The 109,351-nt window shown below is 36.7% G+C and overlaps 6 protein-coding genes across 7 annotated transcripts; 3 read left to right on the plus strand and 3 right to left on the minus strand.

Moving 5' to 3' along the window:
- Window positions 1–10,199: 10,199 nt before the first annotated feature.
- On the plus strand, window positions 10,200–23,155 carry LOC146133249 (mitochondrial adenyl nucleotide antiporter SLC25A23-like). The gene is made up of 12 exons (XM_083397515.1): window positions 10,200–10,599; window positions 11,443–11,689; window positions 12,975–13,101; window positions 13,951–14,038; window positions 14,384–14,495; window positions 14,940–15,098; window positions 15,604–15,714; window positions 16,145–16,297; window positions 16,844–17,011; window positions 17,801–17,951; window positions 20,055–20,170; window positions 21,169–23,155. The coding sequence occupies exons 1-12, from the start codon at window positions 10,292–10,294 to the stop codon at window positions 21,238–21,240; spliced, it is 1,812 nt and encodes a 603-aa protein (XP_083253641.1). The 5' UTR covers window positions 10,200–10,291; the 3' UTR covers window positions 21,241–23,155.
- A 642-nt stretch (window positions 23,156–23,797) lies between these two features.
- LOC146133250 (pfs47 receptor-like) lies at window positions 23,798–27,417 on the minus strand. The gene is made up of 2 exons (XM_083396699.1): window positions 25,176–27,417; window positions 23,798–24,770 (listed from the first exon to the last, which is right to left on the minus strand). The coding sequence occupies exons 1-2, from the start codon at window positions 25,400–25,402 to the stop codon at window positions 24,239–24,241; spliced, it is 759 nt and encodes a 252-aa protein (XP_083252825.1). The 5' UTR covers window positions 25,403–27,417; the 3' UTR covers window positions 23,798–24,238.
- Window positions 27,418–37,138: 9,721 nt separating this feature from the next.
- LOC146133251 (sphingomyelin phosphodiesterase-like) lies at window positions 37,139–43,969 on the minus strand. The gene is made up of 12 exons (XM_083397698.1): window positions 43,850–43,969; window positions 42,805–43,035; window positions 42,451–42,543; window positions 41,753–42,002; window positions 41,181–41,297; window positions 40,931–41,026; window positions 40,397–40,567; window positions 39,939–40,090; window positions 39,191–39,334; window positions 38,578–38,764; window positions 37,906–38,011; window positions 37,139–37,283 (listed from the first exon to the last, which is right to left on the minus strand). The coding sequence occupies exons 1-12, from the start codon at window positions 43,967–43,969 to the stop codon at window positions 37,139–37,141; spliced, it is 1,812 nt and encodes a 603-aa protein (XP_083253824.1).
- Window positions 43,970–49,874: 5,905 nt separating this feature from the next.
- LOC146133252 (uncharacterized) lies at window positions 49,875–62,162 on the plus strand. Its single transcript, XM_083396794.1, has 6 exons — window positions 49,875–50,355; window positions 51,708–51,780; window positions 52,556–52,758; window positions 53,515–53,629; window positions 56,271–56,370; window positions 59,989–62,162. The coding sequence occupies exons 1-6, from the start codon at window positions 49,907–49,909 to the stop codon at window positions 60,186–60,188; spliced, it is 1,140 nt and encodes a 379-aa protein (XP_083252920.1). The 5' UTR covers window positions 49,875–49,906; the 3' UTR covers window positions 60,189–62,162.
- A 9,440-nt stretch (window positions 62,163–71,602) lies between these two features.
- Window positions 71,603–82,793, plus strand: LOC146133253 (heparan sulfate 2-O-sulfotransferase 1-like). Of its 2 annotated transcripts, XM_083396675.1 has the most exons (9): window positions 71,603–71,704; window positions 74,113–74,447; window positions 76,398–76,624; window positions 77,007–77,104; window positions 77,563–77,694; window positions 78,196–78,346; window positions 78,568–78,662; window positions 79,859–80,028; window positions 81,537–82,793. In XM_083396675.1, the coding sequence occupies exons 2-9, from the start codon at window positions 74,231–74,233 to the stop codon at window positions 81,722–81,724; spliced, it is 1,278 nt and encodes a 425-aa protein (XP_083252801.1). In that variant the 5' UTR covers window positions 71,603–71,704; window positions 74,113–74,230; the 3' UTR covers window positions 81,725–82,793. The 2 variants fall into 2 exon arrangements, with proteins under 2 accessions (XP_083252801.1, XP_083252800.1); XM_083396674.1 differs by lacking the exon at window positions 71,603–71,704 and having other exon boundaries at window positions 72,979–74,447.
- Window positions 82,794–82,882: 89 nt separating this feature from the next.
- LOC146133254 (uncharacterized) lies at window positions 82,883–103,368 on the minus strand. The gene is made up of 24 exons (XM_083397699.1): window positions 103,234–103,368; window positions 102,568–102,693; window positions 101,957–102,079; window positions 101,104–101,220; window positions 100,547–100,669; window positions 99,634–99,750; window positions 97,212–97,334; window positions 96,333–96,449; window positions 95,871–95,993; window positions 95,177–95,290; window positions 95,012–95,101; window positions 94,544–94,662; window positions 93,024–93,164; window positions 92,197–92,367; window positions 91,449–91,661; window positions 90,884–91,000; window positions 90,328–90,459; window positions 89,493–89,602; window positions 88,421–88,628; window positions 87,974–88,154; window positions 87,053–87,216; window positions 86,063–86,233; window positions 84,987–85,236; window positions 82,883–84,476 (listed from the first exon to the last, which is right to left on the minus strand). Exons 1-24 carry the CDS (start codon window positions 103,292–103,294, stop codon window positions 84,316–84,318), a joined length of 3,372 nt encoding a protein of 1,123 aa, XP_083253825.1. The 5' UTR covers window positions 103,295–103,368; the 3' UTR covers window positions 82,883–84,315.
- Between the last annotated feature and the right edge of the window lie 5,983 nt (window positions 103,369–109,351).

A 109,351-nucleotide genomic window follows, 5' to 3' on the forward strand; every position in this document is an offset into this window, starting at 1 on the left:
AAAACATTTTAAGGTTAGTAACGTTGGACGCTGCCGATCACATTATTGAGATAATAGGATACGAACCTCGAAAATCGTTTGCATTTTTGTCTTCGCGTGGCAACGTTTGGTTTGGCCAAGCTGGACTCAGCGAAGCGAAGCTCGTGTTGCAAATTGGACCGGTAAGGCTATACGAAATAGGTATTATTCTTAAATATTCCTAGCAACGTGTTTAATTTGCTTTAATTTGAAAATATTTCAAATATTACACAGAATTCAGAATTTTTTTATAAAATTTAGAAAGTATTTTAAAGTTATAGTTTATAAAAGATATTTGCTAGATTGAAGAGACATCAGCAGTATTTAGAATTTATGTTCTTCCATATACCGCCCTATAACTTTAATATACCACCCTATACTTCATAATCGATTATTTTCTAACTATGAACTTCACGAAATATAACAAACTGTTGCAACGTGGTCTGGCCAACAGTTCAACTGTTTCTTTCCTCTGCCATCAGGTGTTGCGTGGTCGGAAGTTTCTATCGTTCAATCACATTGGAGACTTGTTTGTTATCGACACCGAGACCACACTGGGTGTGTTTCCCTCTCGTACTGCAATTGATGTAGGCCACCAAATCACCTGCAGGTACAAGATTAGCCTATCTGTCGGCAAAGCTGTTTTATCGATTACGAAAATCGGCACACTTCATTTTTGATTCGCTGTTCTTTGAAAACTTTAAGCGGCATTTATGTAACTTTTAAATTAATTTGCACAGTTACAACTTGACCCAGCAAAGTGTGAAGCATAGCATTCAGTCTGGCGACCTCGGCACAACGGTGGAATACAGTGTTTCCGTGTATCGAAAACCAACAGGTTTATTCATTTTTCTGAAGGCATTTTTGAGCCACCAGCTAGCATTCTTATTGACTTAATTAAACATAATTTAAGGGACGCTGAGTCTTACTGATGTGCTTTTTGACTGTAGAATCTGGTATACTCCGTGCACCAGTGTTATAAACAAGTTATTTAAAACTAATTAAGTCCCAATCCAAGTCATCAGTCAATCCCATTATAAGAGTAATCAACTAAATCTAGTTATTTAACAAAACTTTAAACTGTTAAAATTAGTGGTCCGATTTATAAATATAAACTAAAAAGCAGATCACATATAGCAAGCAAGTGCATTTACGTGCAAAAATTAAAATAGCTAACCCAACTTTATTAAACAAAATGTCGAGTCTTTTGTCGGATAGACTTACGTCAAGACAATAGATATTGCGTAAAAGAAACGAGTAGAGTCAGTTCATTTGTAAGCAATGACTAAAGGTCCATTTAAGCCACGTTAAGTCGTTACAAACTGCCGTGCGCTGTCTCTGCGATGATTTTGTATTTATTTTTCGTTTTACTATCTGTGTGCTGTTAGAACTCCTCGCGCCGCAGCCGTGGATTTTGGTGACTTTTGGAAATCCTCGAATCTTTCTATCCGAAGTTACCAGAAGCCAGCTTTCCCCTTATCACTTAAAAGTGACAATCCGTCTGACGAGCCAGTATCTCATTCAGGTAGTTGTCGTCAATTTTCTCCATTTTATTGGAATACAAAGGGAAATGAACTGCAAAGTCAAAAAGGTCGAGTAGATCGACATAATTTTGATTAAAACGTTTCGATACAAACTTGTATTATCTTGAGTTAATTCGACCGAGATTCTTTAGTTCATTGAAGATGATACAAAGGGAAATATTTTAAAAATACTTTCGAGTATGTAAGAAAATTGAAAGACACTCTTAGAATTTTTTATCCAAAATAAAACAGCCCCTATAGTCTTTTGAAGTCTTCAGTTATCATACAATAGGATACATTTTATTCTTTTAGATTTCATTTTTATTATTCGAAAATTTCCTACTTTTGTTTTCGCAGGGCTTAACATCGGTAGCGATGAACTTGCGCCTTGCAAATGAGTCTTGTCCAATCACGTCACATAACGTCATCGTAATGGCGACCTGTCCGAGACACAAGAAGTTGCAATTTACCTACAGCTCGTTCCTCCGCCAGGTGGCGCCTCTCACAGTTGAGCAGTTCGTAGCATTGGAGGCAAACGCGTCAAAAAACCTGCTGGTTGATTTGCCGGTTAGAATATTTACTTATACTTATGATAAAGTAACAGTAATTACCTTGTTTTTTTTTAATATGCGAGAAAAATACTATATATAATTGCAAAGTTATACATCTACGAGGTAATTAACGGTGGAAACGTATTTGACTAAAAAGCCTCTGGCAAATAATACTTCACTATTCTAGCTTGATAATGAATTTTAAAGCCAAAAAGGTCGGGTAGATCGACATCATCTTAAAAAAGACGTTTCGATACGCACTTTATCATTAGTTAATGCGACGACCCAGACTTATAATACTCTACCACTTCGATATTCTGTTGGATGTAATGTACTGGCAATATTTCAAAACATAATTGGGTATAACTTTCATTTTTCTCGACAACTGCACAGACAAACTACAGGCCTCCTTCTTCGATGGCGGTTTCCATCCCTATTTCCAGTAACGTCTACAACGTCCACCAACGTCTTCTCAACCAATCGTCGGCCTCTTCACAATATGGATCTGCAGCGAAGCTTCAGTAAGTTATGGTCGGTTGCGTAACCAACAAGGGTGAGGTAAGAGGCAATTCCTCCTAAAAACATTTTTTGTAAAACATTTAAAATGTATTCTCCTTGAAAATATTTAGATTAAACTTCAAACAAACAGAGTCCGTCACATAATTTATTTTATTACGCCACGTTGTGACGTATTATCTATCGTTATCTTTCAAAAGATACAAATCGCCTCCCCAAATAAAGTTCCTGGATCCGCTCCTTTAGGACGTTTTTATCCCATTTAGGGTCAAAACAAAACGTATTTTAATCGCTTTTAGTTAATATCTCGAAAATCCTTTCTGGCCTAACCCTAGCTTTGTGACCTTCAATGTGTTGCTTGGATTTTTTGTGTGTTTTGCACAGTGGCAGATTTGATTCAAATGTATGTCTTATTGTTAAGTATATGGCAAAAAATCGTTGTTTTCCGAAATTGTAAACCGCACCTTTAGTATGAAAAAATGATTGAGATTATTGCAAATAACTATAGGCTTGTTTCAGTGCAAAATTTCGGTAATCTTCATGACAATTTTATGGTTAAGCCCTTGACTCTGAATAACCTTTTTCTTCTTAAAGTCAAACAGCTACATCGTGGGGACTTTTTTTTAGGTTGAAGGGATTTTGTGCCGGAAAGTCCAAGCGAAGCGAATGCTCGTGCACTTCTGCAAATAAGTTTTCGTCGCTCGCAAAGTACAGCGACTGCAAAGAAAAGGTTATTATAAAAGCTACGAATTTGTTCGCCAACACGAATTAATAAATTGATATAATCACCAAGACTCAAAATAAGCATGCCCCATGCTTATTTTTTAAAACAGTGTAACGTTAGTGCGGTATATCAACAATAAGGGCATTTTTAAAGTCCGTGCGTTTATTGTCTGCCGGGATACCGTTCGTTAACTTGGTATTGCTTTGTAAAAGTAAACGCTTTACTTTGGTTAATTACTAACAAAATTTTAAGGCCTACTTTTGTAATTAATTGACTTATTTATTTCTCTAGCCAGCAAAGTTTAAATTACTGATTTAAAGTTTTTGTAATTCAAATAGGAAATAAATTACAATAACGTAAACGTAAAATATGGCGAAAGTTTAAAAGGCAAACAATTTTGGCCAGTAATTTAAAATTCACCTACCAATTGTACTGGACACCATGCTTTTTTAGTAGTATCAATTTTATAAAAATAATATTTCGAAGATATGTAGTGTACATTGCGGCGTTTACAAAACGTACTTTCACTTTGCGTTTATTTTATTCAGGCGTACAAGGTCACCTACGATACCTTCTACCACATTAAACTCTCAATATCGACCGCAGAAGAGCTGACAGTCGCCAATATGACGTCAGAACCAATCAGTGACGTCAGTGTAGAAGACATGTCGCAATATTTGGTTTACCTGGAAGAGGTAAACGGAAGGGACGAATCGGTGTACTCCGCTGACGACAACGCCGAAACGTTTTGTAAGCTCGCTTCGAAATGATTTTAATAATAAAACATAACGTAAAACCTCACGACACCTTGAGCTATGATTTTTAACATAATTTTTTCAAGGTAAACCGTTTGGCCTGTTATTTCTAATTTCTCACGTTTATATGGTATTTCTACATCACCTTGAAGTTGATTTGGTCCTCCTGTATAGTTCCAACACCATTATTGGGCATTGTAATAGATAGCCACATACATATTACTACTGCTGTCATAATATTGTTTGCCTTTACTCGAATGCAGGTCTAACATACTCGTCTTATCCTATATGCCAAGTGCGCCAAGGTACACCATCTAGCGCCCAACTTTTGCATTTTATGACGTCAGGACGCAGCAAGAGCGTTTACAATGCCAGCGAGCTGTCAATCAAATTCCAGGTATGATTTGTCTTTAAGCAAAACTCGTTTGCTAATTTTCGCGTAAAACTTGACAATTGTTAGAACTTTCGTTGCGGCTTTGGGTGTGTGTTAATGCCAACATGCAATAGTCAAAAATTTAGGCCACAGTTGGTGAAATTGTTTTCATTTGAAACGCTTTCGCAACGTGCATGACCAGGCGAAATAAATGTAAAAAGTATGAACCACAGCGAAGTAAGACAAGTTTCCAAATAATGACCTTAGTATGACATAAGAGCTCAAGGTTGCAATATAAAAGTAAAAAAAGAAGTTACTGCAAATATTATGTCAGTTATTACTCCTTATTAATAAAAGGTTTTCTTTTAAAGGGTTCTGGTCTTTTTCACTTTCGCGTTCGCGTTATCGCGGGACTTTCTTTCTGCGATTTGCAAGACGAATTCCAGGTAACGCAAAAGTACGAGCTGAACAGCATACCTCTTAAGTTATATTCAAAATTTAAGTCGATTCAATGATTTGAGAATTTTAAAATGGAAGCTCAAAGCCAAATTAAGGCACTAAAGTGCTACGTATAACATATAGCCTAAACACGAGCAGCGTTGTAATAGCACTAGTCGCATTTTGGGACTTGAAAATACCAAGGCTGCGAAGTCAGAGTCGGACTCGGGACTCGACGGAGTCGTTTTGTTTTGCTGGAGTCGGACTCGGGACTCGAGTAAGGCCACGTAAAACTACCCAGTCCGACGTGCGCTGTTCCAAGTTTTTAAACTAGTATTGCTGCAAACTGTAAATCGTCAAAGTGTATTAGCAAATGGTGGAATACTTTTCAAACCATGTATTGTGATTAAATGAATTGTATTCCTTACGTGGGGATTGCTGAAAGTCCACCTTAATTGAGTTAATTAAATTGGCGAAATATATTATGTTAAGTCAGAGCCGAAATCGGGGCTAGAGTTTATTTTATCGGCCGGGGTCGGACTCGGGTTATTTTTAACCGACTCCCAGTCCTGGAAAAGAACTTTGACGCATATCTTATGTTAACTGCCCTCAGGTCTACGTCATAAATCCTCCTCTCCCGTTTCCTACGGGCACGATCATCAGACTGGCGGTGTCGTTCGCCATGGGCACGGTCATGATCGTGATCTACATGAAGTTCCTCTTCTCTAAACCGATAGAGAAAAAAGACGAGGCTGGGTCGGCCTTGCCAAAAGAAGGAACCGGGATACAGGTTACCTTTTTTGGCGGTCAAGCCCACTATTTGGGCTCTTGAAATTTTGGGTGATTTGTTTCGAAGCTAAATAGCCGATTCCAAAGATTCTTACTTTTAAAGTTTTGCTCTTGTCCATTCGTATAAATTCTCACTTCAAAGGTGATCTCAACGCTTTACGTTAACATAAAATATGTCATATTTGTTTACTGAGCGGACAAGAGCATTTCTCCCACGTTTTCGGTAACCAGGTGTGTTTTAAAACACCCGTCAAACAATTAAGACATAGATCTTATCAGTTTTGTTATATTTAGACTGCTGCACGTTTTTGTAATTCGCTACATGGTGAAATGTGAGGATTTCGGCTTTTATCGTCGATAACCGATTGTAATATTTACAGTCGATCGCGGTCATTTTTAAACGCTTGTCACTTGCATAATTCAATTGTTATAATCACCTGGGAAGGCATTGATTTGCTTACCGTGTCAGTTTCGGGTCAAGTGCGGAAAACGCTAAAAAGTATTCCAATAATAACAAGTCGTTCCAATCACAAACAAACAACACAGCGTATGTTTACAGCGTGCAAGCTTTCGACGGACCACGTCCTACGTTGCAGAGGATGACATCAAAGCTATCCGTTCCAAGTTAAGATCAAGTTTTCAATCCTAGCAAAAAAACGATTTTCATTTGCAAAGTACAATAAATTAGTATGCATGACAATTTCGTGTTACACGAGTAAAAGGTACACGATGTTGCAGTTTGCAAATTTTAACCGTCTTGGGATTAAGCGTGACATTTTATGGTGCTCTGGGGACATTGGAGACATAGTCGATGTGGTAGCCTATTCCTTTGCTGGCCAATTCGCGTTCAGTTTCAACCCTTAGAACGCACATTGCTTGATGAATAGGTTTTACCAGATGTTAAGAGGTAATCCATTTTAATTAACAAACAGCTTATGTTGCAGCCAAGCATCGATTATACGGGCTGTAGCACGAAACAAGAGGGGATTTGCCTTAGTTATAAAGCAGTTTTTTTACACTACGGTATTAGATTTTTTATTGTTTTCCTCTCTGCTTTTTAACGTTTTACTGATCTGTCAGTTAACACCAGAGATAACTATATCTAGGTGCATTAACAAAAAAATGTACGCAATGCAGAAGTATTTGACTACGTGGTATAGGCTATGTTTAGTGACACGGTTTATGTTACGCTGGTAAGTGCCTGATAAAATATTGCCAGTAAATAAAGTTCGTAAATTAAAATCAAATTAAACTGCACCATATTGTCTTTTGATATACAACCTTCTGTTCTAAATGGGATGTGTACCGAAATGTAATTTAGGATAAAACGGTAACCGATGTAAAAATACGAAAATAAAGATTAGAAGGTTAAAAGCCTGCTTTGAAGACTCAACCTGTTACAACAATTACTAAAGGCGTTTTTGGTTTCCATGACTCGGGTAATGACCTTTATTAAATAGTCTTAAATACATATTGAATGGGGCTATGTATCGATTAAGGGGTTTTGCACTCAGCGGCGGAGTATTTTTCAATATTACTATAGGAATATCTCGATCAAATTGGTCGCCATTTTATATCTTATGTTTCGTTTTTAGGTAAACTCGAAGTTATTGTTATTTAAATTTGCAAAACTCTTGTTAACCTGCAATAATAAATTCAGCGGAAGTCCGTCAGGCTTGTAACATACAACTAAGGATGTCGTAGTGTGATAGGAATGACGTTTCAGTATGACGTAATTTCCAGTCCAATAATGAAAGACAACGATAGGCTGAGGCGGAGGCGGAGCATTAAAAAGCACATGAGAAGCGAATTTTGACGTTATTTGTTTGCCTGCGGTCAATATAATCAATAAGCTTGCTTAACGACAGGTCATTCCGTAAAGCGACCTTTACAATAAATGTGACAAAGGAATATTGACTATTATATAGGCTCAGGCTGCATTTGGAGTTTGGACTATATTTAAGATAAGACAATAACGATGATAACGGCGCCGATGGTAACTAGAGTTTTATCGTAAAAATGCGTAAGAATTAAGTTTCTGTGCAGTTGACTTTCCAGCAGTCTCTTGATGGTACATGATATACTGTAGAGGTAAGGTACTGACCATTTAAGCCTAACTTTAAAGTACTGATTTCGGGGCTTCTTCGTTTTGATACGTGAAAAGTACCGAAAAAAAGCTAAATTAAATGAACTGTCTACAAATTATGCTCATTAAAATCCTACTGCAACGCACATTATTTGGGTTAGGGTGCGGGTTAATATTTAGGTGTGGGTGGGTCAAGGAATAATAATAATTATGCTTGACACACCCAAGCGCTAACCCTAACCCAGATATTGTGCCTGAAGCATAATTTGTAGACGGTGACCTTTTTTGTATTTGTTGTACCGAATTGAAAGAGCCCCCTGGTTCAAATGGTTGAATTATCTTTAAAATAGCAAAGGGGCTATTCATCTGCACCCCAAAGTAGTTCAATTTGACGTATATTAATCACTAATGGTGCAAGTGCAGAAGAGTGCTTCAAATAACCCCAAGGTATAGCCACTCCTGGAAAGTATGGCTGATTTCGACAAGATCTCGCGAGTCCACCACCGAAAAAATCTGGGTGACCGCGTGCAACAAAGGTCTAAAAAGTGCACCTCAGGTAGACTTTATGTTTTTCTGATAAACTGTGTACTGCATACATTGCACTGAATGTATGGCGCACAAGCATTTTACATATTTGGGGTGCAGTTCAAATATTTTTCCGCTTGCACTTTTAAAAGTTTGAAATAAACTCGCGGGTGCACTTGCCATACTTTCCACAGTGGGGTATAGCCACTTCCTAAGGCTATTTCCCTGGCTAACAAAGTAATTTAAATCGATTTTGGATTAAATCATTGAATATTGCAACACTCGGGATATTAAATTTAATACTACTTGTCACCATCCAAATGCTGAACCCCAACCCCAACCCAAATCAATAAATAATCACTGATCGATGCAAGAGCATAAAAGAGCGATTCCTTTAAATAACCACTTCCATGAAAATATGTAAGATGCATATTTGTCTGCTGTACTCAACCGGCAATGATGATTATTCATATTAGAGATAGACCAAAATATCAGTATACCAATAATATCGGCCAATATTTTATGAAAATATGGTATAGCTTTTCCTGAAAAACAAACAAATTTCTTGTTTTTTTTCACCAAAAATTTGTTCAGCATTATGTAATGTTAATATGCAAAATAAGGGTTTGGGGTTAATTAAATATAGGAAGGCTAGATAAACTAAAAAGCTATTTTGTTTTTTATTTTTACTCATTTAATTTATTAACATATCCCAGAAATATAAACAATAGGTATCGAGTATCGGTTGGCACAAACACAAAAAACCTGTTATCAGAGTATTTCTCAGAAAAAGTGATATCGGCAGATCTTTAAGTCATATATATATTCCTAGAACACCCAACACTTTGAGTGAGGATTCAGGTTTAATTATAAAAAGAATACACATTTACCACCAACTCCAAACTTTTCTCGTTGGCACATGCTACACAAAATCTGCAGAATAAGCTAAAATAAGTTGGTTATTAGTACCCCACCACTTAAGGCTACAATGGTTACCAATAATTACTAAGCAACCTTTTTATAAACTTGTTAAGCAATGCCTGTATAGCTTTATTTAATATTTACTTCTGTCATGGAAATAATACTGTATCATCTATCATAGGATGTAATTAACATTCTGTACCAACTTGGCCTTGTCATGTCCATTTCGTAGTTAGCACCTCTTTGTTTATGAGGTTGTGGCCCAAGTCAATCTAATTCAATAACTGGATTCTGGGGTTGTAAGCTATTGCAGATTGATTGTGCATACAGCAGACTTAACAGAACTTACCTATGTGTGAGATAATGCATGGGGAGTTTGGTGGGTTTAGGTAACTTTGCTAGCCTAATGTGTTAAAAAAGGGAAGTTAAAGGTGAAACGTGTACCAGTACTATTGAATCTAAAGTTGTTGCTTTTTATTTATACAGTCTGTTGTTCTTTTAAAATATAACCTGTGTTCTACCATACTGATTGTGCTAAAATAAATTCAGTATCCCACGAATAAAGTTTTTCATTGTTGTTGAGGTAGTAGTATTTTGCTGATTGTATAATCACATTTGTGGTACAGTTTTAATATTTCTTGAGAAGAAATGAAATTTTTAATTTCATTTAGTATTGCCTCGTAGTTTCCTTTATTCCACTTTGTAAAACTATATTAGGTAGTTTGCCATAAATAATTAACCAGTAACTTTTTAGGATAGTATTAAATATTCATTTCTTATTAATTAATATATATATATACCATTTCTGACCTAACAAAGCACAGCATGCCATGACATAACATTTGAAGTTAGTATAAGAATAACCACAACCAGCTGTATTTTAGATATAACATTAGTTTGTGCAAACTTTGACATTTTAGTTGAGATTTTGATTGAAACATATTTTACAATATATAGATTTATGAATGTTTTGCAGAAACATGACAATAGCACAAAATATACAATTTCGAAAAACTTTTACCAGAAATTTATATTTATTTGTAAATAGAACTTTGAATGGTTGTGAAAGCAGATGAGGAACATTTCAAATATAAACTCCACAGAGTCTCTGCATTGTCAGAAAAAAGACATTCCTAAAAGCTACTATTCACATCAAAATGAGTTTTTGCAAAATCACACTGCAAAATGTCAGAAAGAGGCCTTATATACTCTAGCAAGTTTAAACAATTATTATCAAAAACCTAAATTTAATGATGACAATCATCTGTTGGAGTATCATGAAAAGCATTATATGAATAAAAAGAATCAAGCCTGCACGACTTCCTACAAAAAGCCTGTTCAACACTTTCCAAACACAAAAGAAACACAACGCAAAAGAAAGTGAGTTTTGAAGAATCTTTTAAACTTTGTTTTCTTAATAAATTATTAAATTGGTATTATGTCGAAAGTTCTACAGTATTACAATTTATAAAACAAGTATATTCATTAGTCTTTGTGTATTTAAATTATATATACTTGCTCTCATTGACAATTTTAGAGGACCACTTAATGAAAACTAATTACTGTCTTAGAGTTTAGTATCATATAACTATTTTTTAAAACCTTTTAAAATAAACAATTTTTTTACTTGTGTAGACGCATATTTACAACCATACCAGATTTTAAAAACTAACTTACTATTGAAAATAAATATTACCACTGATCTTAATTCGCAATCTTGTTTTATTGAAATTCCTTGCTACAAGCACTGTGCGCACATTATTGTTTACCATGCTACACAAAAGACGCTGGAGAGAAGGCCTTTTAAAAGCATTGAGCCGTAACCAAAGCTGCCATCCTAACACAACATCTTAGCCTAGTATTAAACTTCCCTACGCAGCTGGAGTAGTTTGCTCTACATTTTAGACTCCTGGCATTGGAATAGTTGTACCTGTATTGAGTTTAAACAATATATTTGGTAATCTTTAGAGTAATTTAGTATGTTTATATAGCAGGATTTAGATTTCTGAAGCAATCAGGCTATTAATGCTTTTTGGTAATTTTGTAGTTTATGTAGCTGTATATACCTTGGATTTTTGAACACATTGCAGGAAACTCTTCTGCATTATAAAACTGCTTCATAGGAAATGACTGTGTGCAGCATGAATACATCAGTATTACATGTTGTATCATGCTTGAAGAAGCTTGATCATTTCATTTGCAAATTGTTGTTTGATTCTGCAGATACAGTTCTTCAGCCTCACTGGAAGTCACCTTGTGTAGCTTAAACCTAAACGGACTTAGTTTGCCCGAAGTGCATCGTGCAATGGGAAAAGAAGGATCACCACAAACTATTACTGCTGAAAAGGAGGCCTACTACCAAAAGATATTTAAGCAACTAGATGTTGACAATGATGGAAGGGTGGATGTCAACGAACTGAAACAGGCCTACACTAACCTTGGACTTTTGCAGGTTCCTGGCCAGGCAGAGGTAACTTGTTTTTCTGAAGGTTTTTAATGTTTTTTTTTCTCATGGATTCCATATATACAAAATTCATGGCTTGTTTAAGCATTTTTAATTTATTTTTTAGGTAATCATGTTGCTTCTTAAAGCCATTTAATTGCTAACGATTAACAAATTAAATACATATTATTATGTGTCTATAATTATAACAAATTGTAAGTTATGATAAGGTGATTGGATTGTTTACCAATGTCTAAACCAGTGGTTCTCAAAGTTTTTTTCGTATTCCTCCCTTAAAGACTTAAACAATGTTAATTTCCCGAAAAAATCCCAAAAGGAATATTGCCAAAATTTCACAGTATATGGAGATGATGTGCAAGGTGCGTTTTTCTGATTCATCTCAGAGATAACAGTAAACATTACAAAAGTAGGGTGCAAACGTTGTTCATTGTTAATGTGAACCATGAGCTTCATGTTTAAAACAAAAAAAACAATGAAAATTGAGCAGAAAAACATGTCAGTTTTTCCCGAAGATCACCGCGTTTGCAAATGTAAAGCGTCCTTTTTTTTGTTAAATTATCTGTAATGGCGCTAAAACCACATTCAACTTAATATGTAGCCGGAAATGGAAGAAGTGTTTGCTCTGCAACGGTTAATTTGGCATACTTAGCACAAACTTGTGGATCCAACCACATGTTTTTTAAATGAATGATATTTGGAAAAAAGTCACTCTCGAGCATTTGCTTTGGCATTTTGCAGAATTTAAAATATATCTGGCAATCTTATGTTTTACCCTTTCTTTACTTTTACGTATTAGTTTTACCATGCTTTTACAGCCATGCTAAAACAAACAAACAGTATAAAACAGACACCTGGTGCTAGTGAACTTTACTTACTGTGACGAAACAATAGATATTGTAAACCAAACTGAGTCTAATTATGACTAGATTTAACACAGTTAAAGTAGCTGATTGTCTTCACATATGGCTACTTTAAGTCGAATGGTAAGTAGACGTTCCCAATTAAACTTTGAGCAGTTAGTTATGTGTTATAATTATCAAATAATAAAAAGTGAGCCATTTTCATCCACTTTTTCTCCCCAATTCCTCCCTGCAACAAATTTCCTCCCCAAAATTTAAAATTCCCCCAAAGTGAGCCAAGTGGCTCCCTTTGAGAACCACTGGTCTAAACAACAGTTACAGTTAACCTTCTTCTGTCTTATTTTTCTATTTGTATATTATATATCATTGCCAATTTAGCAGAAAATTGCTTTTTTAAAGTAATTAGATTTGCATTAACATCTTTTTTATAGAAATTTGTCTCTGCCAGTGATATGAATAAAGATGGTGAGCTTGACAGCGCTGAATTTGTGCGATATCTGCACGAACATGAAATGAAGCTTCGCCTAATGTTTAAACGAATGGACAGAGACAAGGATGGTATATAAACTCTTTAAATTTAATTGTTTTAAGTTAAAGAAACTCTATTTACTCAACTTTTATTATCAGAAACATAGTGTGTTAAGGGTTTATTTTTTTTTTAAAATGTTAATCAATAAAATACCCTGTTTCTGCATTTTATAAATTGTGGATTGTTTTTGTTTAAATCCTACTCTCAATTTTTGAAAATTTTAACCAAAAGTGCTATTTTTTTGGAAAATCAATATTCCTGTGATATTTTCTGTAACTGACATGCGTTTTGGTCAAGTGTTTCCTGCCAAGGTTCTTTGGTGGAAAGGAATTGATTGCAAACCAGCTTTAACTGTATTTTCATGACATGTTTGAAGCATTAAAAAGTAAAGACTAAAAATTCACAGTTGCTTTGTCACTTCTTTCTGTACACATATATGTATATATAAAAACAAAGGTGTTATCTGGGCTAATACTAATTACCGTAGCAGGATTGCAGTACATCTAATTCACAACTGTTAATTAGATGTCAACATTAGTAGTACACAACTATTCATCAGATAAGAACATTAGTTTCTTGAAGCAATGATTACTACACTGAACAGTATAGTGCTTTGCTTAGAAGCATTAAAACATAAAATTTTTTATGTCTAAAACAAGGTGAACAAACATAACGTATGTGTCATGCAATTTTTAAAATATAAATAACAATTAGTTTTTTTTTTAAAGTAAAGGCTAATTTTATATGATGATAATGTTTATTGATCAACAGGAGCAAAACAGTAAATACATTTTTGGTGTTATTGCTATTTCACTTAATTCTGATAAAAAAAAATTTGTATTATGTGTTTAATTTCTATAAATATTATTCATTTATAGGCAAACTTACTGCCAAGGAATTGCAGGAAGCTCTGCATTCTGTTGGTTTTGAGGTTACCAGTAAGGAAGCAAAGCAGATCACTCAAAGGTAGTATGTGCGTTTTATCTATTGAACACTAACTGATACTCCCCTTTATGAATTTCTTGACATTCAAATATGAATTTTCATGATATTAAAGATGCTGAAAGTTTTATTAGGACCAATACTGATTTGTTTCTGAATTATTTTCGTTTGGAAAAAATAGTTTCACCTAATCTTATTATTCCCGGAAATCTAGATATATTTCTCTGTTAGCTATAATAGCCACTTGATGTTACATAAATCGTAAAGAAAAATGTGTACTTGCAATATAGCTAAATGAAAGGAAAGCAAAACTAAGAGAAAACAGTATGACAAAAATTGCCTGTAATTATACAAAATTGTCTTTCACAGAATGGACAAGGATGGCACTTCAACTGTTGATATGGATGAGTGGATAGCACACCACTTGCTGCACCCTTCCGCAGATATCAAGGACATTGTGTCCTACTGGAAACATGGCACAGTAAGAATTAAGTGTGGGAAAGACAATATTGTTTGTTAGTGATGTTACTTTCATGTCCTATTAAATATTTATTCTTCACTGGGGTAGATCGACCATAAACACATGGTTAATTCATGTATGGCGCTATGTATCAAATGGCATGGGTTACTTTCTGTCCTTAACACAGAATATTGCACACAAAATGTTTTGTTTAATGACATACTGTATAAGTTTTATAACTAATAAATAGCAAGGCCAAAACAACTGTAGACAAGCCCATGTTAAAAACCCCAAAGTTTTACTTTGATCTGATATGTTTTGTATTATTTGAAACCGTAGGAAACTAACAATTACAACTAATGTTAATGATTGTTTTTGCAGGGCACAATTTTATGAAACGTATATAACTTTTCTGTCCTGTATCAGGTATTTTAAGCAAATTTAACTTAATTTTGTTTTATACAGTATATTGACATTGGTGAGAGTCTAATCGTCCCCGATGACTTTAGTGAAGAAGAAAGGGTGTCTGGACTCTGGTGGCGCCAACTAGTGGCAGGTGGAGTCGCTGGGGTGGTGTCCCGAACATGTACGGCCCCCTTGGATCGCCTAAAAGTTTTAATGCAGGTACACTAATTACATCTAAACATGTATCCTAAAATAATTCATATTTATAAAAAAACCAAGGCTTCTCAACCTTTTTTTTATTTATTTACAACCCCTTGTAATATAATAAAACTTTAAATGGCACACATTTCTTGGTGTTTTCTGCAAGCAATGGTTGAAGTAATTTGCAAATAGGGAGATTGTGTTTTTCAAAAGTTTTGACATTTCATGTTGGTTGTCATAAAACACAGCTTATATATATGTAGCATTTTTTGTATGTTTTTTTATTGTTTTTTTTTATTTAACTTGGTCTAGTACTTTAGTACTCACAAACGATCAAAATAAAGTTTTTAAGCTCTTTTTATTAATATGCGTTTTTTACTTCTGACGTTTGTATAGGTCATGGTATAATATACTACTTAACGAACTAAATGACTTTTTAATTTTTATACTAAATTTTTTTTACATATTAAGTTTTAGTAGTGTTGCAAGCTTTGTTGTTCATGTTATTTATGTTATACTTTAGGTCCATGCTTCAAAGTCAAATAACCTCGGAATTGTCTCTGGTATGAGGTCCATGCTTAAAGAAGGTGGGGCTAAATCTCTGTGGAGAGGAAACGGAATCAATGTCATTAAGGTATGCTTAAACCCAATAAAAGAAGTTTTTTAAAGTGTTTTATCGTGTGTGGTTTTAGTAATTAGAATTAGCTGGTTTACAAAATCACAAATTTTACTATATCAGGCGTTTGAAGTACCAAGAAAACCCGTCTTCCCAGCATTTACTAAAAATGGTTTATATATTCACATTAAATTATTTAGACTAATTTATTCTGAAACCTAATGGGTTTAGCTTCTGTTCACCCAACAATATGTTGTTGTTGCTTTCAGGCGTATTAATTGTCTCCTGACTTGTGTAGCAAGCTTTTTAAGTCCCATACAATAGTGACAAAAACTAATTTGTTACCATTCATACAAATGGATGCCTCGGCCAGTTTAACAGCCGCTTTAAATACAGCACAATTTGGATCAGGCCTCTTTATCGTCAATGTCCCGTTGTACTCCGACAGATTGCCCCTGAAACAGCTGTCAAGTTCATGGCCTACGAGCGCATCAAGCACCTGATCGGCGCTCAGTCCCACTCGGAAATCGGTGCGCCGCAAAAGTTCATCGCTGGATCCCTGGCTGGAGTTATTTCGCAAACCTCAATCTACCCCATGGAGGTTGTTTTTTTTGCAGATATACATGAAATGTTTATTAGTAAATAATCGGTAAAGTTGAGATTTATATATAATTTAATACCAAAGCAAAGTCAAAGTTAGCCGATGAATGTGAATCATTGCTAACGTTTTGCAATATGCATGTAAAAATTTTTCAGTTAGTATACCCTACTCCTGCTTATTTGTGTTGTTTAATCATGTAAAATGGTGAAATCCTTTTAAAAAGTGATGGAAAATCCTTTTGTAAAAAACACTGCCTTCTAAAACGTAATTTTATCTCCAATTCGTTACATTCAGTCACGATAAGTGCATTAAAGAGCTTTGAAAATACAAACGCCGCAAATTCGGTATCGTCGTAACGCGACATAAAATTTTCGCCGAAACTTATCTGACGGATATCCCGCCGTCGTTTTACGGTTCAATTCAATCTCGTCGACTGACGCCCGTTTAATTGAAATGCCTCTGTAATTACCGCCACGCCCCCTAAACCTTACCGACCCGCCTCTCTTATGTGTCTCTTTTCAGGGTGATTAAAATGTCTCTTTTCAGGTGATTAAAACCCGTCTCGCACTGCGAAAAACCGGTCAATACAAGGGCATCCTGGACTGCGCCGTCAAGGTCTTTCGAAACGAAGGACCGAGCGCTTTTTTCAAAGGCTACATTCCAAACTGCCTGGGAATTATTCCCTACGCCGGGATCGACCTGTGCATTTACGAGGTAAAGATGCGAGATATTCTACAACCAATGATATTTCATAACTTAAAGTAAGGTACATACTCTATGTAGCTGTAGCTGGCGGTCTTAAAAAAAGTTACAAAATGCGATAGACGATTACATATTTTTGTCCAACATACCTTGATTTCAATAATTATCTATTATTTGAATAAGGGATGTTAATATAATCCGTGCAATATTTTGATTAACATTGGTAAAATGGGTTAAAATGGGTAAATAAATGGGTACATTCTCTCCTATCCGATTCTGTCAAACATCTCTAAACAAAAACGAATTTTTGTATGAAAAGCTAAGCTATGGTTTATACCTTATCCATAGCTAGGGCTGGGCAACGAATATTTTATTAGTTTAAGTAACAAGTCATTTTTAACCAAATTACTTGGGTAATTCAAGTAAATAATGTGAACGACAATCGGGCTTAAAAACATAGATCGAAATTATTAAAATGCAAAATTCAATCATAACCAATGGTCAAACAGTAATTTCTCTTTTTTTAAATAACTTGCTTGTACTGTACACATCAAAATTATTACTTCACTTAAATTATCGCATTTTAAAATATTTATTTCAGTATATATTTGAAGTATTTGGTTACTCAGCTTTCTTCCGCTATAGATTTAAGTGTTACGGTGTTCGCTAAGCCAAAATTACTTAAAAATATCGAGTAATGCAAATATTACTTAAGTAATTAATTAATTACTACTTGAATCCACCCCTATTCACATCCCATATAAATCAAATATAACTTGCATGACATTTTGCTTTTTGCAGACGCTGAAAAACACGTGGATCAAAAAGTACGGCGAAGAAAAGGACAGGCCATCGGTGCTGCTCCTACTGGCATGTGGAACCGTGTCCAGCACTTGTGGTCAACTGTCCAGTTATCCGCTGGCACTTGTCAGAACCAAGATGCAAGCACAAGGTATTGGGTTTTTTTGCTCGGCAATTTGGAAGACTGTGGCGAAATGAGCTTTTAGTTAGTCGAATATTGAAATATCTGATACTGTTCCGGTGGTGTTTACCATGGTCTTACTCATATACCTATTTTGACCACTGACCAGCTAAAATGTACACTGTACACTAGTGTACACACTCATGCTTGATATGACACGTTCATCTTGACACCTACCGCCAAGTATGAATTTACAAAATACCTCTATTTTTAAAGAAGCATGAAAATAACTACCTTGCGACAAGGTTCAAAGTTAAGTCTTTTAAAAACAGTGAATTAAATTACAATACTGGAGTGGTTTTAACCCCGCGCAAAGCATATTACGCCATATCAATTAGTGCAGGGGTTTTTGAACTGGGGTCCATGGACCCCTTGGGGGTCCGTGAACTAGTTTTAATAGGTCCATGAAGGCCTAATTAAAGAACTAGTGTATACTTCTTTTTGTATAAGAAGTAATTCATTTTTCACAGAAAACACTTTAATTAAAAATTAAACGGTTTTGCACTGAATGTATAGTTAGACTTTACTTAACTTTCACATTTTTCGGACCGAAATAAACAAAGTTATGAAGTCTATTTGTATTTTGACGTCAATTTAGGACGTCATTTTGGAGCATTTCTTGCCTACCGGGGGGGTCCATGCAAAGCAAAATATAAAAAAAATAGGGATCCGCGGTAAAAAAAGTTTAAGAACTCCTGAATCAGTGTGTTCAACTAGTGTTAGTATTTTTTTTTCTCTCTCTTGTTTAAATAAAAAACTCTACTAGGTTTTATAGTCTAGTAGTTTATTAGTCTACTTTTTAACCGAGCTGCCTTGGAATTTCACAAAAAATGGTAAAAAATGCGGCCAACCGAAAATAATACGCCTACTTACTTTTATTCAATTGTATACTTCACAATGCCCTGTTGATGATGTAAAATAATATGCAAAGTGTTGTATTGACTTGCTTTAAATTACAATGTTGCGACAGAAGCTTCACTTCTATGTTTTAATTACCACTGATTAGCAGTACAGCAGGTAGAACTCGAAATGTAAACAACAACTTCCTGTAGCTAAAGTAAAACCGTGCGACAACCTTATCAAAACAACCACATTTACAATCCATTAGGTAGACTAATTATTGCTTTGGAGGTCATTCGAGGTGGCCGCCTTAGTTACTTGAAAGGCCTTATTGCTAGAAAAATGCAAATATATGTATTGTCCCGAAAATAAATTTTCGGCCCATATAATAAAATTCCCGATCACAAATGTTTTTTTATTGTAAAACAATATTAACAATATTAAATAATAATAAACTACTTTGATCACAATACCAAATAATCTTTATAGCACACTTATATATAAAAAAATCAAAACGGTTCTAAATTTGTTTTTCGTGTGTCTTGTCGTTTTGTGGGTCAGTCGTTTGCCTTAGTTCACTGTTGCATCAGAGTAACATGTTTTTGTCGTGGTGTGTTGTCTATTTTAGACCGTACGTCGTAAACTGACGTTTTATGAGATCAGTCAAACATCCTGCTAATTGCGACCTTGTCGTGGCACAACCAAAACTTGCTCTCTTTGACAAACGCTGACAAGGCTTCAAATACATCAATTCACAATTTCATAACGACGTTCTTTATAACTTTACAGGACGATGTACTTAGATTCAAATCTTATTTTGTTTGAAAACTAATGCAATAGGCATAAGGTATACTAGTTCACATCGGGTGTAATCAACGGTGTCTGTATTTTTTTATTTGCCAAAAGTATTTGGTCATTTTTCAAATAGCAAGTTGACATTTATTACATTTAATATTTTGCGAAAAAAAAAACAATGCTATATACTAAAAAGTTCAATTAATTTTAATCCAGTCATTTGCGTAATTGACTTAAGCCAAGTCAAGTCATTTTGACCCAAAAGAGTCCCGTCAGTGGAAAACTGTGAAGTTATTACAACATTTGTATTAGCATCACAAATAAACATATTTCGCCAAAAAAAAAGGAATCGCTGGACCTTTGCAGTCGGTTATTTGGTAATAAACTTTCCTCGGTTGGTAGCTCAGCTGTCCACTGAACTTGCTTATTCAATTTCAGCCTCACTGCCCAACACAAAGAACGAAAAGCACAGCATGGTGTCGCTGTTCCGATCAATCGTACAGACAGAGGGCGTGTTTGGTCTCTACAGGGGCCTTGCACCTAACTTTATGAAGGTATGCTATGGTCTATAAACCTTATAGTTTACAATCCGACATTGGCGTTAAAACAGTCCGCCACGCATAGAACAAAATTCTGTGTCACTGGAAATACATTATATCCAGGAGAACGCCCCTATTATGTACAAGTTTTTTTTTATCTACGTGTTCGCTTAACTTATTATAATGTTGGAAAGCCAGCGGGATTTAGGAATTCCAATACAACTTCTTCAACTTTCAACATCAAGTTGTAAAAGGGTTTTCTCGAATTCCCTATAGTTAAAATTCCAGAACATTATAAAAATAAACAACGCATTTTCGCCGCCAAAATGGCAAAAAACAGTTCTACGACGTGTGTAATAAAGCGTAGACGTTTTCGTGCCGAACCACATGATTGGGGGGCGTGGCGACAACGCCCCCTTTTATAACGCGCGACGTCACAGATTCCGGCATTTTTAGTGACGTTTGTGACTCTGCAGTTGCTCATCAAACATTAACTTTCACCAAACGCCGTCGTAAAACATACTTCGTATAACCTCGCTTCAAGGCTTAAATATAGTTAAATATTTAAACAATTATTTTTTTACTCAGCAAATTACCGTTGTACACAAAAGTATTGCTTACAGATGTGTAGGTTTTAAGATAAACTAGGTTTGATTAGTGCCGTTATTGGTTGATTTTATCGCTTATAAAACTCTCAGATTTATTTCTTTAAATTGACAAAAGTTAAGCTAACGTGTTTGTTTTAAACTTGACTACTGTTTAGGGCTATGCCAAATAATCTAAATACCTGTCCAGGTGCCAAGTCAGGCGCCGCAAGAATAAAATTGTTTTTGGCTAAGTTATAGCACTATTGTTTTCTGACGTCTGTTTTTCAGCTGTAAGCCTTGTAACATATTACGGCTTATCAAAACAACATTCGCCTGCATTCGTCGCATTACGGTGAGCCGCGGGGATTATAGTTGTGCCTTCCTTGCGCTTTAGCATTAACATGTTGTCCCGTGTGTTTGTCCAAGGTTGTACCGGCAGTCAGCATCAGCTACGTGGTGTACGAAAACATGCGCATGCAGCTGGGCGTCTACAGATGATCAACTCGACACCTAACTTTAGTTGACTGCTCTTTAAGGCCGTTGCTGCTTGTTAGATTCGGGATCAACCAAACTTAAAAAGGCATTTTTGCCCAATACCTTTTTTTTACCTTCTGTTTTTTGAGTACATTTGCAGTCGCGGCAACTTGTAGGTCGAACCTTTTTTTCTTGCAATACTTTCCGTGACACTTATGCCGGGCTGCTCTGTTTTAATTAGGCAAGTCGAGCTCTATTTATATAGGTAGGTAATATGTACATTTTGTGACCTGGCGTTTACGTGGATGTTGTGTCTTGCATTATATTTTTTTACAAAATGGAGCACAATACTGGATGAGGCGCGCATCACGTCCATTTACCTGCCCCATTGCCAATTTTTTGCAATTAAATGTGATAATACTTTTATAATGCGCTTTTTGGTTTACTCCTAAAGCATTTACCGAGTTATAACAGGGGCAATTTAAAAGGCAACTTCAACCATTTAGAATCATTGCGCTTGCCGATATTTTGACCAATCCCAATTTTTTCAAACATTTTGTCAGAAAGCTACTACCTTTTCTTTTTTTAACGCAACATAGAAAATAAAATACAAATTAAACTAGTCGGCATCCTGGTGTGTCATGCAGTGAGAATTAGACATCCTAACAACTATGATTTTGTCATATTTTGTTTGCGTATTTAATTTTAGATGTCCATCGAAATGTAATGTCCATCCCAAAAAAATTAAAACTTTAGATGTCTATCGAAGTGTTTTGAACGTTTGCCTGGTTGACTCATTGTTTCAGTAAGTTGCACCTCATTACGTCACCATATAATTTGACCGATCGAGTTCAGTTGTATGTTGCGAGTGGCATCGTGGCACCGTTCTGATTTTGTAAAAGTTCTGATTTGTGAAGCTCCGCCGTAAACTCATGTAAATTCTGCGCACAAAAAAGGCCCAGGGCAATTTACAGGCAAACGTACTGAGGACTGAGGATATTTTATACCGAGTATGGTCACATCATACCTGGTTAAGTCGAAGCTTATAGAATGAAAATAAGTCCTGAAACAAATTCACCGCCATCTTGGCGGCTACCTTGCGTAGAGTTCCTACTGTCGTTTGTACATTTCGGTACTTCAGTTATTAATATTGTTCTTTCAGCAAGACAATAACCCTAGAAGACAATCACCGGTAACGTAATTTTGACAATTTTCACCCTAACCTAAATGGTAGTTTATAATTACAGTATCTCGTGCAGTAAATACGTTGCCTGTCCCGTTCTTCGCAATGAGTTGGTGTCCGACTATATTTTCTCCCGCCCGGGTGTCTGAGAGGTTGAAGTAGTTTACTTTTTTAAAGCGGTTTTGGCCCTGTTGCTGTCAATATTTTTGTTGTTGCTGTTGTTGTCTTCGTCGTTATTGCCTAGCGTTGCATTTTATTGCCCTTATTTTCGACCCACGTCCAAAGTAGACCCGCGATTCGTCGTGAGTCATGCTGCGGTCATCTTTTATTTCGAGTTGGGTCACAATCCCGTTGCGGGACAGAGCGTATTGTTTTGTGCACCCGATACCTGTTGCGGTGCTTGGCGGTTACGTTTTTTGATTAAGTTTTTCCTTGAATGTATTATGCTACACAACACTCCACTTGCTGTTGCCGTTGTGATTGGTGTAGTATAATATATATAAATGCAATTTTCTGTTCGTTTTAACATTTTGCAAAATATCTGATTAGAATTGTGATTTTTCAAAAAGTTTTTGAAAAAAAATGAGGATAAGGTTGTTGTGTCTGAATATCGGACGTTGGAATGATGTACAATTTAATATGCAAATTTTCACATTCCCTTTCCTGTCAACCTCTCATGTTTGTCTTACTGTATGGCGCTGTTATTTATTTATTCTCCCTGCTTTTTTCTAATACAGCGAAATAAAACTTCGTTTTCATTTTACAACAGTGATGTAAACAAGTCATTTCAAAGTCCCAGTCAAGTCTTTTTGAATAAATAACAAGTCAAGTCCCAGTCAAGTCATACTTAGAGCAAGTCAACCTCAACAGCCCTTGTCAAAAAAACTTTAAATTATGCAAACCGGAAAACTCCTCTGATTATTATGAGCAACTCAAGTAAAAAATAACACAAAAGCAACATATTACAAGCAAATTCATATATGCTCAAAGATTGGGATAAATAACGCAATTTTATAAAAAATTACTTAAAAGTCATTTGTCCAAATGACTTAAGTCAAGTCAAGTCATTTGCCCAAAAGACTTCAAGTCAAGTCATTTAAAAACAGTGACTTAAGTGCACTTAAGTCAAGTCATAGACTTAAGTCATTACAACACTGTTTTACAATGTAACATTTTAGCATGTTTTTTTAAACAGATTCCACCAAAACTAATTTCGTGTAAACAGGTATACACCTATGTTCAGTATTTTTTAAGCCTTCGTTAAACATAGGTTACTAGAACAATCAAAGATTTAATCATGAATATGACGTTTCTAATTGAAAAATAGGGCAATGGAAATATGTCAAAACTAGCCAAAAAAAATGCACCTGACCCTGAATTCCCATAGCTGAAAGAAAATTGTAAAACAAAATTTCCTTGTTTATTTGTGTACAAGAAACGACATGAAAAAATATAAGTTAGAAAAATGTGTTGCAGATGGGAGTATACGAATGTGAAGCTCTAAACATCGCTTAGCAATAGAAGATAACACAGAAAGGAAATCACAAGCACCATGTTAGATCACTTCACAAAAAGCCTTATTCATAAAGAAAACAGAATTGAAAACCCGGTGCTTTTAAAAATCGCACAAATAAATGCAATAACCACAGCAAATTTCGCTTGGAAGAATTAATAAATGTTCATATACAAGTAAAACGATAATAATCATCACCACCATACATTTGAAACTGGTCCTACATGTTTACAAGCATGCTTAGTTTTTATTATGGCACAAATGCATTTAGGACTTAGTAAAAATGTCTGATGCAGTTTGAAACAGTGTTTTTTGGTACAGTAAGGTTATTTACACACAAAGCCAGCTTTACAGTACTCCTTAATTTTTTCTGGAAGGGGCAGCCCATCCACTGCGGCATTCATCTTAGTGTGAACATTGTCATCAAAATCAGAATCCTTGGAGCAACCGAACCCCTGCAACAGTGTGCTGCGTAAGGCCTGTTTGCACAAGCACAGAAGATTGGCAGGACTTCCCTTCAGAGCAAGCACTTCATAGTTGCGAAACAAGTACTCCTTCCCATCAAACGGGATGTATAGGCATTTGTGAGTTGGATGAACTTTTCCTGGTATCTGCACAGAGTCGAAGCTTATCTCCAGTCTTTTACCCCGCCAGGTTCTTCCCTGGTTCAGTGAGCCAACTGTTCGCCCAATATAAAGCGGCTCCAGGTAGGAACAGTCGATGCCCCCAATTACAGCGTTCAAGGGGACATTTCCTCCACTGCATCTCACCCAATGTACAGAATCACTGTCACTTGAAGCTAACACCTCATACTCATTTGCTGTTCTTACTCCAGTTCCATATGAAACTAACAGACATCTAAAAAAACATATATAGTATTTTTGTCATAATGTTTATTTAATAATACATATGTATTTACATAAACATACATATATAGTAATATAAACATATATTATTATAACTTTTAATACAATATAACTTTTGTTTACAAGAAATATAAAGTTACTGTTTGGAATTAATTGGGATTGTTGGACTTTCATAATATATATATATATGTATGTTTACATTACTTATGAAAGTCCAACAAATCCCGCCATTGGCAAACTAAAACAGCGCACAATCCGTAGTGATGTACACTTTAAAAACCTCTGGAATATGTCATGTCACTTGTTTCTAGATGAATTTGGTGGATCCACTATATACTGTATTATATTCCTGAGTTAAAATGGTCATTATACTAGAACAAAATAAAAGTATTTTTACTTTTGGCTTGGAATGACGAGGCCCGGGGTCAACTGATTGTGATTCTCCAAAAGGCGAGTACGTCCGATGTAACAAATTTCCATGTTCGGCAAACAGCCACCTGCTATTGCACCCTTAGGGACATTTCCATCTTTGGCACTGTGCCAACATAAGTTGCTTGAAGGAACAGTAGTGGGCCCAGTACATTGATCCAATTCGAGCATAGTCCAACGACCACAGCAGAGCATTAGAAAAATAGTATTATCAAAAAATTATAAGCATTACAGAGCTAAAAAAAGTAAAAGTTTTGCTGGCAATAAAACATTTATTTCTGACACTAATCAAACATACATAAATGTTGCAATTAAAAATATGCATTGATTCTGCAAACCCTGTCAACCATCTTCTGCTCGATATTTTTAAAACAATTTTAGGCAAGTTTAAGTTTTTGAAAGACATTTAGAACCAACTCTAAGGAGAATCACAACAGATAAGATTGTCCCAGTCTTGAAAGTATGGTGTATCCCTTGGGTAAATCACTTAGCCTAAATAATTAATGCAACTCCTTAAATTATTATATTGCAAATCAGGGTGCATTTTCTAATTTTTGGCGTGCAGGTTTAGTTTGTGGAAAACTTTTGGTTCTCATACTTTTTACAGTGATGAACTTCTTTCCTAATACAAAAACATGCCCCAAATTTAATCTAATGTACATAAGAACTCTAAATAAGGGAGCTACCAATATCCGGGATGCATTCTGTGACAGGTGCACACAACAGATTTTTTTGAAAGCAGTTTATGTGCATACCCAAATAAGTAAATTACACACTTAAATGTCACAAAAAAGTTGTGCTTGATATGGAACTTCAGGTATGCACAAAATTTTAATTGCACACCTCAAAATTTGGTGCTAAACACCTACAATCACCGCGAAAGTACCATAAAATGCTAGGGGCAATGGACAGCAGGTCGGGACAGCCAAAAAGAACATCAGAGGCGCCCATAGACCGGTTAAAAAATCACAGCAATCAAGAGCTGTGTGTAAAAAAGTTTAAACTAATTTAATCTGGTGTTTTCACATAAATTAGCATCATTCAATGAAACATATGTCCACACATATGTGTGTTAACAACTGAGATCTAGCCTTTCTGAAGCTGCTTTTTGACCTTACGGCTTACGTATCATTAGTACATCAAGAGAAAAAAATAGCATTATTCAATAATTTATAACTTCAGAAAACTCAGCAATTCTGTTTTGTTGCCCTCTGTGTGACTCATTGAATCAACGAAGCTAATCTGCATTAAATTGTACATTTTTCCGTGGTCTTGAGTGTGCAGCATAAAACTTTTGATAGGAAAGTGGCATGTTTTATTCTAACAGGGCAGAAAGATTTAGGTGTGCAACTTACCCACTGTGGAAAGTATGGCAAGTGAACCCCAAAAAAAATCTGAACGGCACCACAAATATGTAAAACGATAGGTGCAACAAACGTTTACAGTTCAATGTATGCAATACAGAGTGCATATGAAAATCATAAAGTGGACCCAGAAATTAGAAAGTGAACCGGAGGTTCACTTTTTTTACCTTTGTTGCACCCAGTCAAACGGATTTTTTCAGCTGTGTACCCACAAGATCACATGGAGATCTGCCATACTTTTCAGACTGGCAACTTACTAATTTTGGGTGTGCCCACAAAATGCTTTAGAAAAATCTCAGAAGTGCACCTGCCACAGAGTGCAAACTGGAAGAGAAAAAGTCTTCACTCTTCAGGTTTAAAGAGTTTGGTGACTGCTGGGCTATAAATGATGCAATGGCTCACAATTCGGTAGGATACTGAATATTCACTACATAAAAGTAACAACTAACAGCATTGGTTTGAACATTAAAATCATTTCACTTTGAACCATTTTATGTTACCAGTATAATGTATAAATCATGGCTATCAAATTAAGTACAAGGAAAGCATAAACTACACAAAACTACAATGCATGACTGCTCGGGCAAAGGTTACATTATTCGTCTGTGTAAGTAAGACGACTCTTTACAAGTTGCAACAACGGCGGAATAAATGCTGAACTGAACAATGTAAACATTGGCAACAACGATCACAAACAGAGGTAAGCGAAGCAAACAATTTTTAAGAGTTTAGTCGGACGGTATACTACGCTCCTTGCGGCACGTCGCTGTCTCGAAGTTTCATCACAGTCGCGGTTTTAACACAGTCACGATAGCTCACTATTTCTTTGACAACAACCCCCTAAAACCCGCCATTACGTTGTGTGTACCAAAGTCTGTATTCTTTTGCATGTAGGCTAAAAACTAAAATGACGTCACATGTTAAACATAATGCTCCTATTGGTTAACATACTGCCCCGCCCACATAGTAAAAAAGGTTCCTTTGCAGTGCGCGACAGATTCCTTTCAATCTAGCATAACAACAACGCACCTCTGCTGTATTTCGATAAACAAGTAACACCATCCAAAAAGTTGTTTACACCTAATGAATAAAGTCCCAAACGCTTTTCTTCTTATTATTCAGTAAAACCGTTTTTCTCCCAAGACTTTTAATTTATATTGATCTGCAAAGTCAGTGTTGTCATGACATTTCAGTTAGCACACGAAAAGGCACTTTGATGTGCCCAAAGAATAAAATTTTGTTCTTAATTAGGTCTCGACAATTTTATTTTACACCAAATCAACAATTATGTCTCAAACACTTTTTATCAGCGCTGTAATGCCTTAAATCAAATCACCCAAGAGGAGACGGACTAAAAACCAAAATGTGCACTTGTCATAGTTGCACGAAACAAAACGTGCACATTGTGCGCACAATGTGCACTTGTCATAGGTACACAAAACAAAACGTGTACATTGTGCGCACAATGTGCACTTGTCATAGGTGCACGAAACCTAACGTGCACATTGTGCGCACAATGTGCACTTGTCATACATGCACGAAACAAAACGCGCACAATGTGCACTTGCGCTATTTGCACCAAATGTGCACTAAATCTGCATCTAATGTGCACCTCACGTGAATTCAATGTGCTCTTGATGTGCATGTACGCCGAAAGTGGCTTAAAAAATGCACACTTGTTTTCCGTGATCCCTTTTTCCACTGCTTGTGATGGTAAGGCGCTATTTGTCCGGCAGCCGATTATTATCGAACTTAAAAACAGACAGACATGCAGATGTAGGATTTGTACTTGCTAAATTCTTACCAAAAGATATACAATTGAAAGAAAAACGGTCTCCGTGGTCGTGGATAAGGACCGCGCAATTCTACTTAAAATTGTATGAGAAATTCTGCAATATATATTTACAAACACGGAGGGCAATATTTGAATGTAAAATCGCAATGCTATGACAAGCAACGTCAGATAATGTCACCTGCAGGGCTGTTAAATAAGTAACACCATCCAAAAAGTTGTTTACACCTAATGAATAAAGTCCCAAACGCTTTTCTTCTTATTATTCAGTAAAACCGTTTTTCTCCCAAGACTTTTAATTTATATTGATCTGCAAAGTCAGTGTTGTCAAGACATTTCAGTTAGCACACGAAAAGGCACTTTGATGTGCCCAAAGAATAAAATTTTGTTCTTAATTAGGTCTCGACAATTTTATTTTACACCAAATCAACAATTATGTCTCAAACACTTTTTATCAGCGCTGTAATGCCTTAAATCAAATCACCCAAGAGGAGACGGACTAAAAACCAAAATGTGCACTTGTCATAGTTGCACGAAACAAAACGTGCACATTGTGCGCACAATGTGCACTTGTCATAGGTACACAAAACAAAACGTGTACATTGTGCGCACAATGTGCACTTGTCATAGGTGCACGAAACCTAACGTGCACATTGTGCGCACAATGTGCACTTGTCATACATGCACGAAACAAAACGTGCACAATGTGCACTTGCGCTATTTGCACCAAATGTGCACTAAATCTGCATCTAATGTGCACCTCACGTGAATTTAATGTGCTCTTGATGTGCATGTACGCCGAAAGTGGCTTAAAAACTGCACACTTGTTTCGTGATCCCTTTTTCCACCGCTTGTGATGGTAAGGCGCTATTTGTCCGGCAGCCGATTATTATCGAACTTAAAAACAGACAGACATGCAGATGTAGGATTTGTACTTGCTAAATTCTTACCAGAAGATATACAATTGAAAGAAAAACGGTCTCCGTGGTCCTGGATAAGGACCGCGCAATTCTACTTAAAATTGTATGAGAAATTCTGCAATATATATTTACAAACACGGAGGGCAATATTTGAATGTAAAATCGCAATGCTATGACAAGCAACGTCAGACAATGTCACCTGCAGGGCTGTTAAACAAGCATTAATTGCTCCATGTCTTTGAAGAAAAGAAAAATGAATACATTCAGATGAAGAGCTAAAAAATTAAGTATGCAGTTTTGCAGTAAGAGTTTTTATGCTAACGTGGCTAAAAATAGGTTTGCAATTTTTAATTAATTAATGTGGAAAAAATTGAAAACGAATGATGGGAACGTTGTCTGGTGTGTGTTTGATTCTTTATCTTTTTGGATGATGCATAAATGTATGCCTTTACTTTTTATTCTCAGTAATTATTTTTTTCTCTGTATTACATATTTAACATTACATCTTTTTTATGTTTCTGTAGAATTTTTATATGTTCGTCTTCAATTTCCCCAGGGAGTCGAACCGGGACCGAACCGGAACTTTATGAACCGGTTTTGGTCCAATTTTTCCCGAACCGTAACCGAACCTGAACCGTTTTATGTAAGATTCTAAAGAGCTGAACCGGAACTGAACCCAATATTTTGAATAAACCTGAACCTTAACCGAACCCGAACCTGTCAACAAAAGCGGTTCTCTCCAGCATGACGTCACAACCTCTAGTTTACAGAGTTAATCTATGCCATGTTCAAAATTTTATGAAAAATAATGAATAGTGATTACACAGGCCTACGGTAAAACGTTAGTTTTTTTTATTTTTCAGATATTTCGGCAACGAGCAGCTTGTTTACGCCTAGCAGGGGCGGATCTAGGGGGTGGGGGGGCGATATGGCCATGCCCCCCCAAAAAAAACTAAAAAATATGTACATTTTTTTTACTTAATAAGCAGCTTATTTTCGCGGTTCCCTAGGTAATATGGCCTATTTTCGCCAAAAAAGACATATTTTTAAGCTTTGTAGTGATGTTCGAGCTTATGGCGCCATATAATAAATATTTCAAAAAAATGGTAAAATTCGTTTCGCGCACTCGCGCAAAGCGGCGTTTTTCAGATTTGCAGAGACGGCTTAAGTGACCGTACGCTGACCTCGACTATATAATAGCTAACTTATATCCAAGTACAATTAAAAGCTTTTTTGTTGTTAATGCAAATCTGTATCACAACCAGCCTGCCAATATACTTCATCCGGCCCGCCGCCTCTTTAACAAATTAGACACGAGTCCATTTTAAATACTTTTTGACTATATTTTAAAAGTGTAAATGCAAAATATTTTGGCGCTTCGCGCTAATGTTCTTTATGCATCCAGTGTGTTTACGTTTTGATGCTCTTTTTGAACTAGATCAGCGCTTCTTTACTGTTGCGCCGTGGAAAGCTGCCAAGTGCGTCGCGGACAAAAAACGTATTCAAACATAATCGACAAATATTTTTTAACCATTTATTTTTAAATGTAACAAAAACAAGAAATTTAAAAGAAATACCGGTATACCAAAAAAATCGCGCTCGCTTCGCTCGCCAGGTGTGCCCCAAATGGTTAACAAGCACTAAAATAGATTAACTATAAAATTTATCGCGTTTTCTCAAAGTAGTTTTATTACACTTTTTTAATAGTAGTAGGGGAATGGCGACGTGTGGACTGGAATTTTGAACCAAGTATACGCTTTTTTAGCGAATTTGCGCCAAGACTTTACTGCCTTCTTAAAAGTAATTATAAACACGTTTTCAAACTGCAAAAAAATCCGAGGCCCACCTGATTCACAATTGTTATAAAGTTGTAATAACACAAAATCTCATTTAACATATGTTGTGCGGCCAGCAGAGACCTTTCTGAGTTTGGTTTTAGCCCGCGACTACTACACAAAGGTTGCCGACCCTTGTGTAAGGATTTGAATAACCTATCCAATGTTAGGATTAACTTTGCATAGAGTTTTGCTCATTTCAGCAACCTTATTTGGCAAAAACCAACTACAGTAACTTAAAAATTGAGAGAAGTGTCATGAAAGAACCACAGCTGACCGCAACAGACAACGCTATGGTTTTATTGCGACGTGACCTCGGCGCTTTTTCGGAAGCATGTGCGGTTGCTCTCGCCTTTTCGGGATAAAGCAAGATGTGTAGACAATAGACATGGTAGCGTCTTTCAGCGATATTCTTCATACCGGGTCAAACTAGGAAACCGGCCCACTGTAGAGGCTAACGTTATTACTTTTTCGTGCTTTCAAAAGGTCTGTTTTTCGCGTTATTTTGCAGGAGTTAGTTTATTCGGCCAGCCGATGTTATTTTTACCTGAATTATGACGTCACGCAATGGTATAGTTTTGTGACGTCATATCTGAAAAAATTGTGACGTCATATCTGAAAAAATGTCATGGCCCTCCCCAAACTGAAATCCTAGATCCGCGCCTGGCGCCTAGTAACTCTACATTTATTGACCCACATTTTCATCTCATATTTCATCCGAACCGGAACTTTATAAACCGGTTTTGAAAATAAATTTAGTCGAACCGGAGCTGAACCGGAACTTTTAAAATGCTCGAAACCGAAACCGGAACTGAACCGGATTCCGAAAACATCCTTGAACCCGAACCGAACCTGAACCCGAACCGAACCTGAACCGGAAAAGTCAAACGGTTCGACTCCCTGAATTTCTCTTCAGTGGAATTGATTTTTAATGTTTTTATTTCGATAGCCTTTCATTTTTTGTTCATCCTTATTTATTTTTACTATAATTCCATCTTCCTTTGTCATTTGCGGTTAACGTTTTTTTTTTTTCTGTCGCATTTTCATATTACCTAAAATATTTCTATTTGACCATTTCCAACTTTCTATCTTACGATTGGTTTTCGCCCTGTATAGTGAGTATTTTTTGTTCCCTTAATTGTTTTTGTGCTATATGTGTGCCGTGACGCCTTCAATATTCTGGTTTTGTAAAATAAACTTTTGTGTTAAAGTTTTGAAATTTACGGAATTATGGCCTGACTTAACGTTGTACAATCACTCATTTTAAATGTATTTCATAATAAAGAAAAATGCTTGTGTTTTTTAAATGCAGTGAATCAGAGAGGTCGATCGAGCCACTAATTACGAAAGTTGTTTTTAGGAGTCATTGGTCATTTAGAAAACAAATAATCTAGGCTGACGTATCGCTTTTCAATGTTCAACTAATTCTAACAAAACTTTTTTTTAGTCATCATAATTAAAATGCAATATAGCACTTGAATTAGATTAAAAATGGCCAAAGATAAATTTTTACGTACAAGAAGTGTTGCCTTACGTTTAAAAGGTCCAACATGCAAATGGGTAGGGTGCACAAAACTTGACATTTTATTCCGATAACCAATATCGTGGACAAAAAGTATCACAATCCGATACCCAATGACGTCATAACCATGACCACATAAGCTGAGTAGATAAGAATTATGTTTTTTTCAAAATATTTTTTCAGGTTTTACTGCTAAGTTTGCAGGTTTATAGTTACCTCCAGTTGCAAACGTTTTTTAGTAAATTTATACCCTCCAGTTGCTAACTTTTTTTAGTAAATTTATCCCATATAATCAGAAATCTATAGAATTGGGACTCAATTAAAAAAATATATAATAATAAAAAAATTGCACGAAACATAACATGCATTACTTGATCTTCTCAATACAATAAACATCATCGAAAAAATCGTTTAATATGAAGTTATTTCTTTTACTGTATAACGTGCACTGATACATTGTGCGCACAATGTGCACGTTTTGGTTCGCGTACATATCGCAAGGGCACAATGTGCACGTTTAGTTTTTTTTTCCGCTTAGGTTTTGAGTCCTGTTGGGCTAGAGGGCGCCAACCAATTCTTACGAGCTCTACTCCAATATTTCACTTTTATAATGATTTTATTGGTTCCATGTTGCGACTGTTTGTCGTTAATTCTGCTTTATTACTGTCTAATGCTTTACATAAGAGTTACACATGTGTAGATAAGTAGGCCCAACTGAACAAAAGTAGTTCATGATTTTACGATTTGCGAACTTTTAAGCTAGCCTTCTATGTTTTTATAGTCGTTTTTAAAAGAATATTTGCTACTAATTACGACCGACTTTATTTAGTCAGAAAAGTGCACCATATGCCACCCTCTCCACAAACTGTTTTTGACGACTTTAACAACAAAACTGCGAAAGAAATTGCGCGGATTTTAAATGTTATTTGAAGTATGGTCATTGTATTGTGTGTCATTACACCTTTAAAAACAAGGTCAACGAAATGTTCAAAATTTGCCCTTGGGGCAAAAATTTTACGTGGTTTTCATATGCAGTCCCACAATTGTGTAGGTATAGTCAATGCTCTCACAACATGTTTGTCAAAATAAACTCGATCAAAACTAATATATGGCGCACGAGCCTTTTTTGTGTGTCAAATGAGTCAGGTCTCGTGATAAAGTTTACCCCGTTCAAACCAAATAAACACATTTTTATCGCGCATCGAGCGATTGTGAGTCGACTTTTGTATTTTTAAGTTGTCACACTGATATGTAATCGAAAAATACTGAATTGATTTTGGTACAATAATTATTTATTTAAAATCTGACGGGGCTGCAAGGCACAGGGAAAGGTTACTTGTTATAATAACGTATGCGTTACGGCGAAAAAATCATATTTCCTAAAGAAAATTATTTTAGGTTCACCCCTACTAATTTTTATGTAGGCTTACGTCTTTAACATTATATGTATATTTGTAGCACAGGGGGTGTCAAACTTTTTTAAGCTGAATGCCTTTTCAATTGATTTGTATCTTATATATTTGTATCCTATATGTCGCACTCTCTTAAAAAATGAATTAAAAACACTAAACACTTTTTTTTGTTGGAAGCCACAACGTTTGTCTAGATTTGCCAAAAGAGTATGAACTTTAGAAAAGTGCTCAGCCACCTTTTTTCACTTTGCGGCGCACGGCGGCTCGTTTACGAAATACATGTCGAACGTTAATAGACGACATCAGAAAGTATCCAAGATATAGCCCAGAGAAAAATAAGCGATTTCTGATTACAGACAGCAAAACGTTAATATAAAGAATTCCTATATCTTACGATTTTTCGGTCTTACGGTTTTAACGATTGACTTAAGCTGGCTAAAAGTCCTGCAATTTACATCCCCTTGCAAAGCGGATAAGAGAACACTGAGGACTTTAAATTGCATAAAAATGAAACCTGGCATTTTTCTTTTTTGCTTCAATGTTTTTTATTGTACTTTATTGCGTAATAATTTTTTCGAAACAGCAATTAATTAATCAATCATAAAATCAAATCATACATTTGCAATATTATATCATGGGATTCTTGCGCATGGATATAATTACATCTTCCTTTCCGATTTTGGTTTAAAGTTGGAAAATAATCGCTGTATATTTATTCTCTTTGTAGTTAAGTAAGTAAAAAACTAATAAAATTTGACTTCCCGCGATTGAAGGTAGCATACAGGTTTTAAAAGCTTAAAATATTAGGAAACGTGCATTAAGTCAAAATGTCTGCCTTGATATACTTTTCGTAGACGTGTTATTTCTTTTGATTATTAAAAAGTACCCTTAAAAACGCAAGTAAACACTTCCGGAATTGTCGTGGCACACCTGACATGATCTTACAACACACTATAGTGTGCCGCGGAATAAACTTAGGCCTATTTGCAGATAGCGTGCCTTCTAAATTTTCCTAACGAACCCTGGTATACACCATCAGAAAGGCATTATAGATGAACTGAAATTCACTGCAGTTATGTAGTTCACTGCAGATAACAAGTTTTTTAACGATTTTTTTTAATTCGTGAACGTTAGCAAACAAAGATTTTTTTGATCCATTTTGCGCTAAATCGATCAGTTTTAGTAAAACGAACTTGTTCTCATACCCCTGATATTTGTCTCGTGTATACTGAGGGTGCGCGTACGCCGGTAACCAATGTCTTAGCATATACAACACAACAAATTTGCAAATATGAAAAAAAAAAATTGAGGGTGTTAATTAATAACACATCAATCCATTTTGTTGAACTCTTTCGAGAAGAAAACTGTTAAAGGTTGTTGAAGAAATTTACTTAATTCTTAGTCACAGTAACATAAGAGGATACAAGTTCGTGTGGAAACGTCTTAATTAAGGTGATGTCGATCTACTCGACCTTATTGGCTTTGCAATTCATTATCAAGCTGCATTACAGATCCGTGCATAGTCTACACCAGGGTGGTCCGAGGTTGACAGCATCGCGGGCAGGGCTGGATTTAGACCATGAGAGGCCCTAGGCTATTCCATTTGTGAGGCCCCTCCCTAATTTTGAGCTCAGAATTTCTCTCTTAAACAACATCACATGTCGCTTAATGTTAAAAATATAAGTGCATTAAACTCTTCGTTCTTTTCATTTTCCACATTCATGAGTGCAAATTTTTAATTAAACGAAGTCCAAAAAATTATGAAATAAGATTATTGCTTGATCTAAAGCAGGGGTCGGCAACCTTTTTCTAGTCGCGGGCCAAAACCAAACTTAAAAAGGTCTCTGCGGGCCGCACAAAATGATAACTGAGAATTGTGTTATTAAAATGTTGGAACAACTGTGAATCAGGCGGGCCTTGAATATTTTTTGCACTTAAACGTGTTTAATTACATTTAAGGAGGCAGTAAAGTGTTAGCGCAAAGCGCGAAAAAAACGTTTGTTTGAATTTTATACTTTTTCCCATTAAGAATTACAAACTCGCGGGTCACAATATTTCTTGCAAATACACATAAAGTGCTACTTGCGTGCCAGGGGAGGATCAACGATTATTGTTTTGTCGGGATTTGAAATGTTTAAAGATGACGCCACAAAGCATCGTCAAAAAGTAACGTCGAAATACATATAAGCTCCATAAACTTACTGTTTCTCGTTCGTTTAAAAAATGTGATTTACATAGGGTCATACTTTTTATTTTACGTTCATATTAAAAAGACTGAAAACAAAACGCAAATATAACTTATTATTTCGCAAAATAGTCATTTTTCAAAAGTTCCAAATACCTCTTACCAAAAATTAGTGTTTCTTGACACCCCCTGGATCCGAACTTGATGAGCGATAGTAAACTGGTTTGTTAAATGGTAAAACCGGAAAAATGTAATCATAACCAAACAATTCGAACATGCTGGTTGTTCGTTGGTCACTTATATTTCTTTCATTCCATTGTTTCACAACCGAGTGATTAACTGTAACGTTACATAAACGAGATTGTAACAGCACAATAACTGTGCAACAAGGTTGAAAAAATCTTTTATTTTTGGCACTTTCATCGTACTCAAAAAATTGTATCAATAAGCTTAAAAAATGGGCTTGGTACCGTTGAGCGTTAAAAATGGCACTCTACAGAGTGCCGCGTATCCCAGTTGAGGACCACTGCGGAGTAAACCCTCTCAGGTACGCACTGGCAGTCTGGCACTGCAATAATTCAACAGAGCTCGCGGGCCACGAAAAATGATGTCACGGCCACATGTGGCTCGCGGGCCTAGGTTTTACCACCCTGGACTACACAAAAGAATATTACATATGAAACTATTCAATGTTACAGCCTGACTATTAGCTTACGTTAAACTGTTCTTATGTTTAAAAATAAGATTTCAGCTGTCTAATAACAAAATCAAGTGGTGTTATATAGAGCGGATTATATAATTTTATAGAACACATAATTATGCCTATGATATCAACAGAAACAGTGCTTAATTTAGTAACTTATTGCAAGTTGACATTTAAAAAGTTGTGCGAGATTGGCTCTCAGCACATTTTTTTGTCTCCTGGGCGAAATTGCTTGATGCCGCAAATTGTCGACTTCTTGCATCCGGCATCGCAGTGGGAAATGTCCTCGCTTTTGGTGATGTATTTGTGGTAATGCTGAAATAGGTCGTCCTCCTGTTCAAATCTGTCAACATATTCTGGATAAAGGCTGCACAGGTCAAATTAGTATAAGAAAGAAATTTAGGGTACGGTACTGATATCAGATAATCTCTAAACCAGTGCTTTCTAGCCAGTGGGACGCGACCCATTGGTGGGTCGCAATGCATTTTTAAATGTTACAGTTCTCTATTAGATCGGGAATTATTGCAGTAGCATTACGTAACAATTATGCAACAATGTAACAAATACGACACAATCCAACATACAAGCTCAAGTTTCGCCGCAATAATAGTAAATTGCATGTGTATGTTGTTTCTTTTCTCACAATTTTTTTCATTCGTTTGATCATATCTCATTGTGGGTGGCACGATAAAACTTGCATTAAAAGTGGGTCGCGAACTGAAAAAGGTTAGGAAGCACTGCTTTAAACGAAACTACTTTTGGTCCTATCGATAAAAACGTACTTGAGTGATGGTAAACCAAATTCCGTGAAAGATAATAAACCGAGTCTACGACAGATTTTTGTTTGAGCGATGCCAATGCTGCCGCAAAGTTTGCGTTATAGCGTAAAATTTTCCATATACGTTGTTGTAAACATATGTTCCAACCTATTATTTTTCCATGCGTTTGTCAAGATTAGCGTTTACCTGTCAACAAACTTTTGCCATTGCGCCGGCGACAAACTGGTCATTCCATAGTCCTTGGTGGTGGAGTACTCGAACTTCCAAACCGGTTTGTTTGTCAGGTTGGCTTCTACACGAGAAACAGTTTAATGTTAAACAATGGAAATTTGAGTTGACCGGTTATTTCGTCCATATTTAAAAGGCAGTAATAATTTAAGCACGATTTTTTTTAGGTTGGCAAAGTTCATTATAGAGTGCTATGGTACCCACGGGGCCTTGGAGCTCAAAGTATTTCCTCAAAACGGGCAAAAAGCAATTGCATCGCTCAATTAGCTTTGCAAAGAGCGAAAATTTGTTATTACGTATTGTTTAAATATGTAAAAGTTGCTGTTTGGAAAGAAGCCATGGCCGCGTGCAATTCTATTTGTAACATAATGTTAAAAAATGATGTCTTAGATTTATCCACGGTCGTCAAAATCGCCATATTGCATCAACAAAAGAGTCTTTTCCTTCTATAAAAAATTATATATTTATTTTTTATACAAAATTAGAAGATTTTTTTCTTTATTTTGTTTCTCTATATATTTAAGTATTTTAAGCATGACATGTCTAATTAACACAACCCTCAATACCTTCCGAAAACGCGGTAACCTGTAGTTTATCGTACAAAGCTATTACAAGGCATCCAATCCGAACCTGTAATGTTTAGGTAGTAACTTTCCGCCTCCATGAGAGTATGCGTTGAATCCGGGTAATTTCCATCGATGGTGTAAACTCGATATCCAGCGTTCAGGAACGAGTAGGTGGTGTACCCGGGCCCCACCAAGCCAACACTCGCTACTTTGGTCGGATCAGTCGAGTCGTAGTACAACCTCAGCTCGTCCTTGATTGTTCGCGTAATTGTTTTGTTTGGGCAATTGGGATATTACACGACTTGACTATAAGTGTAATTTTTATTGAATGTGCTGTTTTTTGCGCCGTGCAACGCACCGAAAGAGTTTTCCACAGCATAAACAAAAAATGCTTATAAATTGAAGATATAGAATAAAATATTAAAGAATAATGGTTGGAGGTGGTAGTAGGCTAAGACGTAATAAGAATTCAAAGCCCATACAGATGTAGGTATCATTTTGAACGTTTTGAAAAACTCTTTATTCATTTTCATTATCATTAGAATAAAATAGTTTTGCTTTTTTAAACGTTACGGGAACAAAATTCTGAAGCATATAATGATCTATACCATTTTGTTTAATACTTTAATTGTAATGAACCAGGTCAATTAAATATTACATTGGTGTTGTATAAATACCGTGTGTGCATGCCCGAGCAAATGCGCAATGATGTTGTTTTGGTATCGTGTCATGATATTGTAGTAGTTCCACTTCCACGACTCCATAGTGCCCTCTACCGGGCGATGTGTAATTATTAGGACTCGCTCTTTCAAGTCTTCTGCCTGTTAACAATTTTTCTGCTAAATTGTTGAACTTCTATAAGTGGCTGACTAGTGGCTTATAGTACAAACAATGGAGATTTACCAATACAGATGGTTAAATGCATGCCTTGGATTAGACAGAATTTCACTTACGGCACATATTTTTCTTGAATTGTTTCGTAATTGGAATTTAAAAGGATTCTGAGTAAAATCTCCTACAACAAAACCATAAACGCACCCATTATGCAGACATACTTTTTATTATGAATATAGGGTATAATTATCGTTGAAACTTTATCCAAGTGGTGTAAATCGCGGTTAATATATAGCTTCGCTCGGTGGCAATACTTTTGTAATTGAAATGCGTTCCTTATTTGTTTACCCGAGAAGACTTACTTCAAATGTTTTCACAGAAAAACAAGTTATATACAGACAGGATTTTTCCGGCGTACAAGATCAATGTTTATGCTACTTATGATGACGCTATTGTGTAAAAGCTTTACAAAATTGCTTTCAAATAGAAGGCATAACATTGCGGAAAACCTTATAGTTTTCAAAAATGATAAAAAAAATTGTGCTATCAGATCAAATTAACAGTAAATGCGTTTTCAACGCGTTTATTTACCTTCTGCATGACTTGCGCAAACCACTTTAGCTGGCCTTGTGGATCAACCGAGTTATTGCCCACCATCTGCCACCATGAATCGTCGCTACCCAAGTTAGTGTTCAACGATACGACTCGAAAACCTGGCTGGATCAACGTGCTGTAAAATCCGCCTACAATAAATTTCAAATGTTCAGCAATTGGAATTTATATATTTTTTTAGCGAGTCAGGAGTTTGTTAACTTTACATCGTATTGCGACAACCATTTTTGTTTCAATGTTTACCTATTACTTGATTTGATCGTTCGTTTTATATAACTGGTTGAACCATAAGGTTTCGCATAAATCCAGATACGTAGAGGAATATGCCAAATATTTGTATTAGTGCAGAAACCCAGTGCACGTGGTTAATGATTCATTCGTTATCATCCTTGTCAAAGTGAATTGCGTATGCGGCAACAAATAATAAAACAACGAACCTTGCAAAACGGTTTCCATGTCCTTTGCTGGAATCCAATGAGACCAACTGTCGTAGAGGGTCTGGTACAGCCACCTTATGTCAGCACCTTTAACTCCATAAATGGAAGAAGGGGGGTACGAATTAACCGGGGCACTCTCGTGATTACCCACAGCAGCGTACACTGGGGTGTCTGTAAAAAGAATCGTATTCGTCAGACAACCGAATGTTTGCAGCAGTTGACTTGGAACTACGGCACAACAATTATCACGATGAATCGATGTGGTACAGGCAATCTCGAACTGGGTTTTCCTTAATCAAAATGCCATTCTCTATAGTAACATATTGTCCCTTTTTTATACGTGATGTTTGGTTTTCAATGGGCCTGTGCTGTTATGCTTGTTATATGTGTAGCCTTGTTTGAAAAGTGGTTAACTTTGCGAACTTTACGCCACTGTTTCAGATAGGTCAAGTATTTTTTCTATTCGTTTGTTTGGGCAGCAGTAAAATACAGTATGTGATCTTCGGCAATATACTACCTTTTATTTTTGTTCACCTGGAAAATATTTGGTTAAGTGATTGGTCCACCTTTGAATCTTGTCGATTTGGTCCAAACTGGTTTGGTTCCACACATTATGTGCTGGAATGTCACCTGTAATGATGACATAACATATTGTTTCGTATTTAATTTGACGTTACCCAAACAGGATTCCAGTGTGTAACGAAAACAATCTGAATATTTTCTCATCAGAAATGTGATGGTAAAAATCTATAAATTATAAACATTGTCCAAGAGAATTTCTCACCAGTGAATATAATGAAGTCAAATTTGTACTGGCTGAGATTTCTCATCATTCCTTCCACTGTCCATGTCGGCATGTCACAGTTTCTATAATCGCCCCATCGACCGGCGCCTTTGCTTGCTAAAAAGCGAAAAATTCGCACTGAAAATCTCATCAAACATGAACAATAGAATTGAGTTTCATGCTGTACGTGAAAATCTTCCTGAGCAGCAAAATATCCGGCGTTCGTCAAAAATGGCATATTAGTAGCGTTAAAACTATAGCTTATCACATACCAGTAATTAAGGAATGCAATATATAGTCACAAAAATTATTTAAAACTAATCATGTTAGGGAGTTTAGCGTATAATAATTTTTAGGAGTGCACAAAAGTGGAAGCATTTATTTGAACATTAAACTATAATTTTGGTTAGATCACGAGAGCTGAATCCAATGTGCAAATGTAGGCCTATATAGTTTAATGCCCCGTGTGAAAATGTATTGCTTATTGTGAACGAAACCAAAATATTCCCCATTGCAGATAAAGCACTCACAATAGCAAATACACAATTAAAGCATTTGCAATGTTCACTTACGATCGGATGGCGTAGGGTTGTTGTCCCGACAACAAAGCGGTTCGCCGCAAGAGGCGCTCGCGCCGGTCATGTACTGGGTATCCATGTGCATGTCAGTAAAGAAGAGAAACTTTGAGGTAGGCTGACCTGAAAGAGGCTCGCCGAAACTAGGGTTATCGGAAGTCGGTAGTGGAGGGACAGTTATGTTCCAGGTTGGGAGATAGCCCTCAGGTTTGGAGGTGCATTTTTCTTGTAGAAGCCAGTAGCAGAGCTGAGCAGCGAAAACTTAAGCTTGGTCTTGATCAATTGCATATTATGCCAACTTAATTGGTGTTGGTTCAAAATTAAGAACAAGCGCTTTATAAAGAAGTCTTACAAGAATTTTGTTGTAGGTATTTAAAGTTTCCATCCTAAGCTTGATATTGGTGCAAATTAATTTGGGACAACGGCCCAGAAATCAATGGGGGATTTATTTAAAGAAGTTATTCGTTTACAAGCTCTGTCAAGTTAGGTTTGAAGCACGTAAAATAAAGGCAAATAAAATACAGTTTCACTTTGCTATATTGGTCTACTGATATTTCCGTACCCTTGGTTAAACTCCGAACAGTCGATATACCTAGTATACGTATAACGTGTCGATAAAAACTGTTATTTGAAGCAGAAGATGTTTAGTAGCGATAAGCTGCACTTTTATAAGGTATATAGTTATGCTTACTTACGTCTTCTGGTTTCATATTGAACACCATGTAAAATATCATGTCCTCGAATTGGTTGACAGCCAGTTGGCAAACCCGATCGCTCTCGATTTTTGCCTGAAATCAAATCACAGGAGTTTTGTTCAGCCTTGTTATAGTCATATTGTTATGGATATATTTATAAGCATATCCGCTTAAAATAAAAGCTTTTTTTAACTTTCTTAAATTAATTTTCTTCCTAAATTGAAGGGCCATACGGGTGAGGAAATTTCCATAACTGGTCTGTTTTGAGTTATGAGACTCAGTGGGTTAGCAACAGTGTACACGCCAAAAACTGCTTGTCAGCCTTTAGAATCGTCTCGGCCAATTAGAGCTCACCGCCATGCACACGCCCACAGCGATCGCGCCAATCAGGTCCCGTCCGGCGTCGGAGTTGAGAACCTGGATCGCCTTTACCCCGACTTGACAAAGGTCGCAAGTCAGCTGGCTGTCCTTGATAGCACTGTCCAGATTTTTCATTTGCCTCTCGGAGAGAATGTCGCCTTGACGTAAAACCTTGCGCAGAAACAGAAGGCCGATGTTTCTGCGAAGCAGATTGGTAAAAATATACTTTTAGCAAGTGTCTGTGCAGCATTATCGTTAGATATAACTTTGCTGTGGACGCTACAATCGATGCACAGATGTTCACTAAGATAAAGAATGAGTCCAGTATGGCTAAACTTTTATAGAAACGCAGAAGTAAGGAAAAATATGAAAACATGTGCTCCCACTATTTCTCAGTGCAATTTTTGAGTGCAGGGAAACCAGAAAAAATCCTATTATACTATAATTAGTTTTCAAAAATTAAAATTTTTTGGCATGGTTTGTGTTTCCAAAACCTAAATTGGCAAGAAACCACGAGTTTTATCTGATTTTCCCAACTGTAAACGCTAAAACTCCTACATTATCCATACGCCAATTGTTTTAACCAGGAACGAGCTATCGATGGTATTCACTCAAACCTAAATAAAATATTACCAGAATTAACTTCATATTTATATATTAGTGAACCATCAGGGCTGTTTTAGTACTACTAGTTTTTTGACGAGCTAATTTTCGGTAGGTTTAGAAAGTTACCACCAATTGAGGGCTTAAATTGCAAACTTTCCCGTCCCGTGTAGTGTGTATATCATATTACTAAAAAGCTGTCGTGTCAGATAATTGTGTTATCTTACCTCAGTTGTTGCGTTTAAAATGCAACGTCAAACTGTCAAGTAAACCAATAAGAGGAATGTTGTTAAAATGTCACAACTGCCTCATTTCTTAAGAAAAAAATGCGATTAGGGCATTAGCAAAACTACGTTTTTATATGTTCTTACTGTTTAAGCGTTAGGTCAACATCGCCTTTGTCAAACGAATTGACGTTTAATCCGGTTTGTCGAACAGCTTCCACGATATCGAAGGGATCTTCGGACATCAAACCGGATTCGAGACCAGGGGGAAATGCGTTAACCACTTGCAAAGAACTAAGTGCTACCAGCACAGCTACAACTTTTAAGTCCATCTGGACAACAAAAGTATAGGCAATCTACAAAGCAACTTCAAACACAAGTATTGCTTTTAAAATGACCGATAAGAAGATAAAAAAAATCGGCAATCACTTTCCTAAGGCTTACATGTACTACAAGGGTCAACTAAAATTAACGACCTTATCCATTATAGGTTGTAAACTTGGTAACACCCTTTCTGTGTCTATCTCCATATAGGTAAAATATTGCAAATCTTTAGATAAAACTTTGTGTTTAAAATATGCACTCAATTTGTGAGGGCCAATCGCCAAACTATTTCGTTATTGTTTGCAGTTCAAGCATTTTTGCAACCACTGCTAATAAAAGTAGGTTAACTTCAACAATAAATCCACCAAAGTCATCTCTCAGTTGTGTGCAGTGTTGTGTTTGAATTGCGTGCAAACAAAGGTCCTTGTGACCAAGCCACACGTGATACGCATTCGTAAATAGTAAACGCTGAAAAGCAGTGGTCGGCAAACGCCGGTCCGCGGACCGGTGCCGGTCCGTAGCAGGTTTGTCAGATTAAAATTTCGTTTAACACGAACTGTACGTAAAAACCTGATAAAAAGTCAAAAAATAATTAAATCCAAAATGCATATTTTTGTTACAAAATCTAACTTCTAGTACAATTACAATATATCAAAAAATGGCTAAAATGTCATGTGTTTTAATTTTAAGCGTACTCACCTTAAAGTGCAATAGAACTTCATGCAAGCCATGTTTATAAACTAGCCTTTGTCCATAATTAAATAATTTACTATTATGATATTTAGGCAGGAAAGGTTTTGAAAAAACGTATGTTTATTAATTAGTTTTAGCATTTATAGTTTTGGACTCTATAAAAATGACGAAAAAGCCAAAAAGCCTAATGATTTTTCTGACATCAACAACGGTAAAAAATGATTTTTGTTGTCAAAAAAGCCATTCTACTTTTTCATATTAGCCATTTTCGTTTGAATATCACGTAGGCTAACTATTGAAAGTGGTGTGTAGGGCCTGGTCAGAAATGGAATCATACATTATTATATGTTATACAAAAGTGTGACTTCTTTTGAAAGAATGCTTTAAATATCCTTATTTTGACAAGCTGGTAAGAATATAGGAATTGGTAATAATGGTATGCAGGTGCAATTTAAGAAAAAACGTAAAGGCCTAAAAGTTTTATTAAAATGAGCCGTGGGCTGGGTTCAATTGAATTGTTTGGCTAGCCGGATGCCGCCTGCGGGTTTCAGTAAGTTCAATACTTCCTAGATGGGAGCATCTCTTTGCGGCAAAACAAGCATAAATTTCGCATTGAAAGTTGTATTAAATTTCCTTTCCTAAACATTTGTTGTTTTTTAAGGCCGGGCCGCGACAAAATTTTAGTTTTAAACCGGTTCGCAGTGCCAAAAAGGTTGCCGACCCCTGCTGTAAAGGAGCGGTTGCACATATATATTGGGTAACTGCGTATCACAACGTCTTCATAGGTTTTAGCACCTTATATACTTTCGAGTTATAGTTAATTGTTTGCACTTTCATATGCAATTCTCCCAAATGCTTAAATCGCGGTAAAAACGTAAATCAGTTGCGTGTTCAAGGGTCATACAAAACAATAAAGCAATTTACGTTTTGTATGTTCCAAGAATGAAAAAAATATGCGTTTAAATAATTGTTTGTCTCAATTTTCAACTGTATAAAATTTTGATGGCAAACTCCTTGTTTCTAACACAACTTTAGTTGAAAGATTAACATAATAACCACTAAGTGACGCTAGCGAGACACAACCTACTTTTTTACATAATGTTGTCTATCAGCTAAAACACTTTTGAATGTAAGGAATCTCTCGCAGACAATAGAATGCAAAAGAAAGATTATTGCTTTCCGATCAAGCGACATTTAGACTGTTTACGAAAACAGGTCACTATAAAACCTATAAACATTTTTTTTTAATTTTACTAAAATATGTATTTCTACGTATTAGGCATTATTAGTATCTGTAGAAAGTTAAACATCTATAACAGTGTTTCCCAACCGGGGTACCATTTCTAAAGCTCAAGGGTGCCGAGAGGTGTTTGGGAATCTTACCGTATCTTATCTTATTCTATTGGTAAGCCACTTACAGTAAGATTAGTGATATTACTTTAAATCACTGAGCGAAATGTCTAGATAGGGTGCGGAAATGTATTTAGTATTTCAGGGAAATCTATTTAGTATTTTCTGCGGTAAAAGGTTGGGAACCACTGATGTATAAAATGCGAAAAGTGTAGTGAAAAATGATATTTTAGTAAAATTTTAGGGAACAATTTTATGTTTTCGAACTTTTATGCAAACAGTCCAAATATCATATGTTTTTCTATAAATCAAAACTAACGAAAAATGCATAAACAAGAAAATATTAGAAATAAAAATTGACAACTTGTTCTTACTATTAATTACTTTTAAAAATTGATCAATTTTGATGTGACGTAACATTTTTGCGTGGTCATTGCGACATTTTTAGGCTACTTTGTGCTCACGTTTGCAACCGGTCGCTTGCGATATATATTTCAGGGTGGTCCAAGGTTCACAGCATCGCGGGCCACAATATTTCATGACTATTCTTTGCGGGCCACAAACATAGTTACATGCGTACCAGGAGCATAAGTTACATGCGTACCAGGAGCGGATCAACGATTTTTGTTTGATCGGGGCATGAAATGTTTAAAGATGACGTCACAAAGCATCGTCGAAGACTTAGAAGCTCCAGAAACTTGCTGCTATAGTCGGACTTGTGCGCAAATGAAATGGAGTGTTATTGAGACTGGGAAAAATGGTGCGTATTTCACAAAACTTTATTTAAAAGACTACTTTTTTATAAGCTTGGAATGTTCGCGGAAACCGTACGTATCTCAGTAAAGTTTTAAGAGCGATGTTGCATACTACACAATCGCTTAATTACAAAGACGTGATCGTTTCGCGCAAAAATGTATTAACCAGATAAATTTGGGTAAAATTGCATCTTAAAAAGGGTCAGAGCGTTAGTCTTCAGTCACAATGAAAACCTCTAAAACAATACTTTTCGGCAGCTTGATATATTTTATCGTTTATTTATTTTTTTTCATTTAATAGTAATTTATATTGGGTCATACTTTTTACGTAATGTTCATATCAAAAAAACAAAACGCAAATATAACTTATAAGTTTGCAAAAACATCCATTTTAGAAAGTTCCATATAGGACGCACTGCGGATTTTCTTAAACCGGTCTAACACATACAAAAATTAAGCGTTCTTGCCACCCCCTGAGTCCGAATTTTGTGAGCGATAGAAAACTGGTTTATTTAATGACATAACAGGAAAATGTGATCATACCTAAACAATTGCAGTATGCTTACTGTTCGTTGGTCACTCATATTTTTTTGAACCCTCAAAGACATTACAAATAATTCAACAGTGCTCACGGGCCACGAAAAATGATGTCGCGGGCCACATGTGGCCCGCGGGCCTAGGTTTGGACCACCCTGATATATTTGCTGGCGGCATTGTCACAGTTTCCTCAACATTTATAATATTGTTTATACTTTTTCTAGTTTATCAAAAAGTCGAAAAATGAAAGAAAACCAATATGTTTTTTTATGAATTTGTTTCGTCTTCTGCTAATTTGGATGTATAGTTAAAAGGTTATATCGAGTAATGCAAACTAATTTAACAAATACGTTGTTTCTGTGTTTTTTTGCTAAACAGGGTTGCCTATACAGAAATAGCCAAAGAGTCGTTGTTTTGTACTATGGTTTCGCAGTGTGGGCAAACATGTACGATATCCCCGGTAAAGTTCCCTCGTTTATATATAAACAACCCAATAGGTCTGTATTTAAAAAAATAAGTAACATCCAGATATGAGCAAGATCTAATTGATATTATTTCTATTATTATCACATGATTGATTATGGTTCATTGCGCAACCTCACTTTTGAAATCAACTACTCATTGACCCTTAGAAGCGTGTTAAAAGGACCGGTGGATAATTATCATGAGACTCAATTGTAATGAGTATCACGCTCGGCTTGCTGAATGCCAAAGCGGCGGACCTTTTATATCCCGATCGCACGCAGCATTCGCTGATTGAAAAAAAGGCACGCTTCATGCGGCTTCCCTTGGTGTGTGAACTCAGTATTCAGATCAGCTACTGCTGCTGTTTGGTAACAATGGTAAACAGTGTATTGGTTTGCTACGTTAAATTGCTATTGTTTGTAAGCTCTCTAGTTGATTTTGTACAGCCATACTTAAGAGGACCAGTGACAATATCATACATTGCAAATGCAATATTAGACCGATGTTGCTGTTGAAGTTAGGCTGCTTTTTAGAACAAAATGGTGATATTAATTAGCTATTTAGGCATAAACAAGTATGAACAAATTTCTGGCCTTCGTCTGGAATTTTTGTTTTACTGTATTTTGTGTGTAAACAATTTATACCGAGGTATTATTGAAATGTTGTTGGCCTATCAGTATTTTTTTGAAGTTGTTTGGTGCTTAATAAACGTCCCTGCTGTGTACACAACTTTTAAAGCCTGTGCCACCATTGGGGTTTTTACAGTCAGGCGTGAACTAATTTTCGTTGCTTCAATTAGGATACTATTTGTGACTAATACATGAATAAACGATCGAAAGCATTTCTGGGAACTGTGTGTTATGATAATAATAAAAAATGCTATTTTGGTAAATAAAATTAGAACCAACATGTTTTGACACGTACGTTGCTGGGCAAATTAAATGGGATGTACCTTATAAAAAGGTTGCGAAACATTGGCTTATTTTGTAAATGCATATTATAAATTACATTGGGTACCATTTTAAGCAGCAATGCGTTTTGCACTCAGTTCGTGGTGAAAACGAAGTTGTGCAAATTGATTGCCGGAAATGCTGCAGTCGCATCTGTAGTGCCGACAATAAGCTGACATTATATTGGTGCCATAGCTTTGTGCTATGAAATTCTCTTTTGCAGCGTTTTCCAATAAAAAGTATTCCCAAAACGGCGCTTTATTATATGTCGTATTTACTACAGCAAAACTCTCAGCAAGTTATACATATCTTTAAGTAGGACTGTACTAAATATGTTAAACCGAGTTGTTTTATGCCGATGCACCATACCGGTAACAATACAGATTGAACTTAAGTTCAGCTGTATTTATTTTTTCTAAACGCTTTCAATGATGCTTATAGGTTTGCAAATATAGGCCTTTTAATCGGTGATGGGATTCAATTTTTTTGTCAGCCGGTTCTAGCACAAAATTCACATTTTATCAGCCAGTTCTGTTCTAAAAGTCCTATTTTTCGGAAAATAATAAAAGCAGTTGCAAAAACAGAATGCAACTCCGGTTACAGCGTTTGGTCAAACCAGATGAACCCATCACAGCTAACAGTTACAAAGCATCACACTGGATAAGTGCGAGTATTTCATATTTTGAAAGAAAAAATACGTGAGCTACTGAGATCTTAAAAATCGGTGTATCAGATCAGATAAAAAAATCCATTGACAGTAACCCGTAATGCTAACCGGTTCTGATTTCATAAATTTTGTTGGACGGTTTTGCAGAACCGATACGAACCGGGTAAATCCAACCACTGCTTTTAATGCGTATGAATAGGCGTTTAAACACATTCGTTTTTATAACTTATTGCTATTTATATTTATATCACGGTTTATTATTTTTAACAACATATTTTGTTTGATCTCTCTTCGCAACTAAAACATCTATGCGTAAGAAAAGCGTTATTAGATATTTCATTATATCAACTAAATGTGTTTTCTGATTTTAATCGTTAGCGTTTTTAAGGATGCCCAAATCTTCCCGCCATGTACATATTGTTTTTTTAATAGGAAATTGCACTAGTTAATGTTCCTTTCATTAACAGTTATCTCGATTTTTTTCTAACGTAGCATAGCGACCCTGTGTATACAAAATAGACCGCAATAATGAGGGAAGCAAAAGCAGATGGCAAGAAAGCGAGTCGAAGCAAGGACGGCGAGTTGTACCCCTGTGGCCTGTCACAGACACAAACCTCGTCGTTCTGGCGCCTGGTCTTCTCCTATAAGATCCTGCTGATGATTGGAAGTTCCCTGATGCTTGCAATGTTGGGATCAGCGGCAAGAGGAGACATCCTGCTCTTCGTGGTGATGCTGTGGAAGAATTGGGAGCAGTTTCACTTCATGCGCTTCCCTGTTTCAATCACTACGGAGCAGAACAATCTCGCAAAGAGCATTCCCGTTCCCACTTTGGTGGCGGCGTCGAACGCGAGCGTCGAGCCTTCTGCCCTTGACAGTTGGCTGGAGAGTCACTATCTCAAAGACGTTTCGTACTTCATGCTTTCTGCCATCGTCACTTCCTATGCGGTGTTTTTCGTGATTGGAGGATACTTGCAGTGGTAAGTTATTCACCAGGCAGGATACGCAGAACAAACCTCGTTCCGTATTACAGCGAATTTTGTTGGTCCTTGTAAATATTGCGTTGTAAAATATAACAATAACACATTGTCTTGTATATATGAGTATAGTATCTACACACATGTCAATTATGTTTTTGACAACAACAGAAAGGTTTTAATTCATTTTCCGTACTTTGACTTCTTTTAAAGTTCCTTGTAAGGGTCTTATAAGCCCCTGAGGTTAGAATCATGCTCTTGCTTCTTCCGGCAGTCATTTACGGCTCGGATATGTTTTTAAGGCATTTTTTATGAAGTATCGCAGTCGAAATCATAGAGAACAACCCTATGGTAAAAATTAGAGATCGACCGATACCCATTTATCGGACCGATACCGATACCGATTTTTTTATATACCTGGGAAATGTTTAAAACTTGAATTAATTGAAAATAAAATCCTAATAATGTTTTAGTTTATATACCTTTCTTAATTATTAAACAATTATTTTGCATATTAACTTGGGGTGATGCTAAAACTAAAATTTTTTTGATAAAAAAATGGGTAAGTTGTTTATTGTACAGGAAAAATTGTATCATATTTTTGTACTAAAATATCGGCAAAAGTATCGGTCTACATTTACCGATACCGTTATATCGGTAGAAGCCAAATATCGGCCGATATTATCGGTAAACCGATATATCGGTCTATCTCTAGTAAAAATAAAAAAAAAGAAATATGTGACTATGAAAATAATTTTACTCTGGTTCAAAATATACCAGCACACGTCGGATAGTTAAGCGGATAGCACCGTGAAAGCGATCGATTAATTTGACTCTTGACCCAGTTACCCAGTCCCCTTTTAGCAGTGTTTAATTATGCGTGCTCGAAGTCCAATTTATTCGAGTGTTTGCGCAGCAAAATATTTATATGCCTATAAAATGTTGTTGATAGCGCACGTGACAAGCACTTTAACACTGATCCGACTCGTTGACTATAGACGAATTTTTTGACTAAAAATACCCAAAAAAATGTATTTTAGTTATTTTTGTGCACTAAATAATGCTGGATAGTCAAAGATATGTTTTTTGAAGTAATGCGATCCTATTATGCTTAGAACTTTAATAAATATTGATTGGTTATAATTCCTTATTAATAATTCAGTTAATTTACCGTGTTATTTTTGGAAAAAATTCGATGAGTTAAGTTTTTGTTTAATTTAATTCGTGCCCTAAATTTAATCGACGATATATTGGCTTAGTTTCTAGTTATTAGAGGTTTATTGGCAGTACATAACAAATTATGTTTGTATTGCCTTGCAAACTTGGCTGCTTTTTAGTAAAAACATTTTTTTTAGGACGTACTATGTTAAACGACGAGACCACCCTGAAGAATGGAAATGCCAACCAGACCGTTTCCTTACCTACGAGGTATATAACATTTATGTTTATTTTTTTAGTCAACCTTTGCCCTTTTCTTATTTAAAAGTACCTAATCTCGTAATGGGATTACAAAGGTAAAATGTAATCATGCTTCAGAGGAAACCTTTTATTTCTGTTCTGGTTTTGATTGGGACACCTAAAAATTGAGCTCGGAAATGATTTCACAACCTTTTAACTAACCAAACTTTAACACCTAATCCACTAATAAGCCCCACCTTAACTCTCAGCCACACACGACATAGTGCCGGCTTTCAACCCACGTCACCCAATTGTCTCATGCCCAACGTTGACCGTTTTAGATTTTCTTTAGACAATTTAGGACTTATGAATATGGTTTAATGACGTTTTCCTACGGGTTTTAGTTTTATTAACAGTTTTGCATGTTCGGTTTTGTTATGTTGTTCATTAAGATAATATAGCATCGTAAATATTTTGTTCTAACCACTGACATTCGATAAAAGCTCTATTGGCGTGTTATAAAGTTTGCACTTCATGACTATTTTGAATTATGTGGTGCTAACAAAATTTGAACAAAAAATTCCCAGTCGATTATACAAAGAACATTAAAACCATTACCCAGAGATCCATCAGTTCATTAAACTTTTGCCACCCACGGTACAAAACTAAACTAGGCCGTTTCTAAAGGGACCGCAACAACTTAGAGCAGCTTGATATAGAAAATCATATCACCACGACGAAATTTCGTGTCGCCTATTTCAAGCCGAATATCGATTTAGTGATTACGACGACGTTCGCTTTGCAGAATGAACAGCACGAAATCTTGCTTGGTCTCGTCAGCCTTTTCTTCAACGCCAGCTTCTCGGGCATTTTCACCGCGTACATTTACAACGCTGGTCCCTACCTGAAGGTATACTACGACCTGGGCGAGCGCGGCTGGCTCTACTTTGCCGGATCCACGGTCGTCTATTTCATGCTGCAGGACGCCTTCTCCTACTACTACCACAGGTGAAGGCAATTCATAAAAATATACCTGACTTGTTTGTTTAGACCAGGTGTAGCCAACTTATGTTTAATTGCCATCGACTGAAATAATTTTAGATACCCTCGATCGACTGGTTCGGTAAAAAGTCACAAGAACACTTATTAACATTTTGAGCGGTAATTGCATTCCAAGCCAGCAATGGAGGTTAATTTGTTAAGTCAAAGAACGTTTTATTAGGCTTGTCCACATTCGACGTGATCGACCAGGTGGAATGCGGCGATCGCCGTGTTGGCTACCCCTGGTTTTGACACAATTACCCTTACGTAAAGACGAATGTGTGTGGTTGACGTTTACTTACCTGTTTATAATGTATTGTTAAACATATTTTGGAAAGTATATCAATTTAACCAGGCCGCTTTTTCGTCGTTATACTAAAATTATACCCCGCTGCATTTGATTAGGACAATGAAATTTGATTATAGAATTCAAATGGTTTTGTGTTTAAAGATATAATTGTGTGCCAGTATTAACGAATCCCTAGACATTTTCGAATATTTTCCCCAGATTTTTAAATTTTTGAAAGTTTTCGTGCAACACCTAACGTTACTCCCGAAGGTGCGTCAGGATAATTTGCCTTTTGTCTTTCGGCGAGGTGCAGACCCACTGACATTTCGAGCCAGTTTTGCAGATAGAATATAAAAAAGTCTCCCGACATCTTATCACAAATAGCCTAATGGTTTAAACCCAGAAATAAACGTTGCACAATTGTCTTTTTTTAGGATGCTTCACATCCCGGTTCTCTACCGGAACTTCCACAAGTGGCATCACCGCTACCATTCTCCAACCGCCTTCAGCGCAGTCGCTATGCACCCCGTCGAGTCCATCGTTTTCCAGGTATGACTGACGAAAATGAAATTATAAAAATTCGTTCTTTTGTTTTTGTTGCCATTTCGAGACTTGTTTTTCCTGGGTGTCACCTGATAAACGAAATTCAAAAGTATTGCACTTTACCAGTGTTGTAAACAAGTCATTTTTAAATGACTTCAGTCCCATTCAAGTCATTTGGAAAATAACAAGTCAAGTCCCAGTCCAAGTTATTATGAGGGCAAGTCAATTTTAAGTCATGTCATTGACATAAAAGTAAACTGTTAAATTCTTAAATTTGGTAAACTCGTTCGATTATACTGAAAAAATAACACAAACGCAATATACAGTAAGAAAGTGTTTAATGTGCAAAACCTGAGATAAATTTTAATAAAAAATACTTAATTTAATCCCAAATTATTTGACAAAAACAATTGAGTCCAAGTCAAGGCATTTGTCCAAAAGACTTAAATCAAGTCAAATTATTTTGGTCAAAGGACTTAAGTCAATTCAATGACTTAAGTCATTACAGCACTGCGTGTTACCATGTATTTTATGAAACATAGAATGGCGCTAAGTTTAATACAGGCGAAATAGTTTATTTTTTTATTGTAAACTAAGCATTGACCCAAGCCCGCCCCCTATGGAACATCCAGCCATCTGGAAGACGTTAACCGGTTAACATTATTGCTGTTTGCTATGAGCTTGCTCGAAATATGTCAAGACCTAATGTTGAGTTACGACAGAGCACCCATGAGAAGTCAAACATGTGCCGTGGCAATATTGATACTGTCACCGGAGTTTGTGCTGACTCGGTAAACAAATACCTTCAAGTTTTATGTATCTTACTTTAACACAAGCATGTAAACCTTGTTAGTTTTCAACGAAGCAAGAAAACGCTGAGTTGGTTGCTCATGAGACATCAAAGTAATTACACACTATCAAGTAATTTTAGAGTTGGGTAACACCATACTAAATAGCTAAAATTCAAGGTTTTGCACGCGTTTATCGACAGCTTTCAGCTAAATCAATTTATTTTTACTGGAACTCTCAATTACAATTTTTGCGAGACGATAACACGGTGGTTTTTCCCTAAACCTGCTATTTTCAAATAAGGACGATCACCCATGCCGATATAGAACTTCTTGGGTTTTTTCCGCTGCTTTCTTAGCGATTGATCTACATAAAGCTTTTAGTGGCCGTAACTTGATTCCGCCCATACAACAAGTCAATCCCGCGATCAATAGGAACCAGACCTGTGCTGGGATGACCTAACAGCGTTTGGGGGCGATTGTCTGGACGCAGAACGATTACCAAAATTAGAACCTGGGGATTCTGTTTCCATTCAATGTTGCAGCGAGCACAGATCGGCCGTCAACTGTGTTATTTGCTTTGTAGGAGGCCTTTTCCTGATTGCAAACTTAGCTACGGAGGTGGCGGAAGGGTTTTCCTGAAACTCAGCTATTAATCTCGTTTCTTGTTACATTGCCGCCCAAAGGTCAAACGGTACAGAACACATTGCTGTGCAAATATTGACGGAATTTGTTTCATGTGTTTCCGATCACGTTCGCCGTTTTGCCGGGCGCTATTTCAAAAACAGGCAAAAAACTTGCCGGTTGTGTTTATTTTTCTTGAAAACCATGTGGGAAACTATGCTGGTCTTTTCAAACTTGACATTTAAATCTATTCATTTCTCGCTTTGGGTCCGCGGTGCTTTCAAATACATTCGCAATAACTACACCCAATTTATATATTCAAATTAACAGTATACAGGTCATAGCTGATGTATGTTTTATATGAAATGTTGTAGAATGTTGTACAGTGGCAATATCCCTACTTTCTACCAAAAATTAACATCTTCTGCGTGCATTAACTCAGTGCACTTTTAACCTTTTTTGCTTTAGTGCACCCTTAAAGATGTTGTGGTGAACTCATGCACCCTATTTATTTTAAAGGTAAACCTTTAGGTGAAAAACCATATGGAATTCATCTTGATTAGATATTAACAAGTCAAGATCTTATTTAAAGATTTTTTTATTGTAAACTCGGGAAATTATTTGTGGGTTTATGGTTCCAAAGCATATGTTTCGAAAACTGTGCACCCTTTGGTGCTGGTGTACCTTGTGCATATTTTGGTGCACCGTGTACCCCAGTTGAGGAGCAGTGCATTAACTAAAAAAAAAAAGCGTTTTCTTGTTGCCATAAAAAAACAAATGTCGCTCTACCCAAACGTCTCGTTTACTGTTTTTACCAGTCACCATATACATTTCTTTAATAGGCCAAGTATGGCTTTAAATCAGGGGTTCTTAAACTTTTTTACCGTGGAGCCCTAACATGTTTTGGGGTCTCGCGTGGACCACTGTAGACAATTTTTTTTTTAAATGACGTTATAAATTTACGTCACAATACAAATAGACTTCATAAATCTGCTGGTGAAAGTGACATGCAGTCTTAATACAGTCAGTGCAAATAAAAAACCTTTTTTTTAATTAAACTTTCTTTGATTAATTGATTTCTTAAACCTACACTAATATTTCAATTAGGCGTTCATGGATCCCTAAAACTAGTCCACGGTCCCCCAAGGGGTCCATTGACCCCAGTTTAAGAACCTCTGCTTTAAATTCACAAACAAAAGCAGAGCCTGACTAATTGCGACTTTATATTTTTTCAGATGTTTCTTATCTTGCCGATCTTTATCATTCCTGTTCACGTAATGACGGTGATAGGCTGTTCCTATTATCTCTACTACTTCGGCCTTATCGACCACTCCGGTAAGCAAAGCAAAGTATTTTTCACTTTACGACAGTGTTTCCTAACCTTTTTCGCGGCGATCCAATTATAAGTATAACAGTTGGGCTTTGGCGACTGAATTATGTTCACTGAATGTTTTCAAGCTTGAAGTGAACAAAGAAGAAATAAGAAAGCATTAATAAGTAAATTTTATTAACTGCGGGGCGCGTCTTGGTATTGCTTCCGCAAATTTCCGAAATTTTTCAGAAAGGTCCAAGGCAAAGTTAAATTAACATTTAGGCAATCACTGGCGAAAACTCAATATTGCAAGGCCTTTGGACTGTTTAATATTCGTTTTCTAAAGCATACTCCCTTCCCAATAGAATCTATGTAGCAACTGTTTGAGTAACTAAAATAATTTAGTTAAAAACATTTGCGGTTTATGTTACCGTAAGTTTTTTTATGCTTGCGTGGTATTGTGTTTATCATGACTAAATGTTTTGAATATATACTATATGAATAAATTGAATAGTTGTAACTATACTGTACTTATAATAATGAATGAGTTGTAGGTGAAACCGAGGTCAATCATTTCGGGTTTGTAGTATAGGAAGTATTTTTTATTGTTTGCGGATAAAAGTCCCTCCTATTAGAAATTGAATTAAATGCGCCAAACACTTATAGTTGCCCGACCAACCAAAACGGCATCGGTTGTCACGTTTGTATTGGCGCTTTGTATAATACAACTCTCCATAGGCGACGCCAATCAGTGCAAACCAACTAGACATATACGTCGCACTTTCCATACCACACGGTTTCTTACGGTGAATAGAGCATTTTCGATTTATACTTGTGATTCGATCGTACAACAACTCGTGAAGAAGATATTAAGAGAAAGTCCTTTTAACACGTCAACCTTTACCTCTTTTAATCATAACACACACGCGAAAATAGAGAATTGGTTAATCAGAACGTGTATTTTTAATTATTAATGTTTTTGGAGCACAAATCGTACATTGCACTAAAAGTTTTGCTAAAACGTAAATAAATCGTTGTTAGCTATTAAGTTTCCACCCGAATTCACTGAAAACTATACGAAGCGAGCGAAAAAAAGGATATTTTAACTACCGTTTGTCCCAAAGATCGGATGTTTTGGGTTGTTGCAACAGGGTTACGCACATCGCATATGACTCCGTTTAGCCACCATATTAAGGGCGAATGAATATTGCACAAACATAAACACACGTGCTTCCGGGTGTCTTGCTAAAAATGGCAGAATCATATTGTCCTTGTTTTGGTTTTTTATTGCAATTATTTACTGGGCGTGACACAGTGAATTAAGACGGCGAATTCCTGTAAGAGCTGGTTCACACTAGACGCGTCTAGCGTTAAAAAACGTTTTCAAAAAAACGATTTTGTTTGCGGAAAAGTTGAATTATTTCAACTTTTGACGCTTTCCGTTTAGAAGCAGGAAATTTACGCTGGCAACGCGTTATGTGTGTGGACGACGCTAGCGTTGGACTCGAGACGCTAACGCTAGACGTTAACGCGTCTAGTGTGAACCAGCCTTAACATTAATTAAAGTACAACCAGCCCTATGAATCGGCTGTTGTCGTGAGTATCGCGTAAAAGGAGTTTGCCAACCAGTAAAAGACCAAGAGCCGCATTGGTTACTCAGTTAACCGCAAAGAGCCACACCTTACACATAGACGAAATATATATTACCCTGTTTCTTCCTCCCTACCTTTACCTATAGTTGGATTTATTAAAAATGCTCTACAGTAACAATATTCTGTTGACTATACATTTGGCGATTTTGATTCACACTACAGGACTTCTTGAATAATATCCATCAGGCTGTGTAAGTTTTTAAAGTATGTTAACTTGATTGGACAGAATTGAAACTAAAATAAAACCTGAACGTAAGAGCCGCATGAAACTAATTAAAAAGCCGCATGTGACTCGCGAGCTCTGGTCTTTTGTTTTAATACTTATAGTACAGCGGTTCTCAACCAGTGGGCCATGGCTCGCTGGTTGGCCATGGAAACTTTTTCGGTGGGCCACAGACGAATTTAAAACAGCTAGTTTTATTGAAGAATTAATTTTCATTTGTGTCACTATACTTAATTTTACAGGAATAGTGGCTTGGGGAGAAATCGAGAAGGAATGTAAACTTATTGTTCAGAAGCAAACCTCACTAATGTACGGTTGAATAAAAATCTGTTTTGATATATGCTCCGCTATTTTTTTTTTAAGCCTTTTTTATAGTTTGTTCTTTCATAAAAAAATATTGGGCCACAGAATTTTTGTGTGCAACGAAAACGGGCCACGAAAGTAAGGTTAAGAAAAAAACACGCTTTTAAATATCAAAAGTAAATGGCGAAACACGTTAAAAGCCTTTCCTCTTTATATATCCCGTTGTTCGCTAAATGTGTGCGTAGCCTTAGGAAGTTTTCAGGCAATTGGTAACTTGATATGCAGTGCGTCAGTTGCGTATGTCTATACTGTACACAGCTAGTGTATTACTGAATATAGCTTCCAACGCAAGATTAACGACCATTTGAAAAAGTAAAGTTTGCCTGCTTTTGTGTTGTTGCGTCGATGTGTCAATGGGTTGCAACATTACCCATTTTTAATACCATTACCCCAAATAGGGTAAAAGGCGGTTTTATTAGCAGATGACGCTTTTGTAAATGTTCCAAAATTTTACTTTTAAATCTCAACATGACAATAGCAAAAAAATAAGGAAATCAACCCCAATAGCATCTGCCGTACTGTGTGCAAATTCACCTTTAAGGACTCACATTTTGTTTGCCAATGCTTTTAAAATATGTAATGTGCAATACTTACACTCGAGTCTGTTATAAGGGGGGCTTTTCTGTAAGACAGAGTCTCGTATTCCTCTACTTACAATAGCCATAAGGGTGCCTTATTCAACTTAACTACTTGGTCAGCAAAAGATCTAACAGGTACTACTTTATATCTATGTAAACAAGATTTGGTAATGACGCACAAAAAAGTATACCAAATACTGTTAGCTTCCAACGTGGCCAGTTATACAGTTTAAAGTTAAAATGTAAAACAAAAAGCATAACCTAAATTAATTGTCTCCAATTAAAATTTAAAAGGAACCTTCTATAGAGCAGTTTATTGTTAATGTGTTCTATATGATGTCCGCTTTTTTAATCAGAAAATGACAAACGCATTAGCCCAAAGATGGTACACAAGAGCTACTGAACGTTTCGCCTCGAATGATTAGCCAGTCGAAAAGTATTTAGGGTTTTATTAAAAGGGTAAAACGATATGAATATAAGTCAACGATAATGTAAAATTTGTACTAATGGAACTGGCAGTGTGCTGACTTTTTTTTAATCGGATAAAAGAAAAACGTTTGATGAAACCAGACCATTAGATCATTGGAACATCACAATAGTGCTGATAACGTAGTCCGCACCCCATTGTAAAAATCCTATGGCCTCGTTCGTCATTCTTACATGCGCGCTAATTATGTCGACGGAGTTTCCGTTCAAATTACTCTGGCGTATATTCCCACAGGCAGCAGGTGCAAGCCTATAGCAGTCGACGCGAATAGTTGAAACAGTAAAATCAAACCAGCACTGCTCTACAGTAATAAAACCAGCGTCGCTGTACGTTCACAGGCATCGACATGGACTCGATCTGGCCGTGGCAGCCGCCCGTGCTCTTCCACGACGACCACCACAAATACTTCCACTGCAACTTTGGCTTCAACACGCTTATCTTCGACAAGTTGCACGGCACGCTTAGAGTCAAGGACCGCGTTTACGGCGAAAAGGTGTTTGGCGGTAAGGGGCGCGTGCGCACCGCCAAAGATGAGTAAAACAAACACGCCCCCTTCCCACCCTCCATTCCATCAAGCTGCGCAATTTTTTCTTCAATTGTTCAGAGTAATTTAAAGCGTAAAAATTCACGCGCTCGATTGGGTGCGGTAGAAAAACCGTAATCGATCTGTGTCTTTTAGTAAAGCTTTCAGGATGTTTAACCCCTTTTCGGGGTTAGACCTTTTTCCGCCTTTCTGTGCGCTTGGTCAAAGTGATTATTTTTCGGCTTTTCCTTTTAAGCGAGCGATGATCCGCGACAGTTCGTGTCCACTTGAGGCTCTCTTTTGGGCTGGTGAAAAGAAGGGCCGCGAATTTGTGTCGCGCGGAGTTCGAAGCTCTTGCTGTTTGAATTGTCGAATCGAACCTTTTTGGGTGCGTTCTGAAACTCAAATCATTCCAAATTTATCCCAAGTTGCGCCAACGCGAGAATTATTTGAATTGTAGGCCTATTCGCCGTCGTATAATACATTTGAATTGCCCTTTGTATAATTTAAGTATAAAGTCGCACTCCGAACCAATATATACTTTTTCTACAAACCACCTTTGCCGAAATACGTAAACTTAAAACACAAACCTCTTATACATTTTGTCATAGCCTCAAGATAACAAGGTGTAGCAACTTGAAAACGACCATAACCCGTAAAATAACCAATAATTTGAACGATTTAAGTACAATTTTTTAGTTCCAAATTCTTAAAAAAAATTAGTTTGGTCGTTTAATCTTACAAAATAGAAAAACTACCATACCCATTCAACACAAAAAAAAATATAAAAACTGTTTTCCTAAACCCGATGGTGGAATATTGGTAATCCGAAAACTAAATGAAACTTACTGCTTTCAGCTTTTATGTTTTACTCTTCAACAGATTTGTTATTTGTTTTTCACCGTTGTCTTACCTTTGTGTGGATTGGTTTTACTGAACAGTGGCTTCCGTGTATGATGGCTGAAAGACCGTTTGTCGGTATGACTTTGGTCATTGAAGTACGCTGCAATTTCGCCTGATCTTAGACGTTACCTGTATGATACACAAATGTTGCACCTGTTTTTGCGCTTTTTTCAATTGTAGTAGCGAAATAAGTTTCTTCTTGACCAAGGTTAGTTCTGTTATCTTTACTAAATTAAAAGTGATTAGAAAAACATTCAAAAGTCGCCTAAGCTTTTTGGAAAAATTCCGACCCGATTGTTGGTAGCCATATAATCTTGAATTATTTTTACAACAGGTATTTGCCAGCTTGACATTCGATTCCTAATGATCAAAATAAATTAAAAATAGCAAATAACCTCAAGTTTTTTTTTTCTTGGAATAGTTATAACTATACGACGCATAACATGTCCTGGTAATACTAAATTAATGTTTCTTTAATTCTATGAAATATGTTGAATGTGGAAAGTGTACATTTTATCGAATCTAACATAGTCATATATAGAAGTCCTATTATGCAATCCAAGTGTTATATGTGTTTATCGCTGTGCGGCAACCACCTCATTTATGTACATATATTAGGTTCACTATTTACGCTCTTGGCCTACGTGACCGAAAGCTCGTATGTTTTCGTGATTAGGCTGTTTTACGGGAGTCGTTCGTATGTTTTTCCTCCACTTTTTCTAGTATTGCGTCATGCAAGCAAGTGTGGATATTGTTAGGAAATATTCACTGATGCCGATACATAGAAACTGTGTTTAATTGAAACTTAAACTGTGTTTAATTTTTTAATTGAAAAAAAATCGCAAAATCATTTACGTTGTACCGAACGTTGGGAAGTCCCAAGAATTTACGTTTAAAATTCTTTAGGACTAGTGACTGACGTTAGGTAATGTAAATCTTTAATTGTACCAAGTTTTTGTTTTATAAACTTGTCTGAATCTGTGTGGCACATGTGTTATTTTCATTAAAAAAAACTATTGACTTCACTAATTTCTATACATAAAACTGTGTCGCTCAAAACATTAATTTTGTTGTTCAATTTATTTTGCCAAAAAAATAAAGTTCACTCACAGTTTAACCAACAGTTTTTTGTTTTGCAAACGTGTTTACTGTCTGTGTAACAGCAACTCAGTTTAGCTTCGAGGCCATGTGGCTCGGAAGTAGACTTTTTAGCCGGATTTACTTACTAATAATCATATAGTTTGCTCATTAGTATAATTCTTTGCAGTCGAGGCCGTATACTCATAAGTTTTAATACCTATTTGGTGCTATGGGTCCTTTTCTTTGAAAAAAAATCTGGCCCTTTATTGTTAAGCTTTAAATGCCATTTCCTATGGCACTTTTTACCAGAAGCTACACAGCACAAAAGCCATCACAAAGAAATACAAAGGCCAAAATAAACATATTTACGACGAAAATTAAAAAAAAAAAATTATACCACGATACTAAGAATTGTCTATACATTATAAATTTAATAAAAAATTATAAAAATATAAAGAAATATTAATATTCATAATTAATATTTGCAATAAAATAAGGAAAAAAAGCTTGATCCATTATTTTAACTAACAAATTCGGGTTGCGCAAGAAAATACCTTTCCAGTGACATAAAACTTGCTATAAGTTTAAGGGGGGAAAGTATTTAATAGCGCCGATAACCGATATTAATATTCATAACCGATCGCGGCCATCTTGATACTGCTCCAGACTGCTCGATTCTAATCTTTATCGCGGCGATTTTTAAACGGCTCCAGTCTAGTCAATTCGACTCGGAATCGAACAAGATTTTTACACGCTGCTTCTGTCTACTCTATCTTCTTAAGGAAAGGAATTTTGAAGAAAAAATTAAAGTTTAAAAAATTCATATTTACAACTACACAGACGAAATATCGTGATTTTTCATCCTGGTAACATCCGGCCAAAACGATTCGATATTGCCAACTGCCCCAATAATGACCTATATTAAGAGGAGGACTGTGGTCACACCTTTCTAATGATACCCCATTTGTTATAATTTTGGCTTGGATAAGTGGTTCAGTCGGCGATAGACGATAATCGATATTAATATTCATAACCGATCGCGGCAAATTTTCAAATGGCTCTAGATTGCTCAATTCAATTTGAATTTGAACGAGATTTTCACACGCTACTTTTGTCTACTCTATCTTCTTAAGGAAAGAAATTTTGAAGAAAAAAATTAAAGTTTAAAAAATTCATATTTACAACTACACAGACGAAATATCGTGATTTTTCATCCTGGTAACATCCGGCCAAAACGATTCGATATTGCCAACTGCCCCAATAATGACCTATATTAAGAGGAGGACAGTGGTCACACCTTTCTAATGACACCCCATTTGTTATAATTTTGGCTTGGATAAGTGGTTCAGTCGGCGATAGACGATAATCGATATTAATATTCATAACCGATCGCGGCAAATTTTCAAATGGCTCTAGATTGCTCAATTCAATTTGAATTTGAACGAGATTTTCACACGCTACTTTTGTCTACTCTATCTTCTTAAGGAAAGAAATTTTGAAGAAAAAAATTAAAGTTTAAAAAATTCATATTTACAACTACACAGACGAAATATCGTGATTTTTCATCCTGGTAACATCCGGCCAAAACGATTCGATATTGCCAACTGCCCCAATAATGACCTATATTAAGAGGAGGACAGTGGTCACACCTTTCTAATGACACCCCATTTGTTATAATTTTGGCTTGGATAAGTGGTTCAGTCGGCGATAGACGATAATCGATATTAATATTCATAACCGATTGCGGCAAATTTTCAAATGGCTCTAGATTGCTGTCTATATTTTTGAAGATAGTTCCCACAAATATAAAAGATATATTACACTTATTTCCAAATATTAACAGAAATAAGCAAACATACTTTTAAATTTGGGTTATTGTTATTTTTTGTGAAGCCAAATGAAAAATTGTTAATATTTTTAGGCAATTTTTTTAAAACAATTTATAAAGAAGAATCTTACCAAATATTTGTTCATCGTTTGTTGTTTTTTTAACATTGTTTGCAAAACCAGGGTTCGTCGTTGTTATCAATTGCTCCTTGAGGAACATGTGTTTGAACACATTCCCTGTGGAACCATTCCTTACAACTGCTGCATTCTATTAAGAAAAGCGCTCTGTTATCGGCTAATCTACAATTACAGTAAATGTTAGTCTGTATAGCTAAAGGCTTTCTTTGTAAACCTGATCTATTCCTACGCGTAAAAAAAGGGGCAACAGTGCGATTAAAAACCATTTTCTGAATCTCACTGCGGAGTGCTACCTCTTTAAATATTACCTGTTCCGGTTTGATGTCGGATAGTAGTGCAACTGCGAATGTTACTGCAAAAGGACCACAATTGGAGCTTCCCTTCTGTTGGCATACCTTGGGAAATTCGAATTCGATGTTTTTATCATTTTTAAAGTAAACAAGTTTTGACAATTTAAATAAATCGTCTGAACTATATACGCTATAACAACTGTCATATATTTGTACAGAATTACACTTGGTTGAAAAAATATTAGACGCCATTACCCAATGATTAGAATGTACATTTAAAATTTGAACAAACTTTCCAACTGGAGAATGTACCGAAGGAAAATTAAACGGGGTCTCATAAGCATGAATGCTTTGTAACCCTCCAATTTCGGGATATTGTTTGGCCATAATGTGCATTAGTGAATCAATATGCCTGTCGCTTAGCCAAGTGTCTTTTGACAATAACTCCACATGGTCATTTTGATCCATGTTGAAACTGGGTTGATATTTTACACCACAGCAACGGCGTCCCCAGCAACTAACAGGTAAGTGTGAATTACATTGGTGGTCTGTAGGTTGTTTAGTATTTTCCGGCGCCTTTCCGCGCCTTTTAGGACTATAGCTTCTCAAGTCCTTTGAAGGAGCTTGAAGATATTTTCCAACCGTCCTATCTGGCCCTGCGATTCTGGGTTTCTTTGCCCAGCTTTCCTCCTCCTGTGGCTGGACGACTGCCCTCTTACGCCTGGATTTTTGCGCCAACCGAATGTTATCTCTAAATTCACGAACTAAAGCAACGCTGTGATCATTGTACACTTTTGCAAACTCAGCAACGTTACAAAACCGCTTTCCGAAGCACCGCGTTCGCTTTAACTCCTGCTGACTTTTCTCCATAACGCCTTGCGTCCTGTTGTCTTTAGATAAATTTTGCTCCTCACTTTTAGATGCTTTATCGAAAAATTCTGACGCGCGTTTGTAGGACTCGTCCTTTCCGTGACGACCCAAATCACCTAACAGCAGTCCGGTCCAGAGAGCAATTTTCGGCAAGCAATTACTAGTAAATTTTACCAAAAATTCCGGACAATAAAATTCGGATTGACCACATGCTTTTTGCATTTTCACTGCCTGTCTTGCTTTGCTAAGAGTTTTTTCAAAATATACAACAAATGGGTTTGTTGAAATGTTGTCGGATTTGGTGTTTTCAAGTGCGCTCTCCCCTGCATCTCTTTCGGTCAGAACGAATGGTTTAGAAATATCATATTTACGTTCAATCTGATAATTTAGCCATTTCCAGCTTATTTTTACCTGTATGTCATTTTTAGATGTAAATAAAATTACCATGTGATACAAAATATTGTTTATCGCATCAAGAGATCCCGCGCACATTAACAAACCCATCACATACATTGCCTCTTGCCTTCTTTTAGAAAGAAGACCACAAAGGCTTTTCATATTCTTCATGGTGTGGCTGCCACACAAATGAAGAAAGGGCTTGCTAAAAGTCTTATCAGTTGCTTTTCCTGACACCACATTAAAACAACGATCTAAATAGGCTTCTAAATCCTCGCTCATATAAACTGACAACAGCGACCGAATAATTGCCATGCTTCCGTCGCAAATAATTTGGCGCACAACGGTTTTTCCGACTAATTTATTTTCGTCCGAATAAAACATTTTTTAAAAAATTCGAAATTTTTTTCTTCAAAATTTCTTTCCTTAAGAAGATAGAGTAGACAAAAGTAGCGTGTGAAAATCTCGTTCAAATTCAAATTGAATTGAGCAATCTAGAGCCATTTGAAAATTTGCCGCGATCGGTTATGAATATTAATATCGATTATCGTCTATCGCCGACTGAACCACTTATCCAAGCCAAAATTATAACAAATGGGGTGTCATTAGAAAGGTGTGACCACTGTCCTCCTCTTAATATAGGTCATTATTGGGGCAGTTGGCAATATCGAATCGTTTTGGCCGGATGTTACCAGGATGAAAAATCACGATATTTCGTCTGTGTAGTTGTAAATATGAATTTTTTAAACTTTAATTTTTTTCTTCAAAATTTCTTTCCTTAAGAAGATAGAGTAGACAAAAGTAGCGTGTGAAAATCTCGTTCAAATTCAAATTGAATTGAGCAATCTAGAGCCATTTGAAAATTTGCCGCGATCGGTTATGAATATTAATATCGATTATCGTCTATCGCCGACTGAACCACTTATCCAAGCCAAAATTATAACAAATGGGGTATCATTAGAAAGGTGTGACCACTGTCCTCCTCTTAATATAGGTCATTATTGGGGCAGTTGGCAATATCGAATCGTTTTGGCCGGATGTTACCAGGATGAAAAATCACGATATTTCGTCTGTGTAGTTGTAAATATGAATTTTTTAAACTTTAATTTTTTTCTTCAAAATTTCTTTCCTTAAGAAGATAGAGTAGACAAAAGTAGCGTGTGAAAATCTCGTTCAAATTCAAATTGAATTGAGCAATCTAGAGCCATTTGAAAATTTGCCGCGATCGGTTATGAATATTAATATCGATTATCGTCTATCGCCGACTGAACCACTTATCCAAGCCAAAATTATAACAAATGGGGTATCATTAGAAAGGTGTGACCACAGTCCTCCTCTTAATATAGGTCATTATTGGGGCAGTTGGCAATATCGAATCGTTTTGGCCGGATGTTACCAGGATGAAAAATCACGATATTTCGTCTGTGTAGTTGTAAATATGAATTTTTTAAACTTTAATTTTTTCTTCAAAATTCCTTTCCTTAAGAAGATAGAGTAGACAGAAGCAGCGTGTAAAAATCTTGTTCGATTCCGAGTCGAATTGACTAGACTGGAGCCGTTTAAAAATCGCCGCGATAAAGATTAGAATCGAGCAGTCTGGAGCAGTATCAAGATGGCCGCGATCGGTTATGAATATTAATATCGGTTATCGGCGCTATTAAATACTTTCCCCCCTTAAACTTATAGCAAGTTTTATGTCACTAGAAAGGTATTTTCTTGCGCAACCCGAATTTGTTAGTTAAAATAATGGATCAAGCTTTTTTTCCTTATTTTATTGCAAATATTAATTATGAATATTAATATTTCTTTATATTTTTATAATTTTTTATTAAATTTATAATGTATAGACAATTCTTAGTATCGTGGTATAATTTTTTTTTTTTTTTTAATTTTCGTCGTAAATATGTTTATTTTGGCCTTTGTATTTCTTTGTGATGGCTTTTGTGCTGTGCAGCTTCTGGTGCACTTTTTTCAGTGTAATATGCTTTTCTTACGTGACGGATCCATAGAAATTTTTAATTAAACCTTCATCTGTATGAGAACCTTGGCAATGTTGAAGTATGAGCTTAACTATACTGCGTTCAAGCCTTGCCCTTAATAGCAACAGCGCAATTAAAACCAGGACTGCAAAGGCGACTAACAACACCCCGACTCCGACCGAAAAGAAAATCGCGAGTCCGACTCCTACTCTACAACCGTTATTACTTCCATTTACATTACTGAATGATAGTGTATACTATATATGGTCGTCAAATAACTCATCCAACCACAATACGCGATTTCAAACCACAATACGTGATTGAAAATATTACACCATAGTATTCTATACTCTTAGTTGTATCGAAAAGCGAAAAACAACTTTACATCACGCATGTTCTTAAATTTTATTACGGCTGCGCGATTGGCACACGACGCTTTTGAGCTGAAACTGTTTTACAAAAACAGCTGAGACATACTAGAAGCATCATACAGAATACATTTTTGCATTCACGTATAGTTAAAAGAGGAAAAATGTCCAATTTGACCAGACGCTTTATATTTTGCCGTATACTTGGGTGTACCTATTCAGTTATGACTGAGGCCTGCAGCCATTATATTTCATTGGTCACTTAATGCTGTTGCTGTTTATATTCGATATTGGGACGAACGTGGTAATTGTTTCAGAATAGCGTCAAAGATGTCACAGAAAAAATAAACAGGTTATCAACGTGTGCGATTGCGTGTCCTAAAACGCCGCCCAAGGGGCTAGGCACAATGCTGCAACAAGTTTGTCCAACTGTTACGTTATATTGCAGTGTTTGGATTGTTTCAGACTCATGTGCGTTATTTAATTACTATTAATTTACTGACGCAAGGTCAACCGGGTGCAGACAAGTTAAGCTAGTCAAGCACTTAATTTTTCTACACACGCCGACATATCTAATGCACGACACAAAATCTTTCGTTCAAGTCGATTTAAGGCATACTTCTTTCGTAGCCAATCATAAAATTGTAGGCGCAAGAGTCGGTATTAAAAATTCAGAATCGCATTTATTATATAAATCACAATATAAAATATCAGGGGTAACTAGACCTCGAAATAGGTATAAGAATCGTTGCGCTTGTGATTTTGTTAAAAAAAATAACAAATGGAAGATGTTTTATGTTAACAGGTATGAGAGCGTCCAATAAACAGCAATACGGTGATTTTTATGCCTGTTTGGTAAAATAATGCAGATCGTGTCCGGGAACTATCGTTCAATGGAGGACAAGTCATGGTTTACATTTGATACACAGTGGTGCGGTTCATCGGTAAACTTTCCATCGCAGCTGGTGCAATGAAGAAGACTGCAAATATTCGTCCATTTACCATAAACACGTCAGTCGTTCAATTACTATAAATAGCTTCGGTCGTTGTTTGCGAAGTCATTGCGGTCACGATGCGTTGGCGCCCTGCGGTTAACGGCACACAATGTTTTAAATAGGTGTACTGTTTTGCAAGCTACAACATTGCAAAGCAAACGCTTTTAATCTTTCGTTGTATCTCTGTAGGTTATACCGTGGACTTAATTTGAAACACATCATGCTTCGAAATACAGATATATTTTTATTGTAAATCGTACCCTGTTTGCCAAATGTTTAGTATCACTGATCGTAATTTTATCGATGTGGTGATTTTTCTAACTTTCTTCAGTTATTTTGATAATACCGTCCGATCATAATATTTCTATGAGATAAAAATATTTTACCTTTACAGCAGGCTGCAGAGTCGGAGTCGGACTCGGGACTCTAGGGGTTGGTTTGTTTTGCTGGAGTCGGACCCGGGACTCGAGTAAGACCACGTAAAACCACCCAAGTCCTAAATCCTACATGCGCATGCGCAGTACTAAATTTTAAAACTTATATAGTCGCCAACTGGAAATTTAAAAATAGCATAATTTTGTGGAATATATTCCAATCATGTATTGTGAGTGAATGAACGACACCCCTATAAGTGGATTGGTGAATATCCACGTTATTTTATGTAAGTTGGCGGAATACAGGCTATAGAGTCAAGGCCGGTCTCGGGAATCGACGAAATCGCACATTTGACCGGAGTCGGACTCGGGAGTCGGACTCGGCTTTATTTTTTTGCCGGAGTCGGTCTCGGGTTAATTTTAACCGACTCCGCAGCCCTGCTTTACAGTATGACTGTACAGGTTTAGCTTATAGTGTCATAGCATATATGAGGAACCCTAAAAATTCCAACCTAATAACTGCATTTCTTATTAAGGACCGCATGCTTTGGGTATCCTGTGTTTAAGGCAAGGAAGTTGTTCCGAAAAACATGCAGGTCTATGTACTTGTACACGTCTAAATCCTATGCCAACAGTTAAAAATTAAAAATAATGGTCGGTTTAAACTATTAGGGGTTTTTAAACTGGGGTCCATGGACCCCTTGGTGATCGGTTTAGGGGTTCCGTGAAAGCCTAATTGAAATATTAGTGTTTTTAATTTTATTAAGAATAAAGCGGTTTTATACTAAATTTAGTTTCATTTCACTTTCTAAAGTCTATTTGTATTGTTACGTAAATTTATAATGTGATTTCTAAAATTTGTAGCCGCTACTGGTCCATGCGAAGCCAAAACATTATTGAAGGGTGCGCAGTAATAAAAGTCTGAGGACTCCTTGTTTAAACGAATTTATTTGTGCCATACTGTACGCTTGCGCTTCACCTAGCGACGTTTGGTGCACTTTCTATTTATAATTTGACGCATTTTGTTTTATAAACACTAATTTAAATATCTTCGCTAAGTGTTTTATTGATTCTTTCTCGTTAACATGCTTATGTAGGCGTTGGGATTGCGGTATTTGTTTTTCATGTATAAATCAAATAGACACGTATTCCATAATGACAGCCCATATTTTTTAAACCCATCTGGGTAGGGCACATTTAAGTGTTTAAAGTAATGTGTTTAAAGTGTAGGTAGTGTACAAGTTACCACAGGCAGAGCGGATCCAGGGGTGCTCTCTCCTCCAAACTGTATTTTCTGCCAATAAGTAAGTAGAAAATTTGCTCCGTGCGAAACTGAAAACTCACTTTTATAATCTGGTTTTAGCCTCACGGCTTCACGCGTTTCACCACCCTCGAAAATGACAGTTTTGGAAATGTAAACGACATAAAGGAGATTGTCGTTGGTTCTAATTAAAAACATTTTTGTACTATAGCTTTTGTATTGAAAACAACACCTCTCCGACCTAAAACTTTCACAAAATAGACGATATGTGTGGTGTTCCTAAGGTTACTTCTTTATGACGTCATGTGCGTATATAACTTTGTGACGTCGTGTTATTAGTGATGTCATCTCTCAAAAATTTCATGATTAACTAAGAAAAATCCTGGATGCGCGCCGGATCACAGGTCTGTCTATTTTAACGCAAGCCGTTTTAATTGAGACAATCATAAAAATAGCCCATACCAGACATCATAACTAAGAAAGCATGACATGCTAAGTTAATATTATAGAGTCACCCGGCGAAGTGCATATTGCTTATATGATGATTGTCTGAGTTGCAAATTTTACAGACTATAGTGCAGCGGTGGCGGACAGCCGGGCATATTTTGTTTAAACATATTTTCCTTTTCACCTGGCGTCATTTTATAGCGGTGATTAAAACACTTACGCCCTGTAGTTATCTTACCGATAACGTAATTTTATGGAAAATGCAACCAAAGTAAATTGTGCCTGGAAAAGGGCGTATATTACCTACTCTTAAAGCTGCTGTGCGCACAGATAATTATAAGCCGTCGTGTGCGGAAGGCAGGACAAAAGGAGCGTCTCCATAAACCGACCGGGCCGATGAGCAAAAACCAAGAGTCCATCACCTACGCGGTTGGATTTACCCCGGGGCGAATTTCGCCAGGCGAATATTTGCCGTGGCACTGGGAAAATACGCACTCAGCCAGAGCGTACCAGCATGGTGACGTTTTTGCTCACAGGAAGGCGGAAAGGTGTCGGCAACGTAGAAGGAGAATCAGGCTACGTCTTGGAGAAAAGTTTGGGGCGGTAAGGCTGACCAATGCTAAATTTAACTCTAGACGCTGTTATCTGATGAATAATAATCCAATCGCCCTTAGTGCTAACGCACTCTTATGCTTTTATCATGACGCCATTGTGCGCACCTATTGGGAAAAATCTAGCTGGTATATATAAGCGAAAAGGCAGTGATCTATACGGCTTTAAAAAACAAGCTAGTTTGGCTGGAAATGCTTTCGGTTCAGTTAAAGTGGTACTAAATTCTTGCGTCTCGTTTTTGAGCATATATTAGAATAATTGACAGACAGAAAGTTGTGATAGTTGCATTGTTTATTGCGTTCGGCTGAAAAGTTAACAAAGGGAAATGTTAAACCTTTTTAAACTCTTAGTTAAAAGGTCTTAACACCTATTTTTAATCTTCATTGTGCTTTGTTTGTTAGAGACCCAGCGTTTTTATACACTTCTTTCGATGTCCAACACTATTTTTGAGGAAGATATTATATAATACTTACGTAGGTTTAACGTTTTGAAATCACAAGACAAAACTAACCTGGAAAATACGCCCCTACCAGAAAATAGATGTACACATGGATTTACCATTAGGCAAAATAAGCACGTGCACCAAGGGAAGAGGGGCAGCACAAAACTTCAGTGTTTAATGAATTATTTCGAGTTAATTAAACGTCTCAGACCTCGTTAGTGTCCCGGTTAAATAAATGTTTGGTTTTTCTTTCTTAAGTATCATTTTTAAACTCTCTATAAATGTTTGCAGGTATATGAGAACTATTTCCAAAACAAAAATCCTGTAAAGTAATAATAAACTGACCCTAGATTGGTAATGAATATTGAAACTTACCTATTTTATTTGATAACATGGTTTATTGTGTTTATATTTTAAATGGTACATGTAGGACACCAACGACTTAAGTGCTTAGGGCCTCAAAAAGGCACCATCATGCCCTAGCTATATGTACATCAATCAGCGTGTTTGTGTTGCTCCCTTTTTAAAAACAAATGTTCCCAATTACGTTGTGTGACAGGCGATGCTAAAACTCTACGTGTTCTGTTCTCGTTTAAACAATGGTGAAGCGGGCGTCCAGAAATCCGTCAGATTTGACCTACAGTTCAAGCCAGCCTCGTGTATGTTTGTAAACAGCGCTCATGAATCCAGTGCTTTGGCGTATTTCTATAAGAGGCGTATACTTCTTCAAGTGCGCTAAACTGGTTATAGGATGCAGTTAGCGCAAAATTGTAATGTGCAAGGAAGTTGCCAGGAACTGGACAGTTGTGGGTCAGAAAGTGACAGTAACGTTTGTCAACGTTTGGTGTGCTGGGCAGTTTGCGTTGTAGTTAATTGACAGGCGTAAAGGTGCGTAATTGGCAGGTTGTTGGATATTGTCCCGCTATATTACACGTGTGGTTCGACCACCACGGTTTTCTTTTTTAAAAGTATAGGGTTTATATTGTTTCCTCAACCCCAAAACAAAATACACATTCTTTTTTCATACACAAGTTTGACACATGTGGAAAGCTTAGCATTTTTCGTATAAAGCTCGTGTAGTTTATCCTACGGGCAACACGTTGATTGCTGGTGCAGATGGTGAAAAACAGGTTTTCTGTCGGGTGCGTCAGGTTGACTTTAGCAGGTGTGCATCAGCCAACGCTTGTTTGAATCGCTGTAACCGTTAATGTAATACTGTCGAAGAACTATTTTGATTATTTTAGTTACAGTTGTAAGTATAAATACACATGGCAGCGCTTTCTAGCGACATTTACTTGATATAAATAGTTTGTTTAAGGCAGTGATTTTAAAACTGTGTCCGCGGCACTCCAGTGTGAAAAAAAAATTTGTAAAAAAAAATTGTTAAGTGTGCCGTGAAACTTTATTTAATTTTAATTGCAAATGAGCAGAAACCCAAGCATTTTAGATTGAAAACCCACTACATCTAAAACAAAATTACGACCATTAAAACATTTACATATCTTTTGTCGTGTGGTAAGGGAAGATGCAAAGTTACTGTATTGTTATTCTGTAAGAATTGTGCCGCGAAATACTTAAAACTTTTTAACTTTTAAGTGTGCCGCAAGCCAAATACGTTTGAGAACTACTGGTCTCAAGTGTAACGGCTTACATTTGTTTGGGAAGTTGGGATTAACTCAAAACTTTTATCAAATAAATTTGACGAAGAACATTTTCTGTGTTAAGAAAGGAGAATGAACTGAGCCTCAAAGCTAAGAGCTAAAAACTATTAAAAATGTTTTAAATCGAATCATCGGCCACTTTTTTTTGCAGTTAACATTAAACGAAGCTTATAATTTAGGGTAACTACAGATGTCGTACAGATGGTAGTATAACGACTACGAACAACCCATTTTATTTACGCTGAATGGAGTTTAATTTTCACAGAACATTATTTAATGTGCCCTCTCTTTTCCAGCGACACCTCTATTGATTTTCCAGTAAACTTTACTCTTCGGCAGCCGGGCCGTTACATAGCGACGTTAAAAGGAGTATAGCGTAAACATTGCCAATCGCCAGCGAGCGTCTGGCGTGCCATGAGCGTAACCTCGCTCAACTACCCCAGCATCGTGGACAGAAAACGGAAGCACAACAAGCAACAGCGGGCGGTCGGCATGATGTACCGTAGCTCTCGTTTCAAGAGGTCTCTGGCCAAAATGTCGGTTCTCATGATGCTCGTACTGTTCACCTACGTTATGATGGACGACAAGCTGCAGATCCAGCATCACCGTAGCGTCATACCAGTGGAAATAAGTAAGTGCTGTGCCTATGTCTTATTTTTTTTTCGCAAAGCAACTGGTATAGCTTGATAATTTGCCTCGTGACTACGGGAGCTTTTCTGCTTGAATTTCCTTTATTGTTCTCACTTTTTTGAGCCTCGATACTCTGACTTTGCTTATTTGTATAATTGCTCTATGTTTTGAAACTTTTTATATGTAAATAGTTGTTATACATTTTTTTATATGATATAAATTCACAATGACTAATTGACTTAAACATGACCAGAATGACTTAAACTGAGACTTGACTTTATACATTTTGCAAATTCCCTAATTTTGAGCTTTGGTCATCAATAATAAGACCAAGAGAAGTATCAATGTAACTTTAGTCAACATAACTTAGATCGGTCAGGCTGTAAAGTCAGATATGGTTGGACCAGTCTTTATAAATTCTATATAGTTTTACCTTTGCGCAAAAACTAGACTTCACTTTTGTCGAGTCTAGTGTTTTTGTTAAGTTTTGTGATCTTGAAAACTGTTTGCTCCCTAAAATCTCAATGAATGTTAGCCGTGTATTGATTTGCTATGTTTTGTCAATAACCTGTTGTACCTGCTCATACTTTTTAAAAGGAGAATGCAATATGATAATGGTATCTGAACGCATTTCGATATTATTCATTTAAAAGTTGACGGTCAAAGTAGGTATAATGTGTGAAATAAGATTCCATGTAGCTGTAGCAATCAAACTACACAGCAGATCACGTTTCCCGTTTTGATTCGACAATAGAAGGCTCACCAGTTTTTATCTCGATCTGCGTTGAGTTATACACGCAATTCCGATTGCATCTCCGATAACCTTTCCAGTCTTGTTTTAAAAATTTTACTGTTAAACTAGCAGGTTCTGTAGTTAAAGTAGGCTTTGCTGACGATGTCCTATAGCTTGGGGCGTAGTGCTGTGCTTGAATAAGGCGTCTGGTACATAACATTCTGTGTTAACAACCAATGGTATAAATATTTTTAAAAACTGTTCTGCAGCTCATACGGTTTAAATTTGTTTTTCATAGCAAACTGAACCTCATGGTACGCATTTTTACACTAATCAAAACGATGTTATTTCTCCAAAGATATCTGTTGTTAGTGGCTAATACAAGGGTAAGCCTCGGAATGTTTGCCTGTCAAATGCGTTCAAAAAGTTCTGGGCACAATTTAAGTTCGACTGACCAGAGTAGCATTTTCGAGTTGCTTGTTTTGGGGCGTCAGATACTCATACAAGTTATGTCATCCAAAAACTCCATCCCGTCGCCACAACTATAGATCTTAATTCGTCGCGAGTAATTCCCACACCACAGATCAAGTAACTGGTTGAGTTTTGTAAGTTCAACAAACCAGGACAAACTTTTTTTAAGCTCATACGGCTTAAACTTATTCGGTTGGAAGTGGTTGTTAAAAAAGGGATTAGAGAGCAATGTTTTCCACCTGGGGACCGCGAAAGGTTAACATTAAAGTGGTCAACATTTTTTTATATTTACTGATATTAGCCGCACCACATAATTGTGGGTAAATTTTCATTATAGTAAAGTATTTGACAACGTATTAGTGGTTTGTATAAACACTTTTTCAATGTTCAAAATAATCGTTTTTAAACTGATGGCCGTCCGTTGTGACAAAGAAGCAAAAGGGATCCGCCAATTATAAAGTTTGAACATCTCTATTCTTGAGCAATTCCAGCATTACCGACAGATATATATGATAAGACTGTTCAAAATCCTACGAAAATTAATAGACAACAAAGTAAACCCATGCTTTTGTGGCAAAGTATAGTTATCTTTTAAATGACTAGAACTCTGGCTCTGACCAAGACAGGAAAGTCTAAAGAATGTTTGCATCCATTTGAAGTCATTGTCGTCATTTACGTGTAAAGGCGAGGAGATATATTCTTATATTACACATTTAGTTTGCCATAAGCTCATTTTCTATTCTTTAGGTGTTTCCAAGGAATGGCTTGACTACTTTCGCCTGCAGAGATCGCTTTTGCTGGCCAATCAACCGCTGCCTGTGACTGAACCAAGGGTTGAACCAAACCTTCTAGCGAACATTTCCGGTGTTGAAGGACGAAGTGGAGCACCAGAAGATTATGGAAAGAAAGAAGATAAAGAGTTCGCCTCATCGTGGGATGAGGATATTAAAACTGCAGTCGCACAGTTTCCTGGGGTACGAAGGACACTTTTTGTTTGGTACTATAAAGTCCCAGCTTAGGTTAGCTGTGAATTACTAGTCAAAGTTCACATGAATCTGCACTTTATTGGTAGTAAAGTATTAATGAATATGAAACTGTATGACGTCAAAAATTTAAGATAGAATGTTTAAACCTTTGTAAAATGTTTTTTACAACTGATAAGATTTCAAAAAAGGGGTAAAAGTTTAAAGCATATAGTCATTTATGTGCTACATTGCTTGGTAAAGGTTTTACGATTTACTTTAAAATGGAGAATTACTCCCCAAAAAGCCCGCAGTTCTTGTTATGGGTAAAGAGTCTTGATTTAACGTTAACAAAACCAATTTATTGAATTCAGCGTCACAATGTATTTCGTAGAAAATGCCGAACAAGAAGTTTGTCTTTCACAACAAACTGCCGAAAAGCGGAAGTTCGACAATGAACAACATTCTCAAGGTGTTGAGGCGTAAGAACAAGTAAGTGATAACACGTTGTGTCATCATCAGATAAAATTGGGAACTTTTGTTCGAAATCGTAGATAAAATTCGAAAGTGATTCATCGGCGCGTGTGATACGACGACGGTTCATTTCAGACATCGAAAATATGATGACTAAAGCAAGTTTTATAAGCGTTTGTCACATCAAGTCTCATACGAAATAAATTGATATACAGGGTAATCACAAAATAAAAAAATATATTTAGTAAGTTTAAAATGGTTGACTTTCAATATTTGGACAAAAAAATTAGTACCTAAAAAATGCTACCATGTTCCAGATATATTTTTACATTACTATTACGTGAGGAACAAAATTCCCGAAAATTGAAAAAAAAAATTAATCACCACCTTGTTCATATAGAATTGCCTAGTACCTTGACCCTACAATGAACAGTCTTGTTAAAACATTCTAATATTTTAAACTACTTTTATTATAGGTTCAACTTCATGAAAGTCGATTCCGGCGTGACACCGTTTCATGAAACCAGATCATTAATTGACCTTGTTAAAAAGAAAATGAAAGCCCCCTATCTACTTCTAAAGCATCACTACTGGATGAACTTCACAACGTGAGTGTCGCATTGGATTAGTGACAGAATGAACGACAGCTAACCGTAACCTATTATAAATATTGGTTGCCCTCAACAACCCATGCTTAAACTGTTAAGAATTTTATTATGAGGAAAGTTCGCGTACAATGTTAATAACACACTGGGTCATGAAATTGAAATATTCAAATTTATTCAAGCGTTTTGTACAAAAGGACTTCTTTTCAAAAGTTATACTTTCTGGTATATTAATATACCTTTGGTAAATAAAAATTCGAGTTGAATAGTTGTTATACTTGCTGGGTTGGTATTTGTTGCGATGAACAGAATGCGGATAACTTTACCCTTGTTTTGGATAAAACATGTTCAGCGCGAAATTATAAAATAACAGTCACACGACGCTGCCGACATTTTATATTTTCTTAAATGTTTTTTTTTCAATACTTTCCGTATGGCCTCGCTAAAACATCTAAATATCAATATCTGAGCTTTAAGTAATAATCGTTGTTCAAATCTTTCAAGTTTCGACATGGAGCAGCCGACGTTCATCAACGTTATTCGGGATCCGCTGGAGTGGTTCACGTCGCACTTTTATTTCCACCGATACGGTTGGAAACGAAAACCCGGTTGTAGGATTGAGCACTGCGGTATGTCCGAGGAAGACTTCAATATGGTAAGAAAAGCAACAGATACAAAATGTACTGATACTTACCATAAAGTCATTAAACAACCTCTCACAAGAAAATAAGGCGTTCGGACATACCCTTTTCAAATAAGTTGTTTAGAAATTTAAACTTAAAATGCTTAACTCACATTTTTTTGTGAAGCCTGTGATCGTCATGGATTGTTTTGTTTTCATATGGTCACTTTTCCACATTAAATTACATATTTCAGACCATCGACGAATGCGTAAGGAAACGACACAAGCAGTGTACGATGCCTTGGATGTATATTCCTTTTTTCTGCGGAACTGCCAAAGATTGTTTGGAGTAAGTTTTATTTAGTTAGTTCTCGAAACTGTTGATTTTCTATTTAGTTTATAAATGCACTGATGAAAAAAGTGGTGATCAGCCAGTCGCAGAACAAGAGCCGCATTGATTACTTGATTAACTGCAAAAAAAACACACCTTGTACATGGGAAGAAATAGATATAACGCTTTATATTACTTACTTGCATATATAGGTTTGTTCAGCTAGAGTTATTACACATTTTGCACACTAACAACATTTTGTGTATATGCTACATTAAAGTTGTCCGATAATATATGAGCCGATATCCAATGCCAAGTGATAGTGTCGGTACTCGTCCGCTACTATAATGGTTTCGCTCCAATTTGATACCAAATTAATACAAAAATTTCAGCTACGATTTGCCATCAAACGCAGTAATTCTTACATTAAAAGGCGAGTTTATCATATAATAGCAGATTAACAATTGGATGTAACTCATCTTCTTTAGGTTAAAGCAAATTTTGCCGTAATAATCCCCAAAAAAAATATTTCTTCTATATGCTTGTCTGGTAATAGTAATGACTTCATTTGGCATAGGATCGAATTGCAATACTTTTTGTCGAAAATATCGGGTATCGATATCAGAATAAAACGTCAATATACGTACATCCCTATTATAGACATTTACGATTTTTTTAGATTTTATTCAACCGGAATAAGATTCGAGCTGGGGTAGATCCCGTAATTTTGTTACAGGGGGCACAGTAAAAAGCAAACTGCCATGTTTAAGCTGACAAGATTTCGCAACGACACGTTTTGCGCGAAGCGCGTAAAACTGTTCACTTAGGTCATTAAAAATGGCAAAACTTAAGGCAACGAGAATTGACACTGGGCATCCTTCCTAAAACCTAAATTCAACCGGAAATCAGGAGCCGCATCAAAGTGGTAGAAGACCCGAATGCGGCTCGCAAACAGCAGTTTGACCAACCACGGACTAAAAGTATAACATTAGTATATAAGAAACATCTAAAAGCGTTTTGCCAATCTTGCGCGGGCTTTGAAACGAATTTTTGTTATCAGGTAAGCGTCGTCTTTAAAAACGTTCAGGTAATTTGTAGAAGGCTATATTGGTGTGCATAATTTTGAAATAATTCTAAAACCATCGTGTTGTTTAATTGATAAAGTTGGGAGAATGACCCTTCGGCCGCAGTTAAATGTTTACGTTCCAATGCAGAATTGTTACGATGGAGCAAAAAAAACGGTCCCTTGAAATTGCAAAGAAGCATTTGCTCAATGACTATTTCTTGGTTGGCATCCTCGAACAATTCGAAGACACACTGCAGATGTTCGAGAAGACGATGCCCAATTACTTTAAAGGGGCGATAGACACTTGGAGAGGCGACTGTAAGTAACACTTTTACATTGACCAACGCGTAAGCTTATAACTTTGACATATTCGAATTGTGAATAAATATCTAGATTTGGTCGACATGTTTGTATAAATACAAGAACCATAGTTTTGGGTAGGTTTAAAAAATAAAGGACATTACAAATATGTTTGTTATATGTATATCGAGTAAGAACACTAAACGATGAACTCGATAAGTTTTCGAAAGGTTATCGACATCTAAATTAAAGACCGCGTTGAGTATCTTGAAGAGAAAATTTATGATGTACTTGTAACTGCCACTTTTAAACTCTGATAAACAGAACAATTTTTGAGAGGATGCTTATTTGTTGCCGGCCCTTTGTTGATTAGATCTAGTATTACGCACCTTATCATGGTCTACCAAAAAGCTCGATTTGTCGGGTGATATCTTGAAAAAGGCAAATAACTATATGTATGACTTATGATTCATAAGCAGGATATATTACAAAAAATGTTTAACTACTTCAAAACAATTTGCCTACATTCTTTCCAACTGATCTTGTTGTCGACTAAAATGCATTATGAAAACAAAGTGGGCGTTTGTGCACTCTTTAACAAAACGAAAAATCATAATATTTACAAGAGTGTTGCTATTGAGTGCACCGTTTTCATGAAAATGAACTTATATTCTCCAGAGTTTGATGAATTTAATAGAACTTGCAATGTTAAATGCAATTCGACTTGTACGCTGCCCACATAAGTGCCTGTCAGTTCATAGTATAGTTCTTTTTTACAACTTACAATTAAGTTAGCCTTTCGGCTTGCGATTGCTGGGTCTGTTAGACCAAGCGCGCAATTCAGCTAAATCCACATTATTCGCCATTTCCTCCGTATAATCCGCGAGACCCACTGCTATTGTTATGCAACTAAACACGATGAGGTGTTCCTTTACCGCAACCAGTATATAAGAACAGTGGCGTTTTGAACGCAGAATAAGACGGTTGGAACAGGGATGATCAACCTTTTAGCAGAATGGGCCGCATTGCAATTTTAAAAAATTCGATGGGCCGCCTAACCTATTAGATTTAAGGGATTACGTCATAAGTTACGTCAAATCGTGACGTCATTAAACAACTTAACTTATAGGCGCTCGCTCTTCGAGAGTGAACTTGTGCGCAAATATGCAAGTAAATCTCGGCCTTTTTCGCGAAGAAAAATAGTTTACATGCCGTATTATGCCATGATGTGACACCTTTGGCCTGATATATTTCCTCAAAAACACACATTTAGAAAACACACATCTTGTTTAACAATGATGTGCACAAGTGTTCGATGAATGTTGAATGCGACATTAGACTCGATTAAAGTCTAAGACAAATTGTAAGATTAGGCTTACATCAAATACTGCACGTTCTACACGTGTTAATGATAGTCGAAACAACTGAAAGTTGAAGTAAGTGGTGGGCTGCACGTAAACATCAGGCGGGCCGCAATGCGTTGTTAAAAGGTTTTCACTTTTTTTCTTCCCTTCTTTGTTTAACAGTCGTCCAGGAGAAACAGGAATTGACGAGGACGCTCAACAAGAAGACGATGAGCGACGAGTCGCGGCGCTTTTTCGAGCAGGGCCCACTCAAATACGAGATCGAGCTGTACCACTTTGCCCGCAAGCTGTTCAACGCGAAAATGCGCAAGCTTGGAATAACGCCTGCCCCGACTTCGGTTTCACCGTGAGCCAAGAACGCCTACGAGATTCCTGCACGAGGAGATAAGGGCGCCCAATATCATTACGAGTCGAGCGGGTTGGAAGGCCTTCGCTGTGTGGCAATAGATGAGAGCGAGCAACAAAGGTCGAAGAAATGCCAAAACAAACCGTCGTCGTCGTCGATATTATGCGGCCTTCTTCCGGACGCTATACTTTTACCAGTCGATTTCGGCGCGGGCTGAAACGTTATCTGCGTCTGTAAACGGACCATATACGTGGAGGATATATGCATTTATTTTTCTCTCAAATGTTATCTCCCTATAGCAGACCATTTTTTACTTGGTCATTGTTTTTTTGTTTTTTTTTATTTTTCACTTGGTCATACACAAAAATGCAGCTATGTACAAGTAAAATACATATTTCCATTTTTAGCTGACTGCGGTTTATCTCGGATAAAAGAATCCGAACGGGCGCTGTGAATGAAACTGTAGAAACCCTGAAAAGGGAATGTTTTTATTCTTATGCCTATTTTATGAACAGACGAGTGTTTAGGACGTATAAGTTCAGTATGTAACAACATATCAAAAATATCCACGTTTAAAAATTGTATCGCATATAAACGTTCCTAACTTTTTCTTTGGTCATTCGGAAAGGTCAGCTTTAAAATATAATCGATAAAGAGCATTACTTTGTTGCATGGTGTTTTTATTGGATTGCCCTAAAGCGAAATACTATATTCTAGAAGTGGTTTGGCCATAAGTGAAATTGCATATTATTTCATATATAGTTACAGTATTTATGTTAGAGCCACAAATAAGCCTATAAGGCTACGTTTTCTACTTAACAATCCTACACCGCTGCGCAATATTCTTGTTTATTTGTTTTCCTCAGCTATATACTGGCCAATGAAAACTATTGCTGCTTTCTTTCCACTTCTTGCCATTCTAGAATATTATTAGTAAACACCTTTTTGTGAATACCCCGTTGCTTTCATCTAATGTTATTGTTTTCAGATCTTTTCTAAAGCTATCATAATTGTTTTGTATAGGGAATTATTTTTTATAAAAACCTTATTGATATTTATTGCGAACTTTTCAATTCAAAATGTAATGAAAAGTTGATAAAGCCCAGTAGTGGCATGTGTTTGCCCTAAAAGACTCCTGTACGCTTTTTGTTATATGTTAGGATGCACGTTTATTATTTATTACGAAAAACGTATTTCACAATAAGTGATATTCACCCAAGAAGGCAAACAACTAACCATAAGTAAACTAAAAACGAAAATAGGGGAAATTCTAAATGTTTTTATAAGTGGCTACAAAAATCATTAATCATACACATTGTGCCTATAAACGAAAACAACAAAACCTACACAAAACTGACATGAAGTTCACCAATAACTAACAGCAATTAGGATAACAAGGGAAGCAGGTTTAAGCTAAACATTTCTACTGGTAAAGTCTTATTCGAGAGGTGGGGCGTCGTAGGTTTTGCAGCAGCAAACGCCGCGATATTTAGGACACAAACAAGACGGGATTATCGAATTTTTAACCGTCCTAAACCGTCGATCAGTTGTTAAGGGGTGTTGCCTGTCGTCCGGATTTTGTGGGGCATGATGTTCCGCTTAACGGTGCCAGAACTTGGAATGATATATTTTTGAGCTGACCACTGCAGTTAAGTGTTGCGCATTTATTAGCGCTGTATTTCCTTTGATAAAACGGGACAAAAAATTATCGATGGCACTAAAAGTTATTTTTTAACTCGTTTAAATATCTCTGAAAAAACGCTTTGGGGCTTAATCTGGCAAGACGAGAAAGAGCAAGAACAAAATTGCACAAAAGAAAAAAGTGAGTTTAAAAACGGACAGTTAATAATTAACCCGTTCGGAAGTGATTTAAAAAGTCTAATTATAAGCTCAAATTACTGACAGCGACTATGGCTGCTTACCGCTTACGAAAAAGGCAAAAAGCGATGTCCAAAGATAAACATTAAAAAAGAAGGGCAGCAAGTAATCAGCAGCTTAACAAATTTTATAAATGCCTAAATGTGCACTAGCAGAAAACACTATCCAAAGGAATAAGTGTTATACTATTGCAATCCCCAAGTGACGGACTAAAAAGGGTTATTGCTGAACAAACAAATACACATATTGATAGGATACAAAATCATATTAAAGCAACTTTCGTAAAAATAAGATGGTTTAGTACAGTGGTTCTCAACCGGCGTGCCCTTTCTAATGCCCAATTGTGCCGAGAGATATTTGAAAATCTTCAAGAACCTGATTTTTGCCAAAGTCTTACAACTTTTTGTGTAAGATTAGAGTGGAATAAATCCAACTAAAACTTCCTACGTTGTGCTGAGTTGGTGTGTGTTGTTCCAGTTCCGTTTATTGTGACATTCTAGTGATTATTACCTACATAAAATAGTTGTAGGGGTGTCGCAATCTATTTATTATTTCTTAGGGGTGCAGCAAGCCATAAAAGGTTGAGAACCAATGGTATAGTATAACAACTAATATTCAAGGCATGAAATTTTATAAAAACAAATTCACATTTAAATGATGTTTTTTGATATACAATCGTTGATCGTTAAACTGGATTATTTTGGGTTGGGCTTTTCACTATTTCTTCACCGTCAGCATGGGAGTTGAGAAGTGGAGTTTCTTGCCCGAACCAGCTGATGCCTCTTGATGCTTTTTTATCTTCATGGTCCCGAACGCTTCGCTTTTTCCCTTCATTATTGTCACCTTTGTGCCTGAGGTCTCGAAGCTGACGCTATCGCCTAAAAAATGCAGCAAAGTGAAGTTCAGAGCTGCATTGCAATTTGTCCAGCTAGGCGGCGAAAGTTTACACAGAATTAATCAAGGTGCAGAGTTAAACAAGTCAACACAGCCCCATAATCGCGGTGAAAGTTTAGAGACAACTATCAAATATTAAATTGACGTAGGCCTGCACACTAGAGTTCAAAGAACACCAGTTTAAAAAGTAAAACGCATAACGTCGCCTGTTTCCCTCAAACCAACAGCGATCGCTGATTTTCCCGAAAACAATTTAAAGCAATTTTGGAGCATAATGGTTGGAGATTGTAGTAAGACGTAATTAGAAAATCAAAACCCATACAAAAGTAAATATCATTTTTAGCATTTCGAATAATTCTGTATTCATTTTCATCATTATGTTACCTACTTCTGTATGGGCTTTGAAATTTAAAGCAACATCCTCCAAACATTTTAAAAGATATTTTTTCACAAAAATTAGATATGTCTTACATGACCCAAGCAAAACTACAGACCGTTATTGATGTTGGCATATCCCGGTAGGCTGTTGTTGCACGAAGAGGGCGAAACGATTCCCTCAGTACTGGAGCTCATCTTGCTGCTCAGCGCATAAGTGCTGGTCTTGGAGCGCACGCGCGACACCACGCGGTCACCCAGCTTGCTCACCGGCCTTATGAAGCTGCTGAAACCGGTTTGAAGCGGCTTGTACCAGATGTTGCGCAGCTCAGCGCGGCGCACGGCGGTCAGCGCAAAGATGAGAATACCCTTCGAGAGTCGCGCACACAAACAATACGTTTTATAAGTTTCGAATTTTGAATGATTCGTGTTATACATGCGCCTCGGAATTTTCTTCACGAAGTCAAAGTGCAATCAAAATTCTCTCGTTAATTTTATCTCGAAATTTACCCAGGTTAGTTATTGTTATACTTTAGACTCGAAGCATCCTAGAAAATGTATATTTCGCTAAAATTACTTGTCAGTTCTTCGCCTACAATAACAAGGCCAACAAACGTCATTTTTAGTACATTACAAGATTCTACACATTTTACAATGTTCAATGCGATGTACGAGCGTATCTAGCCTAGGTTTATGAGTGATATAAATTTCTCATGCATGAATACACCAAGCGCAGCCCGAAGCAAAGTTATAAGACGGCAATAAACGTAATACGGCGCCGATTAGTATTGTTTCTAAAGCGCATTTACTCTGGCTTACGGCATGCACGTGTTCTGATTTTTGACATTTGTTGTATCAGGTTTTATGAGGCAACTTAAGAGCAATGCTGCTAAAGGCAACATATTCGTTCGCGAACGTGTTGAACCAACACTCCAAAAAAATAGTAAAGTACAACCTACGAATTTAAATATTGACATCCAAGCAAATATACTAGTCTTCGTCACACCTTTAGTAGCCTGATATTCGCCATTTCTGGCAAAAGGTATAAGGCTGTCCGGACCGATAACATCTTTTGATTCTTCAAGGGTTAATAGGGATTCATTAAATTGGACAGAATTCGTTGCATTCGGACGAGTAACGATACTACCACTTCTTTACAAATACGTTGTTAACGGCAGAATTGCTAAGTAATCACCTGAAGGCTGCTAAACAGAGCAAAGAGCCAGGCCATGATCGAGTTGTAAGTGATATCGGTCGAGATCAGTGAAAGGTAGCCGAAGATCCAAGAGAGTCCCATCACAGTAACCATTGTCACAGCGATTGCAAATTCCCTGCTGTAGCTGCGGCTGGCAGTGACGTCACGCATCTGAGGAGCCAATTATAACAATCAGCGTGAATTCGAGACGTTTATGAATCATGATGACCACATTTATTTTTTCGCTTATTGCGCCCTAAAAATATCTTAAATATTTCGATGGCTTAAATTTAAGTAAAAGAAGCATACCTTCGGCATAATAAACACGATTTGCAGTGTCACAAAATTAATAAAATCGTCGATTGCTATGTTGCTAAATATTTATTTTCGTTACCAAACAAGTATAGGGCACAAATTGGAAATAATACCTAAATTATTTGAAACAAGTTTTACTAATTTTAAAGGGATTATTCTGTTCTCGTTTATCCAAAATTTGGATATCAGTTATAAAATTAGTTACGCGACTTCACATCCTGCCCTAATTCATCTGTTTAACCTATTGGTTTAGCCTTTCCCGGGCAGAATATCCTTAAATTTACTTTGAATCACTTGCCTAAACACTTCACCTTTCAAAGAAAAGGGACGTAATATAAGAAGCCAGGGAATGAGCGTTTACGTTTTGATAGGCATAGACTTAAAACCAATGAGCAACAAACAGACTATTTCAATGGCTCACACCAAATTGCACCTTTCTTTTGGGCTTTTTTTAACGCTTTTCACCTTTTATCAGTAGTTTTGAATGGATTTCAGTCACATTAACTGATGATGATAAGTGGAAATCGAAACGTTTTTTTAAGATGATATGGATTTACTCAACTTGTTTTACTTTGGCATTTATTTTAAACATCTATAAATACAATGTCTGACCTTGACTATACTCGCATAGTTGTACTACTGCTTGTCTTGCGAACTAATTGCAAAGTAACTCACGGCGATACGACGAGCGAAGAGCTTCTTCATGAGCAGCACAAAGATAGCGAGATTAATGAAAAGCAGAAAGCCACACGGAACGACGAAGCCGAAAGTGTGGGGACTTCCGTGGACCCAGCATTTGTTTGGGGCCCGGTAGTGAACGTGCAGAAAATGAACGGTATCTAAAAATGTCAGTTTTTAGTTGGCGGCTGTTTTCAACGCCGCCCTTTGTGCTATTAGGAATAACGGATAATTCACGATTGGCAAACAAGCTGTCTTCATGAAATAAAGCGGTAAGACACTTCGAAGCTAAGCAAGTTTTCCGCACTTACAAAAAAATAATGCAACAACCAGTGGGCCGCAAAACCTTTTTGGTTGGCCGTGCATTTTTGCTGAGCATATTTCAATTTTGGTCTAAGCAAATAGACAATAAGCATACAACAAGCTTCTTTATATTATTTTGTGTTGGTAATGTTGCTTGATTGATTTTCATTGTACGTTAAAATTGAAGGTGGCGGTGGATGGTCATTAATTATCTTTTGCGGGAAGCGAATGCTTTAAAACTTATGGATTGATTTAATTATTTTTGTCATTGTGGTGGGAAAAACAAAATTTTTTACCATTGAAAAAAAGATGACGTTTTCAACTCCTGTACACTAGAAGAACTATAGTATAGCGCTAAAAATATAGCGTTTTCGTATTTGTATGTATATACAAACCGTATAGAACATTAAGATTCGATGCTTGACCTAGCGTAGGTTCCCTTGCAAAATCCTAATGAATAGATAGCTCTTACATGTGGCTAGAGACTCAATTTTAAACGTCTATCACAGCTACATACCTAACGTATAATAATTGCTTTTCCACACCAACATATTACACTGCTCAGTTTAATAGTTCTTTTGACAAAAACCTTATTATCAAAACCCTGTAACATACCGATTGCTCCCGTGTTGTTGGTGCTGTTGCAAATGATCGGTTTATGTTGAATCCCGTCGTCATCTGAAAGGTCCTGTATCGTGCTGGAGTACCCGATAGAAGCAGCCACTATGAGCAACGGTGCCCCGTAGCCAACAATGTACGCCACCTTCTGGTAGCCGCTTGATTGCCTTTCAAAGGTCTGTGCGCAAAAAATGTTAAGGTTGAACCTATATCGACAAAATGCTAAAAATTTAGCCATAATTTTACGTAAAAACTGTGTAATTTAATTTGACATTGAAGCATAGAATTTACTTAAATCGAGCAAAGGAGTTGAATGTGACTAAATTATTAGTTGATTCGAATGTTAGAAGCTTATGTTAAAAATCTTTATAGTTGTGTTGTAAATTTCACAAAGAGTTGAAGTCAACATGCAGGTCTGCAACTAGGAAAATATGAAGTTCAAACCATTGCCAGTAGAGAATAAACACAGTGACTGTAGATGGCCATCCAGAACCAGGCGGACAAAAGCAAATAGTGAAGGAGAATTGCCAGTCCGCTGCAAAGAGTCTGCATCCTTGTGCGGCTTACACCGAGCACGAATACCAAGTAGAAGAGGCACAGAACGGTGCACAGATGCAGGAAGATTCGGGTTTGAAGGAGGTTTCGGATTTTCCTGCGGCGGTAAAACAAAGTAGGTTAATAATAACCAGTGTATTGTTGTAATGACGTTAGTCAATAAATTGACATAAGCTTGGTTTCAAAACACTTGATTTGACTCAAGTCGGTTAGGAAAAACGTTTGACGGACAAATGACTTGACTCGCATTAAACCTAATGGTTTTAGTTCAAAAAAATAAAAAAATGGGTTATTTACGTCAAACGCTCGTTATTTATTTAACATAATGGTATATTTTATTTATACCTTATTATATGCTTGCTATTTGTTTCCTTCATTGATTTTTTTGCAAAATATTAAAATGCGTTGAATTTACGAAATTAAAAAACTTTTACACTGTTTTGATCCCGATGAATTAACTTGGAATTTACCTGCGCATCTAATCATTTGACTGGGATATGACTTGATATTTATTGACAAATACTTAACTTGGAATTAAGTTGTCTTGCAAATGACTTGACTGAAACTTGTATCATTTTGAAATGAAATATTTACACTGACAACCAGACGGGTAAGTAAGATATTTATAAACGAGTTATGTTTAACCATTTTTTGTCGGCAAAAGAATGAGTGATACGCAAAATTATGTTGACAAAATTTTCCGAGAGAAGAACAAAGTTAAGTTTTGTTTTGGTAAAGTCTTTGCATAATGCCATTCTCAGTTTCCAATATCAAATTAATCAAACTATTATTCGAAATGACAAGTATTTTGTTCTTTGTATAGATTTGGAGATAATCGCACATATAGGCTAGTGTGGTATTTTATTAGGACAATAATTAAATCTACCAACTGCAGCTTTATTCAACACTGTCTTAGTTTTGCATTAGTGTCCCGGAAAATTGTTTAGATCACATGACCTACCTCGCTGACAAGTGAGCTAATACGGTTGCAACAAGACCAGCAATTGACAAGGAACATCCGAACAGCGTCACTGCCGAGAGCGACACGTCGGTGGGAAGTTTTTTGTGACTCTGGAAAGTAAACGATCAGCACTTTGCAGTAATAATCTCACCAACATCCAGAAATGTTTTTGGCATGAAAAGTGACTTAAAAAAAGCTTGCCTAAACTTGTAAAACTGGTTCAGTAATATTTTAGACTGCTTTTACAACAATAAACGACATAAAAAATACAAACGACGCCGTCGTAGATGGCTTGGAGATGTTTTGCAATTCGTCTATATTACATTATCTCCGGTCAGTTTTGAATTCCGGACCTACCGAAGACTAAAAATGCGAAAAGAGTTTGTAAGACAATAAAATCTCATCACTGTCACGGAGTTCGACCATCGTATTAATTTAATACCGGTATTTCGTTGTCGCACTCTATGAATCTACTGCCATGCAGCAGGCGCGATTTGCGCACTCGTTGTTCGCGTTGGTATTTCGCTAGCGTCTCTAAGGCGCAGTAATTATTGGTTTACGTTGGAATGGCGATTGCATTCTGCGCCCTATATAACCGTGCGTGTTTTTCGTTTTTTCATTCTACTTCACTTATACGCCCATGAGCAATAAACCTTCTACGAATACAACAATTACTTTATATTTTTAAGGCTTTTTTATGTTCGGGAACAATTTTTTAATTGGCAACTGCTTCTTCTCAACAAAACATTTGCGGACGATCAGCATAGTTTTGCAAATATTTTCTAAAGAACCACCTTTAAACTGCAACCTGTTGATTGCAAATATTCTGTCTCACCATCAAAATAGAGAAGCTTGTCAGGTGGTTGGTTCGACATGTCGAAGTGCCTTTTATCAAGCACACGCCCTTGGTCGACGGGAGTCCTTCCTTCTTGCTCGAGTAAACGCAGACCAATTGGCTATGACGTTCCTATCACAACACCAATTGTAAGTTAAATACCGACATGACTCGGGTTACCTTGTTCCAAAATTAATTCTTTAGGTTGTAATGCAATGGTTCTCAACCGGGGTACCGCGGCACTTAAGGGTGCCATTTTTAAGGCTCCAGGGTGCTGATAGATCTTTCAAATTTTTTGAGCTTCCAATTTTTGCTCTATTGGTAAGCTTCTTTACCAATTTTTTGTGCACCATCACAGTGCCTATAATTAGAATAGTTTTTCAACCTTGTTGCACAGTCAATGTGCTGTTTCAATCTCGTTTATTGTAACGGTAGCCTACAATTAATCCCTTAGAAAAAATACGCACTATTTATAATTTCTGTAGGGTACTGTATGTCGATTGCGAAAACACTGTTGTAGTGTTCCACAATCCTCGATTATACATTACCAACGAACCTCTAACTTTCCTGGAACAGGTGTTACTCGTTCGGATTTACTGTCTGCGAATGTGATGTTGATCGGTCGTACAAGATCTTTAATGGTGGTGTTTATTCCCACGTTGACAGAAGCAACCTAATTGACATCAGTGGAAATTATTTTTAGGGTATTAGTAGTGGGCTATAGCTAAGACGCGTGTTGATTTGTGAGATCTAATTTAAGACTGCTCGTCCTGTTATGCTCTTATATGCAAACGAATGTTATTTTAGAGCCAGCAGTTTTGCTCACATTATTTTTCATTAGAAATGTCACTATACGTAGCAACTTATTTGGAGTACTTTTTACTTTATGTCAGGTATGGGAATAAAATGCCAAGTACTGAACATTCCTATAGTTGTAAATATTACTTCAATGTAATAATATTTCTCGAACATTGCCTTGTTTTCAGTAGCATTCAAATTTTCACATTTGAAGTTACAATGTTAACCGTTTTAAAATAATAAAATACGTTTCTTACCAACATTTATACCCCTGACTGGGCGGCTTGTACACAGGTGGCAAATTCTTTTTGTCGTATGCTTACCCACGGACTGGCAGTGGAGTCGTTCGGGGCTCCTTGAACAATAGAGATGTACGCCTGGACAGGTGAGGTGGTGGTCCGGTTGGCCACTTCGTACGCTTCGGCGGGTATAAATACAGACACCGGCTGCACATGACTGTTGTTGTGCGCCGCTGTTGCGTTCACGGCAAAGAACGAATCGTTAAAGCGATTACCGTGGGTCGCCGGTCTTCCTACCTGGGGCACAAATAGAACAGAGGGTTTTTGACCATGTGATGCGCCGTGGAGTATATATTTAACATACCGCGAACTGCTTGCATAACTTGAAAAAAATACCGACAGCGCGTTCGTATGTTATACCAGGACTGTGTCGTGCCCCGTTGACGTGTTAAAACTCGAGGGATATTTCTGTTTGTTCTTCATTTGTTCCCACTATACAGGTGGGTCCCTAAAATATCTACTGTCTACGTTTGTGACATTTAAAATGGGATTTACTACATGGACGTTGACCGCAAAATTTTGTTTTTCAGGTGAAATAAACCGTACAAATTAAAATTGAAAACTAATTGTTTTGACCGTTTGATTTGGTTCAGTCGACGACCGCATCAGTTTTATGCTGTTGGGTTTATTTCGATTTTTTTTAAGTATTAGGGTCGCCGCGAAAAAGTTTGAAAAACACTGCTAAATACAAAGAAATAAAATTTAGTAAATTTTTTTCGAAACAAAAATTTTTGATTTTCGCAATCACATAGGAAAACAAAATAACGCTTACCACCACTGCCACATGTTCGGTCGCAAATGACGTCACGTTGACGTCAGGAGGCAGTGTGAGAAGTGACGTAATCGACTGCAGGGATTGAACGAGAGACGTGCTGTTGACCGCACTTTGGTTTGCCAGGGTGTTGATCGTATGCACGACGTTACTGAGGGTGTTTTCTGCTACCTAAAAACATTTATTCCTAAACAAGCTTACCGAATCTATATTTGTAGTGTCATGCATTTGTGTTTGATCAATAGTGTCCTTTTAACGATGCAATCTGTAAGATTTTCAGATGATTCTGTTTTCGTTTAAGAATCTTAATTTAATAACCTTATTCTCAACTCAATGTTTGTTTTATATGGTTTAAACCCTATTTTAGAAAGAGGTACAGATCAATGCGCTACGTTATTCGTATTTGTAGCCTAATTCAGTGCCCTTCAACATTTTGGTTTGTTAAACCCTTAAAATTTTTGTGACAAACTCATGCACCCTATTTACTTCCTATTTCATCCTATTTAAAACTGAGGTAAAAATCGATATGAAAAATCGTTATGCATATCAATATCATTATGTCAATTAAACCAAGCGGAACTGCCGACACTGTCGATGAGAGTTCGATTTTGGCTGCAGGCTGCTTGCGAGTACTATTGTGTGTCACACAACAGCATTCAACGTCAAATACTAATAGATTATTAAAAGTTTGTGATGTACTCTTGTATACCTTTTAGTACTGGTGCACCCCATACATATTTTGGTGCACCCTAGGGTGCACCATGCACACCGGTTGAAGAGCACTGGCCTAATTTATCATTGAATGCGTTAACGCTATTACATAATACCTGATTTAAAGTTGTTGACAATTCATCGATGTAATTGGTTACATGTTCACGTTCGGCTACTGTCAAGTTCAGTCCTGTCGACAGCAATCGAACTAGGGCTGTCTGATTGGCGATGGATAGGTGATTTAAATCCAGAACGCCCTTTTGAAAGAAAAGAAAATATGAAAAATACACAAATATGCTATACGGGTAAAATATTTTCCTAAACTTTAGTAAGAACTGTACTTTGTTGCTTATTTTAACTACATAAATAAAAAAATGTTTTGCGCTTTCCTCGTTCTAAATTATGATTCAGGTCCATTTCAGCCCATTTTGTTGAAATGCATTCCAACACTAAAAAGTAATAAAACAAGGTCGCGTGTGAAGTAACTGTGAACGGCAAATAAACGAACGAGAAGAGAAGGTTTCAGACCAAATGTTGTGTTAGGCTTCTTCTCGCAAATTCAAATCTAATTTTAAATATAGATTATACAACTCTAAACAGATTTCCGGATATAAACATATGTCAAACAATATTTGTAAAGTAATTGCCGACATATTTAAAATTCCGGACACATTTTTTGACGCATGACTACCTCTAAACTGCAACTCTACAAGGTTTGTTAGTTGTCATATTTATTTTCTTGTCTTCATACCAAGTAAGAATTTTGTTGCAATAATACGTTGGTTGTCAACCTTTCGTATGTAGTGTGCCAGTTTATAAATAATTTCATAATATAGAAAACTCGCGTGTCAAACATTTTCTTTGTTAGGTTTTTCACTGGCAACTTCCGGAGTCGGTTAAAAATACCTGAGTCCGACTCCAGCCAATGTGCAATAGCATCGAGTCCCAATGTCGGACTCGGGTAGTTTTACCTATATATAGTCTTACTCGAGTTTCGGGTTCGACTCCGCCACCCTGGTGTGAACTGACATCTATAATAATTATTTACGAATTATCTGACATTTAATTCACAGTCTTGGAAGACGACATTAAACCTAATTTCATAAGGCAAATTCTGTAAAGATGCCCTAACCCTGCTGAAAAAAAACGAACTGTCACGAACACATTACTGTGGCCGCTATTCTGGAATATACTTCGACGCTTTTAGCCGATACCAAGTGTTTACTCTCAGTTTCACTTTTAGCTTGATTTCTCAGTCGTACAAAAACACACGTGCTTAGTTTTAACGTATAATGCCCTGCTTTAACGCAGTAAACCTCTTCGCCAATTTTAGGGCATTGTGACTTAATAGGGACGGTTAGTCGTACAACACAAGTTTAACGCCCATAACAAATATTGTTAAATTCAACAGTTAAGACACCAATTTTTGACGAACTGAATTTGTGTGCAAACATTTAGCTATAGCGCTAGTATTAGTGATATAATAATAATGTTAATGGTGTGGTGGTAGTGATAAAATGGTTGCACTTTCTTGGGGCGGTATATCGTGCCCGTTAAATAGTTTGGCGTGCCCTCTAAAATCATCTCGTACCAGGGGTTGCCGACCCCCGGTGTATAGTGTATATATTGTGCCAACCTTAGTAAAGAGAGACGACAGAGTAACAGAGCACGGGGCTTCTGTGTAGGTTCCGACATCGAACGACGCTGTCTTTGTTGCGTTGTTTGTAGTGCAAGTAATTGACGCTATTGGTCTACCTATAAACAGTTTTAGAAAATAGTATCAAACGGTGTATTTTTTATGTGCCAATTGCAGTGTAACAATCGTAAAAAATACCTGGCTTTTTTGAAAGGGTTCGTAAATAAAAATTAATTGATAAACATCTGTTTTTAGGTTACCACGTTTTAAGATTTTTAGCGACATCGAACCAATTATATTTGAGTCTCTTATGTTAACAAAAAATCAGTTGATTTGCCATATTTCGTTTAAAATTAGTTGATGATTCATATTTTAAATATTTACTGAATTAAATATTTGTTTAAAAATATTAAAATAAAATTTTTCATAAGCAGATGTTTTGAATTCTAAAATAGATTGCGCTTTGACCGTTATCACACTGTTTTTGACTCCAAACAGTTTCGGTGACGTATGCTTTCCCAAAGTTGTTTCCCTTGATTACTTGTTGGTCGCAGCTAGCTGAAAGACAGGGTTCATTTAGAAATGTGTAAATACTAATTGGTTATTTAAAGGTTTATAAAGTTAAACTCTTACCTGTACATATTTCGGTCTTAGCATGTTTCGCAAATCCTGTATTACAGCTGCATATATTATCACTCGTGCAATGTGCGTTGAGGCCACAATCTTTCGAACATTTTTTAGGCAAATCTACAAATCAGTAAGGTCGAATTAGCTATTAGGTCGGCTTGTACAACCCCGTTTGCAACTCTACTGCCACTCGACTGGCAAAGCTCTTTATTAGTTCTTTCGACAACATGTTTTTTTTTGAAAAGCTAGGCTGTTGTGTTTAAAGATACACTTGCTATTGTGATGTAATAAAACCTTTTGTCAAATGTTTTTATTTGAGTCAAACTTAACGTTTACTTTTATTAAGATGGAGTCTAGTATTTAGTGTGGGTTTTGAGGCTACTCTAGAGTTAGCGAATTTATAGTACATTACCAGAAGCATCTCCAGCGGAGAGAAAAGCAAAGGGTCAACGCGAATTTGTACCTTTCTGTAAGTTATTTGTTCTCTAACGAATAATCCGCTATAACAGTGTTACATTGGTAAAAAACTAAATTGGATAAAAATCAGTAAGAGATGGTTTATTCATTAGTCAAACTTTATTTATTGCAGTCAACTATACTAACGGGTTTATTTTTAGTTTATATTCTATATATCCTAAAAACTGTTTTGAAAAACTAGAAACTGTTCTAAGTAAGCAGTTTTACGAGAATTAAAAAATACCACTGCAGAAAGTTCCATTTCCACTGTAGTCTTCCATGCACTGACAAGAAAACGACCCAACCGTGTTCTGACAAATCGCCTTGGGATGACAGTTGTTTATGCTTTCAGCACATTCATCGATATCTAAAGGCGACAGTAATATATGCAGTTCATTTATATTTTTGGTACGTAAATTTAAACAAAACCAGGTAAGTCATTTCAGTTGCAGTTAAATTCAAGCTCCTATTATGTATGTTTATTTAGTTTTTGATATCTGCGTAGTTCGTTTGATTTTTATGTTTTAGTTTATTTTGTGTTAACAGACCTGTGTATTATATTGTTATTGCGTATATCTGAACAACACCAGGAAAATGTTGTTTCACCTACAGTTATCAAATTTAAGCTCCAATTTTGTATTTTTATTTGGTGCGTAGTTCGTGTGATTTTTAAACGTTATGTTTACTTTATTTTGTTTTAACAGACCTGTGCAGGTTTTACCGTCCCCTCTGTATCCAGCCAGACAAGTGCAGAAGTATGAGCCTGGAACTGGTTTGCATTTCGCGTTTGGATCGCACGTCGCCGGGTTGGAGCAAGGTACAGCTGCAATAAGTTAGGCGAAAAAAGGTAATTCACTAAAATTACTTTACTGTTTATTTATTATTCGCAGTGTTGTAATGACTTAAGACAATGACTTGACTTATCGCACTTAAGTCACTGATTTCAAATGACTTGACTTGACTTAAGTCTTTTGGGCAAATGACTTGACTTGACTTAAGTCATTTGGACAAATGACTTGGGTTAAAATAAATTGTTTTAATTAAGCAATTAATTATAAAATTGCGTTATTTAGCTCAATCTTTGCACATAAAAGAATTTGCTTGTTACATGCTGCTTTTAGGTTATTTGGGACTTGAGTTGCTCATAATAATCGGAGGAGTTTGCCGGTTTTCATAATTTAAAGTTTTATATTTTTGACAAGCGCTGGACTTGAAGTTGACTTGCTCTAATTATGACTTGACTGGGACTTGACTTGGGCAACCGATGACTTGGACTGGGACATGACTTGTTATTTATTCAAAAAGACTTGACTTGTACTTAAGTTATTTTACGAATGACTTGACTGTGACTTTAGTCATTTCAAAATTACTTGTTAACAACACTGATTATTCCATGCCTTTTTCCTTGTTTGCGCCTGTGGTACGCGGACTGCAGCTTGGGCATCCTTCACTTAAACTTAGTCTGCCGTTTGTCGTAGGCTGGATTAGTTATATTAAGAGAAGATTTTGTTTTACAAAGTATCTTTGGTTTGACTCAAGTTTTAACAAAAACAATGGATTCGAACGACAGACTAACAACGCTTACCGATACAGGAAGTACCATTTCCACTAAAGAATTCGTTGCATTTGCATGAAAATGACCCAACTGTGTTCACGCAAACTGCGTTGGCGTGGCAATTGTGGATGCTTTCAACGCATTCATCGATATCTGTAGGATTTAGACAATATGTACTTGTTTTTTTCAAGATTTACAATCATGTATAGAAACGTAAACTTAATCGTAGCCATACGGCTTTTGACATATTTTTGACACCTACTGGATTTATTTTGAGGATGTGCGACAAATCATTTGAATACTCGAGATTTGAAGACTAATAATCATTGCCTGAGTTGATGACGATTCACATTAGTGCAACTGCAATTCCGAATTAAACAGACGAATTAGATAATGAGAAAAGTACTATACGCATTCAATCGTTCGGAAAATAATAATCGAGGCCATGGACGCCCCCCTGGAATTTCAAAATGCTATTATTAGTATTATTTGTAAGTGTATTATTACTTATGAAAGTTAAAAATATTATACACTATCCATTGCCTCCAGTGGCGTATCCAGGGGGCTGGAGTTCTTACCCCCCCTTTTTGTAAGTAATATGTTCGTTTTTTGTTCGTTTTTGTCATGGTTTAACAAATTGTTCGAAGCGGCGTGCCTTTTAAGTAATTGGGTCACGCGTCTTAATCTAATGCGAAACCAAAATCGAGCGCAAAACGCTGTTTTTCGTCGTTAGTTTGGTCGACCGTAAACGCTGGATAGTTTTTCTCTTTCGTTATTTGTTTAGGACGTTTAGGTTGACTGACTAGCAAGTGGGTATTCGACAATTGACAACGCTAAGTCAAACCTCCTTTCTTTTTTTCTCGCTAGAAAACGTCGAGTTATACGCAGTATGTTCCTCGCTATTCGGTCTCTGCGCTAATATCCGATGTTGTTGTAACATCGATATTTGTTTAACTGAAGCAGATTCTTAAAAGGAGGTATAATGGTGACTGTCATGCGCGTTACAAAGTCTCCATTTTTAAGTAATGATAGTTAACACAAAATTATGCTCTTTAGGCATACTCGAAGACCACGTGCAAAGTGTGCAATGGACACAACTTACTTCCCCTCGACCGCAGCTTGTAAATTAGCTGATTCGACACACAGCTCGGCGCAGATGTTGCGCTAATCGTGGCATGATAACACTCGGGAAAAACGATGTTCGTTTAGTATTGCACGTGGTGAAAGGCGTGCTTGTAATTTAGCACTAGTTCCGTTCATGGAACTTGAAAACTGCGTTGCTGATAGTCGAATATGTATGATTCTACCACAATTAATCACACGTTTTTTTACGGTCTTGTTTTTTTTTGCCTGAAGTAAACGATTGCACACCGTGGTTTCGCAGCTGGCGCATGACAGGATTATTGACGACGCACGTGCTCGCTTTTGCTCGACGTATTTGGCTGTTTCTAAGTTTTTTATCATGTATAGCAATCACCATTCTATGACGTCATACTGTCACTGTTTTATGACGTCATTATTCATTAACGTCAGACGAAAAATAGGGGAATTCCCTAAGTTGAAAATTCAGGACCCTTTTTTTTATTTTCTGCTTACGCCCCTGATTGCCCCCCTTGAAAATTTTCTGCGGGCGCCCCTGATCGAGGCCCACATTACGAAAGTATGTTGACGCTTCTTTACAAAGAAGGCAGGTTAAATCGTTCAATAAAAGCAATCAGGTATAGACAGTGGCGAAAGTAAGCCTGTACGGTCGGAACCTCAAAAAAAAATAATTTAGGCATTATTTTGCTGAATTTAGGCCTTATTCCGATGAATTTAAGACTAATTCCAAATAATTTAGGCCTTATTCTGATGAATTTAGGCCTTATTCCGACAGATTTAGGTCGTATTGGGACGATTTTGATCTTATGCTGTACTTAGTGTGTTGGCTATTACTGCGTATTTGGCAGTATTATATCGCTGGTCTTAATACTATGGTTTTACAGATTTTTGTGCTTTAGGCATTGTTGCTTTTTAGGTCTTATTGTGTGTTCTCAAGAAAAAGACCCAACCGTGTTCTGATAAATCGCTTTGGTATGACAGCTGTATATCTTTTCAGCACAATCATCGATATCTAAAGGCGACAGTAATATATGCAGTTCATTTATATTTTTGGTACGTAAATTTAAACAAAACCAGGTAAGTCATTTCAGTTGCAGTTAAATTCAAGCTCCTATAATGTATGTTTATTTAGTTTTTGATATCTGCGTAGTTCGTTTGATTTTTATGTTTTAGTTTATTTTGTGTTAACAGACCTGTGTATTATATTGTTATTGCGTATATCTGAACAACACCAGGAAAATGTTGTTTCACCTACAGTTATCAAATTTAAGCTCCAATTTTGTATTTTTATTTGGTGCGTAGTTCGTGTGATTTTTAAACGTTATGTTTACTTTATTTTGTCTTAACAGACCTGTGCAGGTTTTTCCGTCTCCACTGTATCCAGCCAGACAATGGCAGGAGTATGAGCCTGGAACTGGTTTGCATTTCGCGTTTGGATCGCACGTCGCCGGGTTGGAGCAAGGTACAGCTGCAATAAGTTAGGCGAAAAAAGGTAATTCACTAAAATTACTTTACTGTTTATTTATTATTCGCAGTGTTGTAATGACTTAAGTCAATGACTTGACTTAAGTGCACTTAAGTCACTGATTTCAAATGACTTGACTTGACTTAAAGTCTTTTGGGCAAAATGACTTGACTTGACTTAAGTCTTTTGGGCAAATGACTTGACTTGACTTAAGTCATTTGGACAAATGATTTGGGTTAAAATAAATTGTTTTAATTGAGTAATTAATTATAAAATTGCGTTATTTAGCTCAATCTTTGCACATGAAAGAATTTGCTTGTTACATGCTGCTTTTAGGTTATTTGTGACTTGAGTTGCTCATAATAATCGGAGGAGTTTGCCGGTTTTCATAATTTAAAGTTTTATTTTTTTGACAAGCGCTGGACTTGAAGTTGACTTGCTCTAATTATGACTTGACTGGGACTTGACTTGGGCAACCGATGACTTGGACTGGGACTAGACTTGTTATTTATTCAAAAAGACTTGCTTGTACTTAAGTTATTTTACGAATGACTTGACTGGGACTTAAGTCATTTCAAAATGACTTGTTTACAACACTGATTATTCGATGCCCTTTTTCTTGTTTTCGCCTGTGGTACGCGGACTGCAGCTTGGGCATCCTTCACTTAAACTTAGTCTGCCGTTTGTCGTAGGCTGGACTAGTTATATTAAGAGAAGATTTTGTTTTACAAAGTTCCTTTGGTTTGACTCAAGTTTTAACAAAAACAATGGATTCGAACGACAGACTAACAACGCTTACCGATACAGGAAGTACCATTTCCACTAAAGAATTCGTTGCATTTGCATGAAAATGACCCAACTGTGTTCACGCAAACTGCGTTGGCGTGGCAATTGTGGATGCTTTCAACGCATTCATCGATATCTGTAGGATTTAGACAATATGTACTTGTTTTTTTCAAGATTTACAATCATGTATAGAAACGTAAACTTAAACGTAGCCATACGGCTTTTGACATATTTTTGACACCTACTGGATTTATTTTGAGGATGTGCGACAAATCATTTGAATACTCGAGATTTGAAGGCTAATAATCATTGCCTGAATTGATGACGATTCACATTAGTGCAACTGCAATTCCGAATTAAACAAACGAATTAGATAATGAGAAAAGTACTATACGCATCCAATCGTTAGAGGGGGCACTTGCCTCCCCCCTGGAATCTCGAAATGCAATTATTAGTATTATTTGTAAGTGTAATATGTATCAAATTTAAGCTCCAATTTTGTATTTTTATTTGGTGCGTAGTTCGTGTGATTTTTAAACGTTATGTTTACTTTATTTTGTCTTAACAGACCTGTGCAGGTTTTACCGTCCCCTCTGTATCCAGCCAGACAAGTGCAGAAGTATGAGCCTGGAACTGGTTGGCATCTCGCGTTTGGATCGCACGTCGCCGGGTTGGAGCAAGGTACAGCTGCAATAAGTTAGGCGAAAAAAGGTAATTCACTAAAATTACTTTACTGTTTATTTATTATTCGCAGTGTTGTAATGACTTAAGACAATGACTTGACTTAAGCGCACTTAAGTCACTGATTTCAAATGACTTGACTTGACTTAAGTCTTTTGGGCAAATGACTTAACTTGACTTAAGTCTTTTGGGCAAATGACTTGACTTGACTTAAGTCATTTGGACAAATGACTTGGGTTAAAATAAATTGTTTTAATTAAGCAATTAATTATAAAATTGCGTTATCCCAATCTTTGCACATAAAAGAATTTGCTTGTTACATGCTGCTTTTAGGTTATTTGTGACTTGAGTTGCTCATAATAATCGGAGGAGTTTGCCGGTTTTCATAATTTAAAGTTTTATTTTTTTGACAAGCGCTCGACTTGAAGTTGACTTGCTCTAGTTATGACTTGACACGTCGCCGGGTTGGAGCAAGGTTGCGGTAAGTTAAAGCGAAAATGTTAAGGTAATTTAATAAAATTTATTTCATTCATATTTGATGCCCTTGGCTTGTTTGCGCCTGTTCGCGGGCTGTAGCTTAGACAGCTTTGACTTGAACTTAGTCTAACTGTCTGTCGTCGGCTGAACTTGATTTTAGGAAATTCTTTTAGTTATATTTCGGGAACTTTTTGTTTTAAAAATACCTTCAGTTTGACTCAAGTGTAGAAGAAAACAATTCGAACAACAGACTAACAACGCTTACCGATACAGGAAGTACCATTTCCACTAAAGAATTCGTTGCATTTGCATGAAAATGACCCAACTTTGTTCAAGCAAACTGCGTTGGCGTGGCAATTGTGGATGCTTTCAACGCATTCATCGATATCTGTAGGATTCACACATTTTTTTAAGATTTACAATCATGAATAGAAATGTAAACTTAGTCTTAGCCATACGGCTTTTGACATATTTGTGATACCTACTGGACTTATTTTGTGGATATGGCAATTTAAACCATATTAAGGCGTTTTTTTCGCTTTACGAATCGATAACACCATCGGAAAAAGGTAGTTTCTAAGGTACACCTATTCAACCTAAAGCTTTGAATAAACAGACTATGCATGACGTCACGTTTAGATTTAACTGTACCTTTAACAAGAACAAGCAAGTTACGTTAATTTTCTCGAGTGTATCGGTTACTGTTTATGGACTAAAACCGACTCTCTTATAGGTTACAAAATATGCCATGACTAGTACACACTATGTGTAATCGAGTCCGCCATTTATATAGAAACCAAAAAAATCTCTGCGATCTTTACATTACCGTTATCACCAAAAAGACCGCGAGGCCATTCTGATACAGGAAAAACTTACCGGTGCATATGGTTCCTGGTCCACGGAAGCCGGCTTTGCAAGTGCACGCGTATGAGCCAGGCAGCTTCTGGCAATTCGCGTTGGCATCGCAGTTGTTTGTCGAAAGACACTCGTTTATTTCCGCCACTGTAAATCAAAGGCACAATCATTGTCGTTTTCGCAAAGCGCCATATATACAGATTTATAATTTGTACTTTTATATTTCTTTCCTGGCGATGCCCAGATGTTTAGATACTGTCATTCGGTTTGGTACAAATAACTGTGACCTAATAAGTAGATCTTAACCTAATTTAATGGAACGTCAATATGCCTATACTTTGTTCGTTAATTAACCAGGGCCTAAATGCCCAGAATCATTTGTTACCAGATGATATGTTTTTCTTCTCAGCACAATTTGTGTAAGCAACTCACACATAACAGGTGACCCGTAATTTGTTTGTTGTAATTCATTTAGTTTAAAGTTGTTGAAGGCCCGTTAATTTGGTGAAAGTATAGTTTATTCAGGAGTGAAATTTATGCCCACTATACCCACGTTCGTTAGCACGTTCGCGGACAATCTAACAAACTGCTATTTTTAATGATAAACACATTTAATATGTATAAATCATACGGTATATATTTTACCTTCAGTTGTGTAAAGTTTGCCCAACTAATCATATAACTTACATGCAGCGGAATATTCAAAGAGCAAAAGAAAGGCGAAAGTTGCGAAAAACGCTCCCCTCATCCTTGAAAATTGCTTTTCACTCACAGATTTCAGATCTGAATCTTTTGCTTTATTTATAAAAATGTGAAGATGTTCACTGCTTGCAGCATAAAGATAAACAAGTAATGCGTTAACAAAGTGACAAGAAATTAGGCCTCGACAATTATAAAATTATTCTGCCCGATCTTTAATTTTTAAATTTATTCTGCCATTCTCTAATTTAAAGTCAAATGTGAGCTATCTTATTATTCAGGCATTAACAGTTGCACCTTAAAGTTGTTCGTTCCTTGCTTAATGCTTGAACAACACTGCTCTGTTTCCTTGTTTGCTTGAGCGTTTTGGCTTACATAAACGCCTCTGCATATTGTGATGCACGTAAACAACCGCCGCAATCCCGAAAATAGCGTCTCGCTGCTCATCTTGTGACGTCATATGCATTGAGGAGGAGGTCTTTAGCTTGAGTTGCTCCCCGCATTTTAAATTAGTCGCTGACATACGGTTGGTGGTGTAAAACGGTTGGTGGAGTTTTATTAAATCTCGACATTTCCCATGACTTTATTTATCGCAAAATATCGCCTCGGTATTTATTCATTCAGAACAAAAATGTTTAAAACTTCTCAGCGGATTATTATTAAAAACCTGAAGCTGAAGTAGTGATTTTTCGGTTTTCCCTAATCTTTTGGATTTGAATAGACTCATAAAAACAAAAAAATAAATGGTTTGCTGCGTGATCTTTTGAAAGTGTATTTTTATAGCCGGCTTTGGTATTCACATAACGACACCCGTTTACTGATTATTACCTCCATATTCAGGTCTGTCTGTACATCGAAACACGGTTCGGGATGATACCTTTTAATTAATTTTTGAAAAATGTGTAAAGCACTTCCTAGCTAATTATTTTTTTGTGGACAAAACGTGCCTGTGTTTTTCCAAAATGTAATCTTCGCAATTAAATCACTTTTTTGATCAGAATGCCAGAAAAGCGACCCTTTTAAAACTAAAATTTGTTTTTCCAGTTTGGAATCCATCTTATTTTTAATCTTTTTTCTCCGTTGTGAAAGTTTGTCAAATTTGTCGGACATCAACAAACCTCAGTCGATTCATTCAGGTCAGGTTAATTCGACTTGTGGCGAGATATATAATCCCAAGAACTTGGGTACGTTAATATATCCGTATGATGAGCACTTTTTTGTTTTTTTTAATATTGTATCCCAATTTTTATATTTTGTGGCAGTAACCCAGTCGCAGTCCAAACCATAAACTGTGGTACATATCACGTTCCAGGGTTGAGCAACAACAGGCAATTGTGTTTTGACGAGGTGCATAATGTGATCACGAAAGCACCCACGTCTGAGTTGTTGACTAAGAAAACTTCGTTAAGACATGAAACGTAGATTCGACCTACGACACAAACGGTAAATAAATATAAACGCCAATCGACAACACGTATGTCATGACTGACAAGTGATGAATAGTTCCAATTGTGCCGGATTTATTGCACATGACGAGTTAGGAGGTGTTTTTGTGTTTGATAATAAAAATAGGTTTAACTGGTGTGCCAATGCTGTTTATACAGTTTTCTTGGCCTTTTCCATATATGTACGAGCGATTGGAAATAGTCTGTTGTGTCGGGGTCTAATTCAGGTTGCGGTAATTATGAGTACTATATCGCAGTAGTTTTCGAGGCACCCTGATGGGCTTACATTTCTAATCCTCGAGGGTGCCGCGACATTTTTGCTCAACTTTACAACTTTTTGGTTTAGATTAGAGTGGAATAAATCCATTTATAACTCCCTACGTTGTGTCGAGTTGATGAATGTTGTTCCAGTTCCGTTTATGGTGACATTCTAGTTAATTGCCCACTGAAAATCTTAGGGGTGCACATTTTTTTACTTCTAAGTCGCGCCGCTAGGCATAAAAGGCTGTTAAACACTGATAAAGCGGTTACATATTACGAGGTGAAAACTCCCCGAATGAAATTATGTTTATTTTGTTCCTTCATGGTTTTGAATATATTAAACTACTTTTGAATCACATGCAAACGCAAAAAAATTAAATACTTGGAACGCTTTAAACAAATTAAAGGCTGATAAAAGCTGTTGAAAGAAATGCAAATAAAACCAAATCTCAAAGTATAACAAATAGTACATGCTATCCTGCAAGGAATTTTTTTTAAGATGTTGTTTTTCTTGCGGTGCACCCGCATTGAAAGCATATCAGCTGACTTAAAACAAACGTCCTGAAGTTAGCATTTCCTGCAAATTACGCTTAAAATTTATCCACAAGAATGAACTTCGCCTAAGAGGCTTTCATGCAAATATGAAATATATTAATTCCACTTGCAACACTTATTAAAATCGTGATATCTCGCACACCTTATAGAAGTTTTTCATTTAATAAAATATATTTGTCGCCATCTAATGATTTTCCAAACTTTGATAACTTTACAAACGTATTGCCCTTGAATTGCTTTACAGTGTTTATATGCCAAATTAAGGCGACTAAACAGACAAATGCACTAACTTGTCCAACTAAATAATGATTGTTTACATTTAGAGTGTTTCAGTTTTTCGCATAGAGCAGCATGACATTTGGGTACTGGTCAGAACCGACTTCGGTCAAAATACAAACAACTGTCAGCAAAAATTCTTTAATTACCTGCAAAGATATTTCGCAAGATATTATTTATACCGATAGTATTGCTGGCCAGATAAAACGTTTAGTGGTCTAAATGTTGACTTTAAAATAACTTGATACTTTCTATCCTTCTGGAAGTGAAGTGTTGTAAAGAAGTTTATTTAAAAATTTATATTAAAAAAATACGGTACGTTGACAAAGATTGTAGCTTATAATTAGCGTTTACGTTTTAAATATGATGGTCCCAGGGCTGCAACAGGGAATACTATTTTTCACGCGCCGCGTTACGAACGTCGATGTAACTATTGTACATTTGAATAGAATGCCATAAAATGGAATATATATATATACCGTCGGGTAAAATTTACAAGATTTGAATACTCAATAGGGAATAGTTTCACTTTTGTATAATCGACCCAAACAGCACCACTTTCACGTATTTCGTTAAATAATGCGTGGCGTATTGTTGAATGCATTGTATGTTAAATCAGAGATTTTAAACATTATTCCTATATTAATGGCCACATTTGGCGCTCGTGCGCAATATTTAAAAAATATATTAGTAGATTTGATGTTTACCTTGAAAAAAAAAAGACTAAATACTATGAAGTCGACTTGCCAAAAATGTAAGCGCTGTCCGTTTATCTTATCGAATCAATCAACTTGCAAATCAACTTTGCGTGTTGGTTGTACACCAAGCAATAATCTGCACTTCATATGTTCTTGAACATGCTTTGTAGCCATTCAAGAGCAGTAGCCTTGCGCCAGCCAGTCGTTTGTCTGTCACGTATTACCTTGTTGTCGATTGAAACACAACGCCTGGCTTGGTACTGTTTTCCAACCTAACTTACTGAAAGAGCAATAACAGTTATACGTTGAGCAGTTTAGTATTTAGTTAATATAAGTGTCTATGCGGCAGTGGTTGTAACTAAGGTTTCATGTTGTTCGAATAACACTTAAGTCAGAATACAGACAATGGAATAAGAATGGAGTGCTATGTGCAGGGGTGAAATAATTCCTGAATCTCTATGCTGCTTTTGGCGTTTTGGTACAAGCCGTTGACCAGGGTTAAGAGCAAAAATCGTTTTTAATGTACGGCTGCTGATCAAACACGCACCTTTGCCATGCGATCTGTCGTAAAGTTCGGCGCAAACAAACGAACGACTGGCTGTGGCCCGGCGCTATTGTCTGCTTTTCAATGTGTATGTGGCTGGATAAGTGCTGGGGCTTACACGCTTAGCAAAGCGTATATTTGCTGCCTGGCAATTCCAGTCGTTTATGTGTCGTCGCACACACAGGGCAGATCCAGTGACAAAATGAACCTTATTTGACGTTTTAAGAATGTGTCAGCCCGGCTTTTCTTGTCAGGTAAAACTTTGTTTTGTACAACAGCAAACCGAGCGGCGATAGAAAGCCGGGCGTTTAACCAGTATCTACTTCTAGCTCTGTCTTATCGCCGGACGCTAAGGGGTAGTGAGACGCTGAAATCGAATCGTTTATATTGTACTGGCATCGTGCGTCTTTTGATTTCTATTAAACTCACACATGCAGCATCGCAACCTAAGGTTTTGGGAATAGTGATTGTTTTGGTTTGAGTAAGGAAACGTCCGTGAAAACTAAAGTTTTAAGGCTATATTCGTTGTGGTATCAGTGCAAGTAGTAAGAATCATTTACCTTGTTACCAATACATAATATGGCTTTATTTTATTGGGATACCAATGTGAAGCTAATACAATGAAAGGTGGGAAACGGCTATTAACCGTATTGTAGCCAATCAGCCTTCGTACATGACATTACGACAAAAGCTGATCGAGTGTTACCTGTTTAATTCCGATTGCGTAACGTTAATGTTGACGTTGTGCAACCAGTAGATGGATTTGCTGTTTAGACAGATTGAATTACTTTTTTACCCGATTTTAGTACAGACGCAATTCTAGTTTCCTCTTAGTTTAAGGAAAACGAATACTTCGTATTTCGTTTTGATACATGGATGAGGTATTTTAAGTGTTTTCTGACATGGTTTTATATTTCAGTTCGAGGACCATATCCGACTTACCTGCTTTGAATTTTGAAATTGCGTGATCCCTCGGACCAACGGTTAACAAAACAAAAATATTAATGTCAAAATATGTTCCTTGCTCAAATAAGGGAGATTTACTAAATATATTGGAGAACGATGGCTGTTCGCTTTTTAAGCATGTTTCCGAGTTTTGTATTTAGAAATAACTATAACACTTTCGCAACTTCAGTTGTTTACAGTCTTATTTTGTTTAAGCTATAATTTGCATAGCGATTTAGAGAATATATAAAATTTGAGTTTCCCATTAACGATGTAAGTTATCTTTTCAATCAAAACGGCGCCGACCAGCGCACATTTTGTTAAAAATTCGACTACATACACAAGGTCCACGAAAGTTGTCTGGGGAAGCAACTTAAACGTAAATGTTATGATTCCAGTTAGAAGTGATTGGTTCAACGCGATATTTAAGCCACTGTTCAGTTGAACCGCCGTCTCCCGCACCGCGCACCGCAAACTTTTAACCATCCGATATTAATAGACGCCAACAGACAGCAGCAGTGGCAGCACATAGGAATATGCTAGAGGCCAGATCCAACGGCTTTCAACCTTCTGGTTGCAGCAAGCGTAATTACCGTGGCACGGGCCTATGACGGGCGGCGGCTATTTCGGAGGCTGACGCTCGCAACACTGACATGGAAAAAGGCAAGGTTCGGTTGAGGCTTCGGGCCATTCATTGCATTATGATGTAATCGTTTTATAAGAGTTGTGAAAAGTCGGGAGCGCTGTTTCCCCGGGCCGTTCGAAGCCACTGGGTATTGGGTTTTTGTTTTGTTGCTGCTGTTGACGTGGGCACCCACACGGGCGTTTAAACGATGAATCATGAAGGTTATTTGACGTATAGGATAGGTGACGATTTTTGTCGTAGGCTAAAGCCAAAATCGCAGCGATTTAATCGAAGAACAAAATGCGCTATAGTTGGATGCAACCGTGACGTGAGCGACATCACCGGGGAGTTTTAATCACTGGAATCACGCTTTATTTTATTTGCAGTTCATAGTTTATCTCACTTGCAAACCTTACGAGAATTGTGTCTACTGTTGTATTTATCGAAAACGCGAGGACGTATACTACAACCACCTCTCTTTACACATTTGTTACAGTACAGAATGGAGAATCATCTTCTCAAGAGATTGTTATCGTACCGAGTTTTGCCTGACCACGCCCGGGCACCGTAAAAAGGCGAATGAACATTGCTAAACGCTTTACCTTGCGAGGTAATGCGCTAAGCCTATCGTTTAGTAGTGTTTTGTGTAGAACGTCGCAGAATCCTCGGCAATTCGCCTCTGGTGATGTTGCGAGCGCGCGTTCTGCGCAAAGCGAGCGAGCTTAAGCCCGGTCCAGCGCGATTACCATCAGCATTG

Source organism: Ascidiella aspersa, chromosome 9, assembly GCF_963924565.1.
Source record: "Ascidiella aspersa chromosome 9, kaAscAspe10.2, whole genome shotgun sequence".
NCBI lineage: Eukaryota > Metazoa > Chordata > Ascidiacea > Phlebobranchia > Ascidiidae > Ascidiella > Ascidiella aspersa.

What these genes read in the sequence shown, in the direction of transcription:
- LOC146133249 (XM_083397515.1), top strand. Translation starts at nt 10,292, where the DNA reads ATGAGGAACATTTCAAATATAAACTCCACAGAGTCTCTGCATTGTCAG. An exon ending in GAAACACAACGCAAAAGAAA is followed by an intron (nt 10,600 to 11,442) that starts GTGAGTTTTGAA and finishes TTGATTCTGCAG; the next exon opens with ATACAGTTCTTCAGCCTCAC. An exon ending in AGGTTCCTGGCCAGGCAGAG is followed by an intron (nt 11,690 to 12,974) that starts GTAACTTGTTTT and finishes TCTTTTTTATAG; the next exon opens with AAATTTGTCTCTGCCAGTGA.
- LOC146133250 (XM_083396699.1), bottom strand. Translation starts at nt 25,402, where the DNA reads ATGCTCTGCTGTGGTCGTTGGACTATGCTCGAATTGGATCAATGTACT. An exon ending in CTCGTCATTCCAAGCCAAAA is followed by an intron (nt 24,771 to 25,175) that starts GTAAAAATACTT and finishes ATGTTTTTTTAG; the next exon opens with ATGTCTGTTAGTTTCATATG.
- LOC146133254 (XM_083397699.1), bottom strand. Translation starts at nt 103,294, where the DNA reads ATGAGGGGAGCGTTTTTCGCAACTTTCGCCTTTCTTTTGCTCTTTGAA. An exon ending in ACCAGGAACCATATGCACCG is followed by an intron (nt 102,080 to 102,567) that starts GTAAGTTTTTCC and finishes TGAATCCTACAG; the next exon opens with ATATCGATGAATGCGTTGAA. An exon ending in AAATGGTACTTCCTGTATCG is followed by an intron (nt 96,450 to 97,211) that starts GTAAGCGTTGTT and finishes AACTTATTGCAG; the next exon opens with CTGTACCTTGCTCCAACCCG.
- LOC146133253 (XM_083396675.1), top strand. Translation starts at nt 74,231, where the DNA reads ATGAGCGTAACCTCGCTCAACTACCCCAGCATCGTGGACAGAAAACGG. An exon ending in CGTCATACCAGTGGAAATAA is followed by an intron (nt 74,448 to 76,397) that starts GTAAGTGCTGTG and finishes TCTATTCTTTAG; the next exon opens with GTGTTTCCAAGGAATGGCTT. An exon ending in CCGAGGAAGACTTCAATATG is followed by an intron (nt 78,347 to 78,567) that starts GTAAGAAAAGCA and finishes TACATATTTCAG; the next exon opens with ACCATCGACGAATGCGTAAG.
- LOC146133251 (XM_083397698.1), bottom strand. Translation starts at nt 43,969, where the DNA reads ATGGACTTAAAAGTTGTAGCTGTGCTGGTAGCACTTAGTTCTTTGCAA. An exon ending in CAACCCTACGCCATCCGATC is followed by an intron (nt 41,298 to 41,752) that starts GTAAGTGAACAT and finishes TTCGCTTTTTAG; the next exon opens with CAAGCAAAGGCGCCGGTCGA. An exon ending in TTGCGCAAGTCATGCAGAAG is followed by an intron (nt 39,335 to 39,938) that starts GTAAATAAACGC and finishes AATTGTTAACAG; the next exon opens with GCAGAAGACTTGAAAGAGCG.
- LOC146133252 (XM_083396794.1), top strand. Translation starts at nt 49,907, where the DNA reads ATGAGGGAAGCAAAAGCAGATGGCAAGAAAGCGAGTCGAAGCAAGGAC. An exon ending in ATTGGAGGATACTTGCAGTG is followed by an intron (nt 50,356 to 51,707) that starts GTAAGTTATTCA and finishes CATTTTTTTTAG; the next exon opens with GACGTACTATGTTAAACGAC. An exon ending in ACCGTTTCCTTACCTACGAG is followed by an intron (nt 51,781 to 52,555) that starts GTATATAACATT and finishes TTCGCTTTGCAG; the next exon opens with AATGAACAGCACGAAATCTT.